General features: G+C 37.9%; 1 long non-coding RNA gene across 2 annotated transcripts; it reads right to left on the reverse strand.

The window, feature by feature from the left end:
- Positions 1 to 5220: 5220 nt before the first annotated feature.
- Positions 5221 to 94501, reverse strand: LOC125113418 (uncharacterized). Of its 2 annotated transcripts, none has more exons than XR_007131447.1 (4): positions 94444 to 94501; positions 76339 to 76621; positions 75500 to 75635; positions 5221 to 5366 (listed from the first exon to the last, which is right to left on the reverse strand). It is a non-coding gene; the product is annotated as an uncharacterized LOC125113418 (long non-coding RNA). The 2 variants fall into 2 exon arrangements; XR_007131446.1 differs by lacking the exon at positions 94444 to 94501 and adding an exon at positions 94338 to 94427.
- Between the last annotated feature and the right edge of the window lie 49678 nt (positions 94502 to 144179).

The raw sequence follows: 144179 nt of genomic DNA on the forward strand, positions 1-144179 counted from the left end.
ACATGAGCTTAAAAATCAAATAGTCTGAATTTAAATTCCAACTCAGCCACTCATCGAGCAATTTAACTTCATTAACCCTTACTTTTATATGTAAAAAGTGAGGACAATACCTCCTATGCCATAGGGTTTTTTGACGCTTAAAGGAGTGAATGTTCATAAAGAATCTATCATAATCCGGCGCATAGTAGGTACTCAATAAACACTGATCCTCTACCTTCCCCTAATATCCCAGACTTAAGCAGTGTGCCAAGACGGTTACAAAGTCACTGGATATACGTAATGGTCTTCCTGCTCTATACAAATTTTTTTCTGTATGGCATATAATTATATTTATATAAAAATTATTCAGGAATTCTTCCAGGGAACAAATGTTTTTGAGTACCTGCCAGGTAGCTGGAGTCTGTAGGTACAAGGGATAAAACAATAAATAAGACATGGACCTTCTACTCTAATGGAGAGGAAGGAAGGAGGGAAGAGAGAAAGAGGAGGAAGAAAAAGAAGAGGAAGAGGAAGAAGGGGAAGGGGGATGGGAAGAGGAAGGGGGAGGAGAGGAAGGAAGGAGGGAGGGAGGGGAGGAAGGAAAGAAGGGAGGGAGGAAGGAATTAAACTCTGACAGTGCTGTGAAGGAAACAGAGATAGAAATTAGCGGGGAGGAAGGGCAAAGTTCTTCAGATAGAGTGGGCACAGAAGGGTTTTAAAAGCAGGTGGGTTTAAGCCAGAGGATGAAGAAGACAGCCATACTAAGAGGTGGAGACAGGCATTTCAAGTAGAGGGAATAGCAATGCAAAGTCATCTGCCTTCTTCAGGTAAAACACATCATATTTGCTGGTTTGGCAATTTCCCTGCTATTTGGGGTTCTTTGATAGACATTTGGGAATCAACGCCTTGGAGGAGATTTTGAATGCCAGCTGCAAGAGGTAGAAAATGGTGGATAAAAACCACTCTCTTTTTCCCATCTGGATTTAGGTTGGCAGCCTGTAAGGGCTATGACTAAGTATTCAGAATAAGTGGGTGTGACTCAAATATGGAGGGAAAGAATGTGGACTAGATTTACATAGCTCGTAAGCTTTATGTGGCACTTGAATTTCATGATAGAGCTTCATAGGAATTAATATAAAATAAAATAGTTTCCTCTTGGCACACTCCAATGCTTTCCCTTGGCGTCGTGTGGGCATATTGCTACAGAATTGGTATTTGCCTCTGTTTACATAGCCATAGGAAATAACAGCTCAAAAATTTATTAAATTATTGTAAATTTTGCTAGTCATACATTTATGGAAAAGCTCTAGTTTCACTGGAAAAATCTTAGGAGAGAAGATTTAAGTTGGGTAAGTTTCTTGGGGGGATATTTTTATCTTATTTATCTTTGTGTTGTTAATATCCATTTGCACAGTGCCAGGGACAGAGAAGATGTTTCACACTCTATGAACTAAAGTAAAGTTTTAATTTCCAATTGGAATTGGAATTGGTGAGGGGCACCAAGAATCGCTCAATCTTGGCATTTGTCACTACAATTAAATTCCAGTGAAATGGAAGAATGTGTACATTTCATAACATTCGCTTTCATTCATAATCGCTGGGCTTGGGCTTGGCCACACTTTTGACTCCCTGCAAACTCTGTATCTCTAATACTTGCAAAGGTCTTTTCACAACAGAGCCTTCATATTCTTGATAACTGGCCTGACAAAATGCCATAACACAACGAAGCTGAGAGAGCAGAAAGCATTACAGTGCTCGCAGGAAGGAGGAAGAGTTGTGGCCATGAAACTCTGCTTAGAGGAGCTGTCCCTGTTGCCCCAGTGAGATTACTAAAGAAAAAAAAAAAGTCAGTGATTTCTTCAGATGTGATCTAATTTTCTTTAGGTTTTCAAAGTCATTTTCTAAATGAAAGAATTTTTTTAATACTCTGGAAGTGAAATATACATGGTATGCAAAGAACAATCTATCAGTGCACTATTCAGATACTCTTGGTAGTGAGCAATGCTGGAATTTGGCTTTGGTCTCCTATATACAAATTTGAAGAAAGGAAAAATCTGTACCATGAGAAACTAAATTTAAGGCAGATTATTAAATCAACTATAGCCATAAGGATTAGTTTTTAAAGTATGTATATATTTATGAACATTCATATACACTTTTTTTGATTTTCAATAGAGATAATTTTTATTTTTTACTTTTTAAATTTCTTTCTAATTTGTCTTATATTTATTTATTTATTTATTTATCGTTTAACCAGTAACTACAATCTTTTTTTTTTTTTCATTATTTCCCAAAACAATTTTTTCTTCCTACTGTACAGCATGGTGACGCAGTTACACATACATGTACACATTCTATTTTCTCACATTATCATGCTCCATCATAAGTGACTAGATATAGTTCCCAGGGCTACATAGCAGGATCTCATTGCTAATCCATTCCAAAGGCAATAGTTTGCATCTATTAACCCCAAGCTCCCAATCCACCCCACTCCCTCCCTCTTCCCCTTGGCAAAATTAATTAATTTTTATCCCATTAGGGAAGTCATACGTACCAATCATTTTTATTTTGACTTTTTATCTCACAAAGGTCACAGTATGCTAGGCATAAACTCAGAGAATTTACTCTGCTGCTACCATACAAATGATGTTTTTTATACCATTAAGCTGAAATATATTGGTCCTGGCAGACAATTTAAATTCTTTTAAAGAGAGAATCACCGAGTGTCATCTTCTCTTAATCTAGTAGTTAAGGTAACAACATCGACTGGCCTTATGGACCACCTCACTGGGCCTCGGCTTTTCTGCTCGAGACTGCTGTTGGGTTCCCTACTTATCCCTCTCCAGGGACTGAAACCAGAGGAAAATGTGGGTCAGAGGCCATTATAACACACAAGAATCCTCAGGAATCACCTTACAAGGGCAAACAATGAGAGTGGGTCATAGCACATCCTTTTTCTACGTCAGGTTACACTTCACATCCCTAAATATCGAGTAGCCTCTTCTGTCTGACCTTCATATTACATCTTTGGTCAAACATAGAGAGAGGAGCTCTTAAACTAAACTCCAGTCAAGAAGCAACGATGAGAAGCCAAAAATGAGGGAGCTGACGTCATATTTTACAAACAACGGGAAGGAATGACCATTAGAAATTTAAATTGTGAAAATAACTTAATTTGAAATACGAGATGTTTAAAAAAGAAAGAGAGAGGAAAGTTGTGATTGAAAAACCCAACCTTATGGACTGTTTTACATTTGCATGGAAATTTGAATTAGGCTTCAAAAATTCTCGTCTGATTTACATGTGCAGAAAAATTGTTCTCAGACATCCCTTCACCGATATTTCCTACTCCCAGAGTGTTTTCCATAAATATTTATGTGAAAATTGATTTGACTCTTTTCTAGTTTCTGCTGGCCTGCTTGCCTATTCATTTCTTTTTCTGTCAAGACGAAACACTAGCTGGCAGAGTAGATAAGCAGCTAAAAATCGAGTCTCTGGTAGACTGAACCCCCACTGCATGATACCTGAATACCTGCAGATAAGCTCCACATCCAATCTGATACTTTTACACTGGATCGGAGCCATCAAAGCAGAATTTCCTCATGGGAGATTTGTGAGAAAAGTACTTGTCAATTCTGCCAGGAGTTAACAGCAGTTGTTTCTTATTTGCTCTCTTGATGGTAGCTTTCATATGATAGAAAATATCCTTTAACTGTAACAAGTTGGATTTGCTTACAATAAAAAGAGAATAAATCTGTCACATTCTAATTAAAACCTTCACATGATGCTTATTTGTGTAAATCCCTCATTTGGTCATTTCTGGAGCAAACAGTGAAGCATAGTCTTTGCCGCTGACGTAAATGCAAGATCAACTCCTTGAGCTCTGGTTTGAATTTCAACAAGAGGGATGAAGCAAAGAGGGTTCTACTTATGGCACAATTTATAATTAGGACACTTTCATATGATTTTTAAAGAGAGCTATGCTTATTTTTCACTTAGGTGTCAGGTGGTTGATGGTTATATACTATTAAAGTATCAAGTATAAAAGTGGATATGGACAAAATTGTCCATGCTCAATGCTACAAACATTTTGGAAGTTTCTGTTTGGTGATTTGGGTACAGCTGGTGGGTCCAGCACACTCCCAAAGACATGTTTATGAGGCAGTTCCAGCTGCTCACTTTGCCTGGTGATCCAGGGTAAAAGTCTCCTTACGAATCTCCCCAAGAAAGAGAACAGCAGTTGTCTGTATCCCAGAGACCTAATGCTGGTGATAATTTGAACTGAAGCAGAGATCGTGAGTTTCTGAACAAGGATCTAAAAGTGTTCTCCCACAGATTAAAGAAAAAGAGGTCTTCAAAAACGAAAACAATATAGTTACCAATGAAGACAGGAACAGCATTACAGTATTACTTTTTGTGGCATTATTTGACAAGATTACTTCAAAAAAGGCTTTGAAGATACTAATTCAGAGAAAAGAAGTTTTAATGTTTTCATTGAACTTTCCCAGGAACACATTGTCTTCAACATGTGAAGACTGTGCATAGTGGAATCACACACAGTTTCTGAAGTGATTTCCTTCCTTGTATAACAAGCATTTCAATGACCATATGAAGTAAGGACAAATGAGGAGATTCAGAATGATGTGTCCACAATGACAGTTCAAATAAATAACTACTGGAATAAAACAACAACTTATAAACTGTTGGTAAGAAGTAGGGGTTCAGGGAAATTTTTTTGTAGTTATTGACATAAAAAAATTCAAAAAATTAAGATGTAAAACATTTTCATCTATGCAGAGTATTTCCAAATACAGAAATTTGTGTAATTACAAATACACATTGCTACCCTTTTTTATTGTCAAGAGGACTCACCTACTGAACAGTTGTTTTGGTACAAGTGTAATCTTTTATATGGTTACTACTTTATAACATATATTTCAAGGTAAAGTCTGGTTATGCAAAGGAATGTCTTTTTTATTTCATTAAAATTTTTGAGATATGGTTCATATATCACAGTATAGTAGTTTCATGTGTGTAACATAATGATTTGATATTTATATATGGAGTAAAATGATCACAACAGGTCCAGTTCTGCAAAGGAAATGTCTTTCTGTATGGAACTAACTATACAAAACGGGAATTAAACCCACGGTATGGCTGCATGAGAACCAGGAGAAAACTAAGTGAACTGACCAGTCTCAAGATAAGGATATACTTTGATTTAACATTATACTATGACTATCATTTTTTTCAGCAAGATTTGTGTTGTGCTTAAACCCACAGTGACTAGGCAAGGCTCTTCAAACAACTTTTATAAACAAACAGTAAAACAGACTTCATCAGAGAGACTTACCTGCTCTCTCTTTGCTTCGTTTGTTGGAGAGCACCTGTGTAAAAAAAACAAAACTCTCTTAGTATTTTAAAATTACACTGCTTTCCGAGTTCCCGTTGTGGCACAGTGGTTAACGAATCTGACTAGGAACCATGAGGTTGTGGGTTTGATCCCTGGCCTTGCTCAGTGGATTAAGGATCCCGCATTGCTGTGAGCTGTGGTGTGGGTCGAAGATGAGGCTGGGATCTGGCATTGCTGTGGCTCTGGTGTAGGCCAGCAGCTACAGCTCTGATAAGACCCCTAGCCTGGGAACCTCCATATGCCGCAGGAAGCGGCCCTAGAAAAGGCAAAAAGACTAAATAAATAAATAAATAAAATTACACTGCTTTCATCAAGGATATCATCACTGAGTTAAAAAAAAAAAATCAGACTGTAAACTTAGAATTGAATGGCCTCCAGAAATGAAAGTAAAATGCCAGCTAGCGTATTAGGATTGAATGATTTCAGTGTACAAAAATCATCTGGAATAAAAAAAGTTATTAAAGCACTCATCGACAAGGAAGATGCATGAAGTTGACTTTTCTCTGACTTATGTAAAGATTTACACAATACTATGTGCCCATTAGCAACTAGAAGAAGACTGAAGTCTAGTTTTGGTCATCTACTCCTCCACCCTCCTGTCGCCACAATCTCCTAAAACCAGTTCCTGTCTCACTTTCTCTCTTTGTAATGTGACAGCAGTCAAGGCAGCTGAGCTCTCCTCCTTCCTGAAACTTTGTCTTTCTGGGCTCCTTTCTCCCACACAGTCCCTGCTGTCTCTTCTACCTCGTTAGCCACTCCTTCTCACTTTTTTTTTTTTTTTGGTGGACTCCCCCTCGCCTTTTTTTTTTTTACCTTCTTGCATGTTGATTTCATTTGCTTTTGTTTTATTTTGTTTTTCAGACATGGTACAGGCCTGGCCTCCCTTTACCCTTTGCACTTTTTCCAGGGTGATCTCACCTGCTTTCCATCCGTATTCTGATAACCTCCAGATTTATATTTCTCCCCATGTGTCTTTCTTTGAGCACCAGGCTGATAGAGGAAATTGTTTGTTGGACATCAGCGCTTGGACGTTTCATAGACACCTCATATACCACATGTTCAGAGCTCAACATTAGCCACCCCCTTATACACCCAGCCCAAAACTGATCCTTTTTCCGTGTTCCCATCCTGGAGAAAGGCATAGCCATTGCAATGGACTGAATGTGCATGCCCTTCCCCAGATTCATTTCTTGAAGCCAAACCCCCAACATGATGGTATTTAGAGGTGGGGCCTTTGGGAAGTAATTTGGTTTAGATGCAGTCATGGGGATGGATCCCCCATGATGGGATTCATGCCCTTAAAAGAGGATGAAGTACTCAGAGTTCTTTCTCTACCATGTGTGGACGCAGTGAGAAAATGGTCATTTGCAAAACACGAAATGAGTTTCCACCAGACACCAAATCTGCCAGTGCCTTGATCTTGGACTTCTAGCTTCCAGAACTGTGAGAAACAAATATTTGTTGTTTAAGCTACGCAGTGTATGGTATTTTTGTCACAGCTGCTGCCACCGAAGAAAACAATCATCCACCTACTTGCTCCAATCAGAAACCCCCAGATCCTCCTGTTCTTCCAGTTAAATTGTTGATGCCTGCTCCCAAATCTCGCTTGAATCCATCTACTTTTTTCTTTTTCCTTCTTCTTTTAGGGCTGCACCTGCAGCATATGGAAGTTCTCAAGCTAGGGATTAAACTGGAGCTGCAGCTTCTGGCCTACACCATAGCCACAGCCACAGCAACATGGGATTCAAGCTGCATCTGCAACCTACACCACAGTTCATGGCAAGGCTGGACCCCCGACCCACTGAGGGAGGCCTGCATCCTCACGGACACTAGTCGGTTCGTTACCACTGAGCCACAACGGGAACGCCTCCATCTACTTCTTTTCATTTTCACATCCATATCCCAGGCAGCATTCAGGTCATGCTCAGATAATTACAACAGCTAACAGCTTCCTAACTTCTAGCCTGATTCTAGTCTTATTTCCCTCCAATCTATTCACATCCAGTGTGAACGTTCTAAAATACAATTTGATCATGTCACTTTTCTTGAAACTGTTCAATGCTTCCCCGTTACCCTAAGAACAAATCGTTTAGAAGGTAAGAACATATATTTAGCAGTCAGAAGGGCATTTTATAGCTGCACGACCTTTTCATAAAGTTACCATATTTCTCTGAGCCTCATTTCCTCATCAAGCAAACAGCGTTGCTTTTGAGGAGTAAGTGCAATAATTCATATGACGTGCTGAGCAACAAGTGTAGCATAGAAGAGATGTAACAGTAACTATCTGTTGATTATACTGAAGGAACTTCTCAAAAAGGGAGACAAATTTTACTAACTTTTTCAAAGCATCATGTTAATAATACTCTACAAGAGTCAGGGATGAAAGAGGCAAAATGCTAATGGAGTTAAAGCTTTGTCCTTGATACATAGCTCCTCCCACCTCATTTTTTATTCTCTATCTCTCACCCTATTTTATATCACTGTTCATATTTACACCAGGTAAAAGCAAATCTACGGAAGGATTAATGACTGAAAATGAGAAGAGTCACTTTTCCCAAGGACATTCACTTTTTAAAGGGCATCATTTGACAACAAACACCAAGTACTGAACCTCTAACGGTAAAAACTGAGACACTGTGACACAGAGGAGGAGAAAGCTCTCTCCATATTTCTCAACATCATGTTTCAAGGGGTAGTACATCCTATTTAAATGGGTCTGACTTGATTCAGAAGAAAATGTATTGAATGACCATTTGACTTGGAATAGCAAGTAGAATGAAATTTAAAACTAAGTTTTGTTACCTGAACACGATAAAATATTAAGAATTATTCTTAAATATCATAAATGTTTTAAAAATCATTCAGTGTAGAAATAACCCCGTGAGATTCTTCAAGCTCAGATGTTTAAAAGTTCTCACACATGAGCTAAGACCAATTGCTGCAGAGAAATGTCAACCTGAGGGTTTAAAAAGAAAATAGAGTATAGTAAGTAGGCTTCCTCAACCACTCCTTGAGACTGAGTGTTAACAGAGTGACTCACACATTAAAATGTTAATAATAATAAATAATCATTGACAGAAGAACTAAGTCAGATTACTTGATTCCAAAACAAATCAATGCAACCCAGGTGAAATAGGGATTCCCAGATAAGAGTATTTGACAAAAGTGTGGTTAAGTATCATTTAGTTCTAAATACAGAATGATGCATTTTTAATGCACCTTTTAGGTGCAGAGTTTGAATCTGATGAATGCATATGAACTACGACAAATACTAATGTTAAGGGTCATAATGAGAAAAAAGTAGAAATTAAACACATGAAATTAAAGCAACAAAAGCAAGTGTTCCTTGAAAAAAAATTAGAAAGTATTACTAAAGTTTAAAGATGTTGGAGATATTTGAAAATGAACCCCTAATGCATGTAACCATTTCAATAATACATGAAAAATTAGACGCAGACGTGAAGGGACACTCCTTTCCCAGGAAAATTGATGAGACAAAGAATAAATAAATAGATATATTTTTATGCTACGTCCATTCTAAAACATCCATAAATATGGTGAATATATATTTCCTGATGGATATATAGCAATGCTTTAGCATAATAATTTTCTCTGCAAATGATTAGAGGCCAGGGTCTGGGAGAAGGAGGGAATAGTGAGCTGTTGTTTCGTGGGTACGGTTTTGCAAGATGAAAAGAGTGCTGGAGATGAAGGTGGTGATGATTGCACAACAAGGTGAATGTGCTTATGCAACTAAACTGTCAACTTAAAATGGTTAAAATAATAAATTTTATGTTATGTGTATTTTTCCACAATTAAAAAGAAAAACACACAAGGAAATCTCTAGATGCACATGTGCTATTGCCACTTGTTAGCTTCCCACTACCTTACACTTCAAAAACCCTCTGTTTGCAAATCCAGATAGAAGATATTTCTAAGATCCAAAATGTGACTAATGGGCAGATAATAAAGGAACTGCTACTAACTCGGAGATAATTATTTATACCCACTAAAGTCATCAAGAGATTACACTTGGCTCCAGAAACATAAAGAAGGAAGGGTGTCCTTTGGAGAAGAATGCAGGAGAATGTCACCCACTGATGCCAGGGCAGTTGGAGTAAAAATCTCTAGACAATCAGTGGGTTCCTCCTCTGGAAGTTTATTAGTTGTTGAATGTTTAGTCGACATATAGAAGCACATTTTTAGTACTCGGCTGGGTGTCTGACCCCTTTTCTTTGTTCTATAGATGGATAAGGGCAGGTAATTATCTCTCTGGAGATTCAGAAACTCTAGAACAGTTAGAATTACCTATAGATAAATCCTAGTAAATTCCTTTGAAGTATGTTTGAGTCACTTTGTCTCATTTGGTAAGATTCCCCGAAGATAAGTTTTTAATACCTCTAAAGCCAGAGCAATTATAAATCCATGTTAATATAGACAGTCTAAGAATAACAACACTTTAGGAATTAGTTTTAGGAACATGGATCTAATACACAATTGCTCTTTGGAACAAACTTACCCAGATATGTATCCCTTGCCACATAGACAAATATGTAGATTTAATGAATAGAACAACACTAGATAACCATAAAAACATCCAGATAATTTTTTATTGGGAGGCTATGGTCCTTGGGGCTTGTGATGATCAATCAAGTCGATAAATACATTAACCACTATTGTCCAAGTGAAACCAAAAAGCTGTTTCAACACCTGCTGTTCCTGCAACACAAAGGGTGCATTTGTTCCTAGTGCCCTTGTAGTAAAACTTTAAAACCAAAAGCAGCAGATAAAATCCCAAAGTAAATAAATTCTTGGGAAAAGATGTAAGCCATTTTACTATTTGCTCTTTACTTTGTCCAGAATACACCTGCTAGTTTCAAACTCAGTAAATTATATTCAGCAGTGACCCTGATTTAAACCTTACAGAATAATGTCCAAGTAGCAAAGAACAGATAAGGTTAATCACCAGATTACCACTGGAAAGCTGGTTTCCTCAGACAATTGTAAGAGATGTCAGTATTACACACTGACTTTGGCCCAAATAATTTAAGACTGACTGACTGTGATGCAGGTGAATTTATATCTCAAAAAACCTTTTTCTAATCTCTCTCATGTTGGCTACTTAAAAGGTCGTGGTCAAACTATATGTAACAATGAAAGAGAAAAGGAAATGTTAGACGCATTATAATCTGCACGTCAAGAGTCATTTCAAAGAGCTCTGCTAAAAGAGGCTCAACCAGAGTATCAGTTCATGAAAAAAATAAAACGAAAATTTAATGTTCTTTAATAATCATACTAAATTCTCATTATTGATTTTAAATTTGAATTCAAAATATTCCAAGCATTGCTTTATGGAGAAGTTTCTGAGACTTTTGATTTCTGCAAAAATTCTATGTAGCGGTTCTTACCTACTTGTCAAAACTATCCCTTCCCTGACGCAGGCTGAGAAAAGGCTGTTGTAATCCTTAGTGGGGGTGTGGGGAGAAACAGAAGAAAACAGATTTCCTCACAAATAACTACACTATGAAAATCATAGAAAAAGCTGCTGAAAAGTCTAGAGAGAATACACACTATAATTTAAAATTTACTCTTTATTTTCATGTGATCCTCTCCCAATTCCCTTTAGATCTGAGATATAGAAAGTAATTCTTGTTTTCAGTATAATACAAAAATTTCAATAAACATAAAATCTACTTTTGGGGATTAAAAACTATTTCAGTTCAGCCCATGATGTATATCTTTCTACTTCTAAATTTAAACGTTGGTATATGTATATTACTATTCACATATTTGAATAGAAGTAGTAAGCAATGCATAATTTTAGACATTTAACATAAACGCAAAAAAAAAATAGTCTTTACTAGTTCAGTGAGTCCAAAATGATGTTATTTAATAAACCGTGGCATTTTAATAAGCATGCTTGACATCTGGTGCTAATAAAAAGGATTTTATATTTTATAGTTAACATTTAAAGAAAAAATATAATGTTAGTTTTGCTATTTATCACAGACCACAGATGGCATAGGCCACATTTGGGTGGCTTCATTTCCTTCTTCAAAAGTTTATATAAAGAGGCCACTTGTTTTCTTTCTTTCTGTGTATGTTTTATATAAGATTTGGACCACGTCCCAGAAATGAATAAATGAAGGAAGGAATGCATCAAATGAAAATCAAGTTTCTTAATAACAAAACTGATTATAGAGTTTTCCTGGATCAAGTTTAGTTAATAAAGTTCATTCTAAAACAATGATCCAAGGAACCTGCATCTGGATAAATATTTGAAGCAACTTTTCCAGAACTGCGAAAAACCACAAGGACCTAAAAAGTTCCATCTTTTGAGCAACTAAATTTTCTCTAGGCGAAGTTGACTAATCCTTTGATTCAAGGCTGGTGTTGCAGGAGCCTGTATGGATGCAGCAGCTGAGCAAGATGCTGCAGAGACAGCAGAGACTGGTCTGGAGGTGTCCAGATGCTCTCCTTGTCTCTGGACCATGAACCTGGAATATGAGTCTTCTTGCCCTGTCCTCTCAGACTTCCTGAGTTGCTCCCTTTAGATCCTGTGCTGACTGTCCTGCTCCAACTGGGCTGTCCTCTGACTCGGATTAACCCAGCACACCAGCTGCTGACCCTTTCCTCTAGAAGATGTCATCAATGCAATAATATAAAATATACATCTTATTGGATGGTCTCCTGTTATTATCTGCTTGAGTGTTTTTTTTTTTTCATTTTTTGCAATTGTATACAACCCAACAGCAAAAAAGCCAATCAATCAATGGAAAAATAGGCAAAAGACCTGAATAGACATTTCTCCAAAGAAGATATACAGATGGCCAGCAAACACATGAAAAAATGCTCAACATCCCTGATTACTAGAGAAATGCAAATCAAAACTACCATGAGATACCACCTCACACCAGTCAGAATGGCCATCATTAATAAGTCCACAAATAACAAGTGCTGGAGGGGCTGTGGAGAAAAGGGAACCCTCCTGCACTGTTGGTGGGAATGTCAACTGGTACAGCCACTATGGAGAACAGTTTGGAGATACCTTAGAAATCTATACATAGAACTTCCATATGACCCCGCAATCCCACTCTTGGGCATCTATCTGGACAAAACTCTACCCACATGCACCCACATGTTCATTGCAGCACTATTCACAATAGCCAGGACATGGAAACAACCCAAATGTCCATCGACAGATGATTGGATTCGGAAGATGTGGTCTATATACACAATGGAATACTACTCAGCCACAAAAAAGGACGACATAATGCCATTTGCAGCAACATGGATGGAACTAGAGAATCTCATACTGAGTGAAATGAGCCAGAAAGACAAAGACAAATACCATATGATATCACTTATAACTGGAATCTAATATCCAGCACAAATGAACATCTCCTCAGAAAAGAAAATCATGGACTTGGAGAAGAGACTTGTGGCTGCCTGATGGGAGGGGGAGAGAGTGGCAGGGATCGGGAGCTTGGGCTTATCAGACACAACTTAGAATAGATTTACAAGGAGATCCTGCTGAATAGCATTGAGAACTTTGTCTAGATACTCATGTTGCAAAAGAACAAAGAGTAGGGAAAAAAATATAATTGTAATGTATACATGTAAGGATAACTCAATCCCCTTGCTGTACAGTGGGGAAAAAAAAAAAAAAAAAGAAAGAAAAAAAAAGAAAATATACATCTTATGGATTTTCATTAAATTTTGCTATAAGAATTGAAAATCAATGACTACACCTACATGAGCATTTTCCAGAGAGTAATAACAAAAATATTACACAACATTCAAAGTGACAAACCAAAGCTCTGAATGCAAAGCCAATAATGGATTTATCTGTGAGAAGTGGGAGTGTGAATTAATTAGCTCAAAATCAAATACTTTTTTGTCTATTTGGTTCAGAATTCTTTTTTTTTTTTTGTCTTTTTGCTATTTCTTTGGGCCGCTCCCGCGGCATATGGAGGTTCCCGGGCTAGGGGTCTAATCGGAGCTGTAGCCACTGGCCTACGCCAGAGCCACAGCAACGCTGGATCCGAGCCGCGTCTGCAACCTATACCACAGCTCACGGCAACGCCAGATCGTTAACCCACTGAGCAAGGGCAGGGACCGAACCCGCAACCTCATGGTTCCTAGTCGGATTCATTAACCACTGCGCCACGACGGGAACTCCCAGAATTCTTTAATAATCATAAAAAGTGTTTGGTTTCATGACAACTGTGAATTTCCTATCCCAGTGATAATATCACAGGCCTAATAATAAATGCTGCCACTATCTAGATTGGACTACCTAGCTTTACATGAGAACTGATCCACCCTAAGATAATTTTATTTTTTTTAAATTTTTATTATTTATTTTTTGCTTTTTAGGGCTGGAGGTTCCCAGGCTAGGGGTTGAATTGGAGCAGTAGCTGCCGGCCTACGCCACAGTTACAGCACCATCAGATCTGAGCCGCATCTGTGACCTACACCACAGCTCATGGCAACACCAGGTCCTTAACCCACAGAGTGAGGCCAGGGATCAAACATGCAACCCCATGGTTACTAATCGGATTGCTTCTGCTGAGCCATGAAGGTAATTCCTACCCTAAGATAACTGATAAAAGTAAAAAGCCTCCAAGACTTGACAGTCTGGAAGGGTAGATAAGGTATATATACCTAAACCCAGTAGAAAGCCATTCAATGAAGGATTTAGTATGATAGAGAATTAACTGATTTAGATAAGTGCAATTAACATTTAAGAATACTTTAAGAATATCTTTAGGTAGTGGTGAAAGAACTTTTACTACATTTGGGTGTGCTGCTGAAAATTCAGCTGGATTAGGATGAAATTGAGTCCTCTACTCTGAATGAGATCACAGTCCAGAGCAGAAGACAGCCCTTTAAGGAAAAGGCTGTGATGCTTTACAACGAGTATATCAATGAGGTATATGTAAGGAAGGACGGTTGTACAGAGAAAGGAGTCGTGGGCCTCATGAAGAGAATCAGGGGCGCTCTAGATAGAAAGAAATAAAATTGCTCTTAATGAATAATCTCACTGGGAAAATAAGAGAAAAGGGGAATTCCAGAGAGATGAAGTCACACGCACCAAGGAAAAGGGCAGAGGAAAGCAGTTATAGGGAAGAGTGTAAATTGATGGGGTTAGAAAGATAAGAATGAGATGCAGAGGTCCCGTCGTAGCTCAGGGGTTAAAGAATCTGATTAGGAACCATGAGGTTGCAGGTTCGATCCCTGGCCTTGCTCAGTGGGTTAAGGATCCGGCGTTGCCACGAGCTGTGGTGTAGGTCGCAGACGAGGCTCGGATCCCACGTTGCTGTGGCTCTGGTGTAGGCCGGTGGCTACAGCTCCTATTAGACCCCTAGCCTGGGAACCTTCATATGCCAAGGGAGTGGCCCTAGAAAAGGCAAAAAGACAAAAAAAAAAGAAAGAAAGAAAGAAAGATAAGAGTGGGATGGGATGAAAAAGGAATGTGTATACTACACTAAGGAGTGGGAATGACTGCTACAGCTGACAAGGATTCCAAAATTATGGGTTTTATAATGGTAATCTGGAAATAACATGAGGGATGCATTGCAGGAGCAAGAGTCAGGACACAAATCAGGGGACTGTTCAGGAGATCAAGACCTGGTGAAACAAAAGGACCTGAAATAGTCATTATGAATTATATTTAGGAGGGGATCAAGAGCAGGGGAAGAGAGAGAGAGAGGGAGGGAGGGAGAGAGGTGTCTCAGATGGTTTTCAGGTTTTGGGTTAGGCAACCTGGCCCATGAAGGTGTCACACTGATGAAGATGAGCGGGGGTGGGGTTGGGTGGAGGGTCAGGTTCGGAATATAAGGTAAGGAACACTTTGACTTGAAGAGACTGCAGGACACCCATTTAGGGTGGTGTTAAGAAGCTCGTGTTCAGGGAAGTGGTCTGAACTGAATGAATATGGAATATCAGTGAGAATTAAGCTTGTCAGGTGAGAGTGAGGTTACACTTAAGGGAGTCGAAGACAAACGTTTGGGGGCATCATAGTATTTATGATATGGAAGGAGATGACTGAGAAAAAGCAGCCAAAGAAGAGAGGGATGTAGAGTATGACAGAAAAGGGAAGAGGTTAACCAGGAGGAGCAGGCTAATAGAAAAAGGACTGGAAACTGACAACCCTGCAGATACTAAAAATTTGGTAAGTAGGAAGTGACCTTGGCGAGAGCCAGGGGATAGAAATCTGAGTAGGATACATCAAGGACTACCTGGGGAAAAAGTAATCCAATCGCAAGGAGCCTGACTCAGAAAGGCTGAAGGATGTCAAAGGGTGAGATTTAGGAGGCCGTTTGATGGAAGTCTTTTGTAAATGGGAAGAGACAGCAGTACCTTCGGGGCCTGAGAAGGAACTCGGTGAAGACTGCAGATGCCGTAACAAGGGAGCGGGGATCCTGCGAGGAGGGCAAGAATGGACCCAGGAGCGCAGGGCTCGAGGAGGAAGCAGGTGAGGACGGTGGACGCTGACAGCATGCTGAGGCGGACCAACGGGGTGACAGCTGACAAAGTTAAGGCAGGGACTGGTAACAGAAAGTAGGCGGCATACACATCTGAGGGCCGCTAGGGTTTTGGGTTTTTTGTTTTTGTGGGGGGGGGGGTGGGATGCCTACGAAGGCCAGGATGAGGGAGGCCTGGAGCCGAAGAGAGGGCAGAGGGGAAATCTGTTTACCCACTGGGAAGCACCACGGCGTTCCCTTTGTGTAGACTGCAGACTCCAGACTCATCCTCAAATACATTTATACTTTATATAAATATAAAACTGGCTCGCAGTTATGTCACAAACTCATCTCTCTCCTCAAGCAAACCGTGAGTGCTGGAAAAGTAAGAGCTGCCTCTCTGTTTAAGGCATTGTGACACCCCGGAAAGAGCTGAGGTTTTGAGGCAGGCACACTGATTTGAGTCTTGAGTCCAACTCTGACTGGTTTATACGGTTTTAGGTAACTTCTCTCACCTGTCTGAGACTTAGGTTTCTTTCATGCAAAACAGAGAGAGTAATAAGGACCTCATAAAAACGCAAAGATTAAATTACATACTGTCTCTCACCCACAGCATCGAGGACCAGATTGGACACACGATATGCTGAATGTCTGCCTTCTAAGGAAAGGATGCGGGAACATCTACATGTTTCTACATGGAAATAGCCTTCTCTTCAACGACGATGTTCCGTTTCATCTCTGATTTTGAATTCTGCCCACCATTAGAGAAGGTATGGGGAAAAACGTCAGGCCATCACACCCGAATTCTGTCCTTCAGTGATCACGCCCTCCTCCTCCCTGTTAGGTGTGCTTAAGGAAAAAAATCCAAATCAAGAGTTGGGTTTGGCTCTGACCACGTGGTGGGCTTCCTTGGCCAACATCCCCCCAGGTCTGACTGCTTCGTAGGCCTACGTGCCTTGGCTTTCAGGCTTGTTTTTACAGACCGGCCCTGCCAGATTTTAAGGTTATACAAGATTATAGTGGCATATTTTATTTAATTCTTCACTTTCTTTACAAGAGAGGTTTTTTGGTTTTTTAAAAGAAAACAAAATGCCTCATAAGCCTGATGACTTTTCAGCTGAATATAGGCCAACAGAGAAGAACTGGGTCACTAAGTTCTGGACACACAGGCCTGGAAAATGTCAAGAGTTGAATGGTCTACTCCTCTGCCTGGCCCCGGCTCAAGTAACTTCCTGAATGAATCCTAAGTGCCTAAAGAAATAAAAGCACTCTTAAGAACATGTTCTCTTCTGGGTACAGAAAAAACACTGGCGATAGTGGCTTTGGGGAGCATCCTTTTTGTTCCAAATTCGAAAACCACAGGAAAATCCATAGTTAAAGAAAATGCCAATAAGAGATAATGTACAGAAGATAATCATAATGCAGTATAACTATTTTTATTGGTGTTGATGGAAGTCTGGAACTTTAAAACTTTCTACTAAAATATAATGTAACATCATTAGATAGAAATACTTGTATAGACACTTTGCTGCATGCTATTATTTTAAAAAGAAAAGAATTTCCCAAAAATGAAGAGTTTTTTTTAAAAAAAAAAAAAAAGGAGGGGGAGGTGATATTTTGGGTCCAGCAATTTGGTCAATAGTGCACGCGTGTGTATACACACACACACACACACACACACACACACACGCACACACGCAAATGACCTGAATTCTTGTATCTTTGTTCCTGCCAACTTCTGCATAAATGTGCTGATACCAGTAATGAAAGGATAAAAGGAATGTAGCAGGAAGAAGAAACTTAAAAAGCAAGGCTGATGATTTCATGATGTGAAACCCACAAGATAAAGAGTCCCAGGACAACTGAAAGATGACTTCTTCTTTCCTTTTGTTTACTTAACGCATTGTCTCCTAACTCAAAGGGCTTCTCACTTGTGATGGATGTAAATGCACTGGTCAGATCTCCTGTTCAGGGAGCTATAGCCCCTTTAGATCCACCACCAACTTGGTGTTGAGGCCATACTTCCTGCAGACTGCTTCTACCCAGTGCATGAGGTTGGTGGGGGTATTGCCATAACCCTTTCTAGCCAAAGGCAGGACGCTCCCTGTGGAGGACTTTGTTGCAGGACTTCCCACTGGTCTATGCAAACCTTTCCTGGAACTGCACCGTGGTCTGCAGGTCCTTCTTCCCTCTCCCCTTCCGTAGGCGCCAGACCTCCAACACAGTAGGGAGGCTCTTCCCTGCACCCATGCCCAATGATCCCTTGCATATCTAGTCCTACCTTGGCATCTACCTCTTGGCAGACATGAAGAAAGACATTCATCATCCACTATCTTATTTTTGTTTGATGGTCAGAGGAGGTATTTATACACAGAAAAGCTGAAGCAAAGAAAGATGTAATAAACTGCCAAAGGAGGGAACTCAGTAACTTATCTCAGCTCTATCTTAGGGCCCGAGGCTCCTGATGCCTCACCATCTTTCCCTTAACAAATACCTACTGAATACCTCTTACATGTCTGAATCTGGACCCTATCCTAAGAATAACAGGCTCCTTTTGAGTTGCATGCTCAGATTGGTGATAGAACAATATTATTATTCTGTACAGTGGAGAAAGAATTAGACGGGAGCAAGGCCAGATGGGAGGGAGCCAGTTTGGAGGCTGGTGCAGTCACCAAAGAAGAGATAATGGTAGCACGCATCAGAAGAGTCCCAGTGTGGATAAAAGAGATGGGAAATATTTAGGAGGGAAAACTGATGCAGCATATGTTTACTCTGGAGCAGCCCTGGGCTACACTGTGAGAAGACAAGTAATAACAGATCTATCCCCAACTGTCTTGAAGCATTTGACTGACTTCTGTTCAAAGACATGTGTGTAAAGGAAATTTTACTCTGCGTCAGTCCCTTAAAGCCCAGAGACATGGAAAACAAGAGAAAAAGAAAAAGAAAAAAGGAAAGAAAGAAAGAAAAAAAAAAAAGAAAAAAGAACCCTCCCACAGCAATACAAGAAAATGGCTGTGTGCCTAAACCACAGACTATGACACACAAGTCAACAGTGGGAAGCCCTGCCAGAACGAGGGCGCTGAGAGTGGCCTCAAACCTCAGACTCCGAACAGGATGCCGACTTCGCCGAAAATAAGTGTCACAATAGTGTGGGGTCTGGCCGCTGAGCCTCTAATTAAAACAACCAGGACCAGGAGAATCTGGGAGAAGCAGGAGTGCATTGCATGAGGATTTCAGACCCCAATTTTTCCCTTGGCAGGGGCCCTCTGAGCAGTGAACTACCTGCACAACATTTTTTTTTTTTAATCTTGTGACCTTTTCTTCCATTTTTACAGCTTGATTGAGGTATAAATGACACAATAAACTGCAGAGATTTAAAGGATATAAAATTTAGTAAATTTGGACATATGACTACACCTGTGAAAACATCATCACAATCAAGATACGAAACATCTGCCTCCAAAAAACTTTCTCATGCCCTTTGTAATCAATCACCTTTCACACACTTTCTTGCCTCCCACCTCCAGTCACAGACAAGTGATGATCTGCCTTCCCTCACTATAAGATTAGTCTGAACTCTTAAAATTTTTATATAAGCGGAATCATGTATTTGTTCTAATTTTTTGTTCTATTTGTTCTATTTCTTTTTTGTTCTGTTTATTCTATTTCTTTCACTTAACATAATGCCTTTGAGATTCATCCTTATTTTATATATCAACAGTTTGTTCCTTTCTATTGTTGAATAGTATTCCATTGTAGAGAGATATTACAATTGGTTATTCTTCCTTCTATTGATGGACACTTAGGTTATTTCGCTTTAGGCCACACAAATAAAGCTCCTGGGAACATTTGCGAACAATTTTTTTGATTGGATATTTTCTGTCAGTGGAATGAGGGAATTATGATAGGTGTATGTTTAACATTTTAAGAATGGCCATACTGTTTTCCCAAGTGCTAATGCCATTTTACATTCCCACCAGCAGTGTATATGAGTTCCAGTTATTCCACGTCCTTGCCAACATGTGGCATGGTCAGTCTCTTTAATTTTAGCCATTCTAATAGGTGTATGATGGTATTTAATTTTTTTGTGGTTTGTTTTATTTATTTATTTATTTTGCTTATTAGGGCCACACCCTCGGCACATGGAGGTTCCCAGGCTAGGGGTCTGATTAGAGCTACAGCTGCCGGCCTAGGCCACAGCCACAGCAATGCAGGATCCGAGCCACGTCTGCGACCTACACCCCAGCTCACAGCAATGCCAGATCCTTAACCCTCTGAGCGAGACCGGGGATCGAATCTGCAACCTCATGGCTCCTAGTTGGATTCGTTTCCACTGTGCCATGACGGGAACTCCATTTTTTGTGGTTTTAATTTTCATTTCCCCAATGACTAATCACTTAAAAGCCTAAGTCACTTTTTCATTTGCTTATCTGCCATCTGTATACTTACTTTGATGAAATGTCTTTTGAGTTATTTGCCCATTTTAAATGCTCATTTTTTTCATTACTCCATTTTCAGAGTTCTTCATATACTCTGGATACAAGTCCTTTATCAGATAAGTTATTTGCGAAGATTTTCTTTCAGTCTCTTGGAAATTTCTTTGCAATAATAGTTCTTAATTGAAAATGTCTTATTGTGTAATAACTTATTTTTGGTGTCAAAGATATATTTGCCTTACCCAAGGTCATAAAGACTTTTCTCCTGTGTTTTATTCTAGAAGTTTTAGTTTCAGATTTTACATTTGTTTATGATCTGTTTTGAGATCATTTTTGTTAGTGGTGAGAAGTCTGGACCAAGGTTCATTTTTTTGTATACGAATATCCAATCAACTCAGCACCATTTGTTGAAGAGACTGCCTTTTCTCCACTGAATTGCCTTTGCCCCCTTGTCTGGTTTTTTTTTTTTTTTTTTTGCATTACTTGACATTTGTATGGTGTCATTCTATCTCCTTAGTTGATTTATCAGCTGTAACTCTGATTTTTGTCATCGTTATTGAAGATTAGGTTCTTAGTCTTTGGTTTGGGATTTATAGTTTCCATTTTTGATTTACCAGCCTACCTTCAAGCAGTCTCACACCACTTCTTGTGTGGTACATAAAATTCACAACACTGCATTTCCCTTTTCCTCCTCCTTTCAGACTTACTGTCATGCATTTTACTTTCCCATCAGATATAAACCCCCAAACACACTGCTATTGCATTTGCTTTAAAAACTTATTTTTAAAAAGATGTAAAATGTTTTTAATTGCACTTATCTTCATAGTTATCACTTCCCACACTCTTCGTTCCTTTGTGTGGATCCAGATTTCTCTGTGATCATTTTCCTTTAGCCCGAGGACCTCCTGTAATATCTCTTGTAGAGTAAGTCTGCTGGTGATGAATTCTCTGATTTTTTTTTCTTTATGTATAAGATAGTTATTATTTTATCTGTATTTGAAAGATGTATTTTCCTGGGGGTAGAATTCTACTTTGAGAGGTTTTTTTTTTTTTTTTTTTTAGTAGTTAAACATATTATTCCATTGGCTTGCATTGTTTCCAAACGAAATCTGAGGTCCTTCTTCATTCTGGTGTAAGGAATGTCTCTTTTTTCCCTCTGGTGGCTTTTAAGATTATCTCTTTATCACTGGTTTTAAACAATTTCATTATAATGTGTCTTATTGTAGTTTTCTTTTTTTTTTCTTTTTGTGCTTGGAGTTCACTGAGGATCCTGGTTCTATGTGTTTAAAATTTTCATCAAATTTGGAAAAATTAAGCCATTCTTCAAATACCATGCCCTCCCACGCCTTTTTCTTTTTCCTTGGAGACTCCAATTACATGTACATTATCCCACTTAAAGTAGCCAATTGATTTTTCTTGTTGTTGTTATTAGATGCGCCCAGAGCATTGCAAGTTCCTGGGCCAGGGACTGAACCTGTGCCAGAGCTGCAGCCTGCACCACAGCTGCGGTAATGCCAAATCCTTCGCGCACTGTGCCATAAGGGAACTTCCACTAATTGATTTTTTTAAATAAATTTTTGTTTTAAAAACAACTCTAGGTATGTAGCCAAATTGAGTGGAAGATACAGAGTTTTCATACACTCTCTGTGAACACAAACACACGCCTTCCCCCACTCTCAACATCCCCCACCAGAGTGGTACATTCAGAGGGGCCTACACTGATGCATCACTATGGCATAAAGCCCATAGTTCCCATTAAAGTACATTCTATGGTTCCAGGCAAATGCACGGCCCGTACTGACCATCACAGCATCATACAGAGCAGTTTCACTGCCCTAAGAAATTCCTCTCCTCTACCCACTCTTTCTTCCCTCTCCCCGAACCCCAGGCAACCACCAGTCTTTCCCTGTCTGTGTGGTTTTGCCTCTTCCAGAATGTCACATGGTTGTAATCAGTGTACCGCCTTCTCGGATTTGCTTCTTTCACATAGAAACATGCATTCACGTTTCCTCCATGTATTTTCATGGCTCAATAGCTCATTTCCTTTTAGAACCGAGTAACAGTCCATTGTCTGCATGTATCACAATTTACTCACCCATTCATCTATTTGTCTCATCAAAGACATCTTAGTTGCTTCCGAGTTTTGGCAATTTATGAATAAAGCTGCTTTGAATATTCGGGTATAGATTTTTCTGTAACATAAGCTTTTAGTCCCTTTGGATAAATACCAAGGAGCATGATTGCTGGATCATATGATAAGACTATATTTAGTTTTGTAAGGAACTTTCAAACTGCTTTTCAAAATGGCTGTACCATTTTTCCATTCTCACCTGAGCTGAATGAGTTCCTATGTCTCCATTTCTTTTCAGTGTTTTGAATTCTGCCCATTCTAATAGGCATGCAGTGGTGTCTCAATGTTGCTTTAACTTGAATTTCCCTGATAACATATGATAGAGACCATTATTCTCTATGCTTTTTTTGCCATCTGTCTATGTTCCTTAGTGAAGGGTTTGCCCTTCACCCCACTCTTTTCTCTGTATGTTTCATTTAGTTTTCAATTTCACTGATCTTTTCTTCTGTAGTATAATAACTGCTATTAGTTCCATGCAGTGCATTTTTTTTTAAACCTCACATTCACTTCTAGAAGTTTGTTTTGGATTTTTATTTTTTGTATCTTTTACATCTCTACTTAATAAGCTCAATATTTCTTCTATGTTACATGTGCAACATAAATATAATAGAAGTTTTAATGTCCTTGTGTAAGAATTCTATCATCTGTGACATTTCTGGGTCTGTTTCTGTTTACTAATGTTTCTCCTCATTATAAGTCATATTTTCTTAGGATGCACGCTTTTTGCATCCTTGGTAATTTTTAATCGGATGACAATCTTTGTTAAGTTTTTCCCTGTTGAGTGCTGAATACTTTTGTATTCCTATAAATATTCTTTAACTTTGTTCTGGGATGGAGCTAGGTTGGAAATGATTTAATGATTTAATCATTCCAAAGCTTTTTTTATGTGTCATCAGAGCAGCCTTTATTCTAGGGTTAATTTTCCCCACTACTTAATCAATTCCTTTTGAGTATCCTATACAATGTCCTATGAATGACAAGGTTTTGCTGGTTTTTTCTCTCTAAGGAGAGCATGAACTAGTTCCAATCCCAGGAAACACTGGGATTCTTACCTCTCATCACTTCTGGTGGTTCTTTCCCTGTCTTGGGGTAGTTTCTTCACCTGCCTGTGCTGTTCAGTGTTCAGCTGCAGATGTGAGGATGGGGAGGCTCTCTGTAGCCCCCTGGAGCTCTTTCTTTCTATGAAGTCCTCCTTCTAGTGCTCTGCCTTGAATTCTAGCTGACCTGGCCTCCCTGTAGTCAGAATGCTTTCTCCTCATCAGGGAGACAGTCAAGTTCCTTTTGAGGTCCCCCTCCATGCATTGCAGCCCAAAAGGTTTCCTCAGGCAGAAAACTGGGACGACTGTAAGGCTCACCTAGTTGGTGCCTCCTTTTCTAGGGCTCACTGTCCTGTGCTGCCTCATGTCCAGTGTCTCAAAACCTTTGTTTTATATGTTTCATCTGCTGCTTTAGTTGCTTCTAGTGAGAGGGCTTATATGGCTCCCGTTATTTTATTTTACCTGGAAGTGGAAGTCCCAAATTGTTTTCGTAAAATTATTTTCTATCTATCATCTATCCATTCATCTTTCTGTCAAAAGATTCATGGAATAGAGGTCAACGATGTTAACAAAATTGTTTCTAGGTCATGGGATTAGGATAATATTTTACTTCCTTTTATGTGCTTTTCTGCTTCTTAATTTTTAACGTTGGTGATATATCACTTTTACTTTTAAAAAATAACCCCTGGCTCATTTCTCTAAGAGAGCATTTCCTATCTCAAAATATTTTTTTTAAAAAAGGCATTAACATGTATTTTCCCTATGATTTCTAAAGCATCATGCAGAAAAAAAACACTTTAAAAATTGGTGAAGAAAAAGAACAATATCTTTCTTGCACTAAGCCAAAATTACCAATTCCATACTTTAAAATTACGTTCTGCTACTTGAAATCCTCGCAATTTTAAGCCTGCTTAAAAACATAAATGGGTCTGATATCCATTTAATGGAATACTATCAGCAATAAAAAGGAATGAATTTTCAATAAATAGATGACTCCACAAATTAGGTTGAATGAAAGAAACCAGATAAAGAGAAACCACATTGTTCAAATTCATATTTGTAAATTTCTAGAAAATGAAAACTAATCTGCTGTGACACAAAGTCTCCATCAAATTGTATATTTTAAATATGTGCAGTGCATCATATGTTCATTGTACCTCAAAAAAATTCTGTGACATACATCTCTTGTAAACTCACAGAGGAGAGGAAATTAGGACATACTGAGCACCTGCTCTGTGCTAGGGAGTGCTAACTGCTCGTACTAGATTTTTTCATCCAACCTTCACACCAACCAGCTGAAGCTGGCATTATAATTCCCACGCTTTGCAAATGAAGAAACCCAGGTTTAGGGAGTTTATGGCCCCTCAGTAGGAACCCTGACATTTAAATTCTAATTTCAGATTTTTGCCTTTCCTACCATGTTACAGGCCTCTCAGAGCATTCTAGCCTATTAGGAATCCTAGGGATTATTTATAAACGTAACTTGGTAATAATATTCTCACTTACTATGTTTTTTATGAAGTTGTTATAGGTTAGGCTTTTTATCCTAGATGATTTTTACAGACTACTCAAGATTGAGATGACAAAAAAAAAAAAAAAAAGAGTTCCTGTCGTAGCTCAGCAGAAATGAATCTGACTAGCATCCATGAGGACGCAGGTTTGATCCCTGGCCTCCCTCAGTGGGTCAAGGATCTGGCATTGCCATGAGCTGTGGTGTAGGTCGCACACGCAGCTTGAATCCCGAGCTGCTATGCCTGTGGTGTAGGCCGGCAGCTACAGCTCAGATTTGACCCCTAGCCTGGGAACATCCACATGCCATGGGTGCAGCCCTAAAAAGATTAAAAAAAAAAGAAAGATTGAGATGAAAATTTTGAATTTGTAGTATTGGTTTTTGTTTCTTTTTGTTGGTCATGGTATGTGTGTTTATATAAAATTGAAAACCTAAGCTAGAGACCCTTTGTAGAATGTCAAGTAGAATCAGAAGTTAATATATCATTTAGAGACTGTGACAGGTCCATCCTCTATTAAAATCCAGAGTAGTCTGATTAGCAGCATGGAATTGCATTGTCATAAAAAAGAACTACATGTTTTTGTCTCTGATTTTTTCCCTTGTATTGTACACATACAACCACAATAAAGACACAACTTGAATATTACTTCTCTCAATATTAATATTTTCCAGCCTGCCTTCATGCTTCTCCTTCAAAAACCCTGCGCTCTGCCCAGTCTGTCCCATTACCCACGTCTCTAGCCGTATATTCTGCCTCTGAACTTAGAGTACACTTTCTTCCTAGAATAAAGTCCATCTTAAAAACTTCAATCTTATTTAAAGATTTGTTTAAAGCCTCCCTCAATCTGGTGTTCTGACCAGATATGATCAATTTCTTCTTTCCAATTTTAGCGATATGTATTGTCTGTACCTTTCACTTAACCCTTAGCGACCACATACCACCTTACCAGCCTACACACTACCTTTACTCTTTAGCATTTTAAATCATAGGAGGGCAGGAGTCATTTTATTTTGTTGCCCGGATGACAGCAGTCTCCTAAGCGATCATTCATCTTCCAAGAGGAATCTTCAATACACATCAGATGACGTTCTTCCCCACTGCCTAAAGGCCTCTAAGAGTTTCCCACTGCATTTAGGATGGAACTTACAGCATCTAAGGCCCTCTCTGATTGGAACTCACAGCACTCTACTGTTCACTCTGGAGCAGACCTGCTGGGCTGTCTGAAGAAATGACTTGTGTTACACTACAGATGTGTTCCAGGTTGGCTGGGAAATAAAATCTGCCAACTACCGTATATATTATACGTTATCTTTCCTAAAGGAATACAGCAGCGTATAACTGGCACAGCTGCAACCAGATCACTGTCAGCGGTTAGGTTAATGTAGTTGATACTAAGAAAAAAGTGAGAATAAATTATAACTATAAAACTTCCCTATCATTCTAGCAAGTGATTATAGAGCATTTTTAGGCTTAGAACCTCAACATTACACTCAGGAAATGAATGTGCTTACTATTTATGTATACTTTATAAGAGCTCACTAAGCTCTCACATATTTGCATACTAACATCACAGGAAACGTTTAAAGGGTAGATAGCAGTTAAACAAAAATCTCTAAGTGAAAAAAGGAATCTATAAACAAAAAGCCAACAAACAAGCTAACTAACCTAGAAAAGTAGCATAACATTATATCAGTGGGTGGTATTTCTAAATTTCTTTAAAAGTAGAAAATGTAACGTAGGAGGCCCCATCTCGGCTCAGTGGTTAATGAATCCGACTAGCATCCATGAGGATACGGTTTCAATCCCTGGCCTTGCTCAGTGGGTTAAGGATCTGGCATTGTCATGAGCTGTAGGTCACAGATTCAGCTCAGTTCCCACGTTGCTGTGACTGTGCTGTAGGCTGGCAGCTATAGCTCTGATTAGACTTTAGCCTGGGAATATGTCATGAGAATATGATGTGGCCATAAAAAAGACAAAAAGACCAAAAAAAAAAAAAGGCAACATAAATAAAAGGACCCTAGGGACCAGAAGAAGGCTTCTGTGAACTTGAAAGTTTTTTAAACACCTAAGTACAAATATAAGACAATTCAAAATAGAAACACCTACTTGGCATTTCTTCTTGACCTCTGGACTACATAATAGCAAAAAATAAAAATAAGAATTTCCCCAAGGCGCGAGTTTCCATCGTGGCTCAGTGGTAATGAACCCAACTAGTATCCATGAGGATGTAGGTTCAACCCCTGGCCCAGCTCAGTGGGTTAAGGATGCAGTGTTGCCATGAGCTGTGGTGTAGGTCCATATGCCACAGGTGCCGCCCTAAAAGACAACAAAACAAAACTAAACTCCCCAAGGGTGAAACCAGTGGATGGTTGGATAGCAGATACTTTTATATTCCAAGAGGACACTGAACAGAGGGGAAATCTCCTCTAGAAGGTTTCCTGGTTGGTGGAAAACTAGAGGGATTCATCCACAAGGCTGATGGTGAAGTTGGAATCATCTAAACACAGCAGAGGAATTTTCTTCTCAGGGCAAAATGAAGGCACTTATTAAATCTCTCTCAGGTTGGATGCCTTTGGGTTGCATATTTAGGCTAAGGGCTTAGGAATAATGATGGGAGATATTTGGAATTAGGTAAGTAGGATGGTAGAATTTACCGTGTGCCAGACACTTAGAAACACTTAACTGTACCATCTATTTTTATCTTCACAAAAACTCCATTAGGCAGATATTATTGTATCTCTATAGATGGTAAATATATTTGATACTACATTTGAATTATAAGTCTTGGCCTCCTCAATCTCTGGGACTGATAAAAGGGCATCTTTGCCCTGCTGTTCAAGAGGCTAGTCATTAAAATTTCTATACTTCACTCACCTCTTAGAAAATTCTAGTGAGTTATCAGACTTTTGCCATTTAAGTAAATGTTAGAGGAAATCTAGTGTCAAAGGTGCCAGAAATAAGGGAAGTTAAAACTGATGCATCACTTTTTTAGCACTTGTATTTGTTCACAGGGATACAACCATTGATTCCATGTGAATGACCCCCAAAGAAGCCATCACCACCCTAAACTCTTCTCTCTAGGTCTAATCCTACAACTCCAAATTCGTACAAGACTCTTTCAGGTGTATATTTTTCTAGACATCTGATTTGATATTTTAAATCAGAACTTATAATTTCTCTTCCAGTCTTATCCTCCCTTCTGCCTGATTTATATTAAAGATACTGATATCTTTTTTGTTTATTAAAGTATTGTTGATTTACAATGTTTCTTTAATTTCTGTTGTATAGCAGAGTGATCCAATCACACACAATTCCCTGTGTTGTATGGTAGGGGCCCATTGTCCCTTCCTTCCAAACATTACAGCTTGTATCTACCAACCCCAAACTTGCTGTCCATCCCACTCCTCCTGCCCCACTGGCAACCACAAGTCTGTTCTCCATGTCCATGATTGCTTTCTGTTTTGTAGATAGGATCAGCTGTGCCATATTTCAGATTCCACATACAAGGGATATCATATGATATTTTTCTTTCTGTCTGTCTTACTTCACTTAGTATGAGAATCTCTAGTTGCATCTATGTTGCTGCAAGTGACATTACTGTGTTCTTTTTTTATAGCTGAACAGTATTCCTCTGTGAATATGTACTACCTCTTCTTAATCCATTCATCTGTTGATGGACATTTGGATTGTCCATGTCTTGGCTATCGTGAATAGCACTGTGATGAACTTAGGGGTGCATGTATCTTTTTCAATGAAAGTTTTGTCCAGATATATGCCCAGGAGTGGGATTGCTGGGTCATATGATGGCTCTAGATTTAGTTTTCTGAGGTACCGTCACACTGTTTTCCCCAGTGGTTGTACCAATTTACATTCCTTCAAAAGTGAAGGAGGGTACCCTTTTCTCCACAGCCTCTCCAGCATTGGTTATTTGTTGACTTGTTAATGACGGCCATTCTGACCCATGTGAGGTGCTACTGCACTGTAGTTTTGATTTCCACTTCTCTAATAATTAGTGATGAGCCTTTTTTCATGTGCCTGTTGGCCATCCACATGTCTTCTTCAGAGAAATGTCTATTTAGGTCTTCTGCCCAGTTTTCAACTGGGTTGATTTTTGTTGCTGCATTGTATGAGTTGTTTATATATTTTGGAGATTAGGCCTTTGTCTGTCACATGGTTTGCAAAGATTTTCTCCATTCTGTTTCAAATGCCTGTAAGGACACTGATATCTTTCCAGGCACTTGAAACATTTTAATCCTCAGCTTTTATATCTTAACTGCACTCTCCATCCAACTAATCCATTGACACTTCTTATAATACTGAGCAACCATCTGTTCTTTCCTCTCTGTGAATATTTCTCACCAAGGGAATAACAGCAGAAGGGATATGGTAACTTCTTGGCCAAGACCTTCACAACACTTTCCTTCCTAATATTCCATAAAGGGGAGCCACCTGCTAACCAAAAATGTATTCCCCAGACTAATGTGTTGGGTCATTATTTATTTGAGGGCTCTGTTTGTTATCTCAGCTAGCCCACCCTAATACATATACTTACAATGTGTTGGGCATCATGTTAAGCACTTTATATGGATTACCTCATTTAATCCCTAGACTAATAATATGAGGCATGTATTATTACTATTCCTTCATAACAGAAAATAGAATTCAAGTTTATGTAGTTCAAGAAACTTGTGCTTCAGAGTTCCCTTCATGCCTCAATAGGTTACAAACCTGTCTAGCATCCCTGAGGATGTGGGTTTGATCCCTGGTCTTGCTTAGTGGATTAAGAATCCAGCGTTGCCATGAGCTGTGGTGTAGGTTGAAGACATGGCTTAGATCCCATGTTTCTGTGGCTGTGGCACAGGCTGGCAGCTGCAGCTCCAATTCAACCCCTAGCCTGGGAACTTCCATATGCTGCAGGTGTGGCCCTAAAAAGTAAATAAATAAATAAACCCCAGTAATTTTAAGAATTAAAGTTACAATGCCATGGTTTCTGTCCTGGGACCTTTTTAGGAAATCTTAAAGAGATTTTGGCTTATGGAATCACTGGAAGCCTAGTTAATAAGGAATCCCCCTCACCCTGAGCAGGAAGAATTATAAACCTAGAATAACTTACAGTTCATTCAACAAATATTTCCGGAATGGTGTTCAGCAGGTACTTCCATAAACACTGGGTACGTGGTGGTGAAGTGGAGACATTGGTGAAAAGGTAATAGTAGAGCAGAGGGGGTAGAAAAACTTAAATCAAGTAGTAGTTGCATACAACAATCTGTGAGCTAACAAGAGCAGGCATTATTATGCCACTTTACATAAGAGGAAGTTGAGACATTTGTTTTAAGATTAGTCTAATCTTATACAATAAGCTAGTGACAGGGCCAAAAGCAGGACCCTGGTCACCTGACCACAAACATCCCAAATAATCTATTACAAGCAAGATGGAGATGAGAGGAGATGAAGTTCATAAGATACCAGCTGTACTGTTTTTAAAGAGTCACTGTTAGGTTGATCTTAAAATATGCATTAGGTTTTTAGCCAAATGCCTCCATTTTTTCATAGACAAAGAGTATGAAACTGCCCTCACCCTGGAGTCGAATGGAGAGAGGCAGAGACCACTTTTTAGTGATGTGCTCCAAAGGTCTTTCTGTGTGACGAATAGAAATAGAAACCAGGAGTTCCCGTCGTGGCGCAGTGGTTAACGAATCCGACTAGGAACCATGAGGTTGCGGGTTCGGTCCCTGCCCTTGCTCAGTGGGTTAACGATCCGGCGTTGCCGTGAGCTGTGGTGTAGGTTGCAGACGCGGCTCGGATCCCACGTTGCTGCGGCTCGGGCGTAGGCCAGTGGCTACAGCTCCGATTCGACTCCTAGCCTGGGAACCTCCATATGCCGTGGGAGCGGCCCAAAGAAATAGCAAAAAAGACAAAAAAAAAAAAAAAATAGAAACCAGCCATGCAGGGCAGCAGAACCTGATTCATGGCAATGCATTACAGCAATTGCTGAATCACAGTATTTCATCTTTAACTTATAAGCACACAGATCAATTTAGGTAAACTCCCAAATATATACATATATTAATTTGCTCGGTTCACGATGTAAGTTCTACTTCTAGAATGGGAAGGAATACCTAATACTCCCTCAGAACATTCTTTCCATTCTAAAATATAACATGTGCATGGCTGTGTTTCAGAAGTAATTGATTACCAGAGTGGAGACAGTCACTCTTCAGTCACATTAACACCCTGCTTTTTTGGCTCCGTGGGGAAAAGGGCATGTGACTATCTGATTTTATGCCTATCTGCAATGCAGACAAACATATTTCCATTTTTTAAAGCAAAACAAAATGACCTTCTTCAGAAATGTTCAAGGATCTTTTCGAAATAGGCACAAATCTGTGCAGCATTAATAAGCCAGGCAGCATTAGAGACACTCCTAACTTAAATTTACTATTTCCTACATAGCTAAAATAGGAAATGAAGTTAAATATAGAGAAAGCATATTCTTTTATTGTAGATGCTTTATATAAAGGCAATTTTCAAAGAAAGATAGAATATCTATATTTATGAATTCATTTCTAAAATAAAAGCCTGGTGAATGAAATCACATAGTAAGTATATTCAGCTTTCATCAAATTATGAAAACAGATGGTGCCTTTCTTTTTCACCTATAGTCTCTGCAGGAGTATGGATTTAGCCAATTTTTGTTGTTATTGCTATTTACTTTTTACAACAAGACTTTTTTATTGAGAACTTTGCCATCATTTTATAATCATTTTCCAAAATTCAAGCATAAAAAAGAAAAAGACATGCCAAAATTTCTCATTATTGACATTTGAGGCTGGAACTTTTTTTGTGATAGTGAAGTTTGCGTGTTGGTGTTGTCTCTACCAACTAGATGCCAGTGGTACCCTCTCCCAAGTTGTGACTTGTAGTACCCAAAATGTCTCCAGACATTGTCAACTGTCCTTCAGTGGGGGAAGAGGGCAGGGAGAAAAATCACCTGGTTGATAATCACTGACACATACTGATGCTGCTACATAACTCAATGCGGTTTTTTTTTGTTGTTGTTTGCTACTGAAAACAAAGATATGCAATAATCCATCATGCAGCAAAAATGCATCCAGGAACCACCCTCAGCTACTCAGCTTTCTAATCCATTTTGGACAGTGTAAAATCATGTGTATGCAAAGATGGGACCTGGGGCTCTTTAAGTGAGAAGTTGGTCTAACATTGAAGAGAATACATGTAAACAAATTATTCCCCTGTGGTTTCTCCACAGTCCTGGGGTTCGATTTAGTCTTGGCCAAGTCCAAGAGGAATGTGAAACTGTCTCAATATCTTTGACTCCTTCCTGATTTAAAGGTATCTATAGAGACCAGTCTATTCCAAACTCAGGCAGCTAAGTTATTCCCTCAAAGGATGTGACATAGAAATGAAAATGCTCAGGTGTTACCCCGAAAATATAGAAGCAAATGCTCTGGAGATGAGGCTCAGCAATTTGTATTTTAATACGCTTTTCAGGTGATCACGATGAATGCTAAAAGTTAAGAAGCACTGATCAATTCATCACACAGCAATTTGTTACACAGAAGGTAAATAACTTTGAAATCAGTGGTATGAAGCAGAGCTTTCCAACACATGTGTCATGAGTTGGTTACAAGTGTGCTAAGCTCTTCATCACCTCTTCCCTAAGGCCATGAGGAGAGTCTGGGGGTAAGCAATGCCCCAGTTCATTATTTCCAGCTATAAGAAGCCTCACTGATAAACTCCCAAATGCTGACAGAATATCTACTTTCCCTGGCTACCACAGTGCAAAATGTTTGGGAAATTTTGCTATAGACAATAAGTGTCATCAAATTTAAAAGAGATAGAAATGCTTTGGATGGGGCAATTGGAGAAGCATTCATTGAGGAGATAAAAAGTGAAGAGGCTTAAAATTCTCAGGTTCTTGCCGTAGCGACTAATCACATTTTTTTCTTCTGCCTTTAATCCCACTATACTCACTTGGGTATGGGCTCTGACTTCAATTAATGGGAAAAAAAATTGAGTCTATCCAGTGTTAAGTAGAAGACATTCTTAGAAACTGGGAAGAACAGACACCAAAAACAAAACAAAACAAAACAAAAAAAAAAACAAACCTATTTCAAATGGATTACAGATATAAATGTGAAAGTAAAATAATAAAGATTTTAGAGGAAAAATACAGAAAAACATCTCCATGACTTTGAAGAAATCTAAAGCTTTCTTACACTGGACACAAAAGAAAAATTGATAAATTAGGGTATATTAAAATGAAAAACTTCTATTCATCGAAAGATGTTAAGAATAAAAAGTCAGTTCAGTGTGGAAGAAGATACACATTTTATAAGTATATATGAAAAAAAGTACTCATATATATTTTACACATCAAATAAAGTACAGACCCAATAGAAAAATGAAAAAAATCTTTGAGGAGATACAAAGAAGGATATCCAAATGGCCAACAAATATGTGACATTATGTTCCATACCGTTAGTCAGGGAAGAAATAAATATTCAAACCACAATGTGACACCATTACGCACCCAACAGAACGACTAAAAAAGACTGACAACAGCAAATGTATTTTGGGAGGTGTGAGTGCAAAGTAATACAACCACCAGCAGAAAATGTTTGGTTTATCTACCGAAACTAAATGTGTAGTCACTATGACATAACTACTCCACTTCTAGGAGGACCCAGAAATGCATGCAATAGGTGCATCAAAGTTTTTTTTTATGATAGTCCCAAATTAAACTACAGATATCCATCGACAGTAGAATGAATAAATTAATCACGATATAGTCACACAATGGAACATGTATGACCTCAATAAATAACTGTAGAACAACTGAATGAAGAGGGAATGAATGAATGACCATAAAAGCTTTATGTGGTTTTCTTTCCATTGAACTTTCCGTGACGCAGCCAAAGTTATCTCTGGAGAACATAAATTTGCTCATGACACTCTGTTGATGCTGACAGCACTTCAGCATAAATTCAAGTTCCTTCCCCTTCCTCCACCACCTGGCTTCCACCCTCATCATTAGGTCCAGCTCTTGTCGCTTTCACGTGCATGGGCTGCTCTAGCCTTACTGAAGGAACAGCAGCTTCCTGGCTGCTTCACCTTTGCATGTTTGCCTACCCTGTTTCCTCTACCTAGAATATCTTCATTGTTATGCTACCTTCTGCTCCTTCTTTTCACTGGACCTTGTCATTATCTTACTGGAAAACTTTGATGATCTCAGGTTGAATTAAGAGCTCTATTCTCAGAGCTCCCGTCTTGGCGCAGTGGAAACGAATCTGACTATTATCCATGAGGACAGAGGTGTGATCCCTGGCCTCGCTCAGTGAGTTAAGGATCCGGCATTACCATGAGCTTTGGTGTAGGTCACAGATGCGGCTCGGATCCCATGTTGCTGTGGCTATGGTGTAGGCTGGCAGTTACAGCTCTGATTTGACCCCTAGCCTGGAAACCTCCATATGCTGTGGGTGCAGCCCTAAAAACACACACACATACACACACAAAGAGCTCTGTGCTCTATATTTGTTTACCTGTTATAGCCTCTCTTAGTTCATGGATAGTTCCTAGAGGGCAGAGATCAAATCTTATCTTTGAATCTCTACACTTAGCATAGTGCCTGATAAATAAAATACACAAAGAGGCATATTATTAAATGAATGAATGAGACATTCCAAGCATCATCATACCAGCATGCAATACCTTCTTAGGTCTTTTTGCAGGCTGTAAAACAAAAGCAGAAAAATAGGAGGGAAGTAATTTGATCCTAGATAACTGATAATCTGGTAAGGCAAACTATACCTTCATTTTGTAAGCAACCTAAGCAGTATGAAAATATTTACAGTCTATTATACTGCAGATGCATTGACATTATAACATAATCTTCACAACGACCTATGTGGAAGGTATATTGTCTCCATATATTATTTATGATGAAATTGAGAGTCAAATAGGTTTGTATCTTGCCTGTAGTGACTGCCAGAGTTTGGACTTCATCCTTGCAGACTACAAAGTCAGACCATCTTGTCTGACACCTGCACAAACTGTTTTGTTTTGTAGGTGTCACACTACTGAAGTTATGGATGAGGACCTAAAGTCTTCAAACGTTGTTCCTCAAGGACCATCCCAGGGCCCTCCTACAAGAATTTTTAAAAATTTATCCTTTCCAAAGTTGGTATCTAAAAATTTTCAGTATACATTTTAATAGCAGTGAAGGATTTAAGTTCTGGTATATTGTAAATATTATATTTAAAACTTTTTTCCTAGTTTACTTTTGGCCACACCCAGGGCATGCAGAAGTTTCTGGGCCAGAGAGCAAACCTACACCACAGCAGTGACAATGCCAGATCCTTATCCCTCTGTGCCATGAGGAAACTCCTAAATATTATAGTTTATAATAAAACTGTGATATATCTCTCCTCAGTGTGTCCAGTGGCATTTCAATCCATAACAATTTGATTTCTACCATCATTCTTTTTTTTTTTGTCTTTTTGCCTTTTCTAGGGCCGCTTCCACAGCATATGGAGATGCCCAGGCTAGGGGTCTAATCAGAGCCGTAGCCACCGGCCTACACCAGAGCCACAGCCACGCGGGATCCGAGCCGCATCTACCTACACCACAGCTCAGGGCAACGCCGGATCCTTAACCCACTGAGCGAGGCCAGGGATCGAACCCGCAACCTCATGGTTCCTAGTCGGATTCGTTAACCACTGCACCACGACAGGAACTCCTCTACCATCGTTCATTTTAAAAAATGAAGTAAAACAAAAGGTCAGATGACAAAGTGGGAAAATAATACTTGTGGCATGTCACATTCAAAGGGTTAATATCTGAATATATAAATAAGTCCTAAAAGTACAGGGAAAGCCCCAACTATATAGAAAAATGAATGATAGAAATGAACACGATTCACAGAAAAGTGAATCACAATGCTTTTAATCATATGAAAATATTATCAGCCTCACTCATAATAAGGTAAAATGCATATGCAGCTACACTTAGATACCATTTTTTTAACCTATTAGATTAGCAGTATTCTCCGTTGGCAGGAGGATATACTGCTGGTGGGAATGCAAACAGGTTATAAACCTTATGAAGGAGAAGTTGGCAATATCTGGCAAAAGCTATCTGTGGACTTACCCTTGGATCCAGAAATGCATTTATTCTACTTATCCCAAAGGTACTCAGGGGAAAAAGCAGAAAGATGGATGCATTTCCCAGGTTTCCGCACACGCATACAAAAAGACAGATGCACACTGCATTGCAATATTATCTGTAAACGCTAAAGACTGAAAACACTCAAATGTACATCTGTAATGGACTGATTGAATAAATTATAGTATACTTATGCAACAGAGTGCTGTAGTGTTTTTTAAAACAAGTAAAGAATATCTCTATGAACCACTATGGAGTAAATTGTAGGATATACAGTTAAAGGAAAACTGCAAAAAGGGAAAAAGGAGTGCCTAGTATTGTTGTAGTTTAAGAAAGGGTAATACATATATTACATTGCATTATAAGTGTGCATGTATATATCACATATATATGCACACACACACATATATACATGTAATTTTTAACAATGAAAGGATAGTTTATAATTTCTTTTACTTCCTTTTATTATTTATTTATTTTTTTTTTAGGGCCAAACCCACAGCATATGGAAGTTCCCAGGCTAGGGGTCAAATTGAAGCTGCAGATGCCAGCCTATGCCACAGCCACAGCAAAGCGGGATCTGAGCCATGTCTGCAACCTACACTGCAGCTCATGGCAACAATGGATCCTTCAACCCTCTGAGCGAGGCCAGGGATTAGTCAGGTTCATTACTGCTGAGCCACAATGGGAACTCCTATAATTTGTTTTAAATAGCTATCTACTGAAGGAGAAAGGAAATAGGGTGGGAGGAATAGAGACAGGAGCAAAGACTTCTTTGCATTACTTTTTTGAGTTTTAGAACTGTTGATATCTTATGGAATTATAAAATAATACTAAACTTAAAAAAAGAAATCCATCTAAATAAAAAATAAAATAAAATATGAAAATAAAATGTACTTAGCTGGTAATATACAGAGAGGAACCAGCTGCAGTGACTTGCTAATGAACACGAACTGTTTTGAGTACTTGTATTGAGAGTGGCAATATCTCACTCTGAAACTCATGTGTGCATATTTTGGAATAAAACGTATGACTAGTTGTATGACAGTCTATCATTCCCAGTGTTTTTGAGAACCTGCATTCTTTCTGTGGGAAAGGAGAACACATATGAACTCAAAGCAGAGAGGTACAAACACTGTAGTTCTGAATTTGAATTGAAATCATGAATATGAACACATGATGATTTTGTCTGAGGGATGTTTATACACATACATATTTCTTTTTTCTATCCACCGAGAAGGCTTAACAACAGTGACTGGTGTAGTAGCAACGAGAACCCTAACCGTGATTTCCAAATTCCATTTTAACTAACTGCAAAGAGAGTTCCTTGGAGAAATGGCTGATTTCAAGTCTAGAGCAGAAGATGTTTATGATGAGCCTGAAGGGTCTGGCCATGTCTGAACGCAAGGAAACTATCAAATACTAATCACAAGGATCATATCAAAAGAACCAGGATCCAACTTCGAGAGACTCCCACGGACCAAAGACAGAAAAATTGAGAGAAAAAAATAATAACAGCAATGGATTAAAGCATATCAAAAGTGTTTACATCCATGAGTTGTTAGTGACACTAAAAACAATGACGACTAATAGTTCAACCACTGGAGAATGCTGGTAGATAAAGTCCTTATCATGAAAAGTGGTAAAGAAAAAGCCAAGCAGTAATCCCAGAATTCCTATATGCATTGTATCAAGACCTAAACAAATAGTTGAGAAGAAGATTAAAAAAAGAATGATTAGAATATACTAATGATTATTTAGGCTATACTAATTCTGTATATTGAAATCATAAATCCATTCATTGATTAGCTTCTTCTAACATAGAAAAAGAGACTTAAGCAAATATTAGTTTCTCTCTAATGCAAGAAGACAATGCTATGACGTAATCTTACCAAAAAATATTGAACCTCAGTCTATTTACGCTTCTAGCTCCAACTACCAATTTACAGGAAATACAGAGGACAAAGGAATATGTTAAATGCAATCATCAAATTTCAGTCTGTATGAAACTCCACGGAACACAGAACCCAATTTCTTTAACAATTAATTGGACAAGAAAAAAAAGTTAAGAGAGAAAAAGAGGAGGGGGAAGATAGAATCTATATAATTAAGAGGCTTAAGAGCCAATTCTAATGTGAGGACTTTATTTGGTTCCTGATTTAAACAAACTTAAAAAATATTCAGAATTGGAAATAGAAGCACTGACTGGATATTTGCTGATACTAAAAATGAGGGATAGTTTTAGGTATGATTATATATAAAGTACATGGATATATAAAGTACACAGACTTCCTCAGTAAAATGAAAGGCAATGAAACACTTACCCAAATAAAGGTCATTCTTAGTGTTTTAGAGTTACATAACAGGTAAAAAGTTTTACTGAAATAAATATTCCAATATAATGAGTTCAGTATTTCATATACAATTAGGATGAAGGCATTTCCAAGTGTAGGGGTGGGAGTTGGGAAAGAAGAAAAAAAATCAAGAAATAAAACTAATATAGCCTCATAAGATAATACTTAAAGATCTAAATTTATGCTCAATTTCAAAGTCTTTACTCATTTAAACCTAAAAAAAAAAAAAAATCGCTTTAAAGAAACACTTTCTTCCAACCCAGGTTTTATCTCTTTTTTACCATAGTTTTTAAGACAAACAGAAGCAAACTACTTTGATGCAGCAAAAGCAGAAAATGGCAGATTCATATGCTGAAGAACTGATCTCTATTATTTAAAATGAATTATAATAAGACATTTGTAAATTAAAACTACGAATATTTTCCCCCAAACTCTTACTTGGTAAATTGCAACTCCAACTAGTGAAAATGCATTCAGACTGCCTTAAATTAAATGAATGTCAAAAATAAGCAGATGGCTAATAATTTTATTACTGTTTAGTTCTGCTGAAACTCAAAGGCTTTTTTTTTTTTTTTTTTGGTCTTTTTGCCATTTCTAAGGCCGCTCCCATGGCATATGGAGATTCATAAGCTAGGGGTCCAGTCGGAGCCACGGCCACAGACCTATGCCACAGCCACGGCAACGTGGGATCCGAGCTGTGTCTGCAACCTACATCACAGCTCACAGCAAGGCCGGATCCTCAACCCACTGAGCAAGGCCAGGGATCGAACCTGCAACCTCACGGTTCCTAGTCGGATTTGCTAACCACTGTGCCACAACGGGAACTCCTCAAAGGTATTTTTAATTACCAAAGAGAAATGGCCCATGATGCTACAAAATGTTTTTAAGTGAGACTAGTTTAAAAGATAAAACATATTTATATTAAGAATATTTCTGACTTCAAAAAATGCTCCAGGAAATTAGAAAATTATGTTATTATGTATAACATACCCACAATATTTAGTCCTGAAACATAAAAATAATGCTTTGATGACATAAGTGGATTAGAAAAGAAATAAGAATTAATCTTTGAAAGGAAAACAACATAGATTATAAGTACTGGAAAATTTCTTGTGCTACATGACAGTATTATAGAAATGGCTGAGCCTCACTAATTTCCTGAAAAAGAGCTCAGAAATTGGTTCTCTAAGGACACAGAATCTCCATTATTCACTTCAAGCGAGAGTAAATGAGGTAACAGATATGCAGTCACTTTGAATTGTAAGAATGTCTATACATGTATAAGGTACTATCATTATTACTAGTAGTTGAATTATCACACAGCCTTTCAAATTACCGCAAGGACAAAGAAGGTCTTTGCAAAGATGTGAGAAGGAAACAAAGGTTACAGTAAAATCAAATGAATTCATTATCAGGTGTACTCTGGTGAACTGGAACTATTAAAATGTGGAAACGCAGAGGTTTGCAATTTAGACCCCTGAAGATGAAGAACCATGGTGGACCCTTGAGGGCACTCCTTATAAGTCACCATCAAAGCTTCCTCAATGATTTCACCCACGTTTTAAGTTCAGTCCTGACCTACAGCAGCCATAAGCATAGACGACTGGAGTGCTTTATTGGGAGGTGGACCCAGACACTCCTAAAGTGAACTCAAGGGCCACAAAGAGAAGGTGAATGGACTTTGCCATATAAAGTGGTTGCCAGGCAACAAATGCAAAAGGGCTAAGGTGGGACCCAGAAAACCAGCTGCTGCTTAATTGGAAGCTTGGAATTCTTTCTTTCCTACATAATAACACTCTTTGCATCTTTCCTTATCAACGTTTCTTTCCAGGTATGTGATGTGCATGACTTAGGTCTTCTACAATTCTGTTTACTGACACATTTCTTATGCTCATTGTGGTCATCCTGCCTCCACCTATGCTTCCTCCAAAGCACTTAGTCTGGTGCATTTTAACACTGCCTGCCTCTTGTCTGCCAGAGAAAGGGAAAGCATTCAGATCAGTACCTCCACACTGACCTTTTCCAGCTCAAGTGGGATAAGCAGATCATCTTCGACCTTGGAAAGATTCCTACGTGTAGTGTTGTCTGCTCTATCGCACCATTCGGGACCTGACTTTCTCTGTAGGGGAAGCAGTTATTCAAACAAAGCCATTTTTATAAACTTACCACTCACCTGGAGTAATCATTTATTATTAGAAGAATGACCTTTTAAAAAGTACAGTATCAGTCTCTGTTATATCATTTTACCACCCATAAGCTCTGTGACCTCAGGCAGCTTAACCTCCCTAAATATGGCTTTTTCATCTGTAAAACATAGATGTTAATAGGTTCTGCCTCATAGAATTGTGGGAGGATTCAAGGAGATAATCCATTAAAAGCACGTAGCACTGTCCTAGCACAAAGTAAAGGCAATCTCAGCAGCAGCTGCTGTTGCTGTTGCTACAGTAGTAGTAGTTGTTGATTTTGTTATCATTGTATGTGTACTAGATAAGCTTTTTCAATGTTCCTGGGCTCAGTTAGTCCTACTCCTGCAATGATTATTTCACATATGTATGCATGAAAAAAAATTCAAATGCTAAAAATCTCTGAAGTTACTTTGGCTACATGCCTTATACACCAAGGGAGAGATTAACATATTTTAAATAGTCCCTAAGAAGGAAAGAAAGGAGTCAAGTTTCAGAACCTGGACAAAGAGTAAATCCTCCAAAAGGGGGAGAAAGTTCCCAAGACCCTAGGGTATAGGGGAGTGAGCATCTTTTGAGAGGTTTCATGAGATAGCAGTGTGCTACATCACTAGAATGGTCTTACTTTGGGCACCTTCATTACCTTTCCTTGCTCAAAAGTGTTAAGTTTGGTCTGCTGTCATACCCTTACCCTAATATACAAATCTAACTTTCAATTAATGTCTTCCCTGCCTCAGTATGGTCACTTCTTCGACTTTACAAACTTCTCAACGCTTATATGTGCTACAGTGTGTTGTTCATCTGACACTCATTCACCTCCTTGTAATCTAGCTTTTGGCCTCATTACTCTATTGAAAATATTCTCTCTGTGAACTCTCTCTCAGACACGTCCTATTTGCCAAAGCTGAAAGTCTCTTCTCAGTTCTAGTCATCCATGACAGCTTTAACGTGTCTACCTCCCCTTCCCCTTTATTTTTTTATTTTTTATTTTTTGCCTTTTTCTGGGGCCCTGCGGCATATGGAGGTTCCCAGGCTAGGGATCTAATGGGAGATGCAGCCACCGGTCTACGCCAGAGCCACAGCAACACAGGATCTGAGCCGCGTCTGCAACCTACACCACAGCTCACAGCAACGCCGGATCCTTAACCCACTGGGCGAGGCCAGGGATCGAACCCATAACCTCATGGTTCCCAGTCGGATTTGTTAACCACTGAGCCACGAAGGGAACTCTGCCTTCCCCTTTAATCTTGGCTTCTTCCTTGGCTTCTATGCTATGGCCCTCTCCTGGTTCTTCTACTGTGTCTCTGGTCACTCCTCTTGCTCCTCTGCCCTCCCCTTAAACATAGACATGTCTTAAGTTCTATCCTTAGTTCTCTCCTTTCTCATTGCTCCCTTCTATAACCACAGTAATCTTTATTTTAAAGACCCAAAACACTGGAGGGAGCTCCTGTTGTGGCACAGCGGAAACGAATTCAACTAGTCTCCATGAGGATGCAGGTTCCATCCCTGGCCTTGCTCAGTGGGTGAAGGATCTGGCATTGCCGTTAGCTGCGGTGTAGGTCGCAGACGTGGCTCAGATCCCATGTTGCTGTGGCTGTGGTGTAGGCCAGCAGCTGTAGCTCCGACTCAACCCCTAGCCTGGGAATTTCCATGTGCCACAGAATGCAGCCCTGAAAAGAAAACACATAAATAAATAAAAAATACTCAAACCACTAAATCTCCATATCTAACACAACAATTTCAGAGAGGTATGTGAGATGTCTACTGGCTCCTTAAAGCATCCCTCCACTTAGAGATGCTCCCTCTTTGTGCTTTATTTTGACTTCCGTGTCTACAATATCTCTTTTCTAGTATGCGGTTCTTTTCTTCTCAAACATTTGCAAAGGATGCCAACTGCCCCAAGAGAACAGCAAGAAAATTCTTTAGAGGAAGATTAAAAGATTACCAGCACTTGGCAATAATCTTTCTTTTTTACTTCAATCTTCGTTATCTCTTGATGAATTTTTTTATTTTTCTACTACTAGCCAGTTCCTGATAACATCAATCATTTTTAAGCTTTTGAATCTTTGCTCATGATGTTGCCTCAATTTGGAATCCTTTCCTTCTTTTCATCTACTGAAATACTACCTTATGTTTTAAGTTCAAATACCATTTTTGCTCAGTAGTCTTCTTTGATACCGGCTCACCAAATTCATCATTCTTTACACTATCATCATTTAGGACTTTGTGTTAATACTCATTTAAAACATTTAGGTCATGCTTCCGTATAATGTTTTCCACTTGAATTTCAGACATATTTAATTGCTGAATAACCTTCTCGCTTGACTAACCCTCAAGTCCTTCAAATTTAATACATCTCAATTTGAACATACCCTTTCTGACTGGACGTGGTCTTCCTACTGTGTCAGGGAACACCATCCTTGATTCTCCCATCTCCTTCTAATCACATACTTTTTCTTTTTTTTGTTGTTGTTGTTTTAGCTATTTCTTGGGCCGCTCCCGCTGCATATGGAGGTTCCCAGGCTAGGGGTCCAATCGGAGCTGTAGCCACCGGCCTATGCAAGAGCCACAGCAACGCGGGATTCGAGCCGCGTCTGCAACCTACACCACAGCTCAGGGCAACGCCGGATCGTTAACCCACTGAGCAAGGGCAGGGACCGAACCCGCAACCTCATGGTTCCTAGTCGGATTCGTCAACCACTGCACCACGACGGGAACTCCCTTTTATTTATTTTTTTTTTCACATACCTTTTCTAATTGATATTGCTTTCTAAATACCTTTTGAATATTCTCACACCTCTTTCTCCACTACTGATAAACTAACTCAGACATGACATTTTATTATTAATTTTCTTCCTCTGATCAATTATTAATCAATTATGAGAATTGCTAATAAAAATCAATTTTCAATTTAGAAAAATAAACATCAAATTATATATATAATCTGTAAGTAGTTTTCTGTTTTCATTTGAAAATTCCAGAAGGCAACTCACTATAATTAAGTCTTTTGAGGGTGTTATTGAAAGTTATTTCTTGGCAAACCAAATAAAAATTAATCTAGTGATTTAGTAGCCTGACATTTGTACACTTATTTGTAATAAAAGTTAAGAAGACATTATATTATTGTTCATTTTCTTCCTCTGACCAATTTCTAATAAGTGATTTAAAGAAATTAAATGTTACTTTACGTGTTTTAACTCCAGTCAGTTAAAAAAAAAAACAAAACAGGATAAATGTAGATATCTTAAAACAACTTAGCCATTAAATTTTCCCTTTATACTTCCTTTTAAAAGTATTTAAATTAGATCTTAGGTGAAGTACCAAGGAATTTACTTACTTCTTCTAGGCTAAAATTGAATGTGTTAATTTTATTAATCTGAACAATGGTGGCTTTGAATTTTAAATAAAAACTCAAGAAATAGCTAAGGGTCACGGGCTAATCACTTCAACCTACCTTTTTTTTATTTCTGCCCACTTTCCTACTTTTCATTATTTGTATGAGGATTCTCAGAGAATTATCAGGCCAGAAGTATGACCTATCATATTCCTCCTTTTCTTAGGGGTGAAAATAATTTTTGAGGTCATTGCTGAAATTGGAACATTGATGAAAAGAAAAAAAAAACAAAGGGATGGACAATTTTGAGCTTAAGGAGAAACTGTACTAAGCAAAAAATGCATGTGTCATGAAATAATAATATTGCTCATTAAACATATTGTTTAAAACTTTCAAATTATTTAGAAATAATGGAATTAATTTTATCTGAAATATAAATTATCAGTTAAAATTTGACTTTAATTATGATCGATTTTAATGATAACAGTGTGCAACCTTATTTCAAAAGTTTGTGGGGTGTTTTTGTTTTATTTTAAAGAACTCCACATGTTCATTTTGCTCTGGGGAGATCATTTGAAGTCATACATCGAAGGATGCTAATAGCTATTAACTATGCCACATGGCCATGTGACAGGCTTACAACATACTGGAGAATTTGCCAATGGCAGATGGGCAGGCTGTTTGGAGTAGAAGATTAAAATGAAACTTCTAAGCTGAGGCCAACTGGTGAAAGAGGAACAGACCTTGGAAAAATGCCAGATGTAAAATGGAAAAACATTTTTTCCATTATATTCCTGGTGCCTGACACTACAGTAGGCACTCAACAAAAATTTTTGAATAAATGAATTAAAGAAGGTTGAGTCAGCTTAGGGGGCATTAATATGACATTGGAAATACTAGTGATTTGATTACCTAAGATCTGAGGAGTTGAAATAACTTATTAGGAGAGACCCTGATAATTTTTTAGAGGAGGAGATGCCTTATTCTGGAGAAATACTTTGCTTTGTTTTGCTTTGCTTTTGAAAATCTAATGAAAGGATTTAGCAAAAAGGCCAAAGAGTGTGGATTACATGGTATGCACAATAAGTGATCTGTGAGTTGTCATTCAATACTGAAATTAGACCTTGGAAGTTTAAGAGAACGGTCTAACCTGTACAAGGAACTTAGCCCCATTCTGTTATAGAATTTATAAGATGCCATAAAGGATCAATAACTAAAAGAAATTCTCCTAGAAAAATGGACATTAAAAATTTTTTTTATTTGGACACTGCAACCCCAAAATAAAAATTAAAAAAAAATGGAAATTTGGAGCCCAGCCCATTTGTCTTTCCTTGACATTCCATACAGTGTAAGGAGGAGCCTCTCACTTCTGAGGAATAAAGTGTGAAAAACATTGAACTAGGAGATTTTTGAAGGAACCTAAAAGCAAGAACTCCTTTGGCTGGAGAAATAAGTAGAGCTGAAGAGTATATGACCATAGTTACTACTACATCTAAATGTAGAGTTTATTTCACTGATGCCGAGTTAAGTATCATTAGCTGTCTTTTTAATGAGAAAGCTGAGGCTCAGAGAGGTTAACTTGCCCAAAGTCATTTGAATGCTAAATGCACCCTGCGCATTTCTGACTCTACCAACCTGCCTCAAATATGTCCTACCTAAGGAGCAGAGATTTCTTATGGCAAACATTTCTGAGGTTCTCTGGTGTGAAATGAGGCTTTGTGATCCTGAAGGATGTGGGTAATTTTAAACAGGTCATATCTCCCAGAAAGAATCAGCATTTAGGGATGGGATACCAAAAAAAGTCACCCTGATCACCTGACCTCTAGGAACCATAGCCAATTATCGCAAGTAAGACCTCCTTGTGGAATCAATTCTCAGGCACTGGTACAACCCCTTACAAAGCAGAGCTGTGGTGTGGGGCCTCACCCAACACAGTCAACACTCCTCCCACCCTCCCGAAAAGCCCCAGAATGAACACAGATAGAATATCACATGATCAGGAAAGCTGATTAAGCATTTGCCAAAGCCCATAGAACTGAACTGACAGGAAGGGTGAGCCCTAATGTAAGTAATGATTTTAGTTAATGATACTGTAACAATATTGGTTCATCACCGTAGCAAATGGGTCATGCTAAAGAAGGATGCTAATAATAGGGGAAACTGGGTGTGGGAGTGAAGGGCGAGGAGTATTTGGGAACTTTCTACACTTTTTGCTTAATTTTCCTATAAACTTAAGATTGCTCTAAAATGATTTTTTTTCCTTTTTTTTTTTTTTCTTTTTAGGGCTGCACCATTGCATATGGAAGTTCCCAGGTTAGGGGTCGAATTGGAGCTGTGGCTTCTAGCCTATGTCACAGTCACAGCAACGCCAGATCCTTAACCCAATGAGCTAGGCTAGGGATAGAACCCGCATCCTCTTGGATACTACTCAGGTTCATTACCACTGAGCCACAACGGGAACCCCTAGTTTTTTATTTTTTATTTATTTTATTTTTTGGCCATGCCCACCACATGCAGAAGCTGTTACAGGGCCAGGGATAGGAACCCATGCTATAACAGTGGCAATTCTGGGGTCCTTAACCCAGTGAGCCACCAGGGAACTCCCTAAAATTTATTTTAAAAGTTAGTTATTTCCTGTATCAACTATACAAAACCTTGCAGTGCACGTTCAAAAAAAAAAAATTCAAGTCCAGAAAATATAAATCTAGGATCTATTCAGCCTCTAACCCTTTAGCCCCCAAATCTACAGTTTCCAGCTCAGTCAAAGAAACTAGCCAGAGGGTGACTACACTCGAGGTCAAAGAGTGGGGCTTGTGGAAGAGCCCCATGGGAGAGTTAACATTTGATGCCTCCCCATGAGACCCTGAACGAGTTAGTGCAGATTCCTCAAAGACCGGCCAAGTGGTAAACCCAGAAAGACAGAACTCCTTTGGGAATGGAATCTGTGCTCATCAGGATGTCACACTACCAGTGTTAGCTGCTCACCTCAAAGGTCCCTTTACAACTGGGACAGAAGGCGCTCCAGACCTCCAGCCCTTAGAATGGAAGCACAGCAGACGTTTCCTTCCCCCATTGGATCGAGCACCACCTTCTCAATGCAGCATCTACCAACCTCCCAATCTACAATTGCAAACTCTCCACCCCTGCCAACTCCTTACCCTCTTTTGCCTTTTTCTTTCTTTCTTTTTTTTTTTGGCCTAGCACATTTATCACACTCAGCATATTATACATTTTGCTCAACCTTGCTCATTGTTTTCTCACCTCACTAGTGTAAGTACTAGGAGGATAGAGATTTTCCTTTTACTCTTGTATCTCAGCCTCTAGAAGGATGAACCTGGCACTCAATATGCCTCCTGCACATATTTGTTAAATTGAAAGAATAAACTAGAACAGGGTCTAAATAGGAAGGTGTATCAGATGCCCAGTTTGCAGGGAATTGAGAAGCAACCGGACCTGATGCAGGCAAACGTCAGAGTGCATGGAAAGGACGTATAAAACAGAACCATCAGAGTTTAAGGCCCTCATGCTCTATCTCCCCAGGCCTTTGCACTAGCTTTCTCAGTTTATTTTTGACACACTGCATTGGGTCATCACCTATTACCAGTAAAAAGAGAGTTGAAAGGAGAACAGGGGTCAACAAGATTGGATGATAGGACTGCAATCTGTTAGACTGGCTGGAGGCTTGAGCGAAATAGCTTTTGGATTGAAGCGGAGCCCTTGCTTGGCTTTTTTCACTCTCATTAGCAAAATAAGGGTGACCAGTTGGCCACCTAGGACAATTGCCAAATAGAGAACTTCTGTGACACATTCTATAGAGATTTAATTTCAAGGTTTTTTTCTGCCACCACACCAGAAAAAGAAATAGCCATCCCAAACCACTTAAATACAGTAGGAAACATAAAAACAAATGCACCCCAAGAGAGTAAGGACTGACTGTACTTAGGGTTCCCACGACAAATCTTCCAAAATCAACAGTGTGGTTTCATTGAATGTTATCAAAGCTTACGAGCCATACATTCCCACGACATGACTCAGGGACTTTATTTCCTGCCTTCACTTCCTTCAGCTCGGGACCTCACTGAGAGCTTGGCTTTCGTATGTAGCAACGTAGATATTTCTAGCTTAGCTCGCGTAGACCATAAAAACTGCTCAGAGAGTGAATACGCAACGTGTGAGAAGCAAATCAGAAGTCAAATCAGAAATTTCCCTATTTCATCCACTTTTGTAATTGTACTTCCAATTAAAAAAATATTCACATCAGCTTTTCCTATCACATAAGGTTTTCTTTGATATCACTTGAAACTTTGGAAAGAAGTGTTTCTGTTTTACGTTAGAGAATTGTTATGAAAATGCTAACTTAATAGGAGTTTCTCTATACGGGGAACTATCTGAAAAACCCTCAAAGATAAATGATAAACATTTACAAGAGCGGCATGAGCTCCCAAGTTAAAGGACTGAAAAACTTGAACACTCTCTTCATGTGGATCTCTTACTTTCTTAACAGGCTTGAGTAAAATATTTAAATATTTATGTCTCAGTTTTACCATCTTCTAAACAGGATAGAAATACTTGCTGTGTATATATGACCTTTGAGTAAAGCTGGTAGAAAGAAGGAGGAGGTTATGGATGGTTCTGAATTGTTTTGAATTATTCCTTGTCTTCTCCCCTTCTCCTATAATGGATGATTTAAATCTTCTTTCATCTCGGGCAAAATATCTTTCTACATTTAATACATTGTATCATTTATTTCAGACAAGGAGGTCTTTGAAGCAAGTTTTAAAATAAGAAAATACAATAGCATAGTTACTAACATAATAATGAGAATTGTTATTACTAAATTAATTAGAATAATTGGTCAGTTCCTAAAATACCCTCATGGTAGCAATTTCCTTTGGGTCTCATTCTTAATGTGCAGATCTCTCCCTAACACATCATCCTACTTGATTATGCAGCAATTTCCCGTCTTCTCATACATGATATTAATATTAGTATTCAATAATTTATTTATGTTAACTACTTGTGTCATATTAACTTTGTCTGAATAACTTGTATGACAAGACACATTATAATATATATATATTTTTTCTTCTGGCCATGCCCACAGCATGTGGAAGTTCCTAGGCCAGGGATTGAATCACCCCACAGCTGTAACCAGAGTAATAGCTACGACACCAGATCCTTTACCCTCTGAGCCTTGAGGGAATTCCATAATATGGTTTTAAGTATTTAACATATAAATGACTTCCACTTTTGTTAACTCTCTTTTTACAATACCTAGGACAGAGGAATATACAGAAAAGTGCTTTTATTTTATTTTATTGTATTTTGGCCATGCCTGTGGCATGCAGAAGTTTTGGGGCCAGAAACTGAACCCATGCCACAGCAGCAACCCAGGCCGCTGTAGTGATAACTCTGACGCGCCGTAAGAGAAATCTGAAAAGTGCTTTTAAATTTTATAATTTTGCTACTGCTGCTAATATAGTTTCTGCATATTCATTGCTGGGTTTTTTTGGTTGTTTTTTGTTTTATTGGCTGTTCCTGAGCAAGTTCCCGAGCCAATGATCAAGTCTTCACCCCACAGTGACCTCAGCCACGGCAGTGACAACACCAGATCCTTAACAGTTAGGCCGTCAGGGAACCCCCCCCCCAATTGCTATTTTTAAATAAAGACTAAATATGAGCCATTTGCTCTCAATATCAAATATCAAGCCTCCAAGTCTAGTATATCTTTGATTTTTTAGACTAGGTGTAGTCCCATTTCAGGATAAATTTTGATTAAGTGATAATCTACTCTGCTTTGTTGCTCTTATCCTACAAGTATCATTTTTCTCAAATAAACCCTAGATACATAAGAAATAGATGAGAGTTCCCATTGTGGTTCAGCGGAAACAAATCCGACTAGTATCCATGAGGATACAGGTTTGATCCCTGGCCTTGTTCAGTGGGTTAAGGATCCAGCATTGCAGTGAGCTGTGGTGTAGGCTGCAGACACAGCTAGGATCCCACATTGCTGTGGCTGGGGCACAGGCCGGCAGCTGTATTTCCTGTTTGACCCCTAGCCTGGGAACTTCCATATGCAACAAGTGCAGCCCTAAAAAGAAAAAAAAAAAAAAAAGAAAGAAAGAAAGAAAGAAAAAGAAAAGAAGAAAATAGATGTTTTCCAGGAGAAATCTGTTTGGGCTTATTTTCACTCCAGACTTCCACTGTGGTTATTCTTTTATGGCAAGAAAAATAGATGCTGGCTTTCCTTACAGACTCTGAGGATGAAAAAAAAAAAACAAAAACTTAGCTTAATTAGAATGACTCCAAATGAGTCACATCATATTCTGAGAACTTTTAAGTTTCCAAAATCATTAATCTAAATGTTGTCCTGGAAAAACTGATCTAGGGCACTCATTCTTTCATGCCCAGATGTAGCTGGTGTTGTTATGGGCTGGACACCCAGATGTAACCAAAAACATACAGTCTGCTTTCTTCCTGTGAAGACGAAATGTGCGGTTTGTTTTCTGAATACCATCAGTGATCTTGAGGACTCTGTACAAGACTGTTCTCAGCGTGACATTTCATCTCCGCTATTAGCCAAGAGAATGCAAGTGCCCTCGTGGCAACGAGCATCCCACCCGTGAATCCAGTCTGAACTTGGGCTTTATGTCTATTACCTTGGGCCACCTTCATCTCAAGAAAGAAGTGGGAAAAGCTTTCTGAGATCATAGAAATATTTAGAAAACAGTTGGGGATACTTATGTGTAGTGCTACGTCACAGCCAAACCACAAATTCGGCCCTCCTATTGATCTTTACGTCGATCTATTTATGTATTTAGTCTCTTCAATGGGAAAACCTTTCAAGTTCATTTGGTGGCCAAATTAGCTAATTTTTTGATGTATTATCAGCTATAACAACCATCATCAGTCTTCCCCCCTCTATTTAGAGCTAATCACCATATTTCACATCCACCAAGTATGGCAGGAACTGTTGTGTCTTTTCATAAGCCCATGAATCCCTCTCACTATGGACAGGATTGGGTTTGGTGAAGATGGAGCTATATCTGTGATGGTTTCCTGGAGTGTATAATGCTTCAAACACTGAAACAATAAATGGTTTTGAAGATATAGGGTTATTTTTGTGGTTCTAGTATGTTACTTTAGTACCATGGGAATTCATAAATACAGATGTATAAGGCTCTAAAATATGAAATGGTTTAAGTCTTTTCCCAATGTGTATCAATAACAACCAATTTTTTACTAGTAAAATATAATATGCCATTAAAATTGTGTCCAACAAAGAGATAAATTATCAACAGATCAATTTTCCTAAAGCCAACTAGCATGCCATTGCTACTTCCATGTATCTGAACTGAAGTTTTAAAAGCATCTAGTTATTGCAAACAGAGAAAAATAACACATTTACTCTTGAGTCTTGAGCCAATGTAAAAATTTACAAGTACAGCATGAGGACTGATATGTTTCAATTGTAGGAATTTGGAATTCTCCTCTGCTAAGTTTGAGCTAGGGAGTGAAGTATTGTGTCAATGTTGATAAAAAGTTCTAGTGGAGATGTTACAGGTGGGAGTTAAACAGATTAAAATTCAAGTTTCTCTAGTCACTTTACGTTAGGGATTCTTAGAGTCCCTTTATTTCAGAATACTGCTGTGTGTAATGAATCTTACGTTTAAAAATACTTTCATTTTTGTGAGAGTCAAGAGATAAGAGGACTTCTATTATACTGAGAAAAAGATAAGATTGGCTTTAGGTCTAAAAGATAACCAGTAAGACTGAATGAACCTAAATGCTTTCTAGTAAAGACATTCTAATAATACATGTAAAATAATTATTTCAAATAACATCCTTGCAAGATGAAAGACAAATAATCCTCGTGTTAAATAAAAAGTGCTGAAAATTACACAGAAAGAGGAATTAAAAGTAAAATCTACATATAGCTGTGATACAAAAATTATAAAATGGTGAAGACATTCATTGTGCTTCCTTTGCAATTTCATATTGCATGTTTTCATATGCAATGCTTTGGAAATACTAACTAGTCGGGAGGAACTTTGAAATAGTTTCCAACTCTCTCACCACAACTAAACTATTTTGAGTACATTGCAGGTCAAATCCTGGATCATGAATGAGCCTTAGAAATTATTTAGTCCAATACTCTTATTTTTATGGATGTCAGAAGTGAGGGTGAAAGAAGTTGAGTGATTTTAAAGTGTTGACAAATTTTTGGAGTGAAAGTAGGGACAGGAGTCTAGGTAGCCATCTCTTCAGACTAAATCATCAGTCCAATCTAATTTACATTATTTAATGTTTACAATGAATTATGATGCAATTTTTTAAAGAATCAAAATAAAGCTAAGCATTTGAAAACCACTTGAGGAGGGAGATGAGATGGACAATCTTCCATAGTTCTGTATAGTTACATGTATGAATTTTTTTTTCTTTGCTGTCTGTTGTTCAGTTCATATCATTCAGCTTGCTGCTTTTAAAAATATTAGCCTCAATAGCACCTGAACAGAACATTTTAGAGATGATCAATGAAAATTTTTCTTGCTGCTAAATAAATCCATCTGGGTGCTCTATGGCTGGTTTATTTCTTCAGACACGATCGATTTAAGTGCTTGATGAAATCCATTCTGCCTCAGACTGTGATGACTTCTTCTAACATTTTGTTTATATATTTAGCAGTAAAAGGAATCAAGAGCTGCCGAGTATTAATAAAGTAGAACCAACTACAGCAGGGATTCTATCATGAGGGCAGCACTGCTCATGAAGTTAAGCAGTGGGGTGTAAAATTCCAACCATAATTCTAGTTTCTAATGTCATGTTATGAATATATTGATTTTATTTCTGTTAAACTTGCACAATTAGGATAATGAACCTATTTTAAGGATTATTAAATAATGCTTCAATATGAATGCTATAATTATGGGATGCTTGCTCTTTAAGAAAAACTACTGAATACTGGAAAAATATTACGTTTAAAAAAAAAAACCTCAAAAAATACAACAAAAACCCCACCATATCACACTTCTCTCCTCTACCAGTCTTAATTCCCTTCCAAATTTTCCATATATTCTCTTAGAAAATCAATTACATCAGGAGGATGGAGACAAGAGCTGTTTTATTTGAGATGTTGCTATGTCTGCGATAAAGTCCTTCAATTAAAACCTGCATTTTGGTCAGCTTCAAAGAAAGCTTGCTTCTCAAATACAGCTCAGGACACTGGGGTGTTCAGTTAGGACTGAATGGAGGAAGACCAACACTCCCTTCTAACCACATTAAACTACACTCAGTGCTTGTTGCTCTTGCAAGTATGGACCGAAAAAGTAAATGGATGGAAAGAGGAAATGAATATTGAGTGCCCTCTATGTGGCAAGTGGAGCATTGTTACACATTTATTATAACATTGTACCATTCATACAACATGTCTCCAGTTTTCTATGAACAAGGAAGCTGAGGCTAACAGAGGTTAAAAATCTAATACCGGTTAGTCAGTAAGTGGTATAAATGGAGTCCAAACTTGAGTTTCTCTCTTTCTTAAGAAAAGAAATCCATTTGAAATTAAATAGGGAACTAAAAAATTCATACAGAATTAACTCATGAATGTTTTTAAAGAAAGGCAGAGTCATTCCAAAAAGATGAAATTTCATATACAGTAAAACAAAATTAAATATCATAAAACAGAAAATTTGTTTATGGTTTTGCATACCTATAAAAATTATGCCAAAACATTAATAGCCTTTAAAATTATTCTTAAGGACAAAATATTTATTTATTTATTTATTTATTTATTTTTAGGGCCACACCTGTGGCATATGGGAGTTCCCAGGCTAGGGGTCAAATCAGATCTGCAGCTGCTGACCTACACCAAAGCCACAGCAAGGCTAGATCTGAGCTGCATCTGTGACCTATGTCGCAGCTTGCATCAACGCTGGATCCTTAAACCACTGAGTGAAGCTAGGGATCGAACCTGCATCCTCATGGATACTAATTGGGTTCTTAACCCACTGAGTCACAATTGGGAACTCTCAGAAGAAAACATTTTGAATCAAAATAAGACAATTTTTAAATTTGTCTGGCAAACAAGCCTCCCAAGGATCAATATTTCTAGACTTCCTCTGCTGACTTCCCCACTGCCACGGCCCACCCCCCTCCACCAACTCTCAAATTAAATTCAGAACAGAAATTTTCAAGTCTAGTTTGGACATGTATTGTCACAATGAAAAAATGGCAGATAAAAATCAAAGGATGTGACAAAATACCAGCTCATGCTCACGGGGCCTCTTACAGTTGATCTCAAAAAAAAAAAAAAGCCCTTATTTCAATCTTACAAGATTGGCTGCATCCTCAAAGTGTGGTCCGCAGATCCCCTGTGGTCTCAGACCTCTCAGGAGGTTTGTGAGGTCAAAATTATTTCCTTTCTAATGCTAAGATGTTATTTGGCTTTTTTGATATAGTTGTAACAATGGTGCATAACACCATGAGTAAAACTGCTGGTACCATAGCACAAGCGGCTCCAGATGGCACTGTAGTCTCCAAATACTTCAGTGCCATGCGCTAGCAGGGGAAAAACACAATACAAATTTCACTGGAGGATGTCCTTGATGATGCAATAAAAATGATCTTATTAAATCTCAACCCTGAGTATACATCTTTTAAATATTCCATGTGTGTGAATATAGGAAGTAAGCAGAAAGCACTTGTATTGCCTATGAAAGTCTGATGGTTGGCTTGAGGAAAAGCGTGTGTGAGTTTTAAGCTGATCTTGAGTTTTTTCCATGGAGGACCAGTTCTACCCGAATGAACAACTGATAGGCTATCAGACGTGAATATCTGACAGACATCATCTCAAAAATTAGCGAAGTGAAGCCGTCATTTAAAGGAAAAGTGACAGTCTTTGTTGCCAATGATAAAACTCAAGATTTCAAGAGGGAATTAGAATTTTGTAAAACTCATGTCCGTCATTATGAGCTTGACAACTTCTAAATACCCTAAGAATTTACAGAGAATTATGTGATGTAAACAGATGTAATTTTTATATTACATATTTTATGTAATATAAATATATACATAATTATAGGATGAAATTTATATTTCATTAAGTTTACATGTGGAAGATCTGCATAACCAATATTTTTCAAATATCCAAGGCATGATGGTACAAAATCATGCGTGGGTAAAATTTACACTCAAACTGCAAATCTGATCAATGAATTTTAATGTAATGAAGCACAAAAAGCTCATTGATATGGTTTCAGATTCCACATATCAAGAAACTACCACTTGTTGACTTTTGATGTTGTATAAAAGAATCTTCACAATTATCTGAAAAGGCTATTAAAATGCTTCTTTTGCCAACTTCATAATTGTATGAGGTTAGATTTTTTTCATATACTTCCACAAAAACAATATAGCAATAAATTGAAGCAGAAGTAGGTGTAAAAATCCAGTTTGTCTTCTATTAAGTCAGACATTCAAGAGGTTTATATAAATGGGAAAAAAGTAACAAAGCAGCCAGTTTCTTTCTTTTTTTTTTGTCTTTTTGCCATTTCTTGGGCCGCTCCCACGGCATAGGGAGGTTCCCAGGCTAGAGGTCTAATCGGAGCTGTAGCTGCCAGCCTACGCCAGAGCCACAGTAATGAGGGATCCGAGCCGAATCTGCGACCTACACCACAGCTCACGGCAATGCCGGATCCTTAACCCACTGAGCAAGGGCAGGGATCAAACCCGCCACCTCATGGTTCCTAGTCAGATTCGTTAACCACTGCGCCACGACGGGAACTCCAGCAGCCAGTTTCTATACATATAATGCTCTTCTCCCTACATTTATTTTTGTTTTGAAAACTATAGCAGTGTTTCAGTAAAGTACTCTGATTATGTTAACATGCAGTGGGTTTACTGTTGTTATTTTAAAATAACTTGATGAAAAAATAATTTAAAATTTATTTTCTAATTTCATATATGGAAATTTTCTGATTTCTAATACAGTAAATATTGATAGTTATACCCCATATAATCAAAATCTCTTTCGCATCCTTAAGAATTTTTACAAGTCAAGGGGTCCTGAAACCAAAATATTTGAGAACCACTGTGCTATAGAAATAATATGTGTCTAATGATTATATGATGACATATAACGAAAACGGAATTGTGTGTAGTGTTTCCTTTTGCTGTTAAGGGGACTTAACCCATATAGGATTCATTAGGCTTTAAAAATTAATTTTTATTTTTATTAAGCTATACATGTAACATTGTATAAGTTTAAGGTATACAATGTATTGGTTAGATACATTTATACATTGCAATTTGACTACCACTATAGGATTAGCTAACATCTCTATCATGCCACATAATTATCATTTCTTTTTTACAGTAAGAACAATTAAGATCTAATCTCTTAGCAACTTTGAAGTTTATAATACAGTATTGTCAACTATAATTACCATACTGTGCATTTGATCTCCGGGATTTATTTATATATTTATTATAAGTTTGTACCCTTAAAAAAAGATCTCCCCAACTCTCCCACCTCCCAGCCCCTGATAAACACTGTCTTACACTTTGTTTTTTTTGTGTGTTTGGGTTTTTTAGATTCTACTTGTAAGTGAAATCATACAGAATTTGTTTTCCTCTGTCTGATTCATCTCACTGAGCATAATAATGCTCTCAAGGTCTATCCACAGTATTGCAAATAGTAAGATTTCCTTCTTTCTCGTGACTGAATAATTCCATTATAAAGTGTATTTTATATATAATATATATTAAACATTATATTATATATATGTATATAATACACACACAAACACACTACATGTTCTTTATCCATTTATCTAATTCATCTATCAGCAGACACTTAGGTTGCTTCCATATCTGGACCTTCTGCTATGGAAGCCAACAAATTCCTTCTACATAAACTTTTATGTGCTGTACTTCTACCACTTGCGCCAAAACAAATCCTAAGCAGTACAGAATCTGATATCTGGAAGTAGAGCATTACAAATAACAGACCTTAAAATGTGATATTGACGGAGCTGAGGTGAGATGGAGGTTTTCCCCATCACAGGCTAGGAATGGGGAAAAGCTGTTATTTGATAGAAAAGCAGCCAGTTAAAAAGTACCTAGTGTCTCTTGGAACTCAAATCACGTAAATATCAAGGGTAGAGGTTTAGGGGAACAGATAAAAAGAATCCTAGGATGCACTGGCTACTTAGAGCCATCAGTAAGATTATATAGGAAATGGAGTTCCCGTGGTGGCAACGAGAAAAAGAATCCAACCAGTATCCATGAGGATATGGGTTCGATCCCTGGCCTTGTTCAGTAGGTTAGGGATCTGGTGTTGCTGTGAGCTGCTGTAGTGTAGGTCACAGATGTGGCTCGGATCCCGAGTTGCTGTGGCTGTGGCTGTGGCCAGCAGCTGTAGCTACCCCTAGCCTGGGAACTTCCATATGCCACTGGTATGGCCCTAAAAAGCAAAAAAAAAAAAAAAAAAAAAAAATTTGTGTAGGAAAAGGATGGCCTTCAGCTTAATCTGGCAGTTCTGGAAGCAGAAAGCAAAGCAAAGACGAAGAGTCATTCTTTCTGCCCGTGCCCGGCACTCCAAAACGACCAGCGGCAGATGACACTGCGTCTTGTGGGACAGCAGATGTCTAAACCTCTGCCTCATGCTAACGTTGGCACAATGGGAAACATAATGGGCACGAGGATTGGGATCCTGGGGAGCCAGAGAGCCGGAGGACCACTTCCAAACACTTCCTGCTGTATATTCCTGAGTGGCAAGGAGAGCAGTTATACTCCTCCATAAAAGCCATCCCCAGGAATTCTACCACCAAGGGACAGGATCTGCACAAGGACAGCTCACTGCTTCCCAGTTTGAGGTCCAGATGGCTTGGGGAGGGGCAGAGCATAAAGGCAGACTGCTGAGAGGACGAATCCATGAGGGCTGGAGCCAGACTGATGGGCACGACTCTCCAAGAAATAATCTATGGCATATTCGGGAGACAAATAGACCAACAAGTCTGTCAGGAGAGGCAGTGGCACTGCCAGAGAGATGCCCAGGATCACCAAACAGCCCTGAGAATGCCCACCTCACGAGGCAAATTTTAGCCCTCAAACCTGCACCAAAGGAAAGGAGGAACTAAAATGTTACAGCTGTTAAAAATAAAAGCCTCCCCAGTGTTCAACTGCCTTCTACCGACACAGGACACAGGACGCAGGACGACGAAAAAGGGAGTTCCTCCCAGGGAGGAGGGAGAGACCAGCCAGGTTCCTGAACAAAGAACTCCCTCCACTGCCAGGTCCGGGAGTCCTGGCTTTCTTTGTCCAGCATGAGATGACGGCTATGAAACTGAGATCACTATTGAGTGTTTGCCCTTCTCTCTCTTTTCCAAATGGAAGTTTCATGGCAGCAATAGTCTTTTCTCCCTGCTGCTGCCAATTGGTAGTGTTAAATATATTATTTAGCCAGAGGATGCCAAACCCGGAGGAGCTACATTTAGACCCAACCAAGGAAAAAGCCATGACTTAGCAGTAACTGGATGAGCCTAAGAGTCGTCTTCAGTTACAGTGAAGGTAGAGGCAATATTTCTTGTAGAGGTATATTTCCATTATATTAGTCAAGGCCATTTTGAGAACTTAAAAAATGGGAAAGAAGTATTGTATATATGGATGCTAGCAGGCAAGGGGTAGAAACACGATGGGGGATGTCGTTAACCTGTGTTTTGTTCAGCAGGAATCTCTTTGGGAACCATCACTTCCTCCAAGTAGTTTGGGTAACGGTGATCACACCTCCTGGCTCTAGGAGTGGGCACATCCTGGGAGTCTGACAAATAAAGTAATCAATTTCTCCAATCACAGTGATTAAGTCCAGGGACAATCACATGACCTAAGCCAAGCTAATAAAAGCTTTCCCGGGGTCTTTTGTTGGAACTATTGAAAGACAGACTTGCTGTTTTTTTCATTAGAAACACTAGCTGCCAGTACATGTCAACCCACAATTGTTGCTAATCATTTTTGCTACATTGCGGGGAGTGTCTGCCTGATAATGAAGCCAATCCTTGGTTAGGTAAAGCAGAGAGAGGAATGAGTCTGAGGAGCTCTTGGATCTAACAGTATCTAAAACTAGACAGATAAGCTCTGGCTTTTCAAATTATTTGAATCAATATATACCTTTCTGTGCTTATATGAGTCCAAGTTAAGCTTCTGCCACTTTCAAGCAAAAGAATCCTAATGAATGCAACTAAATAAAAGATTTTTTTAATTTTTTAATTTTTTCAAAAAGAAATAATTGAACTGCTACCTAAAACAATAATTTTAAAAAAACTAATATATTTCTGGAGTCCATTATGTATTTTTTCTTTAACAAAACTAGCATCTCAGGAGAGATGTCATTGATTAAAGAATCTGTGGAATTGAAAAAAAAAAAAAAACTCATAACCTGAGACAGCATTAGAAGGTGACTAAGATCACACAATTTTGTTTTAGTGGATAATCCCCCTGGAAAAAGTGATGAGAGCCAATCATTTATTATTTATATCCCACTTACATTCAAAAAGGTTTTGTGTCTCTTTGCAATAAAAGGCACTATGAAATAAATCCACTAAAGCAAGTTAAAAACAAAAAGATCCAGGGAGTTCCCTTCGTGGCTCAGTGGTAACAAACCCAACTAGTATCCATGACGATGTGGGTTCAATCCCTGGCCTTGCTCAGTGGGTTAAGGATCCAGTGTTGCCATGAGCTGTGGTGTAGGTCACAGACATGGCTTGGATCTCAAGCTGCTATGGCTGTGCTGTAGGCTGGCAGCTACAGCTTCAATTTGACCCCTAGCCTGGGAACTTCCACATGCCATGGGTGTGGCTCTAGAAAGGCAAAAAACCAAAAAAAAACACCAAAAAAAAAACCCCAAAAAGATCCAAATTACAAAGCGAAACAGGACAAAATTGAACTGAAAATCCTAGGTTGAGTTTCTCTACTAGAATCAGGTGTAAGACTTGTCTCTAAGCTTCTGAAAAGACAAAGTGAAGTGAATATTGAAAAGTTCTGTAGCATGATAATCTGGGTTTTTTTATTTTTTTGTTTGTTTGTTTTTTAATGGACACAACTGGAAGTTCCCAGGCCAGGTGTCAAACGCCACAGCCACAGCAACAGTGGATCCAAGCTGCATCTGCGACCTACATCACAGCTTGCAGCAATGCTAGGCCCTTAACCCACTGAGGAAAGCCAAGGATTAAAGTCGCATCTTCATAGAGATAACGTCAGTTCCTTAACCTGCTAAGCAGCAACAGGAATTCTTGGAGGATGATTATCTTAATTAAAAGAAATAGTTCATCAGAAAGAAATGATCTTATTTGTAGTGCTAAAGTCTAGTACTGTTACCTAGCTCTTCATACACTAGCACCAACTAATATAATCAAGTCTTTACCAGAAGCTTCATAAAAAATGCAGGAATGTTCTTTTATGGCTATTACAGAAAAAAAAAAAAACTGACCCTTAATTAAAGCTCAGAAGCCATGGATAAATTAAAAATCTATGAAAGCAGTTTGGGAAAGAGGTAAAAAAATGACGTATTCATGCACAGTTCTTAGTCATGCAGCTTGATATTGGAGCAGATTTTATAAAGCACAATGAAAGGCAGGTGAGGGTGGCAGGTCCCTTACAGCCACCCCCACCAGCAATCGTTTGTTGGCTCCTACGAGCTTATAATAAAGGTTAAATAGCAAACCACGAGAAACCAAAGACTGAGATCAATCATAAGAAATTCTAAGAAATCATAAGAACGTAAGCTTCTACAGCCGATTGCTGACTAAAAGGATATCTACTTGCACCAAGACTTTTACAGTGAAAATCAAAGCCTTACTTGCATTTCCTCCAAAATTGGGAATAATAGCTACTCTAAGACCATACAACAAAGAGCTTTCAAAAAGCCTTAGCCAAGAATTAGAGTCTTTAGAACAAAGATTTTTTTAAAATTTAGTATTTTTTCTTCACTCTATCACCATAGCTGCAGTCAGGTTCTTATAAACTCAATCTGGACTTTTGCATTACCTTTCTCTCCATGGTTCCCTCCTGTCAATTTACCTCAATTCCTCTTCCTCATTAATTAATTTGACCATCCTGATCAATTCCTTATATGATCTACTGTGTTTTTTATTTTCTTTATTTTTATTTTTTTGCCTTTTTGCCTTTTCTTGAGCTACTCCCTCAAGGAGGTTCCCAGGCTAGGGATTGAATTGGAGCTGTAGCCACTGGCCTACAGCCACAGCCACAGCAATGTGGGGTCCAAGCCTCATATGCGACCCACACCACAGCTCATGGCAACACCAGATCCTTAACCTACCGAGCAAGGCCAGGGATCGAACCTACAACATCGCGGTTCACAGTCGGATTCGTTAACCACCGCGCCACAACGGGAACTCCCGACTACTGTGTTTTTTAAATGGTGTAAAATGAAGACTGCAAGTTATACTTGCAAATATCTCTATAGATTTTCTAATTTTTAAAAATCTTTCTGCCTTTTTTTCTTTTCTTTTTTCTTTTTTTGGGGGGGGTGTGTTTTTCCCATTCCACCATCCTTGCTAATGCCTCCCATTCTTCCTGGAATATAATCCACTTCCCAGCTAGCCAGAGTCTTTTGGGCTATATAATATGGAATATTTATTATCCCATTGGTCATATTTCCACAAGAGGCAGGGAACTCCCACTCACCCCGTGGAGGATTAGAACTGGAGGAACAATTTGATCCTTCCTTTCCTCCGTCACTTATTCCTCCCCCACTTACTCTCCCCTCTGGAAAAGGAGTGACTTATCTCAGGTTGGTAAACAACAGACTAGGGTCTGTTTTTGTACAGCTCACATACATTTACATATGCACACACATACATATGTTTTAAATGGCTGGGGGGAAAATGAGAAGAATAGTTCATGTCACATAACATTTATATGAAATACAATATCGCATCTCCTCCAACTTGATATGTTGAACACCTAACCCCCCAGCACTTCAAAATAATGGCCTTAATCTGCTTATGTGCAGATATAATTGGTTAATACTGGTTATACTGGAGTCGAGTAGGCCCTCTAATCCAATGTGACTGGTGTTCTTATAAAAAGAGGAAATTTGGACAGAAATATGTAGACAGGGAGAACATCAGGTGAAGATCTGGGTGAAGGCAGAGACCTGGGTGATGCGTCTACAAACTAAGGAACACCAAAGATCGTCCTCGAACCTCCAGAAGCTAGAATCGAGGCATGAAGCAGATTCTCCCTCACAGCCCTCAAGGAACCAACCCTCTCTGCACCTTGATCTCAGACTTCCAGACTCCAAAACTGTGAGGAAATACATTTCTGTTGCTTAACCACACATTCTGCGGTGGTTTGCCATGGCAGTCCCAGCAAACGAATATAGCAGCACCCTTATTTTTCTATAGCCACCCCACCCTGCAACAACAGCAGAGCTGAGTGATTGCAATAAAGACCATAAGGCCCCAGAACCTAAAATATTTCTATCTGGTCCTTTATAGTAAACGTGGCTGATTCCTGATTTATCCACAATTGGTGAGAAAGGGGAAAGGGTCACCAGACATATACAGACCCTTCTCCTCTTTCTCTCCTTTGAGAACTGTCTGGGGATCCTTCTTCAGCCCCTATCTCTTCTATTCTATAGAACAGAATAAATGTCCAGCTGATTTTCCTGGAACCAATGAGTGAGTTTTATTCAGGAAAATAGTAAGAGGAAAATACGAAGGTGATTTTGGGTTTAAGACTTGGTCTCCAATCTAGATTTATCAGTGACAGCATTTTTATTGTGATCTCTTTCTGATACCTGGATATATTTCCTCAGTTGGAGGAGAGAGTTTTAGGATTCTTTGGCCTCCACAAACCTCAACTTCTTCCTCCTCACACCGAAAGAGGGTTGGAAATCTCATTTCCTCCTTGAAGTCTCTCCAAAAAGGAAGAGAGGGCTGATTTATTTTTTAACCTGGCCATATCCTCTCTGAATATGCAGTTCTCATGACTCATTCTTAAACTCTAGACCACATAAAACCACTTGCAGCAATGCTCACACAAAGTTTTGATGGTTTTTTTTCATGCTAAGACACTATGTATTTACGTGAGTATCGCGTGTCCTTTCACAGAATAGATCTGAATTACTATAACCTTCCTCAGGTTATGAGCTCCGGAGCAGATTCCTCTTTAACTTGAGGTCTGGTGTGATTAATAACCAACACAATGCTCTGCTAATTAACGTGGTCTCCCTCATTGACCAAAAAGATGGTACCATTCACTGCTAACATTATGTAGGCTCACAAGGAAGAGAAGATAGAAAAGATGCTGATGATAAATAAAAGTTACGCAGCTTGAAAAAATTTTAAGTGCTAATAAAAATATCTAGAAATATGCCTGAGAAAGAAGCGTCAGTCTCTCGTCTGTCATCCACAGCCTGTTAATACACCCAGTTAACCCACTGATATTCGTAGACAATGCCTACCACACACACATCTGACATCATATGGAGGGAGGGGCATGAAAAATAATATGATAAAATGAACAGCTGATGAAGGACCTTTTTTCAGGCAGAAAAGAAATCTGGCTTTGATCTGATAGATGTTCACAAAGTAACTGAGAAAAAAACTCGAGCGTTTGAGGAAAATCATTCTAGCAGTTGTGAATGTAGGGTTCTCAGCTTGATCGTCTAAGTTAAGGACTTGTCTGGCCAGTGGGTAGGAAGGGCAGGCTAGGTCCCACAGAGTCTGTTGGCTGGAGAGGTTTAAGGTTATTCAGGGAGAGAGCACATCCAAAGGCAGGACAGTTGTGTTTAAACTTAGTAGGACATTGTTGACAGCGTGGGGCTTGTTACCTCGATATTTCTCAGGCTTAGCACCTGTGCACCTCTCAGGGCAAGGGGAATATAACAAAAACGGAGTAAGAAAAAAACAAATAAAAAAGAGCAGTTTCCTTAAAGACTCTGTTGAGGGCACTGTTTAACAGCATTTGTAACAATGGAAGCTGGAGTTGAGGGTGGGGCAAAGGTCACTTTATAGCTGGAGCTCTGAGCTGCATTAGGAAACAGCCTAAAGCTGGACCAGACAAGTTCAAGAGCATAATGCTTAGGCAGCCTCGGTACCTTTGGAGAGTTTCAGCTGCTCCATAATATAGGCAGTCATAGATGACCTCATAGATTTCAAACTGGGTCATAAAATAATAAAAATGGTGCCTGCTACCATGCAGCCAACAAGTCCAACTCCCAAACATGTATGAGCTTCTGCCCCCCAACCCCTCACCCCTGCCAAGATTCCTAGGGGAAAAAAAGACCCTAAGACTGGCTGGCCGAAATTGTAGAGTTGGAGTTATCATAAATGGGAGCCTCAAAATAAGTGTGTTGCTTCCAGGATTTATCGTCCAGAAAACACAATTTAGAGAGAGGAGGAGGTAACGTGGTAGAAAGGCAAGCACCGGGAGTGCTGGTAGTTAAACATCAGCTGTGTGACCTTGTCACAAGGCACTCAAATATTCTGGGCTTCCGATTCTGCATCAAAAACGTGGAATCTTTCAAATGCCCTGACGAGGTCGTGGTGAAGGTCAAATGGAATCATGTGTGAGCAAACCCTATACTTTATTTAAAGTGCTATAATTATCATTACAGGGAGTATCTGCAGAGGCTATTTATAAAAGGTTCTGAGTGCACTGTGATTTCCAGCTGTCACCTGTTGTAAAATGCTTTTGTGTTTTCCAAAGCCATTTTCCAAGAAAGTAATTTTTCTCACTCACACAATTGTCTCTGCAAAACCCAGAGCCACTTGAAATGACTGATTTTAGGAGCATCCATGTATGTCTGTGGACCCCAAGGGGACACAACTGGGAGAATGTAGCTGTTGCTGGCACAGGCGAAATGAAAGGTAGAAAAGTCTTTGGGCAGTAGAGCATGGGGACCATAAAAATCTTGGCCTTATTTTAACATTTCTCAGAGTACAGGAGAGTCAGGATGTGATCTTGTTGGTAGTGATGATTCTACTGGGAAATCTTGACTTTAAATTGCCTGCCAATCTCTACTTTACAAGTCCAAGAAGATCCACTTATCACTTTTATGAAGCCACCGAAAGCCCACGTTGAGGGGGGAAACCTAATTATTGAGCAGTATATGCCCTCACACTAAATATATAAGAGTAATGGGCTGAAGGTTCTAAAGAGGAGCAATAAATGTTTCGATAAAACAAATCTAAGAATGCCCCCAACAGGAAGACAGCCCTCCCTCACCTCCACTAAGTCTCCGTTACCCACTTAGGGGAGCACGTTTCTGAGATTTAATGATGCACTGGCAGGATGGATTTTTCCAGTTAGCTGTTCCTGATAGCTCGTCTCCACAGAGCAGCCTTTTTTTTAGCCAATAAGCCATGCATGTATAAGAGTTTCATAATTAACAAAGCACTTTCAAATAGATCAAATTTACTTTATTGCAGAAAGGAGATCTGGGGGCTCACTTAAATTCTAGGAAGTGATTATGCATATTATCTTCAGAACATTGCATCCCCCTTTATCTTTAGGTTTATATGTTCACAGGATTTTTACAGTCATCGCCTTTGGGGTTCACCTTTACTTCTATTCTCATTTCAGGAGTGGGGCCATTTTTCTCACTTACTTTAAGAAAACCAAGACCATCTTTGTGGGGTTTTATGTTTTTTGTTTTTTGTCTTTTTAGGGCCACACCCGCAGCATGTGGAGGTTCCCAGGCTAGCAGTCGAATCAGAGCTATAGGTGCAGGCCTACACCACAGCCACAGCAATGCCAGATCTGAGCCATGTCTGTGACTTACACCACAGCTCACCATCACGCCAGATCCTTAACCCACTGAGCAAGGACAGGGGTTGAACCTGTGTCTTCATGGATACTAGTCAGATTTCGTTTCCACTGAGCCCCAACGGGAGCTCCCAAGACCATCTCTGAATGAACTCCAAGTTCATCCTGTAATTTAAGGTAAACCCTGATCCCTTTATATCTACCTGAAGCCTAACTCAGTAAATTCTGCCCTCATCACATAAATCCTCCTTAATCAGTCTATTGCTTGGTGATAACTGGCCAAAGTTAGGTAATTCTCTTAACTTTCATTATTTTCTTTTTTTAAATTTTTTTTATTATTTTTTTAAGTTATTTCCCCAATACAATTTTTTTTTCCTACTGTACAGCATGGTGACCCAGTTACACATACATGTACACATTCTATTTTCGCATATTATCAGGCTCCATCATAAGTGACTAGACATCGCTCCCAGGGCTACACAGCAGGATCTCATTGCCGATCCATTCCAAAGCCAATAGTTTGTATCTATCAACCCAAGCTCCCCAACCACCCCACGCCCTCCCCCTCCTTCTTGGCAACCACAAGTCTAACCTGCAAGTTCATGATTTTCTTTTCTGTGGAAAGGCTCATTTGTGCCCTATATTAGATTCCAGATATAAGGGATATCATATGGTATTTGTCTTTCTCTTTCTGACTTACTTCACTCAGTAAACTTGCATTGTTGCCTTAATGCGCTCTCTGACTTAGACGCCATATGATTTACTTATTTTTAACAGTTTTTTCGGAAATAAATAAATAAGTGACTTAGGTCATCATTATGTCTTTCCTCCTGGCTTTTAGTCAGAGCTGCTCTGTCCACCAGCCACGTGTCGTTATTGAGCACGTGGAATGTGGCTGGTATGAGGGAGATAAATTCTGTCACTATAAAATGCAAAGCAGATTTAGAGGATTTAAAACCCCAAAAAAGAAAGTAACATCTTAGTGATAATTTGTGTGAATCGATTATATATCAGAAGGACAATATTTTAGATATACTGGTTTCAATAAAATATGTCAGTAAAATTAATTTCACTTGTTCCTTTTTTTATTTCTTTATTTTTTAAAGTGGCTAGAAAATTTAAAGGTACATACATGGCTCACTTTTATACTTCTATGGCCAGAGCTGACCTAGAGCTTTTACCTTTGCATTCTAGGTCTCGGTCTTACCTCCCCTCCTCTTCCCTCATTCTTAATTCAAGCCCAAATCTCAGTCCTATTTTCTTCTTCTACGGCATTAACACCCCCATTAAACTAACAATTCTGTTTGATTCCCTCTATCTTAGCCACAGGTGGTGGAGGATAGACTTAAGTACCCACCACTACCACTCGCAGCAAGTATGCTGACCCTAACGTTATTCCATAAGAAAGAAAACAAAAACAAAAACAAAAAAAACCCCTTTCCCTTATTCCTGAAATAATGTCTGGAGACTTAACAAAAAGTAGGCAAAGCAATGGCAGAATATTCACAGATAGCCCTCCTGGTCTAGGAAAAGAAAACTGATTTCCTGGAAAATTACATCCAGTGAGACAGTTCCACTTGGAGTGAAACAAATTTAGCCCTGATATTCAAAGGAGTACATAAAGATTCCTCTGAGAATGTGGAGTTAATAAACATGGATGGTGAAACCGGTTGTGTTTTTCTTGAACGAAGTTCATAGGCAGTGTCAATCCAGCCCAAGGGAGCAATGAGGCTGAATATTTTCCAAGTGCTTGACATAAACAGAAAAACTTATTTTCGCCACTGTGGTTTGCCATTATTTTTACACTTCTGATATTTGTACAGGCAAATCAATCCATGCACAGACACATTTATAACAAACCATTTTTAAACCCTAATGTTTTCAAATTATAATGACCAAAATATACAGAATATATGAAGAACCGCCTGCTCTATCTTCGTGCCCTCTCTACCTCCTACTCCTCCCAGCCATGTTCATCCTTGCAATAGAACATTCTCCAGCCTCAAGTTCTGCCTGGGACCCGTTAAAAAGACATTTAAGAGAATCAGTTAAAAGCCTGTGGGAAAGCAGGAACCATTTACAATACAAGTCTCTAGAGTTCAGCCCCCTCACCCATCTCTGAACTGGCTTCCTGTGTACTGCTTGATTTGCTTTTATCGTACTGTGCTACAAAGCCAGAATTACCCCCTCCCCCCAACCACAGATTTATTTTTGGTTAAGAGAGAATCTTTTAAAAATGCAAATATCCCTGAGAGTGTTAAAGGGCTTTCAGTAATTTACACGTTGGTGTGAATTATTCAATCAAATTGCCTCTCTGCTCCCCCACCAGCCACAGGTGATTGGCAGCCCATTCACTGCTTGTCTTCCTAGAGGATAAGGATAGAAATCTAATTTCAAAATAAAGCAATAGAAAAGTGCCTGCATGTGACTCCTCAAATCTGTCAAGATACAGTACTTTAGCAGCTAAAAGTCATGTCAAGTCTTTCAAGACATTGTACTTTAGGAATGGCCAATTCATAGCATTCTTCCTTGCAGTAGAACTGTCTCTTGGATTCCTCCAATAAAATGAAGGGAAATCTAGGAAGTTTTGAGCAAACTTCCTTTTTGCTTCATGGAAGTGGGACACAGTATAGAACAATAATTTAGGGTCCTGTGTCTCTACTGTGGGGAAGGCAATGTCATCCTTGGTTACAGCAGCTTGGGGACGGTGGGACCAAGAGGTGACACAGGTCATGGCAATGGCACAGGTTCACTGACTCATAACCCATTCACTCTCCAGGGACAGCTGTATAATTACGGAAGAACACGTACCTCAGGACACTGACATTTCTGACCAGAAAGTCACAGACACTTCTGTACTCTGTATATCCTAATGGAGACTTATCTGGATAAGTCTTTAGGACCCTGCTAGGATGTTAAGGGACCAGATCCATTCAGAACGCTGAATCAATGGCCATCCCATTAGGGCCTGTCTTTCCAAGGTCACTTAAGGTCATAATACATGCCCTACACAAAAAGCCACAGAAAACACATCCTTGATGACTAAAATGTTCTTAATCCCTCTTCCAAGTCTGTAACACAGAAAATTAACAGTGGAGAAACCTGGAAAAGTGAGAAATCATTATTTTTCCAATCTTGTTATAGGATGTGATATGTTCGCAGTATTTCTAAGTCCTACATCCAGGCAGCTCGACACCAAAACAGCAACTCTAAAAAGGTTCTACACAGAGTAAGCACTCATTAGTATTTGCCGGCTAATTTGTTCAGTGTTCTCAAATCACTGCAAAATACACATCCTGTTTCACTTGTAAATGTATCTTCTCTATATACCAACTTACTATAGATATCAAATCATTTTCAGTTGCCATCTGGTGCATAACTTCAGCCCAGGCCTGTGTGCTACACAGGTCCACAGCGTGAAGGATTTATTGCCACAGTTGATGCTGCTGTCCATTCAGGCCATAGAGGAAACGTGTGTAATCAGTAAGGTGATAAAACAAATCAAAATGAAAGCCTTGGATTTTTTCAGACACCTCATGTTCTAAAATATTTTTCAATAATTCAGAGGAGAGATATGTTTGGTTGCTAGCCGGGATGATCTCACAGGCAGATAATCTAGTCAGGGCGTCAAGAATGCAGTGGCCACATGTGGCTTGTGACTGCATGTTTTCAACCCTGCAACTGGGCTGTGTTCCCTAAACAGATGTCATTTTACCCAGCCATGGCTCTGTATCCATTAGCTCCAGCAAATATTCTCTAAATCCAGAGGGACAAAAGGAAGGACCTAAACATTCTAGAATAGTTCGTCATAGTTAATCATGAAACACAGTATAAAGACTAGTGTTTTTTCTCTGGGATGTCACTTTTTCAAGAACAATAATGAGCAGTCTCTATTTTATATCTGCTGGGCCACTGTTTACATACAGAGAGTCCCTGGAAATTACTGCCTCAGCCTGGCGGCCAGAGTAACGCTGCTTCCCTCACAGCTGCCGCTGTGTTTCACATGTCCTTCTCCTCATCCTTCTGGTTGTGCCAAAACCCTTTGAACTTCCCCACTGCGGGTCCTAAGTAGGGAATCATGGGGTAGGTATGCTAAAAACAATGGCAGGAGAGAAGGAATGAGATGCTGGAGTTCTCCTGCAGCAGCACCCCCCGAGGGCTCTCCCTTCCCTTTCCATCACTACCTCTCCTCCAGCTAAGGTACAGGGTCATCCCACGTCTCTAGCCCCCGCTCTACCCCACCTCGTACAAAGACCTCAGCTATTTCTTGGCTCCTCCTTATCTTCTTTATTTAGATTCCAGGAAATCCACTGGATATAGATGGCCTCCAAAGTATAGATGAGCCTTACATGAGACACGCCGCTTATCTGTCTTATCGCCCCCCAACACCTTTTTGGGAAAGATAAAAACTACACATAGGAGGATATTATGTGGCGCCCCTTTGCTCACTATCTCTTATAATCTCCCATTAAAACCTTTAGAAAAACTTGCAGTGAAGAGTTGTCCTTGCTGGAGGTACTTTTCTTATTTCTCACAGGTCGAGAACTGAAAGAAATAATAGTTGAAAACAAAGTAGGTGGCAATGGGCAGGGCAGTATGATGCCCAAACGCCAGTGCTCTCAGAGGAAAAAGAAAGGGACAGGGCCAGAAGTCTGACTGGGTGGAAGAAAAATTCCTCTAGAAATTTCTCTTAGCTAGAAAGTCTTCACCCCTGATAACACTTCAATTCTTAACCTGTAACTTTCTGTGGTATGAATAATATCCATCTTTCTTTCTAGTATTAAAACTTTGCCAAAACATTAGTCCAAATGTGTCTGAGGAGCAACTTCTGCTACTGCCCCACAGTAGAAAAGAGACCCTACTGAAATGACTAGAAGATACCACAGTCTAAATATTTGATGAGTAACTATAATGTAGAGTTACTGTGCTAGCACTTTGGTTAGAGATAAGTGACACAGTCTGGACTTCACATTGTTTCAAGGTTGGTGAAAGGAAAAACAAAGAAATATATAGATAATATTAATGTGACAATTGCTAGAAGGAACGTGGCCCTTCCTGCAGACGGAGTCTTCAGAACCTACTAAGGTGAATCAATGTGAACAAGATACAAAGCGAATTCTAGGTTCAAGGAGTGAATGGTGCAAATATAGAGTATGAGAAGAATCCAAAAGTAGCTTGATATGGCTGGAATATCGAGTGAAAGCTGGAGACAAGACAGGAGAGATGGGTGGGGTCTGGTAAACACTGCTAAATTGTGAACAGCTTTGTCTAACATGCACAAATACTTGATTTTCTATGAAAAAAATGAAGACTGCAGGATTTTCCCACAGAACAGAGACAGGATCACATGTAACTTCTTAAAAGATCATTCTGTTTGCATTTTGGATGATGGATGAGGGATACTGGATTCAAAGGACTGGTGAATAGGCTGCATTTCAGGTAAGAGATAGCTGACCCAGAGCAGGGGCATTAGGGGTGCAAAGGGGATGAGTTAACACCTCATTAGAAACGCAGACTAGAGAGGATGTGGTGACAATAAATGTGAGTTTAAGAGAGAAGAACAAGACTAGGGGGATTCCCAGGTTTCTGGCCGGAATGAGGAGTTGATGGGAGAAGAGGGTAAAGTTCTAGACTAAATTTGAGGGGTATTGGAACATGCAGTTCAAGATGCCAAAACAGCCAGCCAGGCACAAGGGTCTGGGCTCAGGAGGAAGATGAGGATACAGATTCAGGTTACGGAGAATGGACCCTATGGAGGTGGCCAGTCCACGCTCTACCCCACACCTACTTCCCTGCCCAGAACATAGCTCTGTCTTACCCTATCTGTCCCTTCCACCCACCCACGAGCCGGGGAAGTAAGCATAAGTCAAATGCTGCTCATGAGTCACTGGCTTCAGAAGTGTGCCTGGCCTGTTTTCTCAAGTTGAGAACAGAGTCAGAATAGCTCTTCAGATGGGGGCTAACTGGCTTTGCTTTCTTTTAAACACCCTTCTTAGCCTTGGCAACTTGCTGTCTGAATTTCTAGCTTGGCTCCTGGACTTTCTGTTTCTGTCAACCTAAGCTGAACCATTCCCTTAGCCAGGTCACACCCCCTCTGCTAGCCCATATGACAGTTTCATAAAAATTCAGAAAAAAATGTCCTCTTTGGCTGGCATTCACTGCCTTAAGGACTTAACAGTTTGGGGAGCAGAAGATATCTTTGCGCTGACTGGAAAAGGTGCCCCTTATGCAGGGCATACCATTTGTATGGGCAGCTCTGACCTGGCTTCAGACAGAGCTATCTGGCTCCTTGGTGAGGATGTGTACACCCCGTTGAAGTCCTGAGCTGTTCCTGGGTCTCACACTGGCAAGTACCATGAACAGCTTTCATCACTTTGCCCCTAGACCAACGGCCTCTGTGATGAGGAGACAGAAATAGTGCTGTGAAGGTAGAAGCCCATATTCCACTTTGGAAATGTTCTACTAAAAGTATAGAGAAGTCTTGATAAGCAAGAAAGGGTTAAACACCTTTATTCTCCACCCTCTGCATAGTACTAGCCTAATTGGAAACCTGCCCTGCCTCGGGGGTGGCAGAGGCCTTGCCCTCAACATTTGGCAGCCAGGGTTACATTCAGAAATGAGCACACATTCCTCAGACAGGTTCTACAGGGCAGTGATTTCTGTGCATCTTTATGGGTGAAACTGGGTTTTGCAGCTTAGCCCGAGAAAATTAGAAAATGACAATAAGTCAGAGATGAATGCATGTCTGTTAGGCTGACATAAATCTGTGTGGAAGGATTTGTCTCCTATCTTGGGAGAAATGCAGCCAATGGCAAACTTCCTCTATTATGGGGCCGTTGAACTCATGACATATCAGACGCTCTTTAGAAAATATTCCTTAGAAAAGGAAAACAGCAGGGAAAGCTTTTAGAAACCACTGCTCATCTACTTAAAGATTCACAGATAGATAGAACAGGGAAAAAAAAAAAATTCTTCTGCCAAGCTGACCCCAGCTTGCATGCTACCTGTTTATTTGTGAATGTGGAAGGAATGCCCATGGCACATATTGCGGGTGAAAACAGAAAACAGAAAAAGATTTTTAGAGGGACTATAAATCTCAGTATTCATATGTGAGGCCATGTAGTTCTCCTCTTTATACCCTACATCAGTGAGAATTGGCTGAGGACTCAGATTATGATTTTGTCCTGAATGGGCCAAAATATGAAATAACCACAAATTTCTTATCCAATAATTTATAAAGCTACCCTGTCCCTATCCTGAATGAGCTAATGGAAATAAATTAACTGTCCAAAGATAATTAAGCACTTACTGTAAAAACAAAGTAACAAAAGTAAAAAAAATGAAACATTAGAAAATCAGCTAAGACAGGTCCCCAGTGCCTCTTTAGGAAATTACATTCCCCTAAGAGGCAATAGCCAATGGATTATAGTATCACACTAACAATAATGGCTTTCTCCTTTTTAACTTTCATTGCTAATCTTAAAAAAAGAAAAGCAATTGATCTGTAACAACTGCTTTCTTCTTGGGCTGAGAAATGCTCTAAGAAGAAAGCCTTATATCAAAGTTTGATTTTTATCTATTAGTCATTCTTCACCAAAGAGAAACAAAACATGCATCACAGGACATATAATTAAGATGTACAATATTTTCTTTAAAACTAATTGGTTTTTTTTTTAAAGAAACTTTACTTTCCTCAAGCAGTTTTAGGTTCCCAGGAAAAGAGAGTGGCAAGTACAAAGATTTTCCATATACTCACTGTGGGATCCCACACACATACACAGCACCCCACCAACATCCCTCACCAGGGTGGTGCATTTATTACAACCGATGAACCTACACTGACACATCATAATTACTGAAAGTCCATGGTTTACCTTAGAGTTGACTCTTGCTGTAAATTTTATGGGTTTTGACAAATGTATCATGACATGTGGCCACCATTACAGCATCATACAGAATAGCTTCGATGCCCTAAAGTTCTTTTGCGCTCCTCCTACTCGTTCCTACCCCTTCCTGACCCCTGGTGACCACTGAGCTTCTCGGTCTCCATAGTTTTGCCTGTTCCACAATGTCATGTAGTTGGAATCACACAGTATGAAGACTTTTCAGGTTGGCTTCTTTCACTTGGTAATATGCTTTTTTTTTTTTTTTTTATTCAAAGGCATTACAAAATTCCCAAGGCAATGACTGGTATGGCACAGTGATAAGGAGTATGAAGACTCAGACTCGAGTACTGGTTTGGTCCCTTTGGTCAAGTCACTTCCTTTCCTGGGGCTTTAGTTTGTTCCTATGTAAGGTAAGGATACTACTAATACCTAATCCCACAAACTTTATGATGATGTTGTGAAAATCAGGTTTCTTTTCTTAAAAAATGGAGTAATAATGCCTACATTGTATGCTCATTCCATGGATTAAATGGGCAACGTGCATGGAGACCTTAGCACTGTGCCTGGAACATATTACACATTTAAGAATGGTAGCTGACAACTCTCTTTTTAAGGTGTGCCAAATATTTTCTACTTGACCCTCTAAAACTACTCCCTGCTCTTTTCCATCTTCCTTTGTGGGGCTCAGTGCCGAAGAACACAGTAAGTGAGTGCCCTTCCCTCCTGGTGTCCTGATGAGTTCAGCTAATTTTCCGAAAGGGTAGAAGCTGGGAGGGAGAGAGACGGCAGGCTCTCTCCCTCCGCCTCTCCTCTGTCAGATGGGGTCTTGCTGTAGCTGCATTCCTCTTCCAAGGCCAAAGATCTTGCGGGGCAACCACCTTACAGTTGTTGATTTCCCTTAACCTTGCCCAAACTTTTGTAAGTAATCTTTTAAAGTATCTCTTTTGAAGTAATTTAGAAAGTTTCTGCTGCTTCCTGCCAGGAAGACACATAATATTTGCTCTTCATATTTACTTACTAAATTATTATTACTCTTTCACACTGTAAAGCAGTCATGGAATCATAGAATCAAAAACTGTAAGCAATTCTATAAAATCTTGCAAGTTATTACTCACATCCCTCTGTATCTAACACTTCAGAATTTATGAAGATGTACTTTTGGATTCAACTAAAAAATGTGAAAAAGAAAAACTCAGATTTGGAAAAAAGTTTTAAAGATGATTAAAAGTTGTAAAGTATCTATAAGAATGGCTGGTCAATTTTTCCTCATTAAAAATATACCAAACACACACACACACAAATTCCTGGGTATTATTTATCTTGGTAGACCTTTTAAACAAAGTACATATAATGTTTAGAGCTAATGTTTTGCAGATATAGTCCCCAATCTGACACCTCTTTTCTGGAACCCTGATCACTGAGGTGTATACTGTCATAATAGGAAGACTTTTGTAATAATAGTTAGTTCAAGGAGATCTTCAACTTTGGCAGGAATTTTCACCCATAGTGAAGAAACTAATTGAAGTGCATACAATCCACTGCTAATGACTCTACTCATCACAAAAGACTAATCATTTTATCTTAACAAAGTCACACCCTCCTTTTTTCCCAATTTTATAAATATTAACTGTATGTTTTTCATTACAAATCATGATATAATGAAAAACAGGACAACGTTAACGTTTAATTTAAAACACAAAAAGTCAAAGAGAATGTGCAAATGTGGCACTCTCTTCATGGCATGAGTGGGGCATGGCACTCCACCCGGAATATTCTGTAAGAAAGCTACTTACTTTAGTTTTTGGTCGAGCTCCAGTTGACATTTGGTTTGGCACACCATCAAGATTCTGGATGTTTCCAGTTTTATTTCTACAAATTCCTTCCTTCTGATGATTTTTTGAAAAGATCGCTCTTCAGGTTTATAGAACTCTGTAGGAAAAAAATTGTTTTTTCACAGACAAAGAATTATCCTTAGGCAGTGACTCAAGAGAATTATTCAATAAAAATAACATTTTTCCAAAACCAGAATGGTTTTGAAAGTTAACATAAAATGTGAGAATATTCCCAAATAGTAATAATTTTTCCAAAGACATTTATACTTAGGTTCAGTAAGATCAGCTCCAGTAAAGGCTGTGGATTTATTTTAAATATAAGTTCACAAACTAAAAGTAATTCTAGACCACCAAAGTAAAATACTCTACTGGCATATTTTTTAAGTTTTTCAAAAGTAAAATCGAAGATATTTAAAAACTTGAAATAAGAGGCCTTAGTGTTCTTTTTAAGCTTTAAGATCTCAGTTTATATATTTTGTAACGGTAGGGAAGAAATAGCAAAATTCTATTTCTGAAGGTTAGCTAGAGAAGTGAAATGATTAAAAACAGTGAGTGGGCCAGTGAGTTGACCAATAAGTACTACATTCTTCTGACCACTGCTAATGTCTATTTCTGCTGGCTGGTGGGGACAGTTTCAATGTCCTTAAGTACTGCTGCGGTGGCTTTTGTAACACAGCAGGTCCAGGATAAGCCTCTTTTTCTTAGGAAGTTAGGGACTGTATCTTTTTCAGGAAAGGCTAACATTTGATGGCAGAATAATAAGCATACCATCCTGTGCATGGTAGTTTCACATATATTACCTCTTCTTTTTCTTCTCTGTAATTCTGCAAGGTAGGTTCTGTTGGACAAATTTTATAACAGGATTTCTAAAGACAATATGTTGCTTGATCAGCATCACACAGCAAATGAGAGCAGCACCAAGATCTCTTGATTCTTCCCCCACATTTCTCTGTGTATCCTGGCCCAGCTCCACATCCACAAACTATCCAGTTTAAATCTCAGCAAGAGTCTGTTCCATGACAGGTCTTTGTTCAGCGTGTTATCAAGCCTGGGACTCCTCTTAGCCCTATAGAGGAGAGATACCTGTGGAGACAAGGACACAGGGCTGAATCTGCAGGAAGGAGCTGACCACTATAACAGATTGAATGTATGCTAAGGCACTTTACAATTTTGATGCTGTTATAAACATCCTTTTATAAAGTTACATTTCCTATAGTCTGTTACTGGCATATAGTAATTCAACTGATTTTTTTCTTAACTGATGTTGTATCCATAAATATTTCCAACCCTTCTGATAAAGTTTATATATTTTTTTGGGGGGGGGTCTTTGCAGTCTTACATCAGGAACTAATGATAATTTTATTTCTTTACCATTCCTCATAAATTTTTCTTTTATCTTTCTTATAGAGGCGGTAAGAGAAAACATCCTGATTCTCTTTCTGATGTTAAGGAGAGTGATTCCAATATTTCTCAATTTAACCACAATGCTGACTATATTGGGTTTTGTTTTTTGTTAATCAGGTAGTTCCACTCTTTTGATCAAAATTTTTTATATGAAAGAATGTTGACTTTTACTGAATGCATTTTCTCCACCAAGATCAAATTTTTCTTAATATCTTAATTTATAAACAACATTAATTAATCTATAATGTTAAACCAACCATGCATTTCTGTGTTATGTGATCAAAGTACCCTTCTAGTCTTTAAGATTATTTATCATAATGAAGGTTGGAATTTGTCAAATACCCTTTATTTTACTTCTTTCTTTGGCCATGCCTGTGGCATGTCTAAGTTCCAGGCCAGGGATCAAACCTAAGCCACAGCAGTAACCCAAACCACAGCAGTGACAATGCCAAGTTCTTAATTACTAGACCACCAGGGAACTCCTCAAATGCCCTTTAGACACCTGGACTTACTAATGAACTACAGTAATGGATTCATAAATATGAAACCACCCTTATGTTTTTGGGATCAACTATTTTGGTTGTGGGAAGCAGTTCCTTTTGATCTTATGGGTTAGCTGGTGTTTTCGTTGGTCTTTTTGCACCCATATTCATTTTTTGTCCTAGGACAAGCTTTTTGTATAAAGACATTAGCTTCATTTTTTAAAAAAAGGAAGCTATGCATCTTTATGAATAAGATATAGAAAATTTATATTGCATAAGAATTTTCCATTCTTTGAAAATCTCAAAGAAGCCACAGGCAAAACTTTGCCCCTTAGAGGTAGGTACTTTTTTGATAACTCTAAACATTTCTGCTCTTGGTTTATGATCCATTCTGGTAAGTTAACTCCTGGGTGAATTTTGATAATAGATGTTTTATTATTACATGAAGTCTTTCAAATGTATTAGCAGACCTATGTAGACTCTTGCATTTTTAAAATCATATGACCTGACATTATAGCCTGCTTGTTCCTATCCTATTTATATTGTTTAGTGGAAAGAGCTTAGACAGACTCAACACTAAGGGACATAAGTTAACTCACTTGTTAGATCTCAGCTTAATCACTAGTGCCTCTGAGAAGCATTTCATCAGTCCTGGTAGATGTTCCTATGAATTCCTATACTTTCTCTAGCAAAGCATTTGTCTCACATTATTACTGTAAATTGTTTAATAAGCAGCTTCTCCGTTAAATTGTAAGCTCTGCAAGGGTAAAGACAAGTTCTGTTTAATTTCTCACCAAGCACCTAGCACAGTGTTTGAAACCGAGTGAGCACTGTTGGATAAACAATTACTTTTATCCATGTCTTTCTCTGCTTGTCTCTTTCATGACACCATAGTTTTCATGGACTTTTATCGCTACCATACCAAGAGAGCAGAAGAGTGGTTAAAAATGCCAACTTCATTGTTGGAGTTCTTGGTTCAAAGCCAGGCTGTACCACTCACTAGCGTGTGACTATGAACAAATTACTTCAGTTGCCTCATCTGTAAAACCAGAAGTAAATAATGTTTTGTACTCACTGGATTGTAGGGAGTTTATACATGTGAAACACTTAAGATACTTGAACTAGCAAGTAATGAATTAATATCAGCTATTCTGTTAGTATATGACAAGTAAACAAATGAATAAAAGGATAAATCTGTAAAAACAGAGAAAGTGTAATACTTGCTCTGCCTCTGGGCTGTTTTGAGTATCAAATGATGTGAGTTTTGAATAATGACAAGCATTTGAGGTATTTTATTAAAATCATTACAAACAGGAAGGCTGAGTAGCCACAAGGAAGAGAACTATTTTCTTCCTTGGAAAAAAGTGACAAGGGTAGAGAAACGTTTTTTTCTTTTTAATTTAGGGCCGCACCCAGGGCATATGGAGGTTCCTGGGCTAGGAATCCAATTGGAGCTGGAGCCGCCGGCCTACACCACAACTCATGGCAATGCCAGATCCTTAAGAAATATTTAATTAGGTTTTGTTCCTGGAATTTTTTTGTATTTTAGCCTCTACTACAATACATCAATTTAAATATACAGTTTTAAGGGTTTAATTTAATATTTTTGTAACTAGGAGTTTCCGTTGTGGTTCAGTGCTTAATGAATCCAACTAGGAACCATGAGGTTGCAGGTTTGATCCCTGGCCTTGCTCAGTGGGTTAAGGATCCCGCGTTGCTGTGGCTGTGGTGTAGGCCAGCAGCTACAGCTCCGATTAGATTCCTAGCCTGGGAACTTCCATATGTCCCAGGAATGGCCCCAGAAAAGGCAAAAAGACAAAAATTAAAAAAAAAAAATTTTTGTAACTAAAAAATAATGGAAGAATTTTTCCTGAGACTTGATAACTCTTTGGGAAATAGTCTCTGACTTTTCAAATGTATTTTTTTTTCTGGGTTTTTATTCATTACTCACATTTTGCAGTTTACATTTGTTTCAAACAATGTCTTTCCACTTGTTTTTCTTGACAAGAAAAATTTTATTTCTGTGTAGTTATTTTCAAAGATTGCTCTAAAATGTTGAATTTCATTGATGTAATAATCATTGAATATTTTCTGCTATATACAACCAAACCATGACATAGGATTGCAATAGACCAAATAATAAAATTCTCTTCCTAATCTTCTTCTTTTTTTTTTTTTTTTTCTTTTTTGGCTGCCCTACAGTATATGGAGTTCCTGGGCCAGGAATCAGATCCGAGCTGCAGTCGTGACTTAAGCCGCAACTGTGGCTACACTGGTTCCTTAACCCACTATGCCAGTCTGGGGAGTGAACCTGCCTTCCAGTGCTCCCAAGATGCCACCCATCCCATTGTGCCACAGTGGGAACTTCTCTCTTCCTAATCCTTGTTCAAATTTTATATAAAGAGAACTTAGGAAAAATTTCCTAAGATAAGATATTTATGCTTATGCAAAGATAATAAAGAATGAGGTGGTTCACTGTGGCTGATGATCCAAACCTAGAGAGATAAAGCACAAATTCTTTCACCCAATCTGCTCTTTTCAGAATAAAAGAACAAAAAGTATAAATACATAAAGATAGTCCTGTTATTTGAACAATTCTAGGGGCATTTCTAAAATGTAACATACACTATTCTAACTTTTATATAATATTTTAAAGCATAGCCATTCTTTATTTTCCTCATTTGCAAAGAAGAATCTCACTTAGAATTAACTTAGAAGCTGAAGATCATTAAATTTGATTTTTGGAGGAAAGCACAATGTTTATAAAGAAACATCCATATTTTAAAACATTTAAAACACTGGCTGTTAATATCCATTTGCAACAATAGGAATAAATGATGTAATATCCAATTTTATCCTAAATACACATGGCCAAAGCTATGCATAGATGGAAAGTTGCCCTTGCCATTTCTTTTTCAAGTCGTAGGTTTGTTCTATATCTCAAAAAAAGAAGCTCGTGTAATTAACCTTCAAGGAATATCAAAAATACACAGAAAAAATTTAAGCATATGTAAAATTTTTCCCAAGCTGAGCAAAATAATTCATATTGAATTTACTTTTTTTTTTTTTGTCTTTTTGCTATTTCTTTGGGCCGCTCCCACGGCATATGGAGGTTCCCAGGCTAGGGGTCGAATTGGAGCTGTAGCCACTGGCCTACGCCAGAGCCACAGCAACGCGGGATCCGAGCCGCGTCTGCAACCCACACCACAGCTCACGGCAACGCCGGACTGTTAACCCACTGAGCAAGGGCAGGGACCGAACCCGCAACCTCATGGTTCCTAGTCGGATTCGTTAACCACTGCGCCATGACAGGAACTCCTGAATTTACTTTTGACAATGTTTCTAGTCTGTTCTTACCATAACTGAGACTAGTTAACTTATCCTGCTAAATGACCAAGGAAGACATACTTGATTCCAGATCTAGCTGAGAAATGAGAGGCCTTTGTTTTTCGCATTCCTATAGCTGGACACAAGAGTCCCCTCCTCTACCGCAGTGATGAGAATTACTGTTTATTTAGTGCTTACATCTAGTGCAGTGAAAGCAAGCTACTGACTTCAATTCAGGTCCTCATTTCTGTGCTTCCTGTCATGTGACCTGAGCAAGGTACTTAAATCCTCCATGTTTCTGCTGTCTTGTTGGATTAAAATGGAGATACCGAAAGGACATGTTCAGAGGTTTGTTTAGTACTTCCCATTTTACCTTTTGGCCCATATTTTACCTAGAATATTGTCTGAGCTTCAGGATGCTAGAGTTCTCTATGTGTTATATTCTCCATGAGATCTTCTACCATATCCTTTCTGATGGGTCAGTTACCACAAAAACTCATCAAAGAACCAACGCGTACAGATGAAGAAAAAGGGAATGCCATACTAATTGAAGAACCCAAACATCTCTTTTAAATCCTGTAGCAATGTGATCCATCAAAGAAGGAAAAAAGGTGATGGAATAAAACATGACGTGTGTGAACACAGAAGACTCACAAGGACACACGGTTCTCTCTAACACAGTGACATATAAGATAACCATTTATAGTCTCATGGCTTTTTCACTGGTACATAGTTGATTTAGGTAACTGCATCTTTTCCCCACACCCAATGGCTTCCTTAGGCAAAGAATCTTTGGAGACACTCAGTCCCTGTCTCTTCCCATTCATTCTTTCATTCATATGCCAAGCACTGTCCAAGCACAGGGAAAACAAAAATAAATACAACTTATTTTCTTAAAGAGCTCTAGTCTACAGAGAAAGGGTCATGAAGATAGATAATATTGCAGGGATTTAAGCCATAATACTGTACAATATGATATGGTAACACAGACAAAAGAGCTAATAATTCTGCCTGGGGAAAAGGAAGAGTTCATAAAGGAAACAACCATTAAACTGGGTTTTGAAGGAAGAATAGTAGTATTTCAGGGGAAGGGAATCCCAAGGGCATGGAAGCACAAAAAGAATGCAGCACATTCAAAGAATAGTGAGGATTTTTATCTGACTTCATCTGTTGTTGCCTAGGGGATAATGGCAGCAAATGATGTATGAAAATTAAATGGGACCCCCAGATAAAAAGCCACATGTTAAAGAGTTTGACTTTTCTTTGTAGGTAATGGAAATTTTTTTTTTTGTATTGTTGTATTTTACAACTGACAACATTAAAAAACATAGGGAGACTATATACATATCAAAAAGTTTTAAACATGCCTAATAGTCATCAGTACCTCGAGATTTCTCATTTACGCTCAACTCTCCCTTGCCTCTGCCCTCTCCTTTTTGTGACCAATTTTTCAAAATAATATTTTTATTGTGAAAGAAAGAAGAGATATAGAAAAGTACACAAAACAGATGCGTGGCCTAGCAAATTACTGAAATGTAAACAATCTTTTAACTACCTTCAAATCAAGAAGTAAAAGTTTGCCAGGACTTCCCCTCCACCATCTCAAACTGCTCCAAATAATCCATACCAATTGCAATCCCATTCTTCCTTCTGTAAGGAACCATTATCCTTTTACAGTAATTTTTTCAGTTTCACCAGTCAAATATGCATCCCTAGATGCTAGCCTTGCCCCTTTATATATTTTTTCTGATGTCTTTTAAGCCTCTTTTAATCTAAAACTTATTTTTGCTGTAAGTTATCTGTTGAAAAACCCAAAAGTTTTTCTATATTGTAGAGTTTTCCAGTCTCAATTTTACTTCTTTTTTTAGTCTTTTGTCCTTTTTAGGGCCATACCCGTGGCATATGGAGGTTCCCAGGCTAGGGGTCTAATCGGAGCTGTAGCCGCCGACCTATGCCAGAGCCACAGCAACACGGGATCCGAGCTTCGTCTATAACCTACCCCACAGCTGACGGCAACGTCGGATCCTTAACCCACTGAGCGAGGCCAGGGATCGAACCGGCAGCCTCATGGTTTCCGCTGAGCCACGATGGGAACTCCCAGTCTCAAGTTTAAAAACTGTAGGCTCAATAGTTTATTGTAGTTTGTTCCTTTATCTTCTGTTTTTGTGAAAATCAGTAGCTGAATTTTATTTAGGTTTAATGCCTTTGGCATGAGTGCTTCCATGAAGAGATATCTAATATCTGATTGTCCTCTATGACATTAGCAGCCACTGATGCTAAATACCTATATTTATTAATTCACTGATGGTTGTAACACAATGTTATTTTAATTCTCTTTTCATTAATTAGTTGGAATATATTTATAATGTATTTATACAGAGATATTTCCTCTCACTTACTAGGTGGTTATCCAGTTTTACAGTTCATACAGAAAATCAGGATGAATGCCTGAATTTGTTAACTTTGTTAGTTTTCAAGATAATGAATTGGTTCCCCATCATCCTCCAAAAGTGATCAGTTGGGTCTTTTTTAAAAGTTTCGTTATGAACCCTTGGATTTAAATATATGTGATGAATTTCAATTCATTGCAGTTATTCTCAGGATTGAAGATCAAATAATCCCATCTTTGGCTGGTGGGAGCCTTTTCAAGTTGCCTCCTAAGACCCTAGTTGTGCTTGATGGTTTCTTGTATAATATGACAAGCTGTTCTAGTTTCATCTTGTATGTTTTCTCCCTTAAGCCTCCAATTAGAAATTTTAAGAAGCCCTGGTTTCCTTTAATGAGGAATATTGTTTCAAGAACACAATCTGTACAACAGGGATAGTCACTGCTACTGGGCTGGTCATTGGTTTGCAATGAAAAAGAGATACCTCAGTAGTTCATATTGGTAATTCCAATGCAAATTTAACACTAGAAAGTTTTTACTTAATCTCTAAGCTATTTATCTGTACTTCCTCTCTTCTACACTGAAAATATTGGTTCTCAAGGACATAGGCTATAGCAGAATTAGAATATCCCATAGTTACTCATTTTCAAAAAATCTATTACACACACCAGTCTAAAAATATCAATACTAATACTACTGCCAACATGAGTATTAAAAAAATTTTTTTGTATATACTCTCCCCAATTCTGTTTTTTTTTGTTTTGTTTTTTTGGGTTTTTTTTTTTGGCCATTATATATTACACTCTTGTCCTCTTAAGTCTTTTAGTCTTAATTCTACTAAGAACTATACATTTAATGCTCAGCACCTGTCCTTATGTTGATGTCTCTGTGGTTATTTAGTTGCTTGAAGTTTATTCTCTAGTAAATTCTTCACAAAGGACTAACAAGTACCTGTGTCCTTTTTACTTAAAAGTCAGTTTTGCTGGATACAAAATGCTTGGCTCGTATTTTCTTCCCTTGAGAATCTTAAGAAATAAAATAATCTTATTATCTTTGAGCATAGTGTCACTCTTGAAGTCTGATTAATTGAAATGTCTTATGAATCGTGTACTCTTTTCTTTTCCCTTGATATTCAGATATTTTTTCTTTAAAACTTAGTTAATTGTTCACTACAGTATCTTGGTGTTAGTAATTTATGATCAATATTCTAAAGTATACAGTAACTTCAAATCCTTATTTCAGAAAAATTTTCTTGAATCGTAGTTTTTAGCATTTTTTCCAGTCCCTAAATTTAGTGTTCTTCATAGCCTATGCTTTTTTCAGTCCCTTTTTTAAAAAAATTCCTATCCCAAAGTTATGAAAACCTTCTAAATTTTTTTTTTTCCCTTACAGGCTTCTTTCCCATTAGCCAGTAATTTTCAAATACTGAGTCTCAGGTTCTCATTACCTCATAAGGTCTTTTTTTTTTTTTGTCTTTTTGCCTTTTCTAGGGCCGCACCCATGGCATATGGATGTTCCCAGGCTAGGGGTCTAATCAGAGCTGTAGCCACCGGCCTACACCAGAGCCACAACAATACCAGATCTGAGCCGCGTCTGCAACCTACACAACTCACGGCAACGTCGGATCCTTAACCCACTGAGCAAGGCCAGGGATCGAACCCACAACCTCATGGTTCCTAGTCGGATTCGTTAACCACTGCACCACGACGGGAACAAAAACCTCCTAAAATTTTTAAAGCTTTGATTTTCATTAAGTTCTTAATACATCTGGAAGTAAATTTTGTGTATACTGTGATATGTGCACAAAATTCTTTTCATGAAAATATAGGAGAAAAATTTTTGTTTGCGTTATCAAAAACGTTGTGCTTTGGAGCAAACTGTATTTGTATCTCATAGAATTATGAATTAATTTGATTTAAACCTGGTGTCTGACCAAACATGAGGAATATAAGGATAGGAGTGGCCATGTTGGCTTCAGGCAGCAGGGCAGAGAGAAAAGGGCCACGTTAGAAGCTAAGTACTTCTGCACACAGGCAGGCCAAGGAAAGACAAGTGGTTTTTGTGAACCAGATGGGTACCTTCCAGAGAGATCAGCCAAGAAGTCTCTTAAAAGGGACTACTTTGCCCAAGAGATACTTAGAGGAGAAAGTCTCTTAAAAGGGAACTGGGATCCTAAAAAAAAAGAATCCTGGTGGGGTAAAAACAGATGTCCATGGCTAAGTGTTAGTTGAATTCCTAAGTGGCCACTCAGGGGGGAAAAAAAAAATGAATACTGTAATTGGAGATGCCAGGCAGAGGAATCTACAGAGCCTGCTTTGATTAAATATCAAAGTCCCAGGAATGCCAGTTTCATATTGATAGAGTCATGGCCATGAATCTTTTTCTCCAATCATTTTAACATTAGTTCAGCCCTGGAGGACCAAGAACGGCAGCTAGCTGACTGTGAGAGAAAGCAATAGCATGAGACAGGAAAACAAAGGGGAATCCAAACACTACAAGCCTCTCAACCTGAAACAGGTCTCAACGGTGAGAATGATAAGCCTCGAATAAGCTAAGACGATGAAGTTGGAAGGTTATACATGATCTGGAGATTCTGAATATTTAAATGACACTTCTTGTGCCCAAAGGTGATGAGAAGATGCTTTATTTTTAAAGAACGATTGGAAAGCTATGACGCCCACCCTAGAAATCATTCAAAAGGTGGAGAAGAAATAGCTCATTGAATAGACTTCCAAGTAAGCAGGAAGAAAAAAATAAAGATTTTTATTCACCCCATAGTTTCCATTCAGTAAATGATTATATTCAGTAAATAAAGTTATGCTGACAAAGATTGAAAAAATCTCGAAGTACATGGTTAGATCAAATGCGAACTTAAACTATGGGCCCTGTTTACAACTATAAAGTTTGATGTCAATCAAACCTTCAAACCCCTGAGCAAACCTCACCTGCTCCATGGAGAAGCCATTCTGATTCCAACTATGAGGACTAACAGAGATGGTGCCCAGAAAACTCTAGGCATATACTAACCCCTGAACAAGTGATGACTCTTCTTATAACGCCCTTTGCTCTTACTCTTCTTTGCTATTATAGTCAAGGGATTTGACCTCACACTTGATCGTAACACATTTCCCATATGATGAGTGTCTTTTTTTCTCCAACTATCAAAGAACATCAGAATACTGATTAGAATTTTCTATCCAGAATTTTATAATAATAACTGGTGACTGATCAATAAGTAGTGACAAATAGAATTAGGCCATCACAATAGGAATCCTTCGAGGCTAGACAACTTTTTACTATTTCTAGTCTTAAATTTCTCATTATCAATCAAATGTCTTTATTTTATGCCCTGGAGTCTCCTATCATTAAACATCAGCCCTTTAAAAATTAGACTATTTTGGGGTATCAGACTTTTGGAAAAAGAATATCTTCTCTGGAATGGTACTCAAGCTCAATGACTCAAGCCATATGACTTTGCGTGGTAACACTGCTATTGTTTAAAGCTGCCTCTGAGCAGTATAAGAATATTCTAAACAAAGCAAGGAAAATAGTTGAAGAAGTAAGAAGAGAAGGGTGTTTTCTCTTTAGATTTAACTGTAACTCTACAGGTAGACTTTGAATTCAACATTTTTAAAAAGGTCTCTTGCTTTTCAATTACTTAGTTTAGTCGTATCATTGCTGCTTTAAAGATGTTTCAAAGTGGATGTTTTATTATCTTTTTCATGCACTTTTCATATCTGTATTTTGTGATCATGTACAGTGTTACGTAAGAAGAAAACTTCTAACATATTTTCTTTATATATAGAATACACTGCTGGGATACTGTTAAAAATGGTTATAGAACATTTACGTGGTCTTTGGATATACTTACCGTCTTAATCTAGGCACCAAGTGCTTAGTATAAGAACCACAAGGGTAGAAATTTGATCTGTTTTAATATTATTTTATAAAAACCTAACTCTCTTTCATTATTCCATAAATGATGGTCCTCAACCACGCAAACTATTCATGACAAATGAAATACTAAAACCAAAGATAGAGAGTAGGTAAAATTAAAATGAACTGTTTTCTCCTCCAATAACTTTCCCAAATCCTGGACAAAATATAAGGAGAAGGAAAAATGGATTTTCATTATTGAATAAATAGGAATATGCCTAGCCCCCCCCCCAAAAAAAAGAACTGGAAATAGCCCCAAGTCATCCTTTGATGATTTAAAAGCAATTTAAGAAGAGTTACATGAAATTATTTTTGACCTATAGCAAGTTCAAATTAATACACTTAGGTAAAAGACAATTTGCATTTTAAGTTTTATCACAGAAAATCACAGGCAATCAATTAAGGATATATTTGTTTTCGAGAAATTGAAAAACTTCAAGAAATAGATAAATTGAGAGAAATTGTCAATATAATTTTAAAAATAACTCAGTTATCTGGTAAAGGGATATGACAAACATGTTCTCCAAAGTATGCTTTTTTTTTTTGGAGGGCAGTAGTTCTTAGACTATGTCAGTTGTTTTGTACTAATGTAAATTTTGTTTTGAACATATAAAACTTATATTCTCTTATCACAAAAACTGAAGAAAATACGTTCCATCTTGCAATATGACTATTTATGCTTTGGGGATAAAAGGAGTTTTGCACCCTTATTTATGGCTTCTTATTTCTTTACAATAACCCCATTCAGGGAAATCAAGGGCACATTTGTTTTACTGATCCCATTCAAGCACATTATAAAAGGCAAGATGACTGCCAGGAAATCTATACTTAAACTATTGGAATGTAATAGGACTGAGAAATCTCTTATAGAGCAAATAGAGGTCAGATCTGACACTCCAGCTTGACCTCATCAGGATCTGGAATAAGAGCATTCAGTGATTTTTAAGACATTAATAGAGCAGGGTTATGGGAAAGCTACTCTAGATCTGACATTCCATTTTTTTGTGTGCATGTAGTGAATTCAATGTATGACTGTTCCAAAAGATAATGAAGTAACTTGTTTACCCAATTATAGAATAGATACAATTTAAAAATGTAAACTCTGGTGATACAATAGAGGACTGTAAACCCAAACATGGAAAGTAGAATGGTGCAGCACGGTAGAAGTGGTGAATGACTATATTGTATTGTCATCACTTCTTTACATATGTATTTTTAAAGCAAGAAAGTTAGGAAATTTAACCAGTGCGACATAATTTGGATCATTTTATGGTCAGTACTGTGAGAATTTTTAAAAAAATCTGTTCTGGGCTACATCTGTTTGTTTATTCTACTATTAGGAAAATGAATACCACCAAATAATAAAGGGACTCCACCTCAGAAAACAGAGTATTTGATTTTGAGAGGTATTTTCTTATTATGGGAGAATCTCCTACCAAATCTGAGAATGTTATAAAATTACTCAGCCCATACTTAACTGAATAACTATTATGTTCCTAGGTAGGATAAGAATTAGGTACACATTAGGGATAGGTATTAGAAGACAGGATAAAAACTGAAGACAAGGGCTTGTATTCAAGGAGCTTACAACTAGGTCTGAAACTAGAACAATTCAAAGAGCAGAGATAAAAGGGAAAGGCTGGAAAATAGTTATTTTAGTGAAGATTCACCTATAAAACAAACTGGTTTTCCTCCTTAAAGAATGAAAGCCCCCACCAGTACGGGGAACAGAACTTCCTTCTGTTTTTTGGTAACAGCCTATTCGCCAATCTCTGGGTGAATCAGGCTAATTATTAATATACCAGAGCCGAGCTCAGGTCCCATTTTGTGACGCTACCTCAGCATACTAATCTATTGGTTTGTTAGTAACAAAAGTCCCTTGGAAGGTATTCATGTTAGAACTTCTATTAAATTTTAGTCTAGGTTAAACTTTATCAAATTTTATTCTAGGTTACTCTATTATAGTAATTTTTATACTAGGTAACAAAAACTATTTTAAGATTTGTTTAAATAGAAGTGAGAGAACAAAACAACAGTCTCATTTTTGAACACTAAGGGCAGTAAAACTGTTTCAGAACACTTCTGGCTACGGCTTTCAATAAAATGGAAAAGCTCTATCTACATAGTTTAGAGGCAAGGTGTTTCACTGTTTTTGCATCCCAGTGTAGTGGTGCAATGCTTGGTATTGAACAGAGACCCAATCAATGTTAATGGAGTAAAACAAACTACATGACGAGCAGAAATCTGGAAACACTGTGGGTTCTGAAATATGGCTGCCACATGGACAAGTTACGGTTGACCACTTCCCCTTGAAGTTAAAATTACCTTTCTCTAGAAATAATTCAATACATAATAATAGAATCTACAATGTATTAGACATTTTACAAACAGTATCTTTTTTAAGTCCAACAATCACCCTGGAAAGTAGACATCTTTTTGGTTTTCAAATTAGGAAAACTGAAGCTGAGAAAACTTAAATAACTTGCTCAATTCCACCCACGCAGGAAGTGGGGGCTCTGAAATTAAGGTCTGATCATTTTGACCTTTCTATAGCACTCCTATAGGCAATGTTTCATATAATTATTGCTTGAAATTACAGTAAGAAATCAATTCCATTCTCTGGGGAACAAATATTTCTTTACTGATCATCTACAAAAAAAAAAAAAAAAGGATGCATTTCTTCCTGTAGAACTGTAACATACACCTGTATTATAAGAGAACCAAAGGAGACAGACTGAATTTACAGCTATGGCATAGTCATGTTTGGTTTGGATAGAAACAGAACTACCTTGCTTCCTTAGCAGAAGGGACAGAGGGCACAAGACAGAGGTGGGCCAACCCTAAAGAGAACTAAGGATATTTCTTAGGAACCCATTGGTGGCAAGGGGTGTCACTTCCAAGAGGTTCTAGACACACCTCCAGAAGCAAGACAGAAAGCCAATGGGGTGTTTCCCAGGTTGTTTTTGATGTTTGAGGACAAGAAGTGGTGACCTTGGTACAGAAAAAAAAAAAAAAATACTACCCTTATTAGCATGACTGAGATTCTCAGATTAAGGGCTTTCACTCTGCCAATGAAGACCAAATCAAACGCATCTTCTAAATTGAACTAGAAAACCTGGGTAAAAATTGATGGCATCTTAAGAGGACAAGATCCTGAAGAAAAGGTAGAGAGAAGTTTGCTCATATTCAAGTTCAACTCTTTTCCCCCTTGACTCAGTTGCCAATTTGGAAGTTGTTCTAAAGACTGCCAAGTCACTCAGAAAATAGCAGCTAAGAAGCAGGGAAGTCAAGGAGAGCTTTCAGGAGTCCCATGGTTCTGAAAAAATAAAAATTGAGAGTTCAGGGGCAACTAGGGAGGAAGAGCCTTTGAAAACACTTAGGCTTTTAGTTGGGTCACAAAAAGGTCCACCCTAGGAGTAAGAATGAGCCTGAAATAGACTAGACCTACCAGACCAAAAACCATATAAGCTGAGGTGTTTTGCTCTAGGCAAAAGTAAAATCTCTTACAAAAGCGAAAAACATCATTCACAGCCTAACTTTTTTCATAAACAAAGACAGGATTCCATTAAGAATTTCTGAGCATACCAGGAAACAGGAATGGGAAAAAGGCAATTGAAACAAGATCCAACGATGACCTAAGTATTGGAGTTATTAAGTACAGACTTTAGAATTTTACTACACAACTAGAACGTATAAGTAGGAATCAAGCAGAAATTCTAGAGCTGAAAAATACAATGACTTGGAATTCCTGTCCTGGCTTGGCAGAAACAAATCTGACTAGCATCCATGAGGATGCAGGTTCGCTTCCTGGCCTCACTCAGTGGATTAAGGATCCGGCATTGCTGTGAACTGTGAGGTAGGTCAGACATGGCTTGGATCTGGTGTTGCTATGGCTGTGGCACAGGCTGGCAGCTACAGCTCTGATTGGACCCCTAGCCTGGGAACCTCCATATGTGGCCCTAAAAAGCCAAAAAAAACCCCACAATGACTCAAAAAACTGGAAATTTAATTTAAAAGTACATTTATAATGAAATAAAAACTTCTTTATAATATAATAAATACATGAAATAGGAATAAATTTAATAGTATATATGCACAACCTATAGGCTGAAAATTACAAAGAAAACTACAGACCAAAATAAATAAAAAGATGAAGAGATACGCTATGATTATAGACTAGAGAATTCAATGTTGTTAAAGTATCAATTTTTCCCAAACAGATGAATAGATTCAACAGAATTCCAACCAAAACCCCAGCAGGCCTTTTTAAACTCTAAAATTTACATTAAAATGCAAGATACAATGGCCAAAATAATATTGAGGAAAAATAAGTTGTATAAAGTGGCATAAAGATATAGATATATTTATCAATAGAAATGCATACAGATTCAGAAAATCAGCTGATTTTAGATCAAGGTGCAAAGGTAATTCAATGGAGGGAAGGAGAATCTTTTCAACAATGCTGCTGGAATAAATAGATTCTTATTTTGCAAACTATAAGTATCAACTCCTATTGTTATACCATACAGAAAAATTAACCTTCAATGGATGATAGGCCTAAATGTAATATACTGTGAATATTAAAACGATAGATGATTTTATTTACAACTTAATGGTAAAACGTACAGATTCCTAGAAAAATATAAAGTACTCTTCAAGTATAAGTGCTCTTCAAAAGACAGAATTAAGAAAAATGTAAAGACAGGCCACAAAGAGAAAAATATTCACAACACACTTTGACAAAAAAACATGTATAAAGGGGAAAGGGAAACAGAGTTATTATTCAAGGGGTACAAAGTTTGCTAGACAAAACGATTAAGTTTTAAGAGATCTACTGTACAGCAGAGTCCCTACAGTTAACAATACTGTCTTGTATACAAATCTGCTAAGAGGGTAGAGCTTATGTTAAGCACTTTTTTTTTTTTGCCTTTTCTAGGGCTGCTTCCCGTGGCATATGTAGGTTCCCAGGCTAGGGGTCTTATCGGAGCTGTAGTCACCAGCCTACACCAGAGCCACAGTAACGCAGGATCCGAGCCGCGTCTGCGACCTACACCACAGCTCACGGCAACGCCGGATCCTTAACCCACTGAGCAAGGCCAGGGATCAAACCCACAACCTCATGGTTCCTAGTCAGATTCGTTAACCACTGCGCCACGACGGGAACTCCTGTTAAGTACTTCTATAACAAAATAATAAACAATGAGGGCAGGAGGAAACTTTTGGAGGTAATGCATATGTTTATGGCATACATTGTGATGACAGTTTTGTGGATGTATAACTTATCTCCAAACTTATCAAGTTGTATACATAAATATGTTCAGCTTTTCCATGTCAATCATATTTCAATAAAGAAAAAAAGGTGTGGGCATAGTATGTAAGTAACTCCTGCAATTCAATTGTAAGAAAACAAACTCAATTTTTAAAATGGGCAAAAGCTCTGAACATATTTCCCCAAAACTAAATATCACCACGTATCAATTCAAATGGCTAAACAGATAATACTAACTGTTGTCATTTGATTGAAAGACTCATCATCCGTTTAAACTAGAGGGAAGACAAAAGAGTAGCGATGCAGGTAAATTACATGGTGGGAAGAGGAGATAATTCTTGACTAGGCTCATGATTCTTTTCCCAAAAAAGGATGAGGCAAAGTCATTGGTTGAGGAAGAAGTTGGTGATTCCAAAAGGGAATAAAATACCCGGTTTAAAGAGAGCAGAGTAACTACAGAAAAGAGTCTCTGTGGACTGGGGGAGAGACCACATGGGTGAGATCACATTTGTTCACCTGACTGTTAAGCTGGTGAGCTAAGCACTTTCTGTGAATCATGAGTTCAACAATGACCTGGGTTTTGACAGGCAAGTAACAGAAGTCAGGGAAAGGGGTTGAAGGTATTTGCAGAGAAGCAACTTTAATGCCACCACTTGTGAATATACACAAACAGATTCAATTAAGTAAATAATTCCTCACACTGGGAAGCACTATGCTAGGGTAAATTACTAGTATAATGGTGGCAAAATTAAGCACTCTTTCAATTTAAGGTTGTTTGTACATGAAATATAGGGAAGACAGGAACATAAAGTTAAAATAAGCAGCTAAATGCAATATATCCCAAAACAAAACATCTAATGAAGAATTTATTCCTATTCTACACATTCAGTTTGAGGTCTAAAACCTGTTTTTCCCCAGTTTCCAAATCAGCCTTTCCACATCCATTGCCCCTTTAGCTCTGACCTTTGCTTTCATGTGTTTCCTAATGTTTTCCATTATGTGCCGCCTGCATCTAGCCTCCTGCTCACACACTGTGATCAGTCCCCAATGATCCTGCCCAATTTTTTTTGGTTTCTCACATAAATGTACATCATGGGACTCCTCAACCGACAGTAGCTTTCTTCACAACACCTGTTACCAAAACCCACCAAAGGGTTTTAACCAAAAACTATAAAATGTCCTTATGTGGCTACTCCAGACAATCTTTCATTCCCCAATCTTCCCGTTTCTCTCAGTACAACTCTTTTAAAATCTCTATTCCTTTCAATCTGGCTTTCACAAGGACTCAAGTTTTTACATAGGCCGCAGATTGGAAAGAACTCTGAGATACAAAGATAAAAGTGTCTACCAAGAAATATCTTGGGAGAACTGGGTACCTTGCTGCTAACACTTTCAGAATTGGTCTAAAATTAAAGTTGGATTAGTATGGCTTCACAGAGAATTTATTTTTGCTACCTTTGGTCGTTTCGATGCTGCATTTAAAAACCAAACCAAACCAGGGCACTCTCACGAGTTCCTAGATCCGTCCTTTAAAAGTGGTTTGCCCCTGTCTTGTAAAAAATGGAAATGGAGAATTCTTCTCCTTTCGAACGGTTTGCACAAGCGGCCTTCCCGTAATTAATATTTGATAAAGACCAAGACACCATAAAACAAAGAACATAAAATGTTACTGACAAAAACGTGACGATAAAGCCGATGAACTCCATGAGTTCTTGAGAAGCAGTGCTAAAAAACCAAGACATGCTTCCTGACATAATTAAAAAGCGTTTTTAGGTTCCACGTGAAGAATGTATCTGCCCACGTTCCTTTTCACTAGTGACACTCCTACTGCCTCAGGACGGATGCTTAACGACACTGTGGGTGGATCAAGCCGGTGCAGGAAGAGATTTAGAGGGAAAGGCTGGGTCCATCCCAGCACTGGGACCGCGCCCAGCAGGCATCTGGATCGCTTAAGACTCAAGGGGAAAATAAAGCTCGCGTTTTTACCTCACATACCATTAACTTTCCACAGAGATTTCCAGAAACCTCACTCACAGCCAGAAACCCCAACCCTGTGGGCGGGAGGGGATGGAGGGGGGGGAAAAAACCACAAAAAACCTACTACGCCACCATTTCCGCCTTGCCGGGCCAACAAACGTGCAAAGATGGAGAAAGACGCACGTCCCAGCAGCGCCTACGTCCCCAAAACGCGCAAGTGCGAGCGAGGTCCCGCCCCCTCGGGCCCCCAGCGAGGCGCGCGCACCAGAAACCAGCCCCCCGCTGGCGCCGCCCCGGGCTTCCGCCCCGAGGCCCGACGGTCGCTGTTCGGTTCCGGTTCTAGTCCCGCCCTCACGCGGGAACCCTCCAGAAATCTTAATATCCGGGACCCGAGGCCGCCGGCAGCGCGCATTTCCGGCGACAGAAAGGATCCGGTGACGCCTCTTCCCTTCTCTCTTGCCGCCCAGGCTCCGGCTCTCGGTGCGGCAGCGCCATCTGGTGCCGAGTGTCTCGCCGCCCGCGGAGGGGGCGCGCGCCTTTCGGAACCTTCCAGAGAAAACGCGGCCCCGGTTCTCCTCTGTCCCGCCCTCGGGAAGGGAGAGACCAGAGGCTCCGCCCTGCCGAGTTCCCGCGCAGGAGGTACTTTGCAGCACTTTGAATTGGTAGCTGCTTGTTATGTGTTAGCTTGAAAATACCCGAGATGGAGCGGAAACGGAGTTCTTTCTCTAGTTTTAAGCCCAGAAAAAAAGCAGGTCTTTTTTTGTCTCCTCATACTTTGCTCTTGAGTCCTTCTCAATCATCCCTGCGTCGATTTCTTAGTCTTTTGGGACCGGGCTCCACCATTTCTTGCTTGGTGGGAAGATGGCACAGGTGTTGTGTCTTAGATTGGTTTCTGCTGTAAGAGGTTTTGTTTCCCTTTGATGATTAAACATACAGCGTACGTGTTTGGAGCCCCTGAAGGAGGGGAGAATTTCATGGATAACTTTTTTAAAAATAGGCTAAGGAAATCTCCGAAAGGTAGCCTCAGAAACGCTCTGGATAAATATAGATTTGTTCATGTTCGTGTGTCATATTTCTCTTAGATAACGGACGGGGAAAAGAAAACCTTTCCCCTAAGTTAGCAAAATCAATGTAAATTCGTCCTTGATGAATTTTTGCTTAAGAACCTCGATTTTCCTGGAAGTTTGAGGCCTGATTGTTGGGTAGTGAGCAATGGGTTGTTCCTAGTGCTTTACCAGAACGCGGCTTAACCGAGTATTATAGTGGAAGTTAGTGAAGGAAGTTTCCTGTAGCCTTCAGCGCCTACTGAAAGGACTGCTTCACTGGGCGATTCTCCTTCGGCAGCGATTCTCAAACGTGAGCATGCATCAGGTGTCCCTGGAAGACTTATTAAAAGAGATTGGCCTTAACCTGAAAGATTTTAACTGGGAAAGGCTGGGGGTAGAGCTGAATAATCACGACTCTGATAAATTCTCTGGTGATAACTTAAGCTGTGGGTAGTAGCACCACACTTGGAATAATTTAGAGTTTAGGGTTGCTTTGTCAATAATGCATGAGAACGGGGGTTTGATTCGTGTCCTTGCCCAGTGGGTTAAGGATCCAGCCTTGCCCTGAGCTGTGGTGTAGGTCGCAGAGGTGGCTGGGATCTTAGGTTGCTGTGGTTGTGACTGTGGCCTACAGCTCCGATCCGATTTAACCCCTACCCTGGGAACTTCCATATGCTGCGGGAGTGGCCCTCAAAAAGCGGGGTGGGAGGGAGATAATGCTCTTTGCAATTGGGTTACAAGTGATAACTAAATCTGGAGAAATCCATTGTGGGGAAGTAACAAACTAAGCACTAGAACCAGGAAAGTTCGGCATGAATGGTCACACATTAAAGCAACTACTGCCCATAAACACATTGTGTATGTGTGAGAGAGGGTACTGTGGTAACAGTTATACTAAATATTTCAATTATCCTGCTGTAATTTCTCTCCTTCCCATTCACTGTTAAAAGTCAGTAAATCAGAAATGACCAGTAAAGGCAAAATTGTTACAACCTAACATTCTCATTTTGCTTTTTGGTAGACACCAAAATTTCCCAAAAAGAACATAGATATTAGTTAGTCCTTTGTATCCTCTCAAATTTTCTTTCACTGAATCTTCTAGCAACCCCGCTCCATCCTGTCATGCCAGTTAACAAATGTACACAGTGTTTTCATTTGTAAAAATGGTCACCTCATTTGCAGAAATGGCTTACCTAATCTTTCCTGCAGGCCTTTTCTCTTATTGACAGTGGATAAAGTGCAGTCACACTGCAAATTTTATCCTTATGCCTAACTGAAATACAGATTTTTTAGATAGGTTTGTATGTTCATAGCTGAAATTAGTCCTAAAACTGATAGGAAAGTTTAGAATGTTTGGTCTGATATGACTGACCTTATTATAAAAAATACCCTTGATTTGTAAATTAATATATCTAAAGATCAGTGCGGGCAACAGAAATGCTGTTTTTGCAATAATAATTCAGTAAAGTTTCTATGGGTCAAAATCAATTTTAATAATGTCACTGAAGTGATTAAAGGAACAAATTCATAGTGAACTTTGAGGAATGAATCCTACTCTTTAATTTTTTTTTTTTGTCTTTTGTCTTTTTAGGGCCGTACCCATGGCACATGGAGGTTCCCAGGCTAGGGGTCCAGTCGGAGCTACAACTGACAGCCACAGCCACAGCCACAGCCATGCCAGATCCAAGCTGAGTGTGCGACCTACACCACAGCTCACTTCAACGCCAGATCCTTAAGCCCAGGGATCGAACCCACAACCTCATGGTTCCTAGTCAGATTTGCCATGATGGGAACTCCTATACTCCTTAAAATTTAAGAAATTTATCGCAAAAGTACATCAGATCAATGAGATTATATTGTGTATGATTTTGTAAAATTAGATATTAATCTGTTTATTTCTGTATATTTTAGGTTCATCCGCTAGACTGTTCATTTCTAGTTCTATCTCAGACACTGGATTCCATAAATCCATATTACTTACGTATGAATGAGCTCACTTTCACAGATTAATTATTACTGACAACTAAAGCCTTCTTAGTAGTAACCTACTGAATGAGTTATTCAAGCTTACTAAATTTGGTATTCATAGACTAAAATTATTGCATTACCACAAGTAACTGAGGATTCTAATTCAGTACTCCATTGAGTTGTATGGTTCCACCTGCTCCCGGCAACCCTGCAAACTCTTGCTCTATAGGAACACATGCAGGCATCTGGGATTTCCGTAATGTTCAAGGTCACTTTCCTGCCAGTGTTTCCTTAGTGTTAGACTTGAGGTGTTAACTATTCTTCATTATTGCTGTCCTTCCACTTACTACCTTTTAAAAATTATGTAAGGTTTTATATTTACAAATTGTTTTGTACTTTTGTAATTGTCAGGTGTTATCATTTTGCTGTTATTTTCTACCTCTCTGTTTTTAAAAAACATTTTTTTATTAAAGCACAGCTGATTTACAATGTTCTGTCAACTTCGCCTATACAGCAGAGTTACCCAGTCATACATATGTACACATTCCCTTTCTTGCACTATCTTCCACCTCTCAGTTTTTCAATTTTTAAAAATCATCATTATTGTGTTTACTGGACTTTAGTATTTTTCTTTTCCCTTCTAACATGAATGAGCCTCCATCAGGAGAAAAACAAAAGGTTTGAGAACATCTGACACCATGGTATTCCCTTAAATATCTGAGTACTTTGTATCTGAGTAATTACTGGCAATTCAAACTAAGGAAAGAAAGGCACATGTTCTGTGCTTTAAATGATCTTTGTTACAGATCCCCTCATGATGAGCAGAGGTGTGATGTAAAACCCACTGCTCATTAGAAATGCTACCTGTTGCGTTTTGGGAAGCATTATCAAACAACCCTACTTTGTTGACTAAACTTAATTAGTATTTTATGATATTTGTTTATTATGGCTACTAACATCACCACTTATTTTGGCTAATTTTGTCATTAAGCATTATGTGAGATGATGTAGTTACTTTTTCTTTTTTTCTTTTCCTTTTCTTTTTTTTTTTTTTGTCTTTTTAGGGCTGCACCCACAGCATGTGGACGTTCCCAGGCTAGGGGTTGAATCAGAACTGTAGCTGCTGGCCTATGCCACAGTCATAGCAACTTGGGATCTGACCCACGTCTGCAGTCTACACCACAGCTCATGCAACACCAGATCCTTAACCCAGTGAGCGAGTCCAGGGATCGAATCCGCATCCTCATGGATACTAGTCAGATTTGTTTCCACTGAGTCATGGCAGGAACTCTTACTTTCAATAAAAAATTAGAGGGGTTTGATATAGTAATTAGATTAGATTTTGGTTTTGCTTTCAAAAGTATTTTCTCTTTATTCATTACTTTGGGGCTCCATTTTCTGATTTTTTAAATCTTTCCTCTTATTTTCTAAAAATGTAATACATAAATGGGTATGTAATGACATCTGTGGAAACAAGCAGTTTTCCAAGAAAAAATTTCAAAATATGTTGATTCAGCTCTTGCAATGTCTTAACTTTGCAAGATATCTTTTTTATCAATATCTTTTTTATCAATGTTATTTTTGCTACATTGGGTAGACAAGTTAATACTTTTCATTTTAGCGTAACAATACTAATACATTTTGACTTGGTATTGAGATCAATTTTTCTATTTTTCATACACTGGCAATTTGTCAATACTGGCAATTGAATCGAATCTCTATAGCCTTACTATTGCCTTTTGATGGTGTTGGAGATACAGTTCTCAGACTTTCTAATATGTTGGCTTGTTATGCTTTAAATGTCACTCAAACTACTTATTGTTTCTGATAAGCTGTTCTTTGGAAGTAGGTTTGAATTAATCTGCTATACTCATTTTAATGGCTCTTCTCCCCAGTGGTGAGCCACATTTATTGTTGTATCATTAAAATAATATCATTTTGTGTTTGCAGTCAGTTTAAGGGGACTAACACATGGCACATCTTCCAGTAATAATTGGTATAATTCGATATATGGACGTATTTGCTCTTAAAATGCTGAGAGTACTGATGCAGGTCATATATGTATTTTGATAATAGTACATTTAAAACTCTTGACATTTGATATAGATAAAATATTTTAATACCTAAGTTTACCATACTAGTTTGAGCAATGCCAATCATAATAGCTTGGAAAAAGTAAAAATATACGGATGTATTTATATGATTTTTAAATATTACCACAAAAACAGGCATTTCCCATTAGATATTTTTCAGCTGATATGGTACGATGTTTTATTCATCTTTGAGCATTAATCAGAATTATTTATCAGAATTAGTCATTAACACTGCCATACTAACTATATCTACCTCTTCTTCAGTAGCCCTGATGTTTGGTGACGTAGTTCTAGTCTTTGTGTTAACCCCACTGTCTTAAATGTGCTTTCATTCCATGAAAAGTCAGTCTCATTAAGCAAATTTCTATTAAACATTTTGTGTTGAGTGCAGTACTATCTTCTCAACTGCAGCTCCTACTGGATAGAATTCTACACGTGTGGATTTATGCACTCGTGCTTTTTCCACAAATGTGAGAATTGAGGATATTTGTGAGCATATACATGATTTTTCTTGAGAGTAATTTGTAAAATTATAGCAAGACATAGAATCTTGGAAAGAGAAGAAGGTAATATATATGCAAGTGCAAGTGTATGTGGATATTTTTCTAATGTACACTTGGGAGAAATACAGGAAACTGAGGCAAAGTAAACCAAAGGAAAGAAATTGAGGCATGTGAAAGCTTCAGAGTAGGAACAGTGTTCTGTGGTTATTTGTACATTGGCATTAAGTTCTCTTAAACATAAAAGAACACATTAGGAATGGTTTGAAGACCATCTCACAGAATACTGGCATTTTTTTTTCCTTTAATTATCCTAGGTTAAATAAGGCAACTGAATCTTAAAATTGCAAAGCACTATTCATTTGGTGGAGATCCAAGGGAAAGTGCGTCTTAAAATTCATGTGTATAACAAAGCATAAACACATTCATAAGCATCTTGAGAAAATTGATGGGCTAAGGAAATCCCCAAAAGTTTTTAGGAAGAGGAGTTAATAGTTATTGAATAAGGCCAATTATTATTACTTAAAAATACTTAAAATGCCATTAGTTGCTTTATTTAACTGTTTGCCGTTATAATCCCCTTACTGTGCTTTACCTATAAGGCCTTAAATACTTCATTCCTGCTTTCTTTTACAACATCAGGTTTTGGGAATATGTTATGTTAATAAGTAATGCTAGGTGAAGAAATAAAGTTAAAATATCTCCAATTCTTAATTAAAACAGTTATAAATACTGAGAGTATTTACAGCAATGCCCCAAATATAGTATGCCCAAAGAGTATTTTATGTAAAAAGAATTTCATTTGTTTGAAATGAGAAAAATATGTATGCATCAAAATAAATTTGAGGTAGAACAAAATAATATATGTAAAGAAAAGCAAAAGCAAAAATCAGAAGAAGACGTAGATGAATAATCTCTGGATGGGAGGAAAGGACCTTTTTAAAATCACAGAATCAATCAGAAGTCAAAGGAAGAAGTTTATATTTCTTGCTACAAAATTTAAAGTTTGTAAAAGTTGTTAAGTTTGTTAAAAATTTACAGAGCAAGTAAATTAGAGAAACTATTTGGCCTTAGTATATCAATACTTTTTGAAAAATCCCTCAGAAGTAGTAATTTAGTATAATTCAGAAAGGGACTTAAGCAGATTTTTAAAAAGGGGTTATAGATAAACATTCTGCTTTTCTCACTTCCCAAATATTTTAAAAATTTATTTTCAATTCTGAAAAAGATTCATTGGCTATAAAGTTGCCATATTTAATAAATAAAATAAGTAGCCCAGTTAGATTTAAATTTTAGATTAACAATTATGCAATATTTGGGGCATATTTATACTAAAAGCTTATTTGCTGTTTATCTGAAATTCAAATTAACCAGCAATTTATGTATTCTCTAGCAGACCTAAATGTGGATCCCCTTGTATGTAGCTGGTGAGAGTTCAAATTTTAATAGACTTTTTGGAAAGTAATATGCTGTTATACACCAAGAGCCCTAAAAATTGTCATGACCTTTGACTTAATAATTCTAATTCTGGTAATTAGATCAAGGAAGTAATCAGATGATAGAAAGACATGGGTATTGAGGATCTCTATTTGTAATAGAAAATTAGGAACAAATGTATACTAGGGAAACTGGTTATATAAACTGGTTATATCTTTGCAATAGGATATTAATCAGACCTTAAAAATGACATTGAAGAAGTTTGTTGATTTGGAAATATAAGTGAAAGTCATATTACAAAATGGCATAATAGGTAGCCTCTTTCCAAATGTATAGAAATAAGTCTTAATATATATACCTCCAAATGGTAATAGTCCGTGTACATGGGTGATGGGATTATAGCTCATTTTTTTCATATTTTCCCTTTTACTGTGCTTTCTTATTTCTGTATAATGAGATGAACTATAAGAGTTGTAAACCATTATAAGTTGCTTACATCTGCTCACTGGAAAGTCTCTTGGAGTGGATGTATAATGAAACAAAATCCAGTGGTTTACTGCTTGCAAGAGATGCATCTAAAAATGATTCAGAAAAATCACAAATGAAGCAATGAACATATTTATATCAAACTATGTAAAGCATTGATATTAATATTAATATCAGATTGAATAGATAGCAGAAAGCAAAGCGTTTGACAGTTTGAAATACTAGAATACGGAGGTATACCATAGGAAAACAAAAATGAGCTCCAGCTGGGGGAAGGAAGGCTTTTGGAAGTAAAATACAGAATTGAGAAAAAGACAAGGCAGACTCCAGAAAACTGACTAATGAATTTGGAAGAGGTTGTTAACATGAAACTATTCACTGAAAAAAAAATCCAAATGTACAAGGCCTGCCACTCCTTGTGGAGCACCTCATAGAAAGCACATTGACATAACACAACTTCATGAGAAGGACTAGTGGTATCTCTATGGACTGGTAAGGAAAATGTGATATCTGAATCACAGTGTAATACTCCGCATGTTGTGCTTATAGGTAAGGTTTTGCAAAATTAGGCCTTTCAGGAAATAGAAGAGATAAGTAACCAGTAGACTTAATGTTAGATAAGAGCGGTGCACTTTGGTCAATTAAACTAATTGCAAATTTGTAATACATCATTATTTTTTAAAAAATTATAGGCGTGCTTAAAAAATTACAGTGTTGAGAGTTCCCTTCATGGCTCAGTGGTAATGAACCCAACTAGCGTCCCTGAGGACGCAGGTCACTCCCTGGCCTCGCTCAGTGGGTTAAAGATCTGGCATTGCTGTGAGCTGTGGAGTAGGTCACAGACGTGGCTTGGATCCTGAGTTGCTGTGGCTGTGGTGTAGGCCTGCAGTTGTAGCTCTGATTGGACCCCTAGCCTGTGAACTTCCCTTTGCTGCTGGTATGGCCCTAAAAAAGACAAAAAAAAAATTAGAGTTATGCTGTACAATAATACTAACTTAGGGAATTCAACAGTGCTTGCTGTTTTAGTATACATCTTGCAACACAAGTCTATTTTCGTTACAACATAAATATAACACAGGATTTTTAAAATATAAATGGTAAAATACCTATAAATAGGGCAAAATATCTAATTGATCTATTACTCAGTCACTAATATACCTCAATAAATTTCCAAAGCAGAAACAATTAACATTCTCAAACAGTGAAATAGCCAGGGAATCTCAAAGTGTGGATGCCAGCATGGCTTCATCAAGACTTGGGAACTTGTTAGGAATACAAATTCTAGAGCCCTGCCTGAAACCAACTGAATCAGAAACTCTGAGGTAGAACCCATGTTTTAAAATTTATTTTATTTTTTCATCTTTTTGCTATTTCTTGGGCCGCTCCCACGGCATATGGAGGTTCCCAGGCTAGGGGTCGAATCGGAGCTGTAGCTGCTGGCCTACGCCAGAGCCACAGCAATGCAGGATCTGAGCCACGTCTGCAGCCTACACCACAGCTCACCACAATGCTGGATCCTTAACCCACTGAGCGAGGGCAGGGACCGAACCCGCAACCTCATGGTTCCTAGTCGGATTCGTTAACCACTGTGCCACGACGGGAACTCCCATGTTTTTAAATTTAAAAATCAGTGTTTTAACAAGTTCTTCAAGTTATCCTGATAGCTGTTAAAGTCTGAAAACCACCAAATTAGATAAATTATTGAAAGTTTAAACAAAAATCCAAGCTTCTTGGAATTAACTGTAGTGTCTAAAAGGAAACAGTACAGAAATAGATTCCTCTGAATGTTATCAAATATTAGGAAACTCCTCTGTCAAAGGAGGTACTGTGCTAGACACTTGAGGGTGTTAGTGAATAAAGAGGTAAAAATACAGTCTTTACTGAGTTTTCATATGTTTCATTTTAATGTAATGTTGCTATGAACAAATTCCAGCTATATTTTTTATTCTATGACCAAGACTTATTAATTTAGAAATTTAAAAAGAAAGCAAAAGGAAGACTACAGAAAAGATAAGAGCATTAAGAGTAAGTTCATTAGAAAATGGAAAAAATGAAGAAATTACAAAATAGTAAATGTGGAAAGTCAGTAAAAATTAGAAGTGGTAGAGGAATGATAACGTAGAAAACATGTTAAATATGTACTTATAATTTATTGCTATCAAATTTTAAAATCATGAAGTGGATGATTTCTAGGAAAATTAAAACTACTTTAAAAATGTAATGCTACCAATAACTGAAAAAAAATTTTTTAAAGTTATCTAGTTAATTACTGTCTCCAAAGGCTCTAGTTCTAAGTGGTACTGGTGAAATCTTATTTTTAAAAGGTATAGATAGATCCATATACACAACATAGAGAAAAATATAGATTCGTATATAGAACATAGAGAAAAATATAGAAAGCTACCCAGTTCATTCTACTGAGCAAATAGAATCATCCTACCAAACTCTTAGAAAAGCATGAAAGTTGTCACTCTCACTTATGATTATGCAAATAAATAATATAATTTTAGCACATATATTTAAAAGTATATTGAAAAAAATAATTTACCATAGCCAAAAGGGTCTGTCCTTTGAATATAAGTACGGCAGTTTGCATTAGCTTTCACAAATATTCATTCTCCCTTGCCCACACTGTGGAAGGTGTATATTTCTGTACCTCATTGGTATTGTGCTTGATCATGTGACTTGCCTTGGCCAGTGGAAGCTGAATGGTTGACAGGTTTGCCATTTTCAAGCAGAAGCTTAAGAACAATTGCATGATTCATTTAAATTGGTCTTTTCCCCTCTGCTTTGATTCTTGTTGCTCTTTCAGACTGGACACAGGAAGAAAACAATGGAGCAGACCTGCAGTCAACCTGCAGGCTGTAACAGTTTGCATTCTATAGCCTTAATGTAACATGTTTGTGTTACAAAGATTTGGAGGTTTTTTTTTTTTTTTTTTTTTTTGCTTACTGCTGCAAAAGCTAATGCAATAAAGATGCTTCAATATCAAGAAATATATTGATATCAATCACATTGTATCAGTAGGTAAAATAAGAAAAACCTGTACTGTTTTTGTATTTCCAAAAGTGATTTTGTGAAATTCCATACTTAATACTTAAATATTTTTTTCAAAAGTATAACTTAGAAGGCTAAATTCTTCATATGCTAAGATGTCTATTTCAAACCAAGCCCATTTTAGTCTAAGATAAAGATAAAGCATTAAGTCATTCCCTTTAAAACTGGGATAAAATAGGAAGTTTGCTCTCCCCAATTTTACATTGAAATGTCTTAGAAATTCTAGAGAATGTGATAGGAATATAGTGGAGGAGAGAAAGTATTATTTACAGAGGATATACTGGTTTAACTCTGAGGTTGGAATGATTTCCTGAAGACTCGGTTATGGTGCCAGTTGGGAAACTCCTCCCTGCAAGGATGGAGTTCTGTTTTATATAATATATAAATACTTTAAATCAGAGACCATTACACCATGATGTTTCCATCATAGACAGACTACATGTTTAAATTATCTTCCTGTTAATGCTTTAGAGGCTTAGATAAAGAACAACTCTTGACTTTTTACTCTAAGTAGACATTTAGTGATTAATCATGTGAAAAGAGAAATGGATTTATCAGAGTAATAGTCACATAGATGAAGACATCCTACCTCTCATTTAAGTCTGTAGGGCACCATTGAGTACAGTAAGTTAACATGCGATATCCTCTGTAAGGAAATCCTTGGTGGTGTTCCTTTAGCCATATATATATACTATACACGCACACACTATGTATACTATGTTGCTCTTGTAGGAACTTAAATAAACCGAACTTCATATTTTACATTTTACCGACTGGTGATTATTTCCAAGAAATGATTATTTCCAAGTAGTATAATAATCCTATAGAGTCATTAAAAAAGAGAACTCTTTTGAACTTGCATGTAGTAGTCTATAAAAATGTTTTTAAAAGTCTTGTAGCCATTAGTTTTCCAATGGTCTTATTCAGGGAAATGATCGTTTGCTTTTTTGAACTTCATGAATTCAAATTCTTCCTATGATTTACTATTTTATTATTTGGTGTACTTCCTTCATCACAGTAATTTTATATCATTTATCCTTTATAATCTCACCATGCCTGCTAATGCAGTAGATTTCTGGAAATGTTTTTGGAATTTCTATTTTTGTTCTTTATTAGAAACTCAAAATGGGAAGCTTTGGGAAGATTGCTCATTTTGTAAAGATGATTTAACTCTTTTCCTGCCCTCTCCAACCCTTTAGTTCTCTGGAGGAAGTGAAGGGAAGCCAAGGTACAAGCCTTTTCTAAGAGACAATTAAATATATCTACAGAAGGTTTCTTCAGAGGCTGCAGAGAATTAGGGGAGAAGGAGATGTTGACATGACAATGGCCCCTAAACAGAAGGAAGTTAGAGAGTTGTGAGAATTTCCTTCTCTCTAGGTCAGAGCATTCTCAAGTGTGGATGACAGAAGCACAAGGGAGTGAACCACCATGTAATTTAAGCTAATGAACATGTCATTTTACAAGAAGAAAAGGTACAAATTTTAAAACACCAACTGCATTAAAGACTTCTTTTGCAGTGAAAGTTGAAATACAGTTCCATTTGTAGTATAGAAGAAAGTAGAACTTTAAGAGGAAAAAAAAAGCTAGTTACCAAATTCCACTGGCATTTTTCTCACTTCAAATCTTTCTTCCCATCACTTGCTTGCTCTGTAACCTTGGGCAAGGTACATATGCCTCTATTCCTTAGTTTCCTTATCAGTAAATCGAAGATGTTGATTATGGTAAGTGCCTCACAGAGTTGTTACGATTAAGTCAGTTAATGTTTTTTAAAAACTTAGAAAATTGTATTGAGAATACTAGGGACAATAAAGTTCATTAGCAGTTCCCGTTGTGGTGCAGTGGTTAATGAATCTGACTAGGGACCATGAGGTTGCAGATTCGATCCCTGGCTTTGCTCAGTGGGTTAAGGATCCGGCGTTGCCGTGAGCTGTGGTGTAGGTTGCAGACGCAGCTCGGATCCTGTGTTGCTGTGGCTCTGGCATAGGCCGGGGGCTACAGCTCTGATTAGACCCCTAGCTTGGGAACCTCCATACACTGCAGAAAAGGCAAAAAAGATAAAGAATAAAAAAAATAAATAAAGTTCATTAAATAAATAAAATGTAAAAAGAAATATACTTATTAAAACTTTATATGTTTTTCTTTAAAATGTGATCCTGTTGGTAAGATGTAGTTTCCCAGTTTGCTTTTAACTGTATTTATAGTAGAGCTCAAGTCAACGCCAGATCCTCAACCCACTGAGCTAGGCCAGGGATAGAATCCACAACCTCATGATTCCTAGTCAGATTTGTTAACCACTGCGCCTCGACGGGAACTCCAGGAATTACTAATTTTTAAAGAAAAAGAATAAAAATGTTGACCATGCGCATAAGAACCTAGTGCAATGATTTCTCTTACTTTCTAGTTTCTGTTATACTGTAGACATCTTAGGGTCTGAAAATGATGATTAAAAAAAAAAACTCATACAGAATAGTCTGCTAAATAAAACAGTATAGCGGTAGTCTGTATACTAATACAAAGCTACTGCTGATAATCAGTCATGGGATTCACTCAATAGTAGAATTCTCTTTTTAGCTCTCAGTAACCTCCAGGTTCAGGGTCATCCTTTTCTAACCAAGTCAGTCATCTAGAAGTTAGCACATGTCCTAATAAGTGAAAACAATAGAATGTTAAGTGTAGAAATAGTTTATTTTTAATTTAATGTTTCTAGGCATCTGATAGGCATATTTATAATATTTAATAGATCTGTCATTGAAATTTTCTATTTCCCAGAAAAATAATCTTTTTAGGTAATTAGACTGAGTTTCTTCGTTTGCTCTTTCTATGTCCATGAATTACAGGAGAGGTTTAAAACTGTATTTGAAGACTAATATCCTTAGATAATTATATTAACCTACTGCATTTACCTGTTTCTTCATAATGTTATGGTTTATTTCCCCAAAGTACCGTCTATTTTTTTCAGCTAAAAGAAGTTCCATTTAAGCACAAAAGCATGACATTCAGTTATACCTTAGCTTTCAAAGGATTTGAGTATAATTGGAATACAGTAAAATTAGAGAAAGAAGTTAAGGTGCCTCAAAATACCATGTATTTGGTGTTATGGACAAATGTGTTCACCCCCAAACCATATCTTAAAAGGCTAACTTCCAGTGTGAGTATTAGGGGGTGAGGCCTTTAAGAATTAATTAGGTTTAGATGAGGTCATGATAGTGGAGTCCCCATAAAGGGATTAGTGCCCTTAGAAGATGAAGAGACTCCAGAGCTGCTTCTTTCTTCCATTTAGGGACGCAGGGAGAAGACGACGACCATCTCGGAACCAGGGAGAGAGCCCTGACCAAGAACCAAATCTGCTGGTGCCTTGATCTCCAGAGCTGTGAAGAATTCATGTATGTTGTTTAAACCTCCCAGTCCATGGTATTTTATTATATAAGACTGAGGATATTATTATATATATATAATTATATAAGACGTGGATATTATTTTCAGATTCTAGGAGCTTTTATAAACTAAGGCAGTTACTGATATTATAGGTAATATCCTGAAAATAGTATGTATTTACTTACCTGTTTACACAGCTATAGCACAATATAACTTTTTTTTTTTTTGTCTTTTTGCTATTTCTTTGGGCCGCTCCCACGGCATATGGAGGTTCCTAGGCTAGGGGTCGAATCGGAGCTGTAGCCACCGGCCTACGCCAGAGCCACAGCAACGCGGGATCCGAGCCGCGTCTGCAACCTACACCACAGCTCACGGCCACGCTGGACCGTTAACCCACTGAGCAAGGGCAGGGACCGAACCCGCAACCTCATGGTTCCTAGTCGGATTTGTTAACCACTGCGCCACGACGGGAACTCCCTACAATATAACTTTTTTTGAAGATGTTTCATATATATATATGTGTGTGTGTATATATATATATATATATATATTTCTCTCTATTACAACTTTAACTTGGTTTGAAAACAAATTCAAATTCACAGGTTTTAGGCTTTTTTTTAAAGGTCAAAACAGTCTCTATATAGACTGTTTCAAAGCATAGTATCATAAGGAAACAGAGGAAATTATTTTAAAGGGAAAAGGATTAGCCTTCAAAAGAAGGAAGCCTGGGTTGGTTGGTTGGTTTTTCCCCCTTTCTTCAGAATCTAGGGCGACTAAAACATGGGAAATGCCACCTGAAAATGTGGAATTGAACATAATAAACCTTGCAAAATTTGGGCCACAATAAAGGTGTCCTTTCAGGCATCATAAAAATTACTGCTGGATGACTTTGAACAGGTCTTGGTAGCAACATCCCTGAGGGAACCAACCACTTTAGAGAGTATATAACCAAAGAATCCATTTGTGAACACAAGCTATCCACCATTTAAAAATTTTAAATTAAAAAAAAAAAAACCTTAAAAATGAGGGAGTAATAAAACCCCCTCATTACTCATCTTTAATTTAAATATATATATTTCAGAGTCAGTAACATTATCAGGTAAGTTTTAGTTTTTTCTTTTGTGTTTTGGTGAGACTGAAAGGAGGGAAACATGAAATCAGATTCCTTCAAATAAAACCCCACAGTTAAATGCCATCTTGTGTTTGGCTTGAGCTCTTTCCATCTCTCTCTGCACTCCGTTAATAGTGGTTCCGCAGACTGACATTCTTTGTGCGGATGGTGCATTTAGTCTCAGTGCCTTCGGTGTAGGCACTAATAAGCTTTAGAAACGTGTTGTGTTTCCCTGAGGCCACTGTTGCTGCCACTGCATTAAAAATGCTTAAGAATTTTGTCTTTCTATGTTACCTTCTTAACCTTTTTCAGTTTCTCCTTTGATTTGCTATAGAAGCTCATACGTTTGTGAAGTTATTAATCCAAATAAACTTGGAAGGATTTTCTTTTTTGGTTTGGACTTCTAATGGATATTAGCTTTGCATGAAGATGAATTCCTAAATATTACTAATTTAGACTAAAAAAGAAAAAAAAGATCTGTAGGATTTAGAGTTCAGAACATTTGCAAAGAAAAATTTCTGACACACTGATAAAATTATTTACTTGAGTTTTTAAGAAAATTCTATTTGTTCTACAACTGTTTGCTTCCAAATTGAAGACGTTTTTCCCTTGACAGACTCTGTGTGTAGTCCCTGTGATTATTGCCAGAAATATTTTCTTGTTATTTTTTAAATTGCATTACTTAGAAATGCTTCTTTTCCTCCATTACTTTTCCTCTCTTTGTAAAATGTCTTTGTGAGTGACTTTATATGTGTATTACAAATTGGATTTGAGAGATCTGTGCTGGAGTACCTGACTGAAATTTTTTACTTCCTTCTGCCAGTGTATCAAGTTTAATGAGTAGCCATGAAACTTCAGACTGCTCTTCATTTTAAATTCTCCTAAATTAGTCACTTTTCAGAGCTACTTGCTAATCCTTTGCAATCCAAAGTCATCAAAAAATCATACTGTAATGCTTTTCGTATAATACAGAGATAATTTATAGCATTAGACAATTTCAGAGGTGTCATTATTTGATAATAACCCCGCCCCAGGGCCATTATTGTATCACATAATGTGACTAATGCTCTGTCATTTCTTTCTGCTGAAACCACAGCTGCAAATTGAAGAGTAACACATTCTGGCCTTTGGTTTCTCAGTCAGCCTTTAGCAGCTTAATATCTCACTTCAAGTTTTTCATAGCTGAGATAATATTTCCATTGTTATCTGAGTATAATAGATGATTTATATTCTTGAATGTTATTAGGTTCTGAACCTTATTTCATTGTTACCTTTTTCTGATGAGATTTAGAGCCAATGTAAATTTGGGGCTTGATGTATGTAAATGGTAATTTTTGAAGCTATTATATCCAAATTTAGAAAGTCAGATCTTCACATTTATTTCAGCTATTCCTGTGGACTTTTAAAAACTGAGAAAGCTCTGTCTTCCATAATTTTCTTTATCACTATGCCCTAAAGTGACTCTAAACCTCTGTTTATTCTTCAATGTGGCTACATATACATCTTAGTCAGTATGACCTTATTTTATTTTTCTTTGTTTAGAAGAACTTTTTTCATTCCCATGTGTCTCTTTTCTTTTTTTAAAATTATTATTAAAATATAATTGATTTACAATGTTTTGTCAAATTCTGTTATACAACAAAGTGACCCAATCACACACATTTCCATGTGCTATACAGTAGGATCTCATTGCCCATCCATTCCAAATACCACAGTTTGCATCCAAAAAAACCCAAAGTGCCCATCCATCCCACTTCTTCCCCTTTCCCCCTTGGAAATCCCAAGTCTGCTCTTCTTGGCCATGATCTGTCCATGTTCTATCTAACACTTAAGTCCAGGTCAAATGGCACTTCCTTCATGAAGCCTTCCCGGGTTCTCCACAAGAAATAACAAATCTCTTTTTCTTTATCATATAGTTCTTTATATATATATTTAACTTCTCATGCTTAATAATTAGGAAAAGTTTAAAAATTTACACCTCTAAATATTCCAAAGTCCAGGGATCATGTCTTCATTCTGGAGTACCAAACTATCAATGTATGTTTGTTAAATAAATGAACTATGTATGTAGCAAAACAATGTTAATTTATGGGTAAACAAATTTACCTAAATTGGCTCATTAAAAAAATGAAACCATGTTTTACAAATATGATATATGATAAAAATACCAGTTAATGATTATAAATAAAGTTATACACATTTTAGAGGATTTTCAAGCAGGGTATGAGTTGAGAAGAAAAAACAACCAAGGAAATCCTTGTTATAAAGAATTATATCAAGCATAAGCATCGCAGGAACTATTAAGAATGAATGGGATAAGGTACTGCTAAGTATTTTTCACTGTTGTTTATTTAAAATTAGCAACTGTGTTGCTTTTTGTCAAGTTAAAAAAATTTTAAAAAGTATATTTTGATACATTGTGTAGATGAAGTGTATAATGTATTTGGTGACTTTAAATAGAGGGGTGAGTACAGTAGCAAAGCTTAAAGCAAATTCCCCATGGATTCTGGGACCTTTGCATATTACTGTGATCAATGACCTGGGCCTCTAACCTGGGAATAGAGAGACCTTGAGAACATCAGTTGCCTATAGGCTTCTGCAGATTCTCGCTGAGCACAGGGCTCTCTGCCTGTAAACAAACCAAAAGATTATGTCATAGATGGGCGTCATTATTGTCTTTAACCTCAACTCATAGCCACAGACTTGATCCAAAGTACTCTAGCTCTTTTCTTGCCTTCTCTAATAAGCACTTTCCTACTTATTCATCTTTCAAGCCCCAAATCAGTGCTACTTTCTTTGGAAGGCTTTCCTAAGCCAAATCAATTACTTTCTCCTTTGTGCTCTTAAAGCGCTTGTACTTAACATCTCTTGTAAGAACATGCCACAGTGTTTACACCTCATCTTCTCTAAGGGACCAGACTCAAGACTAATTTCTATACAAATTCGGCCACTAGCCATGTTTCTGGCATTTCTGAAGACCCTGTATAAGCAAAGTTCCCCTCCCCCTTTCATTGTAATCATAGCACTTCATCTTTTGATAAATATTGTATCCTGTTATTTTTAAGGCTGCTTTCATTTCTTTAGATCCTGCAAAGAAGAGGGGTGGAAGCTCACATTATAGAGGGCATGGTGAATAGAGACAGTGTCCCATGCCTCCTAAAAATTGTCAAAGTAACCTGGGAAAAGTGAGAAATTTGCCAGGTCGGGGACATCTACTTTCCCAGGTGGGCATCTTCTTTCGAATTAGGTGGTTAGAAGAGCCACTGCCCTCAGATACTACCTATTAGGCTAGCCTTGCAGTGTGCTAATTCCTCCTTCTATAGTCTAGTTATTATTTCATCCAGCTTATAGCAGCCCTATCACTTACCATACTGTATAGGTTCTAGCATGTACTCTAAATAATTTTGTATTTTGGCTTCAGTTTTCAGCTTCTTCTCAGTTGTCTAATTTGATGGTTCAGTAATTTCTTATTCTTCTACATCTTAAGCCATTGCATACCTTTCCAGTATTCCAACAGCACAGCTCTTGTGCCTTACTGCACTTATTGGCTTTTCTCCAAAGCTTTATTTAAGCTTTTCTTGGTCATGGTTAAAGATATATTGCTGAAGCAGAATGTTTCCATCCTGCCTGCTACCTATATCTAACACTGATTATATATATTTTATTTATTTTGCTTTCTAGGGCCGCACCTTCGGCATATAGAGGTTCCCAGGCTAGGGGTCAAATCAGAGCTGTAGTTGTCATAGCCACAGCAATGCCAGATCTGAGCTGCATCTGCAACCTATACCACACCTCAGGGCAACGCCAGATACTTGACCCACTGACTGAAGTCAGGGATCAGACCTACATCCTCATGGATCCTAGTCTGGTTCGTTAACTGCTGAGCCATGACGGGAACTCCCCAGCACTAATATTTTTTGCTTCAAGAAATAAATATGGAGCCCCAACTTTTATTTGATTGATTGATTTTAGTTGCAGACTGTAAATCAACAAAAGAATCAAAGCTTGGTATTATTTAGATTACAGAACATGGGATTTTGTAGAAATAATGATGAAAGAGTAAATTTACAATGGTCAAGCTATAATTTATAAAACTTAATATGGGCAAAAATTGTTCCAGAAATCAAATCTTCGTTTAATTTATATAGAATAGTGATAGCAATGGATGGTTTCAGAGAAATGAAAGTGGACAAAAAGTGAAAATGGCTCAACTGCATTATATAGAGAATTGATCTGTTGGTTCAATCAGTTTACTAAAATTTGCTCTGGCGTATTTTTTCATCAAGTCAGTATACTTCTGATTGAAATACTTATAAACACAGGGTCAAGGCGTTCCCAGCTGTCAAAATAGCTGGGTCAGATGCCCTGTGCACACCGCATGCTGGGAGTCTTCCTACTCTGGATATCACTGATGCTTCTCTTAGAAGTCTCCATGTCGCTAGTAATAACATGCTAAAATGTGTTTATGGATTTTCATTTCTTCTTTAGGAAATGAAGAGATTGTTTTTAAAGATATTGGTATTTAGGGATTTAGTTTTTGTTCCCTGTTTAAGTGAATAGTATTTTAAAGTATGCGGCATTAGGGGAAAAACAGCTGGGGGACTAAACTGACTTTGTTGAACAGGTATTATTAACTTAGCGGCATTATTCCAGAGCAGTAGTTCCCACTAGTTACTCTGCAGTTTGGAGTTTGTTTGTTTGTTTAATCACGATGTCTGTTTCTATGGAGACTCCTGCTGTCTTGCTTTGTTACTTATGGTAAATCATGATAAAGACAGGAAGCTTGGGTTTGCAGAGAGGGGGCCAAACAGATATGGGAGGCCTGGAATGAATTTCAGAAATGCCGGTAATGACTAGGGGCCTGATTTGGTAACAATGGCAGGTAAACCATTGTATAGCTCACTGGAGTCAAATGACTTTCATGAAGTTCTGCAAAGAGGCTAGCACACTCCGGGGGCAATTACATGTAATGAAATGCTAGAAAGAAGAGCTCTGAAATTTTCTTTATGTGTTTCCTAGGGATATAAAACATTTAAGAGAAATACTAAAGTACTAGGGCTAAGCTATCAATTTAATTTCACTTGTGATCCAATCTAGCTTTGGTACCCTGCTGTCCTCTGTCTGCACAGGGCTGCTGTCTTCCACCCAGCATTAAATAATTGAGTAAGAGGTCATCTCTTGAGTTGTTGACTATATCAAAAGTCCCAGCATCTAAATGAAAGAGTTAAAGAGTGAAGACACTGAAAATATAAGGTTGGCTATTTAATATATTCATAAGTCCTAAACATAATTTACATGTAGTTATGTATGTATCCAGGGGAGATTTGTTAATCTACACTTTAGAAAGATTTGTGTGCGTATATAATAGTTATGTATATGTGCATATGTGTATATATATCCATCTAGTGATGAGTTGTTATCGAATTACATTAGGGTTGCTTTCATATATGTCTGTATAAAATTCAGAGTAAACTGAATAAGAAATACATTTGAGCTTTATTTTTGGAAAGAATTATTCTAATGGCATTCAGCTAAGAAATTGAGTTTTCCTGTAGATCTGCCTTGTAATTTTTTTAAACTACCAATAAATATTACTCTTTTAAAAGAAAACACAATTATAACAGTCTGGGAGAAGATGAATGCCATTCTGATTTAACTGTGTGCAATTGCACAAAGACCCAGTTTATTTAGCATTGGGTCTAGAAAATATACATATTGAAGGTGAGAGAGTATTAAGTTATATACGTAGTCTGTGAAATGGCTGGTTCAGATATATCAAATGATTTCTTGTATATGATGTTGTATCAATGTTATTCTTGGTCGAAAAGCAAGAAGGGCATTGTAAACCTCATTGCTACTTCCCATTCACATCTTGCTGGTAAAAATATAAAGTATTCAATGTTTTGAATAACAGCTTGGCAATATTAAATATAACTATAAATATATATAAATGTCATGACATGAAAACCCCGCAAACCAATAGGGAAAAAAACCATTTCCAGGAAGCCTTCCTGAATCCCCTGCCTGGGCGAAATGCTCTCTTCCAAATAGATGAATTATCTGTAATTAAAGGAGGGTCTGTGTTTAATTATGGGAATGATTGTAAAGAAAATTTAAGGCTTTAATGCTTTTATAAAATAATTAGGTCATGAAGTTAGAGGGAAAAAGGTATTAAATGCGGAGAAAGTGTAAATAGAACATAAGGTTCAGCATATAGAGGTGACATATCAGTTAGAAGAAAGGTTTAAAACTTGCATCAGTCAGGAAATGGTAATCACAGCAGTATTTCATCATGAATTTAAATTATAATTGATTTACATTATTTGACTTTCAAACTATAATAAATACAGTTTAAATTAGACATTATTTTTTGTACTGTATTTATTTTGGTTATGGTAAAATGGCAACAGTAAATTATTAACTAAACATCGAGACAGAAATATTAGTTTTCCTTTTGATTAATAGGTTAATATACAGATAAATAAAATGAATACAGAGTTATGCTTCTTTGGTTAAAAATTTTGCTATCCAAAGAAAAACCCAGTATGCAGCTATTTCTAAGCATAAGTTTAATGTAATGAATATTCTGTTTCATTTGGCTCTTTTTAAGCTAGACCTCTCTCTGGACACTGTGTCAATAAAGGGATTTGTGAAGGAGGGGACAGGAAGTCACATTTCCTAAAATCCAGCAAACAGTGAGCTCCCATTGTGGCTCAGCGGCAACAAACCCGACTAATATCCATGAGGATGCGAGTTTGATCCCTGGCCTCACTCAGTGGGTTAAGGATCTGCTATGGCTGTGGCACAGGGTGGCAGCTAATGCCCCTATTCAACCCCTAGCCTGGGAACCAACATATGCCACAGGTGTGGCCCTAGTAAGACCAAAAAAAAAAAAAAAAACCAGCCAACCTTTTTTTTTTTTTTTGCCTTTTTAGGGCTACACGCATGACATAAGGAAGTTCCCAGGCTAGGGGTTGAATCGGAACTGTAGCTGCCAGCCTATACCACAGCCATAGCAACTTGAGATCCAAGCCGTGTCTGTGACTTACACCACAGCTCATGGCAACACTGGATCCTTAACCCACTGAGCAAGGCCAAGGATCGAACTTGAGTCATGGATGCTAGACAGATTCATCTCTGCTGTGCTACAACAGGAACTCCCAGCCAACCATTCTTAAGTGCATGTTAGATTATTTGAAGACTTGATTTTTCAGTTAGTTAGACAGTAATACCGTTGCTCTTGGCACAGAATAAGCAGAATTTTGGAATAAATCAGGATATGAACAGATGATTTAAATTTTATAATTTATGTTGCCAAGTTTATGTTCATATAAAGCTTACTAATGACGTTTTTTTCCCTCACTCTTCTTGATAAGGATATTATAATGTATTAAAATAGAGTGTCGAGGAACCATGCTTCAAACATTTGTAAGAATCATTCCTACTGTGATAGGTAAGACGTCATCACTAGATGGGTTGCTTTTTGTTCACTTTTACACTTACCTAGTTTGTCTCCAAAATGTTTGCTGACACTCTCTTCATGATGCAAATCTTTCTTTCTTGTTAGACCATAGGCCATTGGCGTAACATGAGGGAAAGCTCCTGACTGAGGTTTCTGTAGAGGAGTTTCCCAGAAGGGTAGCTGGGGGCAAACACGACCCTTCAACTCTTCCTCCTCCCAGACTTAGCAAATGAAGCATCCGTCACCTTATACACACTAAATTCTCTGTCAGCAGCAAAGGTTATACAGTCATGGTTGGAAAAAACACTACGTTGGGTTTTGTTCGAGATTTGTTTTGAAATTTTCTTTGAAGTTCTGATTGAAAGATAGGTAGAAGGACACAGGTCAAGGGAGGAAATATAAATGCTATCTTCTCCTGCTCGTAGGACAGTAAATGACATGCTCCCCTTAGGGCTCCTTCCTGACCGCATTCATGATGCTCATCCTGCCAGGCACTCTGCGATTCGGAGGCCTTGCGTTGCACCTTACTCTGGATATCCCTCACGAGGAATCCTTTGGTGAGGATTCCAATTCCCACAGATTGGCAGCATTTCCAGTCTGGAAATCCTGTGCGCATTTTGAAATTTCTGGGTGTCTAGCAAGTACATAAGGGGAAGACATCTTCTTTTTGAAAAGTTGAGATTCCATTTTGATGAGTTTTATGCATTAAAGAATTACAAGTAGAATTATCCTCATTTTTGGTTGGCTTGGCAATTACAGTTCACATTACATCTTACCTCAATCACTCAGGCAAGGGAATTCCTCCCAAAATGAATCCAATTCTTTCAATCCATAAAATTTGTATCACAAATTCAGCTTATTTTAAGGTTATTTTGCTTTTGAAAATGAATGAGAATTTCTAATGTATAGATAGTTAAAAATTAAGTGTGGTAGCTCTCTATAGTGCCTGTGTCTTTCTGCATACCTTATATGATATTTTAGTTATGTAACTCAGATATCTTCTTCTAGGTGTCAGAGAGAATTGGCTCGTGCATCTTTCTTTGTTGTGCTACACTCTCAACCCAGTGTTGCCAGTAGTTACTCGGTGTCCCAGTTCACCAGATCTCTAGTAGAAACTTGAACAGGTTCTAATGTGGGCAGTTTTTTTTTTTAATTTTTTTTTTTTCTTTTAAGGCCACTCCAGCGGCATATGGAGGTTCCCAAGCTAGGGCTCAAATTGGAGCTGCAGCTGCCGGCCTACGCCGTAGCCACAGCAACACCAGATCCAAGCTGTGTCTGTGACTTATACCACAGCTCACGGCAATGCCGGGTCCTTAGCCCACTGAGCCAGGGATTGAACCCTCAACCTTATGGTTCTTGGTCAGATTCATTTCTGCTGCACCACAATGGGAACTCCAGTTATACCCTTTTCCCCTTCTTCCAGGAGGTAAGGATGCTATGCAGGAGTACAGAAATAACAGGTGGCATAGTCTATAGCATATGCCTGACAGCCACAGGAAATCTGCTCACCTTTTGCAGTATGGCTAGGTGTTGTGAGAAGGGGAACATTTAATAGGACCTGGACATATTCCTCTTCTGGGAGTTAAGAGCATGTGAGCTTATGAGAACAGGGAAGGTACTGAGAAAAACCCAGTGGAAGCATGGTTGTGAAAGAAAATAACAAGAGAGAATATTAGAACAATGATCTGAGGACCTTAAGATGCAGGCTGCTGGGACACATCAAAGCCTAGGAAACATTAATTAAATTAAACAGCAAAAACAGAGATAAATAATTGTATATTTGCTCAAATAAACAAGCAGAGTGAAAGATCTCTTTTCCCCCTACCACCTGCAGAGTAATACCCTAATCTTCAATTGTTAATTGTCCCTAAATTCTCATTCTAGGTACCAGATTTTCTTTCATGTAATACAGATTACTTGTTTGAATCACTCTGGATTATAAACTACTTCTCTAAATATCTTTTATACCATCTTCTAACTGTAAACTTTAATGTTCTAAATGACCCAGGACATATATTCCATTTCTACATTGTTGTAACGAAGAATCATGGCTCTGTAGCCTCTACTCTCTGTTCCTTTGGCACCTATAGTGAAAAGTGATAGCAATGGAGGTTCCCGAGCTAATTACAGAATAATATAGGATACTGTAGCCCCAGTCCACCCTTGAGAAGCCTAGATAATGCACTTACATAAGAAACACCTCAGCTCATTAACTAAAAGCAATAATAATATAAACTACAATCTGTATCTGTATTGAAAAAAAATTACCATTTAAATTCACATAACAGAGTTCCCTGGGAAATGTGTGCTCTAGTGAAGTATCTGATACTGTACATGCCAACCTATTTATTTACAGATCTTAAGCAAATGTCTATGAGGTCAATACACCATTGTACCAAAGCTTTATATACACAATAAGCCCTAAAGGGAGCTTACTGGTCAATTTATCCTATTGAATAAATAAAATGTATTTTAAGGGTTGTAAAAAAAATGCCTTGAGATATGTTATAATTGTCTTTATTTTACACATTTTTCTAAGGATTTTTTTTCTTTTATTACTCTATAGTGAAAACCATTTGCACAAAATACCTATTCAAATGACCACTATCAGCCTCTTTTCAAAGATAATACCAAATTAAATGGGAAATTTTGCCTCTTAATCCATTTCCTATTTTATTGCTTTGTAGTCAGAATATCCTACATAGACACAACAGCAACAGCAAAAACATCTCTGAAGGAATCTGAGCGTAGAATGATTATATGTAACATTTATCAAATAGCTACAAAATATAAAATATGACCCTTTGTAGAATGTTTATATGAGAAAGAAAACCAACAGGATGAAAGAATTCTAATAATGACTTTTGAACCAATATGAAATAAATTCAGTTTCAGGGAATTATTTACCATTTCCACAACTAAATAGATTGAGCCTAATTTTTAATTGATTGGTTCCTGTTTATTAGTTTTGCCTCCCTATCTAATCTGTAAAAACTTTGAAAGAAGGAACCCTATTTTTTTTTACCTATAAAAGGTAAATATATCAAATAATGAAATTAATTCCCATGTGTGGCAAATGGAAGCCTGTCCTATTCTATTATAATCATGCATCCTGTATTTAATCTGTCTTCAGGCAAACAAACAAAACAACACATGTGATCTAATTCTACTTAGGAAGAGCAATTTTATTTCATCAAAAAGCAGGTTAAGGTCAGTTTTCCCCTGAGCTCTTTAGGGAGAAATATGGAGTTATTTATCCCGTTGTTAAAAATTATAAAACATTGCTAAAGTTCCCATAAGAATAAGGATCCTATGCAGTTCTCATTGTGGCTCAGAGGATTAAGAACCCGACATAGTGCACATGAGGATGCGTCTTTGATCCCTGGCCTGGCTCAGTGGGTTAAGGAGCCAGTATTGCCAAAAGCTGTAGCATAGGTTGTAGACATGGCTCAGATGCAGCATTGCTGTGGCTGTGGCGTAGGCTGGCAGCTGCAGCTCCGATTCGATCCCTGGCCTGGGAACTTCCATGTGCCTCATGTGTGGCTGATAACAATTATGGTAACAGATATTAAGGCTTTGTTGGGCAAGTTTTAAAGTAAGTAGCTATTCTGGGAGATGTTCAGAGTAAAAGTAAATCTGTAATGTGTACATAAGAATATCAAATATAACTGAAATAGATGGTTCATTTATTAGTTCAGATGGGAATACCAGATTTGAAACTATTTAGATTGAGGGTGCCCTCTGGCTTGGCTTTTTACCTCTCTTACCACCATATCCTGGGACACTGCTCTTAGGTAACTGTCTCCCCAAAAGCATAATGTTGGTGAGCAAGAATGATATTTTTATATGTATGTATACAATGTATTACGGAAAAAAATAGCACATACAACTGTGATTTCAGAGTAATCAGCTGAAGTTATAATTAAGTTAAAAAGAAAGGCTGTCCCTAAAAATATTAAATAATAGTGTAGGTGGTGCAAACATGTGACAGATATCATAAATGTTGCCTGAAAGATGGGAGAAGTTTGGAAAGCACCAGATGAAAGGTGCGTGAAGGTAGTGAGTGAAGGATGAGAAGCTATGTCTTATTTAACAGAGTGCTCTGTGGAAAACCATGCTTAGTACAGAGCACTTTAAAAAGCAATGCTTCTCCAGTATTTAATGTTATCTCTACAAAATTCTGTCAAATTTTTTATATTGATGTGAATGTGAAAAAAAGCAAACTTTTATATCCATTATAGATCACAATAGGTGAAAGTACAAGTTTTCCCAAAGGGCAGACTTTGGCCATATTTTCATTCAGGAGATTTTGACATCAAGGAACTAGTTCCAGTATTTACCAGATTACAGACACCTTCAAACTAGATTAAGGACCAAAAAGAATATTTCAGTTCTACTTAGAAATATGGAAACATAATGAATGAAAAAAAGGCAAAATATAGTTGAGATGTATTTTTAAACTTGATAGAAATTATTTACTTAGGGATGCAGAACCCAAAAGCACAAATTGTTATATTTTCAATACAAAAACAGTTTTCATGGTGATAGTATATATGCCTACATATTTTATATGTATAGATATTTGCCTATAATATGTAAAAATAACCCCAATGTAATACAGTTTGTCTATAATTTATTGGCAGTATTATTTAAAAATGTAAATCACTTTGTTAATTTTCAGGTTTACTTTCTGAATAGATTGCCTTGTTTGCATTACTTCTTTTTCTTATTTAATTTAATTTATTTATTTATTTGTCTTTTCTTATTTTGTCTTATTTAATTTAATTTATTTATTTATTTGTCTTTTTTCTGTGGCATATGTAAGTTCCCAGGCTAGGGGTTGAATCAGAGCTGTAGCTATGGGCCTATACCACAGCCACAGCAATGCCAGATCCAAGCCACATCTGCTACCTACACTTCAGTAGTAGTAGCAATGCTGGATCCTTAATGCACAGAGTGGGGCCAGGGATTGAACCTGCATCCTCATGGATACTAGTTGGGTTCATTACCACTGAGCCACAATGGGAACTCCAGGACTTCTTTTTAATTAAATTATTATATGTTTATTGACTTATTTTTAAATACTGAATAACAATCTTTAGCCAGACTCATCAAGAAAAAAAGAGAGCCCAAATAAATAAAATCAGAAATGAAAAAGGAGAAATTACAACTGTTGCCCCAGAAATACAAGGGATCATAAGAGATTAATATAAACAAGTATATACTAATGGAATGGAAACCTAGAAGAAAGAGGTAAATTTCTAGAAATGTAATCTCCCAAGACTGAATCAGGAAGAAATACAAAATATGAACGGACCAATTACCAGTAATGAAATTGAATCAGTAATAAAAGAACACACAACAAACCAAAGTCCACAGGTAACAAACCAAATCTGCACAGGTAAATTCTACCAAACATTGAAACAAGTATTAATGCTCTTCTTTCTCAAACTATTTCAAAAAACTGAAGAGGAAGGACACTCACAAACTTACTCTATGAGGCCAGCATCACTGTGATACCAAAACTAAACAAAGACATCACAAAAAAGAAAATTACATGCCAATATTACTGATTAACACAGATGCAAAAATTCTCAACAAAATATTATCAAACTGCATTCAAAACTACATTAGGAGTTCCCATTGTGGCACAGCGGAAATGAATCTGAGTAGGAACCATGAGGTTGTGGGTTCAATCCCTGACCTCACTCAGTGGGTTAAGGATCTGGCATTGCTGTGAGCTATGGTGTAGGTCACAGACATGGCTTAGATCTGCCGTTGCTGTGGGTGTGGTGTAGGCCGGTAGCTGTAGCTCTGATTCGACCTCTAGCCTGGGAACCTCTATATGCCTCTGGCACGGCCCTAAAAAGACAAAAGACAAAAATAAAACTACACTAAGGGGATCATACACCATGATTCAGTGGGATTTATCCTGGGGATGCAAGGATGGTTCAGTATCCACAAATCAGTCAATGTAATACATAACAAGTTAAGAATAAAAATAATATGATCATCACAATAGGTTCCAAAAAAGCTTTTGCCAAAATTCAGCATCCGTTTATGATAAACACTTTCATTAAAGTTGGGGTAGAAGGGATATACCTCATCATAGTAAAGAGCATATCTGACAAACCTATAGCCAACAGCATACTCAATGGTGAAAAGCTGAAAGCATTTCCTCTAAGATTAGGAATAAGACGTGGATGCCCACTATGGCCATTTTTATTCAAGCTAGTATTACAAGTCCTAGCCACATCAATAAGATATGAAAAATAAATAAAAGGAATCCAATTTGGAAAGGAAGATGTACAACTGCCTCTGCCAATATATAATACTATATATATATATATAATACTATATATTAGAAAATCTTAAAGATGCTATCAAAAAACTATTGAACTAACAAATGACTTTAGTAAAGTTGCAGGACACAAAATTAATATATAGAAATCTGTTCCTTTTCTAAGAACAAACAAAGAAATTAGGAGATAATTCCATTTACAATTGCATCAAAATACCTAGGAATAAATTTTACAAAGGAGGTAAAAGAACTGTAGTTGGAAAACTATAAGGCACTGATGAAAGACACTGAAGACAACACAAATAAATGGAGAGATATACAGTGCTTGTGGGTTAGAAGAATTAATATTGTTAAAATGACCATAATACCCAAAGAAATCTGCAGATTTGTTGAAAATTCTATCAAAATATAACTGGCATTTTTCAAATTCTAAAATTTGTATGGAAACACAAAAGGCCACCAATAGCCAAAACAGTCTTGAAAAAGAAGGACAAAACTGGAGGTATCTCACTTTCAGATTTCAAACTATATTGCGATGATGTAGTCATCAAAACACTATGGTACTGGCACAAAAACACATAGACCAATGGAAAAGAATAGTCCAGAAATTAACCCACAGTTTTCTGGTCAATTAATCTATGACAAAAGAAGCAAGAATATACAATGGGGAAAAGACAGCTTGTTCAGTAAATGATGTTGGGAAAATTGGACAGCTATATGCAAAAGAATCAAACTAGACTACTTTCTCACACCACTTAAAGAATAACTGGATTAAAGAAGTAAATATTAGGCCTGAAACTATAGAACTCCTAGAAGAAACATAAGCAGTGAGTTTTTTGATATGTCTTAGCAATATATATTTTTTTAATATACCTCCTCAGGCAAGGGCAACATAGCAAAAAAATAAAATAAAATAAAATAAATGAGACTAAAACTAGAACACTTCTGCACAGAGAATAAAACTATCAACAAAATGAAAAGTTACCTACTAAATAGAAGATATTTGCATATGATATCTCTGATAAGGAGTTAATATCCAAATTGTACAAAGAACTGTTATAAGTCAACATCAAAAAAGAAAGAAAGAAACCCTGATTTAAAAATGGGCAGAGGACCTGAATAAACATTTTCCTAAAGACATATGTATGGCCAACAGAGATGGTCAACATAATTGATCATCAGGGAAATGCAAATCAAAACTAATATGTTACCTCACATCTGTCAGAAGGGCTATTATCAAAATACAACATATAACAATTGTTGGTGAAGATGTGGGAACGGGGAACCCTTGTGCAATGTTGGTGAGATGGTAAATTGATGCACTCTGGAAGACAGTATGGAGATTCCTCAAAAAAAAAATTAAAATAGAACTACCGTATGATCCAGCAATTCTACTTCTGGGTATTTTTCCAAAGAAAATACAAACACTAATTTTAAAAGATTATGTTATGTTCATTGCAGCAGCATTCACAATAGCCAAGATTTGAAAACAACCTTAGTACCCATTGATAGATGAATGGTTAAAGAAGCTGTGGTAGGGAGTTCCCATCGTGGCGCAGTGGTTAACGAATCCGACTAGGAACCATGAGGTTGCGGGTTCGGTCCCTGCCCTTGCTCAGTGGGTTAACGATCCGGCGTTGCCGTGAGCTGTGGTGTAGGTCGCAGATGCGGCTCGGATCCCGCGTTGCTGTGGCTCTGGTGTAGGCCGGTGGCTACGGCTCTGATTCGACCCCTAGCCTGGGAACCTCCATATGCCACAGGGGCGGCCCAAGAAATAGCAAAAAGACAAAAAAAAAAAAGAAAAAGAAAAAAAAAAAAGAAGAAGCTGTGGTACACACACACACACGCAATGGGATATTATCCAGCCATTAAAAAAAATAAAAATCTCGCCCTTTATAACAACATGAATGGACCTAGAAGGTGTTACATAAGTGAAACATCAAAGACAGACAAATATTATATGATGTCATTTATATGTGAAGTCTAAAAAACAAAACAAATGAACAAACATAACAGAAACAGAGACACAGATACAGAGAACAAACAGGTGGTTGCAGAGGCAAGTGGAATAAGGAGAGATTAGTGAAATAGAAAATAAGTAAATAAATACTGGATAGCAATTTTGCATTGTAACATAAAATTATTTGGTTCCAGTATAATCTTTGATGAATGCCTTCTGTTGTTTAGTGTAATATTGACTGTAATTGAAGCTTAAATGGTAATATTAATAGCAATAAGAATGAACTAGTTCACACAACTTATTTCTAATTATTCATCCATGCTTTTGCTCCTATAACCAAGTCTAGGCCATTTCAGTATATTGCATTTTCTGTGAGCTTTATTTAAGTCGCTTTGTGGATTATGTTATCTAGCTTTAACTCCATTAACCTTCACCTAAGGGAGAAGTGAATAAAAAGGATCCTGCAAAAAATCCAGGAAATGTAGAAAGTACTGATAACATAAGCAGAAATGAACGTGAACATCTCTGATTGGTTCCTGCTCCTCGTTCTGCTGTTGAGGTTTATCTGAACTCTTAGGAGATAAAAATCAACTTATTGACTCTTAAAAGAACTAGCTTAACTATTTTTAGAAATTCCCAAGAAGATAATTTTAAATATGGATTTGTATCCATTACCATTAACAAAGAAATTCACTCTTAAATTTATTTAGCTAATGATAGTCTTCAACTATCAGAATTAGCCTGTTGTTTAAAATATAAATTAGTTTCCCCTTATTCCATTCTTTTAAAATTTCTATTTTTGCATGCATTTATAATGTATACAGTAATATGATATGAATAAATGGCATAATATGGGAGTTCCCGTCGTGGCGCAGTGGTTAACGAATCCGACTAGGAACCATGAGGTTGCGGGTTCGGTCCCTGCCCTTGCTCAGTGGGTTAACGATCCGGCGTTGCCGTGAGCTGTGGTGTAGGTTGCAGATGCGGCTTGGATCCCGCGTTGCTGTGGCTCTGGTGTAGGCCAGTGGCTGCAGCTCCGATTGGACCCCTAGCCTGGGAACCTCCATATGCCGCGGGAGCGGCCCAAAGAAATAGCAAAAAGACAAAAAAAAAAAAGGCATAATATACAAATAAATGAGTACCTATGTTGAGGATGTATTAAAAATATTTTATTAATGGAGGAGGCTATGAAATTGTTTGAAAAATACTGGTAGTGGTTTTGATACTAGCAATTGCTCTCGTTTTAGTTTCTGCACCACCTAGTATTTATTTTGCATAGATTGTATCAGTGGCTTATTTCATTGCTCTCAGTTTTTGAAAGCTGTGATTTAATGTATATGTTTTGAAAAAAATCTTTCAAAATTAACTGTCACAAAGAATTTCAATATATTGGATATATTTGGGTTTAGCTGTCAAACTTCCTAGTCTCCTTTGCGTAGCCAGGGAATTCATATGAGTAGGCACTAGGGTTGTTGAAATGAATCCCACTGCCGCCATCTCTCTGCTCCTTTTTAACCAGAGAAAGCAAGATGTAGAATCTTGTACAGGAAAAACCTCAGAGGTAGAGTTGGTCATTAATGGAGTTCCAAATCAGAAAGCATCCAGGGAGATCAGTATAACTATGTGATTGAAACATTTAGAAATGAAAAGATTTAGATTTAAAATGAAAAATCATTACAGTTTAATGAATCAGTAAGCAATATGAATTATTTAAATTAATTTAGCACTTTATGAATTGCAAAGTGCTTTTATATTTTCACTATCTTCTATCACTTGTCTTCTTTTTTAAAAATAAAATGAGTAAGAAAAATGTAGAAATCTTATGTTCGAAAATTTCCCCAAAGAGCTGTTTTTATTCACTGAATTATTACAGTTTCTTGTTAATATTAGATTTATGTATTTGCCAGTCCTTTCTTTCCTACAGCTGAGCATCTAGCTAGCCAACTCAGTGATCTCTGGAGCAATACAATTTTTTTTTTTAAACAAGTGCTGCACCTGCAGCATGTGGAAGTTCCCGAGGTAGGGATCCAGCCACAGTGCATGCCACTGTGGAAGCAGCACTGTGCAGTTGTGTTGTGAACCACAAGGGAAGTCCTGGAGCAACAGATTTTATGTACATGATCTTTATCACTATGCCATGAAGGCCAGCATTGAACTCAAAATCAGGATGAAATAACCAGGTATCTCCCCACATTGACCAAGATTCTATATTTGGGGGATAGGGAAAAAAAGAAATGGATGCAAAGGTGGCCCAGTCACCCTGAACTGCTCTGCTTTTGCACATGCCCATTTCTTCTACCTGGATGCCCCTCTCCCTCCTTGCTAGCCACATTGTCTAATGCTCACATAGACTGATGTTTATAGGTCTAAGTGATAGTGCCCGCAACTCAAAATGGGATTTATCTCAGCTGCAGAGGCCTTGAGATGACAGGTCTGCATCTAGTGTATTTTGATTCTAACAGATCATGTAGCCTGGTGGGGGCCTTAATTCCTCACTGAATTAATGAACTAAGTGTGTGGATTAGGGAAATTAGGTCAGATCAGAGAATACATTGTTTGTATACTGATTGGCTAGTTTTAGTTCAAATACTTTTGAAATTATGGTTGATGCCGTTCTGTTGACGGCGATAACTATAATCAATTAATCTGCCTTCAACTTGCTAATTCTCTTAAGAAAAATGAAAGCCACATGTAAGTTATCCACAAACCCGTATCAGTTGTCAATTTCCCAAGTGTTATTTTTCACAGTAACAAGATTTGAGAGGAATTTTAAAGTTTTTTTCACCAAAGATAGGATGAAAAACAAATATAGCATGAGAGATTTAAATTAGACAAGGAGTGGTATGGCTTAAAGTAACAAACTTCAACACAGTTTGAGGGAATTTGGTGGAATCTTTTCCTCTGGAAGGTACTGTTAAAAGCATTTGTTGTGATTTTAATATCTTTTAATGCTTTAATTGATGGTTTGAAACCTTCAGCTGGATGTTCTGATCTTTAAAATAGTCCTTTCAGGAGTTTCCTAATGGCCTACCAGTTAAGGACTCCACATTGTCACTGCTATGTCTCGGGTTCAATCCCTGGTCTGCAAACTTCCTCCTGCTGTGGGCAAAGCCAAAAAAAAAGTCCTTTCAAGTTTTGTTATTGAATAAAAACAACACCCAATATCTCTGTAGGATTTCACATTGTATAAAAGCCTTCTCATATATATTTTATCATTTAATCATTATCATAGTCTCGATTGGTATGCATAATTATTTCCATTTTTTTAACTGCAGAAGCTGATTCTTGATTAAGTTATTTGCATTGAGTACAAGTGCATGCAGTACAGACCTTTGATTCAAACTAAACAGAACCAAATCCACCCATACTATATTTGTGCATGAGGATAACCTCTACTCTACAGAAAAATAAGCTGGCAGTAAGTTAGGCTTTCACTGTTTAAAAGGTTTTCCTTTACTTATAAGTATTACATTTATAGTAACAGCTGTTTCATATTGTTGTACTTGCAAAATTAAGAGGTTCATCAGATATTAAAAAGGAAGGGGAATTCCTATTGTGGCTCAGTGGAAACAAACCCTACTAGTATCCATGAGGATGCAGGTTTGATCCCTGTCTTCACTCAGTGGGTTAAGGATCTGCCATTGCTGTGAGCTGTGGTGTAGGTCATGGTCACGGCTTGGATCCCACGTTGCTGTGGCTGTGGTGCAGGCCTGCAGCTACAGCTCTGATTTGACCCCTAGCCTGGAAATTTCCATATGCTGCAAGAGTGGCCCTAAAAAGACAAAAAAAGGGGGAGGGAATCTGTATATTTTCCTGTATGTAAATTTTACCTGAATAAAACATGAAGGGAATTATTAATAACCAATAATGCTGTGAAGCACAAGTTGGCAAATAATCAGAATCATTTGATAATAAAATAAGCTACAGAACAGAGAACCCAGGAATAGACCCACACAAATATAATCAACTAATCTTTGACAAAGAAACAAAGCAATTCACTGGAGAAAGAATAGTCTTTTCAACAAATGGTGCTGGAACAACTGGACATCCACATGCAAAAATCTAGACACAGACCTTATACCTGTTACAAATAGTAACTCAAGAAGAATCACAGACCTAAATTTAAAACACAAAACTATAAAACTCCTAGAAGATAACATATGAGAAAATCTCAATGACCTTGAGTTTGTCAGTGACTTTTTAGATATTACACCAAAAGCATAATCCATGAAGAAAATGTTGGTAAATTAGGCTTCTTTAAAAATTCAAAACTTCTGCTCTGTGGAAGACACTATTAAGAGAATGTAAAGAAAAGCTAAAAAAAAAAAGATCCTTGAAAAATGTATATTTGATAAAAGACTAGTATTTTAAATATTCAGAGAACTCTTAAAACCTAACAACAAGAAAACAAATAATCCAGTTTTAAAATGGGCAAAGAATCTGAACAAACCCTCACCAAAGATGTATAGATGGCAAGTTTTCATAAGTATATAAGAAGATGCTCAACATTATTTTTCTTTAAGGAATTGCAACTTAAGCCAACAATGAGATACCACTACGTACCTATTAGAATGTCTAAAATTCAAAATACTGACAATACTGAATGCTGGTAAGGATGTGAAGAAACAGGAACTCTTAACCATTACTGGTAAGAATGCAAAATGGTAAAGTCACTTTGGAATATGGTTGGAAAATTTCTTACAAAATGAAACCTACTCTTACTGTATAATCCTGCAGTTGTGCTCCTCAGTATTTACCCAAATGAATTGAAAACTTATGTCACGAAAAACCTGTATGCAAATGTTTATTTCAGCTTTGTTCTCAGTTGCCAAAACTTGGAAGCAACCAAGATATACTTCAGTAGGTGAATGAAATAAACTGTGGTACATCCAGACAATAGAACATTATTTGGCATTTAAAAGAAATGAGCTGCCAAGCCATAAAAAGATACAGAGGAATCTTATATACATACTGCTAACATGAGAAAGAAGGCAATTTGAGAAGGCTATATACTGTGTGATTGCAACTATATGACATCCTGGAAAAGACAAAGCTATGGTGAGTAGAGGTTGCCAAGGATCCAGGAGGAGGAATTGAGGGATGAATTGCTGGAATGCAGGGGATTTTCAGGCAGTGAAACTATTGTGTATGACGCTATAATGGTGGATATATATCGTGATATATTTGTCAAAACCCATAGAATGTACAGTAAAAAGAGTGAGCCTAATGGTCAGTGAACCCTGAACTATGGACTTCAGTTAATAATAATGTATTAATATTGACTCATCAATTGCAACAAATGTATCACTAATGAAAGATGTTAGTAATAGGGAAATAGTGTTAAGGGTGGGGGAAGAGAGAGATGGGGTATCTGGGAACTCTGTGCTTTCTATTCAGTTTTTCTTTAAGCCTACAACTGCACTGAAATATAATTAATTTAATTTAAAAATATGTTTTAAAAGCCACACATAATCAAAAAAGAGCTCCACATTTACAACGAATGTGAGGGAGGTAGATTAGTTGCAAAAATCAAAGGAGATCAACATGATTCAAGGCCAGCTCGGCCCCATTTTTCATCTCCATTTATAAGCGAGATAGACTTATCGTCATATCATAACTTCAGTATTAGAAAATACACATACATATGTATGTCTCTAACTCTCCCAGAGAAATACAAAAAGGAATCAAAACTATCGTAATTAAATGAGTACTTCTTAAGAAACCCAACTCTTAAGAAGTCCAACTTTAATATTTCCTTAAAAATTACAATTGCAGTGGCCTTAAGTGTGGATTAATGCTCCACTGATTAATTTAGTACTTGCCAACTAAGTTTAAGTAAGTAGAATTTGATTTATTAAAATACATCATATATACAAATGAGAAAATTTTCTGCACAATTACTTTTTAAATTATCCTTTTACTCATGCCCACTTTCCCCATAATTTAGCTTTTGAGAACAAAAGGGTGATGTTAGACTATGTTAGCATTTATCATCATTCATTAGAACTCTGGTCCTAAAATATATGATTATAGAAGAAATTACCTGTAGACAGTCCCCCAAAGGTTTCCCCACCATAATCCTGTAGGAAATCTGTAAAACTCTAAAAACATTTGAAACAATTTCAGATCAGTATAATTTTTAGGGTATCATGGACTCCCAGTGGACCCAAGATCAAGTCTAATTGTTTTCATAGTTAGTTATTATTGCACCCTATATAAAAATAAGGGTTATCAACAATATCCTTTTGAATTTGTTAGGTCTCAATGAAACTTTATTTCCCTGACAGTTGCATTGTCAAACTGCTGTTTAAGGTTATGTACTCTTTATGCCATTTACATATATGGTACATAATTTCAAACTATGGATATTTATAATACAAAGTAGCAGACTTACTTTTACAGAACAACTCAGGAGGAATTAATTATTTTTAATGCTACGGCACTTCATGAAAAGATAATATCCCACAGTGAAAATGAATGGTTTGATGAAAACCTACATTTGATTACAACAGTGTAGGCACATGCATATGTGTAAGTATTTGTGGAATGAAAGACTGGGGAGTGAATGAATATGTACTCCTAAATTTAACAAAAGAGCAAGAAAAGATTACTAACCTTTAGTAAGCATCTGCTATGTAGAGGCATTCTTTGTAAATTATCATGTAACAGCACAGCCAATGAGCATTATGCAAGCGTTAAAGATGAGAAAACAGACTGAGAACGGTTAAGTAAATTGTCCAAGGTTACACAGCTATTGAGTGGCAAAACTGGAGCAAACTTTGCCACATTTTGACACTTACTGTCATATTTTTATTTAACCTATGTTGCCTCAAAGAGATGAATATGGAAATCTGAGAATTTAAAATTTTGACATTCTTAAACAGAGGTTAAGAACAAAACCCTTTCTTCTCCAAGTTTTGGCAGCTGCTCTTTGCTCTTTAGAAGACTGAATTAAGAATATGCCAGCAGTCCTAGCAATTCTGCGAGAGCCCTGACCTCCCTTTGGTTCCATGTAACGGTGGGACTCCAGTGTCCATGGTGCCCTGAGATGGGCCACCAACCTAACCTCTTTCTCAGCAAAGTTTCTGACTAAGCAATGAGAAAACATTTTCATTTTCACAAGAGAAACTTGTGAACCTACATCTATTTTTAATTGATGTACAACAAAAAGTGGTATCACATTTCTCATATCCCTTGCCCAATTTCAGCTTCCACCACTTCATAAGACTTTTTCCTGGAAAGGTCAGAACAGCAGAGATGAGCAGAGACACTTTTTTTAGCCTCATTTCTAATCCACTGACTCTTGCTCTGTAGGTTCTCTGTGAACTGCCTGTTCAAAGAGATATTGTTCAAAATTACTTGATTTTGTAGACTTAATGACACAAGGAAGATAGTTTCAGCTACTTGAAGTCTAGAATTTCCTTTATAGAAACTGTCATTGTTAGTCAACTTTAATAATTAATAAATACAGTGGTAGTTACAGATCTATCATAATCCAAATGAGTACATGAAAACAAACGGTATTAATCATGTGATCTCTGAACCCTGATTAACTCATCTCATTAATGGTTGACATTTTACATGAAGCTCAAAGGAATGATCATCCCACCAAAGACAGTCTGACATTTCCATTTAGGACACAACGTGCCTTATTTCCCACATCTCTTTCAGCCCTGGGTGCTTGAGCGTTTTCCTAGTCTTTGCATGGCTTCATTTCAGATCTTTTGGTGGCTTCAATAGTTGAGTCTATACTTTCCGTGCATTTTGATAAGCAGACTTTTCTTTGTTTTTATACTCTGGCCTTAGGCAGACTCTGACTGTGCTAAAGAGTTACCTGGACTGCTTCCTATTCTCTTTCCTGACGTTTAGGAAAAGGCACCACTAGCCCTAGAAGTCTCAAAAAGTCAACCGGTGCATCCATTTTCCTCTTTGGACCCTAGTGCAGTGAATTTCAGCAGCTCATATCTTCAGACCACATGCCACTGCACCCAGACATGGATAAACAAAATGTGGTGCAGTATGTATATATACAATGGAATATTATCAACCTTAAAATGAATGAAATTCTGGTATATACTACAAAGTGAATGAAGTCTGAATACATTATGCTAAGTGAAATAAGCCAGAATCAAAAGGACAAACACTGTAGGATTCCATTTATATGAGGTCCCAAGAGTAGTCAAATTTATGGAAATGGACAGTAAAACGTGACTATCAGGGTTTGGAGGAAGGAGCATGGGAGTGAGTGTTTAATGTGTACAGAGTTTCAGTTTGGGAAGATAAAAAAATTTCTGGAGATGAGTGGTGGGAATTGTTGCATGACAATGTGAATGTACTTAATGCTACCAAGTGGTATGCTTAAAAATGGTTAACATAGTAAATTTTATGTTATATATATTTTCACCACAATAAAAATAAAATAAAACTTGAAAAAATAAAAAAAGTGCAACTGGAAATGACTGAAGATATTTAAGAAAATGATACTTAAGAAAAGCACTTTTGTGAGTTCCCGTTGTGGCTCAATGGAAACTAAACCCGACTAGAATTCATGAGGATGCGGTTTCGATCCCTGGCCTCAATGAGTGGGTAAGGTCTGGCGTTGCCCTGAGCTGCGGTGTAGGTCACAGATGTGGCTTGGATCCTGCATTGCTGTGGCTCTGATTTGACCCCTAGTCTGGGAGCTTCATATGCCACAGGTGCATCTCTAAAAAGACAAAGAAAAAGTAAAACAAAAGCACTTTTGTTATTCCATCAATGAGTGGTCTATTTTTTAAAAATGAGAGAGAAGAAACTCACATATTAAACTTACTTGTTTTGTTTTACCAGGGAGGAAGTGAGGTCACAAGAGATTAAAATTTTGAGTTAAGAAAATTCATTAACAAGAAGAGCTAAAACTAGAGCTTCCTATTCCTGTGACTCCCAAACCAGAGCCTTACCATTACCCTAAAGTAACTTCTGTTTCTTTTTTTTAATAGTTGACATTTTTGATACATAGTCCTTAGAAGAAGGGAGAGATGACTAATCTTCCAACAGAAATATTAGTGGTTTTCCAGGTCTCAGTATTGCGTTACTTACAGCTGCATAATATTCCCAGATATTCTGACATTGTTTGACAGCCAGAATAAGGCATCTTGACCAACATGCCACTTAGTGGAAAGGCTAGATATTAGATGAGCACAGGACCAGTTATCTGATCCTTTTTGTCCTATTAATCAGTTGGTAAACCAGATGTCCAAGTTTGTAGACCATATTTGGATGAGGGGTGACCCAGTAGGCTTGGAACATAATTTGTGAATTCTTGCACCTAAGTCACTCTCTGAGGGGCTTCTCCTTTCCCATCCTACCTCGGGTGTACCTGCTCTGACATTAGTTCTCACTTGAGACTCCTGTCAGTCACCCAGAATCCATGCTTGTGACAATAGTTATGTTCTGAAATTCTCCCTATTTGGTCAATTTTCATACAGTATTGGACACTTTCCTTATGGTTAAAATCTTGCACTAGGGGCTTCATCTGAATATTGACCATTAGTAATAAAATTATATAAAGCTTCCTTGTCTAGAAGCCAGGCATCATGTGAAATGCTTTACCACCCTGTCTCAGGTCCTAACATCAGTCCTGCAAAATGGGTTGGATTACTTTCATTTTGAAGATTATGAAACAGACATTCGGATTAAAATAGTTTCATCCAATTCCTTATAAACAGTTGCCTATATACCCTTAAATTCTTCTGCTTTTCACACATACTAATCATTGCTGGCCATTAAACATTTCTTCAGCGCTCCTAATTCCAGATTATCATTCATATCTCTACACTACACCTATGTAGACCAGTGCTTCTCAAACTAATGTGCGTTTTTAGTATTACCTGAATATCTTGCTAAAGTGCAGATTTTGATTGAGTAGGTATGAAATCCTGCAGTTCTAACATTTTTTTTCAGATGCTGCCCATGAGGCTGATCATCAGACCATAGTTTGAAAAAAGCAGGGTTCCAGAACTGTTTCCTAATATAGATTAGTTACACATGGCTCTTAAGCACTCGAAATATACTAGTGTGAACTGAGCAGTGCTGCAAACGTCAAGTACACACCAGATTTTGAAGACTCAGTCTCAAACGAAAAGTGTAGAACATCTCATAATTTTATGTTGATTTCATGTTAAAACACTACTACTCTGAATATGTTGGGTTAAATATAATGTGTTATTAAAATCAGTGTTACCAGAGTTCCCATCGTAGCTCACTGGGTAACGAATTCGACTAGGAACCATGAGGCTGTGGATTCAATCCCTGGCCTCGATCAGTGGGTTGCCATGAGCTGTGATGTAGGTCCCGCAGATGCGGCCCGGATCCCAAGTTGCTGTGGCTGTGGTGTAAACTGGCAGCTGTAGCTCTGATTAGACCCCTACCCTGGGAACCTCCATATGCCATGGGTGCAGCCCTAGAAAAGACAAAAAGACAAAAAAAATATCGAAGTTACCCATTTCTTTTTTTCCTTTTTAGTTGGTTACCAGAAAATTTAACTTTGCATATGTGGCTCACATGGTATTTCCATTGGATAGCATTGCTGTAAAGAATCCTCCCAAATCTTTTTCACTTATTCAGATATCACTTAGGGTTGGCCCAACTCACCGTCCCCTAGTGTTCTCACCTCAGATGACCTCTCCTACTCTACCCATGGCCTGTTTGTCTTTTAGCACATATTACCTTGTGTTGCTAAAGGTTATATGCTTATGTCTCCGTGGCTAGGTGGTGAGTTCATGAAATTCCAAGCTTATATATCATACTTTATTGCATAAGATTGTGTCTTATTCCTTTTGATTTTGACAACCCCTAGCCAAATACTTACCTTCTAATAGATTCTCAGTAATAGCCATTGAATAAATTATAACCTCCAAAAGTCTGCTGTGACTTTGTGTGCCTCAGAGTGCTTACCGCAATGCATTTTAAAAAGAAGGGCCTAAATTAAGGTATAAGTCAGTCCCAGCCAAGCTCAGTGCATTGATCTCTGTGTTCTTGGGCTGCCTGACCTGCGTCCTCTCTGCTAAGGGAATTGTCAATAACTGTAATAGAAACCTAATCAAAACATAATTAGGAAGGCAAACTACTGTAAAAAACCATCTTATAATGAATTCCAACAAGAGATTTGGGGATTATCTGCACCACTGGTTTCCTCCTCTAGGATAATTAAAAGTTGATTGAAAGAGAATTGCTTAAAAATAAAGAAGGTGACTGCTTCTCTCTCAGTACCATTGTCATGACTGAAATGAGGAATTCCAGAAGGCGCTTGGTTAGAAGTAAGGAGAATATTCCAACTATTATGTCAAACAGGATTTAAGAGGCATTCACTCATCTTCACTTTGAGGCTCAAGGATCGCTGCCTTCTGGTATTAATGTACTTCTGGTAAATCTTCATTCATTCATTCATTTATTCTTCAGTCACTCACTTGCTCACCTCCTGACTCACTCCCTAACTTAAATCACAGGCTTACAATTTATGGAGGACCTACAATAAGTCTAGTGCTGGTGACCCAGGATTCATAAAGCAGTTCCATGCAAGAGACGAACACATGTAACTTCTTGAATAAAAATGAGTTTATCCAGGCCATTCTCTTTTGCCGCAAATTTCTGGACTAGATCTGACAATTTGTTTAATTTTCTGACCAGTCATTCATATTATCAGTATCACTATTCAGTATGAAAAAAAATAATTTTAAATCCTCAAAGCATTTTGAAGGGACATTAAACAGACTAGTCCTGAAGAAGCTTTGAAGACTTCAAATTATTTTTTCCAAACTGCAGTTTTTTAGAAAAGGTTCTTGGCACTTATACAACCAAGCAATATTATGGAAAAGAATACCTTAAAATTTAACATATGCAATTTTTGTAGTCTAGTAAATTTCTGAGTTTTGTTTTCATTTCATTTTTAAGACATGCCTGACTCCTGTCAGTAGCATCCTCCTTCAAGAACTTTCTACATGCTCTTGCCTCAGCTGCCCTACAGCTGCAGAGTTTCACTGCAAGGCAAGGTTAAGATGCATTCATAAGAATCCATTTGTCAGGGAACACTAGCCTGTAATTCACTGCGTACACCCACCCTGACCTCCAGGTGGTAAGGCCCAGCTCATAGTGACTGTCTGACTTTTTGTTAAAGAAAATTCTCACTGTTGGGATTTTTCTTATTATAATGTTAAAAAAGGAATGAAATGCCAGCTTGAAAACTCATTTTCAATATAAAAAATGCTTATTTGCCTGTGTATATGCATATATCAGTGGATCTTGATGGAATCATATGTCCATCACTAGAATATAGTTCTTGGAGGGGCAGGCATCTTGTCTTTTTCCACGTGTAGCCCCCACAATGTGCTCAGTAAGGTTTTCCAAACTGAAACAGTATCTATGGCAACATAAGCTAGGCATGATGGAAGGGAAAGGCATTAGTATTTCTAAGTCTCATTTTACCACTGTCATCAGAACAATGTAACAGTTCTTCTTTCTCAGAAAAGAAATAATGTGTTTGATATCACATTGTAATCATATTCTGTGAGAAAAATGATTCTGTTCATTTTTCAGGGGCTACACATGGCTGTGTGTGTATGAGGAGCTCCCTGTACCCAGGCTTCATATGACAGTCATTAATCTAGACTGTAGATTTAGAAAGGAAAAAATTAATTTCTTGCCCCAAGATAGATGAAAAAGAAGAAACGTAAAAATCAATTATTTGAACAGCTTTAAGCTCTGACCTACTTAAGAAAGCTAATGCAGTAGTGATGTTCATTCATTAATTAAACTTCTTTTAGTATGCATTTTACATTAATTGTGTATTTTATATTCATATTATGCATTAGGCTTGGATGTTCATATTACTAATATTTGTAATTAAAGATCTGCCAGCAGCCTGCTTTTTAGCAATGTGGTTTTGAATTATAGGAAGCCAATATCTGGCATGTAATTTATCATCTATGCTAAAGATTTCCCTTCCCAAACCTAATCAGAACTAGTTCACTTTATTTCAGTTAAAAAGCAGCAAAGCCAAATGGTTTGAGACCAGTGGATAGAGTTTTAAAATTCAGCCTTAAAAGATGATCTTTTAGTTTTTCATTCATATTGATCAAATCTCCTTTGGTATCAAAAATAAAAATAATTTTTAAAGTTTGCTTCAGTTTTCAATCCATTAGTTTTATCATATTTTTTTTTGTCTTGTTTTTGTTGTTGTTATTGTTGTTGTTGTTACTTCTTGGGCCGCTCCCGCGGCATATGGAGGTTCCCAGGCTAGGGGTTGAATCGGAGCTGTAGCCACCGGCCTACGCCAGAGCCACAGCAACGCGGGATCCGAGCCGCGTCTGCAACCTACACCACAGCTCATGGCAACCCCGGATCGTTAACCCACTGAGCAAGGGCAGGGACCGAACCCGCAACCTCATGGTTCCTAGTCGGATTCGTTAACCACTGCGCCACGACGGGAACTCCAGTTTTATCATATGTTTAATTCATTTGCTTTTTGCAGTAATTTACCCAGAACTCAAAAGATTATTTCAGACCTGAGATCAGAAGGGATTGGGAATTGTAAAACTATGAGAAAGAGACACTGTATGGTTTAGCCAATTGACAATAGAATAGAAATCTAAGGCCTCATGCCCTGCCAGGGATCAACTGTTTACAGGAAATGGGAGATTTCAGATATCAGAGATGCAGTTGTGAGCCCTGATAATCCAATGCTTTGGAACTAGAATATCTTTTGAGGACTTAAGGGAATCATTTTATTTTTTAGAATTTAATTTATTTTTTATTTTTGCCTTTTAGGGCCGCATGTGAAAGTTCCCAGGCTAGGGGTCAAATCAGAGTTACAGCTGTCAGCCTGCACCATAGCCACAGCAACAAGGGACCTGAGCTGTGTCTGTGACCTACACCACAGCCCACGGCAACACCGGATCCTTAACCTGCTGAGTGAGGCCAGGAATCGAACCACATCCCCATGGATACCAGTTGGGTTCTTAACCCATCGAGCCACAATGGGAACTCCCCGGGAATGATTCTATTTAATAAAGAGAGCAAAAAGGAAATTACATACTTGCTTAAGACCATAGGACTTGTTAATTTCTAGCTCTTGATTCCTTCCCAGGCCAATTTTCTGGCACTAGGATATACTGAGAACTTGAGAAACTTAATTCGTTGAAAAGGTTTTGTTTGGTGAGGAAATTTTCAATGAAATTCAACAAATGTTTATTGAGTACTTTCTACCAAGTTGAACTAATGGAACCCTAAAGCCCAGCCCTTTCAAAAAGTTCTTCCCTGTGTATGGGCTGGAGTGGATTGGAAAGAGGCAGGAGGACTAGACTGGGAAGGTTTAGGCTCATAACATCAGAGGGAGAGGATGGAATGTCAGTGGGACTAGGGAATGGTGGTGGACAGCTGACAGAGGAATGGGAAGATTCCAAAGATGCTTAACCGTACAAGGGGTCAACATTCCAGGGCCGAGGATCTGACATGTGTATCTATAAACCACAGCAGTGTCTTTCACCAGATCATGGAGTGGAAAATACTCACTTTCCTTAAACTCTCAGGCCCTAACCTGAGCTTTTCCACTCCCTCCATACCCACCACCTCCAGAATTTCTTCTCTGGAATAATTAGACCCACATGACATCTGGCTGCAGATTCAACTCCATGCCAGTCTTGCCTACATCAGGAAGGATTTAAGAAGGTGTGCTCAACTGCAAGGGATCACAACATAAGTTACTACATTCTCTGAACTTCACCTCCAAATACTGGTAACAGTCTTCTTGTTCCTGAGACACAGCCTTTCTTCAACTGCCTCCCAACCCCCAACATCTCTGGATTGGGTTCCTATGTCAGGAATCACCTGCCAGGGTGTCTCATCTCTCTAGAGATAGGATCAGTCCTTGTCTTCCTTATCCTGGACTGACAGAATCCCCCGGGGGCATGCAGCTGCCTGGGCACTTCAAGTAGCACCTGCTTTTAATTCCTGTGATGTCTTTCCATCTCGCTTTGAAGAAACCCACTACATTGGAGCCTTGCATAAGTTTTAAGCTCAGCAAAACCTATCTTGTACTACTAGAAGTCTCTTTGAAGTACTGGCTCTACCAAGGCTCTTTCTGCCATAATTAAATATCTCATTTTGTCTTCCCAAACTGAAATTCCATAACCATTAAACACTAAGTCCCCATTCTACCTTCCCCCCCACCCCAGCCCCTGGCAACCACCATTCTACTCTGTCTCTATCAATTTGACTACTCTAGGAACTTCCTATGTGTGGAACCATACAGTATTTGTCTGTTTATGATTGGCTGAGTTCAATTAGCATGTCTTCAAGGTTCATCCATGCTGTAGCAGGTACCTGAATTTCCTTCTTTAGTAAAGATGAACAGTATTTTATCTTTAATATGTATATACCACATATAGTTTATCCATTCTTTTGATGGGTTGCTTCCACTGTTCTTCTGTTGTAAATAATGCTGCTAGGAACATGGGTGTACAAATATGTGTCCAGGTCCCTGCCTTCGGTTCTTTTGGGTGTATACCCAGAAGTGAAATTGCTGGTTAAGATGGCTATACTATGTTTGATTTTTTGAGGAATCTCCATGCTATTTTAGACTTGCTTTTTAACTCTGACATGGAACAATAATGCATTGCCACCCTCTCATCTTCTTATAGACGTACTTAAGATGATAAAATGACTCAATGATATATGCTAATTGGTGTTGTGAGAGAATGTTTCATTATTTATGAAAGAGAACTTAAATTTTTGTTAACTTTTGGGCAAATGAGAGTGCACGAGAGTCAAGTAGAAAGTAGTAAACTCCTATCCAGTAAGATCTACATATGTGGATCATCTGGAGAACAGGTCAGCTGTGGAAATGCACTAAGTGACTTTCATAGCTCCTTATCGGCATAATAGAATGCTTTATATAAGGAAGAGTTGAAAATAAAATGCATCATTAGGTTTTCCATTTTTTAAAAATAGACTGTTTAAATTATAATGTGGGCAGAGTTTGAAATCCTTTAAAGTTATAAAGGAAATTGTTAATATATAGTACCTTATTCCTAATTTCAGTGATACCTAAGACTATTAAAAAACAGTGAAGATCTTCAATCTGACATAAATGAGATGTGCATATACAGATGAACTTTAAGCAAGTGACTTAATGTGTGCCCTAAATACAGACTCACTCAGGGGAACTAAGTTACAGTTTACTGCAAAATGATAAAGCAGCGATCTGGAAAGGTCTTGTTGTGTTAGCATAGCATGGATTTTAGCAATTATGGAATGGCCACATTTAAATCCCAGTGATTGAATCATGCCCTAAAATACCCTCCTACAAATTGTTGTAAGACAGTTCTGTTAAAACAAACAAACACAGCTTCTCACCTCTACAAATTGTGTTGAAACTTAACTGTTAGAACAGCCAATTTTTTATTCATGTACTGTTCGCTATAGATTATATTTCTCTCTGGGATTTGTAACCTGAGCTTGAAATCAGATGCTCTTCCAGATATTACCAAATTGACTCAAATCCAAGGAGTATCAGTGAATCATTATATAATGTATGAATTGATTGTTTGTTCTACTAAGCTATGATTTTTTAAGCTGATGTCATTAGGGATTGCCTGTACATGGAAACAGCATGTATTCATCATATAAAACTGAAAAGTTGTATTTGTTTCAGTCATCTTGTTTCAAAGGCTGATTTTTGGTGTCTTCATCATCCCTGTTATGGGCCGAAATCCCCAAGTAAAACAGTTAAGTCATCATGTAATATTCATATCTTTTAAAAAAGTGCCTTAGTCTGCTAAACTTCATTACACATGACCCACAGTGATATAAATGGCATAGTGGATGTCTGCAATGTGAGTATCGTCCATTACTCATGTGTTTCTATATTCTTGGTTAAGGGAATCTTCCATACTCTTCCCATTTAGTGACAGCATCTTTATTCTACTATGTGGTGGACAGATAGAGCAGGAGGCAATAGTGAAATACAGATAAATGAGATTTGATCCCTGCCCTCAAGAGGTTCAGACTCCAGTCAGAAGTTGGCTGGATGCTAATAGCTATTAGTTGGTATATTTGAACTGTGATGTATCTTACTGACAGAAAAATAAATGTCCCAATAATGCTATTTATTCTACAACTTTTCTTCAACAATCTGCCTGTGAGTCATAACACTTTTGCCACCGAACCCCAGCCTCTCGGGCACTCCTGACATGGCCATTGAGGGGCTAGTGACCTTTTCTTCTGTGGTTGACATTGGTTTTTCATTCTGAAAATATCAGTTCCTTTATTAAAGTTCTGCCTGGTTGGAAACACAGTTATCTATGCTGCCAATTCTTGGGGAGAGGGAGCAAGCAGGCAGCAGGGAGCCCAGGGTCTTCAGTGAGGAAGAGAGGAGCCTCAGTCTCTTTCTTCCGCTTCCAGAGATATTGTACCCCATAACCTACCCACACAGCCCACCTCCAATTAGTCTTCCCTGAAACTATCACATAGTGAGGGCAATACCTGGTTTGATAGGAACATTCAGTTTGAGGGTAGAAACAAAAGAATAGAGAGGATAGAGATCCAAATTTTGAATCAAAATCTTTTTTTTTTTTTTTGTCTTTTTAGGACCGCACCCACGACATATGGAGGTTCCCAGGCTAGGGGTCCAGTCGGAGCTGTACCACCAGCCTACACCAGAGCCGCAGCAACGTGGAATCTGAGCCGCGTCTGCAACCTACACCACAGCTCACGGCAAAGCTGGATCCTTAACCCACTGAGTGAGGCCAGGGATTGAACCCGCAACCTCATGGTTCCTAGTTGGATTCGTTAACCACTGAGCCACAATGGGAACTCCTTGAATCAAACTCTTGTCATCAAATGTCTGAAGAAAAATCTCCTAGTTGTGCACTTGGTTAGGCTCCAGTGCAAATGAATGATTTTAGCCCATTTAGTTCATTAATGTCTCTGTTCATTCATCTATCCCGTTAATACTGTATTTTAATATAATGATTTGTTTATGCATCTATCACCCCTTATGACCAAGGTCCTCAAGTGTAGAAATAGTGGTGGTAGCATATAATGTGAGAAAAAAGTCTTAGGTTATTTATAATTTCCATCAGTAACTTCGCCCCAGTTTTTTGATATGAACATAATTGGTATTTTCTCAATCATATGAAAAGAATGAGTAAAGACATCTTCAAAAAAAACTTGGCCAGTTTTTAAGTTGACCTGTAACATATCATCTAAGCAAAAAAAACCAGAGCCAAACCAAAACAACAACAAGGAGAAACAACCTCACCTGAAATGCAAACATGGCTTCATGACAAATCTCTTAGTTCCTAAATTGTCATCCCTAAACTTTTAGATGGAAATTTTGGAAGTGCCATTAGTCAGGAGCTGGGCCTTTTTCGTCTTGGGCCACTAACCTTTAAATCCGTGCTAAGAAAGCAGTAGCTGTCCTTAAATGTTCTCTGAATGATTCATGATTATAAGAAATCTGTATCACAGGAGCTTTCTTTTCTTTATAACAAGCTAAGGAAATAACTACTTGCCATGATGTAAGGAAGTTTCCGGCAGTGATATCTTCAAGGAGGGATTTTCAAGTGTGGAAATTTCAGTGAAAAATCATCCAGTGGTTGGTTTTTCTTTCGACTTCCTTTGAGAAACAGCTCTGTCCTTGTCTCATGTGTTCGGTTTTATTTTAGGCATCCTGACTCAAACTACGTTTATTTTTTTTTTCTCTCATTAATTTATTTGAAAAGCAGCAATTAAGGAAACATTGCGTGACAGCCTTGAAAGTTTTCACATGTTGCATGAACTCCCTCTGCACTGATTATACTCATAGCACTGGAACTAGATGCTTTCTTTTAAGGAGCCCAAAGGCTTTTAGAGAAAAACCTCTCGAACTCTATTTTTTTTTTACTTGAAATCAGGTAAGAAGTTTGAGAATATCAACAATCTTAAAAGATTTTTACCTCCTTTTTTTTCTTTTATATACACTTCTCTGTTTTCATTAGTTACTTAATAACACTATTTATCATTTTCTTTATTAATAAGAAAAACTTCATTCC

The sequence above is a fragment of the Phacochoerus africanus genome, chromosome 13 (assembly GCF_016906955.1).
Source record: "Phacochoerus africanus isolate WHEZ1 chromosome 13, ROS_Pafr_v1, whole genome shotgun sequence".
In the NCBI taxonomy this organism is placed as follows: Eukaryota; Metazoa; Chordata; class Mammalia; order Artiodactyla; family Suidae; genus Phacochoerus; species Phacochoerus africanus.